Source organism: Carya illinoinensis, chromosome 4 (genome assembly GCF_018687715.1).
Source record: "Carya illinoinensis cultivar Pawnee chromosome 4, C.illinoinensisPawnee_v1, whole genome shotgun sequence".
NCBI classification, from domain to species: Eukaryota; Viridiplantae; Streptophyta; class Magnoliopsida; order Fagales; family Juglandaceae; genus Carya; species Carya illinoinensis.
The window spans coordinates 3,602,032-3,703,231 of NC_056755.1; the positions used below are offsets into that span (position 1 = coordinate 3,602,032).

The 101,200-nt window shown below is 35.5% G+C and overlaps 5 protein-coding genes and 1 pseudogene across 12 annotated transcripts; all 6 read left to right on the plus strand.

The window, feature by feature from the left end:
• Window positions 1-3,938: 3,938 nt before the first annotated feature.
• Window positions 3,939-29,860, plus strand: LOC122308343 (caffeoylshikimate esterase-like). 6 transcript variants are annotated; one of them, XM_043121614.1, is made up of 13 exons: window positions 3,946-4,159; window positions 4,324-4,523; window positions 5,350-5,379; window positions 6,271-6,397; window positions 6,513-6,659; window positions 16,289-16,419; window positions 16,508-16,645; window positions 16,886-16,984; window positions 23,211-23,424; window positions 28,629-28,729; window positions 29,119-29,247; window positions 29,336-29,424; window positions 29,491-29,860. In XM_043121614.1, exons 1-13 carry the CDS (start codon window positions 4,114-4,116, stop codon window positions 29,624-29,626), a joined length of 1,587 nt encoding a protein of 528 aa, XP_042977548.1. In that variant the 5' UTR covers window positions 3,946-4,113; the 3' UTR covers window positions 29,627-29,860. The 6 variants fall into 6 exon arrangements, 2 of the variants coding, with proteins under 2 accessions (XP_042977549.1, XP_042977548.1); XR_006241997.1 differs by lacking the exons at window positions 29,119-29,247; window positions 29,336-29,424; window positions 29,491-29,860 and adding exons at window positions 27,193-27,409; window positions 27,976-28,083 and having other exon boundaries at window positions 3,939-4,159; XR_006241998.1 differs by lacking the exons at window positions 29,119-29,247; window positions 29,336-29,424; window positions 29,491-29,860 and adding exons at window positions 27,193-27,409; window positions 27,976-28,057 and having other exon boundaries at window positions 3,939-4,159.
• A 1,398-nt stretch (window positions 29,861-31,258) lies between these two features.
• LOC122307859 lies at window positions 31,259-35,826 on the plus strand. Its single transcript, XM_043120971.1, has 8 exons — window positions 31,259-31,735; window positions 32,806-32,850; window positions 32,980-33,109; window positions 33,674-33,743; window positions 33,840-33,888; window positions 33,961-34,058; window positions 34,983-35,121; window positions 35,303-35,826. Exons 1-8 carry the CDS (start codon window positions 31,373-31,375, stop codon window positions 35,447-35,449), a joined length of 1,041 nt encoding a protein of 346 aa, XP_042976905.1. The 5' UTR covers window positions 31,259-31,372; the 3' UTR covers window positions 35,450-35,826.
• A 1,031-nt stretch (window positions 35,827-36,857) lies between these two features.
• LOC122308311 (40S ribosomal protein S7-like) lies at window positions 36,858-39,396 on the plus strand. 3 transcript variants are annotated; one of them, XM_043121561.1, is made up of 7 exons: window positions 36,901-37,009; window positions 37,601-37,679; window positions 37,977-38,061; window positions 38,152-38,225; window positions 38,310-38,433; window positions 38,839-39,021; window positions 39,117-39,396. In XM_043121561.1, exons 3-7 carry the CDS (start codon window positions 37,987-37,989, stop codon window positions 39,234-39,236), a joined length of 576 nt encoding a protein of 191 aa, XP_042977495.1. In that variant the 5' UTR covers window positions 36,901-37,009; window positions 37,601-37,679; window positions 37,977-37,986; the 3' UTR covers window positions 39,237-39,396. The 3 variants fall into 3 exon arrangements, with proteins under 3 accessions (XP_042977494.1, XP_042977495.1, XP_042977496.1); XM_043121560.1 differs by lacking the exon at window positions 37,601-37,679 and having other exon boundaries at window positions 36,858-37,009; XM_043121562.1 differs by lacking the exons at window positions 36,901-37,009; window positions 37,601-37,679 and adding an exon at window positions 37,726-37,869.
• Window positions 39,397-55,830: 16,434 nt separating this feature from the next.
• On the plus strand, window positions 55,831-56,777 carry LOC122307992 (LEAF RUST 10 DISEASE-RESISTANCE LOCUS RECEPTOR-LIKE PROTEIN KINASE-like 2.1). The gene has a single exon (XM_043121140.1). It carries the CDS (start codon window positions 56,016-56,018, stop codon window positions 56,760-56,762), a length of 747 nt encoding a protein of 248 aa, XP_042977074.1. The 5' UTR covers window positions 55,831-56,015; the 3' UTR covers window positions 56,763-56,777.
• A 3,383-nt stretch (window positions 56,778-60,160) lies between these two features.
• On the plus strand, window positions 60,161-69,406 carry LOC122307990 (LEAF RUST 10 DISEASE-RESISTANCE LOCUS RECEPTOR-LIKE PROTEIN KINASE-like 2.1). The gene is made up of 3 exons (XM_043121139.1): window positions 60,161-61,462; window positions 67,758-67,787; window positions 67,883-69,406. The coding sequence occupies exons 1-3, from the start codon at window positions 60,550-60,552 to the stop codon at window positions 69,067-69,069; spliced, it is 2,130 nt and encodes a 709-aa protein (XP_042977073.1). The 5' UTR covers window positions 60,161-60,549; the 3' UTR covers window positions 69,070-69,406.
• A 29,450-nt stretch (window positions 69,407-98,856) lies between these two features.
• LOC122307469 lies at window positions 98,857-100,139 on the plus strand (annotated as a pseudogene).
• Window positions 100,140-101,200: the final 1,061 nt, after the last annotated feature.

Consider the following 101,200-nt stretch of genomic DNA (forward strand, 5'->3'; position numbering starts at 1 on the left):
GATTCACAAGGAGTTTGAAGAAACGCTATAAAAAGTAAGTTTACAGAAAAATATTAAATGACAATATAACAAGAATCTGGAAATTCTACCCAAAACACGTAATTAAAATGAGATTATGACACAAATAAAAATGTAAGTAAAGCTTCAAGCTTCAATTAATCAGATATAATACTCTAATTTTTTCAATCTAACTATATACACATTTAAGAATTATAGTACCAAATTCTTAATTAGAAGATATATATGACATTATATTTATCTACATTTTTCAAATTTGATTTTAGAACCTATTCCTCCTTTTTACAAACCAAGGTTTTCATATATAAAAATAAATATCAGATTTAGAGATGACATTATATTCACAAATAATAGTGCAGCAAAAGATCATATCAATGGCATGAAAAATTTGTTTAAGTCACAATCATATATTCATAATCTTATAGCTCATGAAAAACCATAAAAAGATTTAATATAATTGTCTCAAATTTATAAAAATCCAAAATAAATAGAGAATTCAATTCTATAATCTTAAACAATAAAATTTAATCTATTAATTAAAATAAAGTCAAAGTATTTTTACTTATCAATTTCTACCCTAGATTTTATCCAAAATTTAGTTTTCCATGGGAGAACTTAAAAAGTAAAATAATAAAAATGTTTTTCTCTTATATTCAAATATGTTTCTTGTGCCTCCCATTCATTTAATTTCATGCCAATGCTATGCTTATATAGAATAAAAAAAAAAATCCTAATGTTTTCCTTATTCTCGTCTGAAAAATCGCATAATTTTTAAAACTTAACTTGGCAGCCTTGTACATGGATCAAAATATTAAAATATGTCTAAACTATCTCCTGGCGAATTTCAGACTTTTACTTTTTGTAGTTTCATTTTATGATTTTTTTCTTTTGTTTTTCTTGATCCAAATTACTCTCAAATTCCATGAAAGTCTGCATTTGAATTTAACTAGGTTTTAACTTACTTTTTTATAAACTCTAAAATTAAATATAAAAATCAACTTAGAAATATCCTAATATAAATAGAAACTTAATTTAAGAATACATATTAATTTATATGATTTATATTTACATTTTAATATTTTAATTTAATAATAAGATATTTAGATTACACTTTCATATACTCATTAGGCATAGTCTATGGGATTCTATAATACATTTCAGTTTTTATTTATTTATTTATTGAACATCAACATTCATGCTGACAGTAACACGTTCTCAAATAACTCGTGAATTGGAAGTAGCGTCTGTTGACATGGAGACATGTTTAGCAGTGACAGAAGAGGGGCTGAAGATAACGTAGACGCTATGGAAAATCTAAGGAAAGAGAACGATGAGCTAAAGCGCCGGAACATCAAGCGCAGTGACACTACCATGCCCAGCCACAACGAGCAGGAAGAAAGAAAAGCGCATGACATCGGGAGAGTAAATGAGAGGATATATGGAAGAAAAAGCTACAGATGAGCTGCGTAGTCTCGCTGAAAAGTATGAAAAGATGACAAAAATGATAGGAGGATCTCTCTCAATAGAACAACTATTGAGTTGGACGGATTTATCCTACAGCGTGGAAATAGTACATACCTACTTAGTAAAATATCTCTTTATTTTTTTTTGTCTCAACAGATATATGCTGTAAGGTTGGTGTTCAAAATTTTTCTAAACAAGAAGGGCTAACCGGATAAATTGTACGTGTCAGTCCATCGAGATGGAGTAGAATAGATATATAGACATGATCAAAAAATATAAGCAATGAAACAAATACCAAAATCATTTTTCGCATGCATCCAAAAGAAGTCGAAAGCGACCGAATAAGAATCCAATGCAATTCTCAAGCATTAACCACGTGGACTACTTCCTCCGCACTATCTCCACTACTATCATTTCTGCACGTCAAGTATTTGGTAATGGTGTAATTATTATTAAATTTAAAATTTAGTTAGAATATTATATTTTGATTATAATATTAATTTTTAATTAAATAAATTTATATTAGATTGACCATCTTAAATATAAAATAATAAAATAATATTATATATTTTAATAATATTTGATTAAACTTTTTTTATATTTTATAAATATATTTCCTATATTAATTAATAATTTTATTAAAAAATAAAATGTGATAATTTATTTTAATGTAATACTTATATAATTTATTTCAACATGATAAAGAGAGAGTGAGAGGTTGATGAAAAGAATAAAATAATTAGATAGATGTTAAATAGTAACTCTCCAACAATGAAAAGCTTCCTTAATTTATTGTATTGAGCTTTGGACTTTTGGTTAATCACATGTGAAAGTTTTTTCTCACATCTAGTTAAAGTTTAGACTTGCATTAATATATTAGCTAGACCATTGTCAATGCTCTTAAAAGAAAATATAATTATAATATCCATTATTTCAACCTCACATAAGAGGTTTGACCAAATAAAAATTGCAAAATACTAATATAATGGGATTGAATTAAGTACTTGTTTGGATAGTTAGATAAGATGATATGATTTTAGATGAAAGTTAAATAAAATATTATTTTTTAATATTATTATTGTTTTAAGATTTGAAAAAGTTATAATTGGAATTTAGAAAAATTGAATTTTTTATTATATTTTATGTGAGAATTGTAGAAAATTATAATAATGAAATGAGATGGTTTTTCAATCCAAACGGTGCCTAAATATTATTCTAAGTGTCCAAGAAATTTGATCTTTCCATTTCAATTTTAAACATTACATAAAACACGGCATTGGCCAAATGGTGTTTAGGAGAAAGGGAAGTATGTTTTGAGTATTTGGCTGGTGTAAATTAACATGGTGTTATAAATTGATGCGGTCACTTTTGTTATTAAGGTAGAAGTTGAAATGAGATGATGAACTTGTTACTACATTAAATTAATACCACTTAAGATATTTGAAATGATCTTGTAAAAATTTATGTACCACTGTGAAATATATTTGGATGTAAAAGTGAAATGGAATAAGTTTAACCTTTTATAGGAATTTGAGAAAGTGGTCAATCCCACGGGCTCTCTGTGTCTATGTTTGTGTCCGTGCATGGCCACTTTGATGAATAGTATTGAAATGATAAGAGATAAGTGACATGAAATGAGATAGACTTAAATTTATGATCAGTGTTAGAGTCATCAAAAATATATCTCGAAAATGCATCCCGAAGCATGCATTTTAATTTTTTTTTATTTTTTAAATCATCATAAATATTTAAAAAAAAATAAAAAAATTACAACATTATTTAAAAAGTTTGTTCTTAATTACTAAGTTAAAAAATAAAAATAAAAAAGGTTTTCGGGATACACATTTAAGTAAAAATAGTATTTCTCAATTTATCTTTGGATACCAAAACATGTGTGTATATACTAAACCCACCCAGATGGTTTGTGTTTCAACTCGGTAACTAAACGAGCTCAAAATTAATGCAATTCATTTGAGTTGGTGAATCAAATTACGTCAATTTATATATTTATTTTTATAAAATTTATTTGTAATCAAAACATAATTTTTCATAAAAATAATATAGATATTCACTAGACACGTAAGAAACACATATTTTTCAAAAAGTATAATTTTAAAAAATTGTTGTGTCCAATGATTAAAAAACATTTATTCCTCACGTGCTTAAAGAGCATGTGAGAAGTTTATAGATATCCTTATCTCTAAGAGCAATTAGTAGAGTTTTTATTTTAGTATTGACAATAAAGAGAATTATTTGAATATAATAATAATAATAATAATAATAATAATAATAATAATAATAAATATGTCACATTAATTATAAAAAAATAATTTTTATGGGAGGATAAAAAAATAATTGACTCGACTAGAGGTTATGTCAATGTGTTAGGCAAAATGTTACACAAGAGTCGTGCCGTGCCGTGTTCTCTTTCATACCCATAGCAACGCAGTCGCAAATGGCGTGCCCAAACCACACACCCCAACCAAGCACCACAGCCAAACTCCCAATCACGACTCCAGACAAAAACTAACCCATACATTCTCAATCCCCAACGTGTTTGTTTTGTCGAAGCTAAGTCAGATCTCATTATCTTTTTTAATATTCAAAAGACAAGATTATTATAAACCCCACATGGCTTTGAAACCCGGGAAGCTCAGCAGGCGCCGCCCAATAGAAGGTACTCCTTATATTCAACCAAAGAAATGCAAAAGACGACCAAACATATTTAATAGTCTACATGAAAATATAGGAACTGTTTGCTGTTTTTTCTTGCTTCCTCTGTTTTTTCGGTTTTTTCCCCCTAATATGATGTTTTTAAGAGTTGGGTTCGAAACGGTGTAGAATTTCGAGCTAGGGTTTGGAGTCAGTGGAGGAAGAAGGGGAGGAGAGAGGTGATGGCACCGCTGGTGGCGAAGTTCCCTGGGATTGACAAGGAGTTGCAGAAGGTTCTCGAGGCTAACATGGACGAAGCGCCAGCCAGACAGCACGCTCGCGACTCTTTCAAGGATATTCAGCTTGGGATTGATCACATTTTGTTCAAGGTATTGCTTTATGGTGTGTGTGTGTGTGTGTGTGTTGTTCTGTTGCTTTGGTTTATTGCATTCACATTTATTTGAACTTTGTAGATTTTTAAAAGTTCAACGTTTTTCACTTGCTGCATTTTCCTGTTGTACACAAGTTTAATGTATTACGTTGCTAACTGCGGTTTTTATTCTTTATTATCAAGGCGCATAATTTATTTTATAACGCGAATTTCAACAATTTGGGTTGGGAAAAAAAAAAAAAATACTAATGCTGTGTTTATACGTGGATAACACTATAAAGCCACATCTTTCAAACCGCAGTTTGACAAGCTGACCGAATCCAAACTACATAAGTGTGATAAATCATTATAGTACATATGTCTTCCATGGTGCACTCATGAATTGAATAGTTTATACTAACTTCTGCTCTAGGTATTGCTTTCAAAAATCAAAGTTTCTTCAGTTGCATCAATTTATTTAATTGGTGAATCCAGCATGTGTATTTTTTTTTTTTAAATTATTATTCCGTGCACGGAGTCTATAAGAATCCGAGTTTTAAATTGGTTCACTACATCCAGTCTGTACAATGAACTTCATGCAGTATATGTGCCTGTAACACACATCAAAATGTATCAATTTACTCAAACGACTAGTTCTTAGACTACATTGAACCATTCTACCTTTGGGACTATATATTGAATTGGTATTGGCTGATGAACTTATTTTGTCTAATGTTTGTCCTCAGTCAAATGTTTAAACTTACTTCTAGAGTAAATTTTAATATTGACTCTTAACGAATGTTTGTTGAGTAATATTGATTACTTTATATTTCACTGTGTTGCAGACACCGTGTGATGGACTAAAAATAAAGGAGGTAAGAACTCTGGATTTAGTTTATTTTAATCTTTGAAATCGCATCTCTTTTAGATTGAGGCTTTCATAATTTGGACGTTATCCTCTACCTTACTGAAGAGTGAAGAGTATAGAGAGGTGCACTTGTGAGATGCAATGACGTTATCCCCTACAATTATAGTCTAGCAAGCCGCTGTTGCTAGAATTGGCTTAAACATGTAGAGCTGCATGATGGTGATGTCGGTGGACTGAAGTTTATTGCAGGAGAGTAAGGGTGATCTGATCAATAAAAGATGGCCTGTTATTGAGAGTCATTTGGAGTTGTGGAAAACATTTGCTTATGCAGCTTAAAGAAGGCTTATTATATGTGCAGAGCACCATTTTTTTTTCTTTGGGTTTGTTGGCCATCGTCATTTGGAAGTAAATGATCTCCAAAATGAATTCTGGCTTAAATTACAATTTAGAGAAACAGTTTGACTCTCTTCTTATCTCTCAATGGCGAGCTTTCCTTCCTTTTATACTAAGTCAAGAAACTTCATTATTGTTTACTATTTTGTTATAAACAATTTAAATTCTTGCAAACATATCCTTTTTTGTTCATCTAAATTTTCTTTTATTAGTAACTGAAAGGGTAGCTATAAACAAATGAATGACCATAAGCAACTTGGACTTAGCCAAAAAAGAATAGAAGAAGAAGGCAACTAGAAACTGACCAGCTCTCTCTCTTTTCTCTCCATTGTCTTTTTGTTTAGCCATTTAACTCTGTTTAGTTGGAACTGAACATCTCTTACAAATTCTGTCATTTATGATGCTAGTGTCCTTGTTTATAATTTCCGTGTCAATCCCCTATAGTTTTGTGAAGTTGCTTTATTTTCCTTTTCTGCTGAAACGATCATTGATATTTTTTGTGCAGTCATATGAAGTGAACTCTAGAGGATTGAAAATTTTTTCTAAGTGTTGGCTTCCCCTCAGCTCTCACCTCAAAGCAGTGGTGTGCTATTGTCATGGTTATGGAGATACTTGCACATTTTTCTTTGAAGGCATGGAACTCTTCCCCCCCTCCTCCTTCTTTGGTTAAGTAGTGACTGCTGTCAATTAGTGGCGTTGAGTGATAATTGAACTTAGTTGTTGACTTGGTCATGCCATTGTTGACAGGAATTGCAAGGAAGTTGGCATCTTCTGGATATGGTGTTTTTGCAATGGATTATCCAGGTTTTGGTCTTTCAGAAGGTCTGCACGGTTATATTCCCAGCTTTGACTGGATTGTTGATGATGTTATTGAGAATTACTCAAAAGTCAAAGGTAAGCTAAGTCTATTCCGGCATCCTTGTTGAACCTGCTGCGAAAAATTCTTAAATAGTGATGGTATTTCTTTTTTCTTTTCCTCTCTCTTGGAGAGAAAAAAATGACTAGGTTACCCTCATGGAAAAATGGTTAATTTCTTTGTCTCCTCAACGAGTCAGCTTTCATCTTGGGATTAACAATTAGGTTGTAGGTTAGATGACGTTGTGAGTGGCATTTTGATTCAGATTAAAGTGAAGTTGAGGTCATTCTATTTGCAAGAATCAAAATCAGAAAATAGGGAAACCAATTATTGAACCATCAGAAGGAAAATTTCAAGGCATATCTTTTGTTCCCAATCTTTTTAGATGTTGGATCTAGTAACTGAACTAGGTGTCTTAACAGTGGGTGTTGATAATGGCTGTCCTACAAGTTTTCTTTTCATGTTTTCTCTTGGCTGCTGCAACACCCTTTATTCCCAACCTTGGTGTTAACTCAGAGAAGGCTGATATACACTTTTGGGTCATGAAATGAGGCCTAGTTTGTTTTTTGGTCCCAAAAAAATTTTATAAACTTCCCACATCGAAGTTTTGGTAACCATGTGCACAACTCAATTCATTGTCGGTGGACAAAAGTGTCTTTTACTGCAAGTCATCAATTTGGCTCAAGCAAAAGTCTATTGCAGTCACAGGGAACATAATAGGGATGACTTTGCATCTTGTGTTCTTTCTCATTGTTTCTGTATCATGTATGTGATAATTATGATGCTTTGTGAAAATGTGTAACACCCCGTTCCCGTAGGATAGAGACGTTACTAACAAACATAATAAAATGCCCGGTAAAAAGACTCATTACTCTGAAATACCTTATTTATTGAAAGAAACTTAACTGAAAGGATATAAATAGTCTTGAAACTTGAAACTGAATAAAGCAAAACATGAGCTAATCTTAAACAAGACTAATTATTGAAATGACATAAAAGAAACTTAATCCTTGTGTAAATGACACTTATTCATCTCTAAGTCCTTATACTAAATCTACTCCTGGCCATCCAGCTCTGCATCATCATAATCACCATCTGTGGCAATCAACATAGAAGAAAACAAAAAGACAAACAACAAAAATGAGTCGAATACTCAGTAAATAATACATCATACCGTAAAATACTATCTAGCTTAGCATAAATTTGGTTTTTAAAGCCTTATCATAACTTTCATATAACATTCATGGATTAACATGGGTGGAAACATTCATAATCATGGCAAACATGAAGCGTGAATGCACGAGTAACTTGTTTATCTTGAATTGTACTTATTTCATGGTAAACCACGCTTGAGTCCATGGCACCACATAACTTGTCATGTAGTGAAACACGCTTGAGTCCGTGTTTCACTTAACTTGCATAACATGAAGTGAAATACGCTTGAGTCCGTATTTCACTTATCCTGCTTGACGTGGAGTGAAACACGCTTGGGTCCGTGTTTCACTTATCTTGCTTGACATGGAGTGAAACACGCTTGAGTCCGTGTTTCACTTATCTTGCTTGACATGGAGTGAAACACGCTTGAGTCCGTGTTTCACTTATCTTGCTTGACATGGAGTGAAACACGCTTGGGTCCGTGTTTCACTTATCTTGCTTGACATGAAGTGAAACATGCTTGGGTCCATGTTCACTTAACTTGCATGACATGGAGTGAAACACGCTTGAGTCCGTGTTTCACTTAACTTGTGGTAACCACGCTCGAGTCCGTGGTACCGTCTTAGCATAACTGTGGTAAACACGCTTGGATCCGTGTTACCTTAAAATGTTTATCTTTCTTGATGCATGATAATTTTCTTGGACTTCTTAGACTTTTCTAGCATGGCATATTCTTGTACATGGCATGGCATAACATGATATATTCTTGTACATGGTATAGTATAGCATGACATGGCCTAACATGATTTAATCATTTTATGACATTTCATGGCATGCATGATCTGAGAACTAATGAACATGTCATACATGATTAGGCTATTTATTACATGGCATGCTTGACTTAAGTTATTGCATGAACAATACATGGCATATATGGTCTAAGTACTACATGAATGAAGCATGCATGATCTGGCTATTTTAATTCATAGAATACCTATCTTAAATTATTATATGATCATATCATGATTTCCATGTGATTTTTGTAACATTCAATCCATCAATCAACAATCCATAAAAGCATAACATATATATAGGCTTACTTTCATGTAAATTATCATAATTCATAGAAGTTCGTGAAAGCAATCTAACCTTGACTTGGCTCTTAGCGCAAAGTAGATAACCATCAAAACCATATCATATTATCATACCCAATTATAATATTTACATTACGTGTACATTTATATGAACATACTATTTACCTCTTAGCGCTGCTTCAGAAATCTCACGTCGTAGCTCGTGACCTATACGAGGCACTAGACGTTACTAATCTTTCTAGAAAACGTGTCGTAGCAATCTAATTACTTAAAATCTTACCATAGAGATAATTTAATAAATAAGTAATTAATAAAAAGAATAAATATAATCATAACATAACTAAATAATTTCTAACTGACTTAACCTAAATTCTAGGTTCGTATGTTACAATCTCCCCTCCTTAAGAAAAATCTCGTCCTCGAGATTACGTACCTCAATCAAACAAGTATGGGTACTTGTTCTTCATGTCCTCCTCTAGTTCCCATGTAGCCTCTTTTTCCGTGTGGTTACTCCAAAGTACTTGGACCATCGAAATGGTCTTCTTACAGAGGACTTGAGTCTTTTGTGCAAGGATCCCAACTGGAAACTCCTCGTAGGTGAGATCCTCGCGAACTTGGAGAGGTTCGTATTCTAAAATGTGTGTCGGATCTGGTATATACTCCCGAAGCATGGAGATGTGAAAAACATCGTGAATCGCAGACAACCATGGTGGAAGAGCCAACCTATAAGCTGTAGCTCCAATCCTCTCCAGTACATCCAAGGGTCCAAAATATCTCGAACTCAACTTGCCCTTCTTTCTGAACCTCATGATTCCCTTCATCGGCGCAATTTTCAAGAATACTTTGCTTCCTACCTCAAATTGTAGCTCTCGACGCCTCTGATCTGCATACTTTTTCTGTTGTTCTTGCGCAATGGCGAGCCTTTTTCGAATGACAACTATCTTTTCACGCATATTTTGAATAATTTCCTGCCCAAGGATTCTACGTTCTCCAACCTCATCCCAATAAAGGGGTGACCGACACTTACGACCAAAAAGAACCTCATATGGGGCCGCCTGAATGCTCTCTTGGTAACTGTTATTGTATGCAAACTCAATCAGGGGTAAGTATTTAATCCAACTGCCCTTGAAGTCCATCACGCAAGCTCTAAGCATATCCTCCAAAATTTGCACTGTCCTCTCTGATTGCCCATCTGTTTGCTGATGAAAGGCTGTACTATAGGTCAATTCTGTCCCTAACTCTTTCTGTACACTTCTCCAGAACACTGAAGTGAAACGAGTATCCCTGTCTGATACAATCTTTGAAGGGATTCCATGCAACCTGACAATTTCGCGTACATACAACTCTGCCAATTTGTCTGTAGAATACGTCATCTGAACTAGAATGAAATGAGCTGACTTTGACAATCTGTCAATAATCACCCATGCCGCATCCTGACCCCCTGGTGCCTTAGGAAATCCTGAAACAAAATCCATACCAAATTCATCCCAGGTCCAAACCGGTATAGGGAGTGGTTGTAATAGCCCGGATGGCCTCTGATGCTCTGCTTTGACCTATTGACAAGTTAGACACTGAGCCACATAATTAGCTATCTCACGTTTCATACCGCTCCACCAGAACTGTTGCTTCAAATCTCTATACATCTTAGTGCTACCAGGGTGAACTGTATAGAGTGAGCGGTGAGCCTTTTTCAAAATCACATCTCTAATCTCTTTAACATTCGGAACACAAATTTTTCCTTTAAACCTCAGAGTGCCATCCCCAGATATTGAAAATTCAGGCCTTTTGTCTTCTGGTACCTCTCCTTTGATCTTCACTAAGCCTGGATCATTGTTTTGGGCAACTTTTATCTGATCTATTAATGATGATCCCAAAGTCAGACTGCTCAACCAAGCCTGTGTGTCCATAATCATCTCTATCCCTGCTCTCTCCATATCCAAAAGAATGTGCTTCTGAGGGGTCTACATAGAAGCGAGGGTACTAGAGGACGATTTCCAGCTCAAGGCATCTGCCACTACATTAGCTTTACCCGGATGATAGTTGATGTTGCAGTCATAATTCTTTAAAAGTTCTAACCATCTGCGCTGTCTCATATTCAAGTCTTTCTGAGTAAAGAAATACTTTAAGCTCTTATGGTCGGTATAAATCTCGCATTTCTCCCCATAGAGATAGTGTCTCCATAACTTCAAGGAAAACACAACAGCTGCAAGCTCTAGGTCATGCGTCGGATAATTCTCTTCGTAACTCTTGAGTTGTCGAGAAGCGTAGGCAATAATCTTCCCATGCTGCCTTAAGACACAACCCAAACCCTTGAGAGAAGCATCATTGTAAATGATAAATCCTGCATTGCCCGAGGGAACAATGAGTACAGGTGCTGTGACTAGTCTCTTCTTCAGCTCCTGAAAGCTTCTTTCACAATCTTCAGTCCATATAAATTTCTCATTTTTCCTCGTCAGCTTAGTCATCGGGGCTGCGATACTGGAGAACCCCTCGACGAACCTCTTGTAGTACCCTGCAAGACCTAAGAAGCTTCTGACTTCATTAACATTGGTTGGCGTGGCCCAGTTCACAACTGCTTCAATTTTCATCGGGTCTACTAAAATTCCTTCTTTTGACACGACATGCCCCAAAAAGGTAATCTCTTTCAACCAGAAATCACACTTCTTGAATTTTGCGAACAACTGTTGCTTCCTTAATATCTGTAACACAACCCTCAAATGTCCTTCATGATCTACTGGGCTTTTAGAGTAGATTAGAATGTCATCAATAAACACAAAAACAAATTGATCTACATACTCCCTGAACACTTTATTCATCATGTCCATGAAGACTGCTGGGGCATTCGTCAAACCGAATGGCATGACTAAAAAAAACTCAGTGTCCGTAACGAGTTTTGAACGCCGTCTTGAAAACATCTTCTGACTTGATCTTGAGGTTGGTGGTAGCCTGATCGTAGATCAATCTGGAGAAAACTTGGGCCCCTTGTAACTAGTCAAACAAATCATCAATTCTTGGTAAGGGGTATTTGTTCTTCACTGTCACCCAATTCAGTTCTCGATAATCAACGCAGAGTCTAATTGAATCGTCCTTCTTTTTCACAAAAAAGAACCGGTGCGCCCCATGGTGACACACTAGGGCCGATGTAACCCTTCTCCAACAACTCCTTCAACTGCTCCTTAAGCTCCTTCAGCTCCACTAGAGCCATACGGTAAGGTGCCTTCGATATAGGTGCCATCCCAGGTAGAAGATCAATTGAAAAGTCAACCTCCCGGTCCGGGGGCAACCCTGGAAGATCCTCCGGAAACACATCCGAAAATTCCGACAACGGGAATATCTTCAAGCTTGGGTCCCTCTACAGGTGGTGCTACAAGACTAGCCAGAAACCCAAAGCATCCCTGTCTTAGTAATCTGGTTGCTTGCAAAACTGAGATCATTCGAGGTGGGGAGTTTCCTCTCTTTGCACAAAAGCTGAATTCTTCCTTGCCCGGGGTTTTGAAAACTACTTCCTTTTTAAAACAGTCTACAAATGTGTGATTTCGGAATAACCAATCCATTCCCAAAATTACATCAAACCCCATCATATCAAAAACTACCAAGTCTGCTAGAAGGTGCCTCCCACTAATATCTATAGGGCAAATTTTTAATTATGGTGTCGCAAACTACGTGCTCACCGGTAGGTGTCGCAACGGATAGGGGACAGTCAAGCCTCGCTCAAATTTTTTCACACTTCTTTTCCTCATCAGGAATCAGATAACTTGCAAACCTCGATAATGCCACGAAGGTGGCGGCATAGTGCTCCATCGTCATGGTTCCCTAAGCTATGTCAATAAATTGCCTAGCTCTTGCCTCCCGGAGTGCAGGAGAAAAGAATCGGTCCAAAAAGGCCTTTTTGAAGCGGTCCCAAGTGATGGGTACCCCTTCACCAAGTTCAAGTTGCAGTAGCTCCCGGGTAGAGGTCCACCACTCATCTGCCTCATCAGCCAGCACATAAGTGGCATACTCTACCTTCTGTTCGTCAGTACAGAACAGAGCTCTGAAAATCTTTTCCATTCTTTTTATCCAACTCTCTACGTCAAGTGCTTCTGCTTTGCCGTCAAAAGTCGGAGGGTGCTGTTGCGTAAACTGGTTTAGGGTGCAACCGACCCTGGGATTCCTCACTCCTAAACCCTAATCATCAGCAAGGTACCGAAGAAGTCTGGTAGTAGCAGCAGCCAATACCTCAGGCTCATTCGGTGCTGGTTCTAATAACATCGTTCATGCAATGAGTATAACTAATACAATCAATCAACAATGAAGCACTCAATCAAGCAAAGCAATAATTAAAACATAATCATAAAGATCCTCGTGAACCTCGAGCTGGCCAGGAGTCGTCCTAGGTAATTTCTATCCTAACTTATTTCTTTTTCTTTTTTTTTTTTTTATAAAACAAAAGGAGTCTACAGAATCTCTCAACCTGGCTCTGATACCAATTGTAACACCCCGTTCCCGTAGGATAGAGACGTTACTAACAAACATAATAAAATGCCCGGTAAAAAGACTCATTACTCTGAAATACCTTATTTATTGAAAGAAACTTAACTGAAAGGATATAAATAGTCTTGAAACTTGAAACTGAATAAAGCAAAACATGAGCTAATCTTAAACAAGACTAATTATTGAAATGACATAAAAGAAACTTAATCCTTGTGTAAATGACACTTATTCATCTCTAAGTCCTTATACTAAATCTACTCCTGGCCATCCAGCTCTGCATCATCATAATCACCATCTGTGGCAATCAACATAGAAGAAAACAAAAAGACAAACAACAAAAATGAGTCGAATACTCAGTAAATAATACATCATACCGTAAAATACTATCTAGCTTAGCATAAATTTGGTTTTTAAAGCCTTATCATAACTTTCATATAACATTCATGGATTAACATGGGTGGAAACATTCATAATCATGGCAAACATGAAGCGTGAATGCACGAGTAACTTGTTTATCTTGAATTGTACTTATTTCATGGTGAACCACGCTTGAGTCCATGGCACCACATAACTTGTCATGTAGTGAAACACGCTTGAGTCCGTGTTTCACTTAACTTGCATAACGTGGAGTGAAACACGCTTGAGTCCGTATTTCACTTATCTTGCTTGACGTGGAGTGAAACACGCTTGGGTCCGTGTTTCACTTATCTTGCTTGACATGGAGTGAAACACGCTTGAGTCCGTGTTTCACTTATCTTGCTTGACATGGAGTGAAACACGCTTGAGTCCGTGTTTCACTTATCTTGCTTGACATGAAGTGAAACATGCTTGGGTCCATGTTCACTTAACTTGCATGACATGGAGTGAAACACGCTTGAGTCCGTGTTTCACTTAACTTGTGGTAACCACGCTTGAGTCCGTGGTACCGTCTTAGCATAACTGTGGTAAACACGCTTGGATCCGTGTTACCTTAAAATGTTTATCTTTCTTGATGCATGATAATTTTCTTGGACTTCTTAGACTTTTCTAGCATGGCATATTCTTGTACATGGCATGGCATAACATGATATATTCTTGTACATGGTATAGTATAGCATGACATGGCCTAACATGATTTAATCATTTTATGACATTTCATGGCATGCATGATCTGAGAACTAATGAACATGTCATACATGATTAGGCTATTTATTACATGGCATGCTTGACTTAAGTTATTGCATGAACAATACATGGCATATATGGTCTAAGTACTACATGAATGAAGCATGCATGATCTGGCTATTTTAATTCATAGAATACCTATCTTAAATTATTATATGATCATATCATGATTTCCATGTGATTTTTGTAACATTCAATCCATCAATCAACAATCCATAAAAGCATAACATATATATAGGCTTACTTTCATGTAAATTATCATAATTCATAGAAGTTCGTGAAAGCAATCTAACCTTGACTTGGCTCTTAGCGCAAAGTAGATAACCATCAAAACCATATCATATTATCATACCCAATTATAATATTTACATTACGTGTACATTTATATGAACATACTATTTACCTCTTAGCGCTGCTTCAGAAATCTCACGTCGTAGCTCGTGACCTATACGAGGCACTAGACGTTACTAATCTTTCTAGAAAACGTGTCGTAGCAATCTAATTACTTAAAATCTTACCATAGAGATAATTTAATAAATAAGTAATTAATAAAAAGAATAAATATAATCATAACATAACTAAATAATTTCTAACTGACTTAACCTAAATTCTAGGTTCGTATGTTACAAAATGTGAATTTCAAAGAGTTTGGCTAGTTTTAGGTGACTAAAATGATAGGCATCATTTTTAGTTTGAATTTTGTGAGTTGTTGAATGTAAAATACTTTGAGTTTATTTGGAGTCTGTAATTAAGTGTTTTAGATAAGTCCAAACAGGTAATTCCGAGCCTCAAGGTTCTTATCTTATCTATTGAAGAGTTTGAATTTGAAATGGCCACAATATTGTGGAGATAGTTTCCTGCTGCCAGTTTATTTATTCATCAAAAAAAAAAAAAAAAAAAGTTTCCTGCTGCCAGCAAACTGTGAACAAAACTGTCGTGACAGATTTAATCCATTAGTGAAATTTCACTGGGACTTGGAAAACTGCTTTCAGAAATATATTTAAACTATCCTACTAATTAGGAATAGCAGAGATTTAGTTGGAGAGATTTTTGGAGAGCACATTCCGAGTGTTACCATGTGGTTAGAAAATGTTCTTGAGAATTTTCAGATTGTTTTTCTCTCAAAAGAGTGTGATCTTGATTTGAGGTTCAGTAGAGAAGTCATTGAAGTTCTAGTAGAGAAGTCAACATTTGAAGATAATCAGAGGTTCTGACTGCTATTGTGATATAGACCAACCGTTTGTCTCCTCAAGTAAGAGTGTCAATAGATAAAGGTTTTGTAATTGAAACTTTTTTTTTTATAAGTAGGTTTTGTAATTGAAACTTACTTGTAAAAGATTTTCAAATAATAAAGTTGATGTTTCTGGGTAGGCTGCCTCTTAGGGTTTTACCTTTCAAAAGTTCTTTAAAAGGTTTCCCTTCGTTACCAATTTTTGTGTCATGCAATTGATTTACTTTATGTTAATTCTATTCTAGTTGAATGATTGCATGAATTTTGATTAACAAATTGAATTGGTAGATCTTCAAAAATTTTATTGTATGGGGGTATTTGGATAATTTCACTTTGTCTGAGAGAGGTGCTTCAACATTCTTTTTATGGGGAAGATACTTCTTACTGCTCATTTATTTGGTTCATGGTCCTTTAATTTTTTTGGCTTTGTTTTGGCCGAGTACGTAATGCAACAGTCTTATTAATAGATATATAAAAAATATCATCTTATACTTACCATTGGTTATACCAGTTTGTTCGCAATGATTTGTTTGATTAAGGTTAATTGCAGAGAACCCTGAGTTTCGTACTCTCCCGAGCTTCCTTTTCGGTCAGTCTTTGGGTGGAGCTGTAGCTCTGAAGGTGCATCTGAAACAACCTCATGCATGGGATGGTGCCATTCTTGTAGCGCCTATGTGCAAAGTACTTTTCTGAACCTATGTTATGCTTAATTGACCTTCAATTAATCTCTCTCTCACTCTCTCTCACTCTCTCTCTCTCTCTCTCATAGATTGCAGACAACATGGTTCCACCATGGTTACTCAAGCAAATCCTGATTGTTGTCGCTAATTTTCTTCCAAAGCAAAAGTTAGTTCCACAAAAGGACTTGGCGGAGGCTGCATTTAGAGACGTGAAAAAGAGAGAGCTGGTTTGTTATTTTTTTTATAAGTAGAGAGCTGGTTTATCACGTGAACAGATAATACTAATGATTAAAAATATGAGACACTATGTTGTATGCGTGTAGCAAGGACTAGGATTGTAGGAAGCTTCGGTTTTTCTTTGATCTTGCAATATTCTCTCTCTGCCCTTAACTGCCTTATTGTACTAATCCATCTGTTCTTGCACTATACCGTTCTAGCTAAAATGTTTTCATTTTTATCTACCACAGACAGCTTACAATGTCATTGCTTACAAGGATAACCCACGCTTGCGGACTGCTGTGGAGATGCTCAGAACTACTCAAGAGATAGAACGGCGACTGCAAGAAGTATGCTTGTTCCTCAACTTTCGCTGTTTGTTATATTTATGAGTAATTTGAATTATTTTGGCACCTATTCTGAACTTATGCTCAAATGGATCCTAATCTGTCTGTTTTGCGTGCCCTTCTTTCCTTATTTTCCAAGTTCTTATAACCGTTGTTTGTTTTTTTTTTTTTAATGTGCAAGTTCTTATATTTGTTGTATCCTTGTCTTTCCTTCTGCATGCCTTAATTGAGGGACCTAGATAGCTAGCTGGAATCTGTTATCGCTCTTAAAATTTTCCAAGTTCTAAGATTTAAACAGAGCAATTTCCAAAGGAAGGAGAATACTGTCACGGACTTAGAATTTCTTCTTACGTCCCGTGCGGCCTTAGGAGGCTTTCTCTCCACAAAGCTCCTAAGTAAGCCTTCTAAATGACTCAAGACAATAGAGAACAAACCAGAGAGAGAAGATAGAGAGAGAAGCTCTAGAGAACTTGTTTCTCTTATTGCTTGGTGATTTACACAAATGAGAGCCCCTCTATTTATAGGGAGCTCTTGGTACAAAGAATGGTTAGGATTGTGACACTTGTCATCAATCCAAGGGTAAAGAACTTTCTAGATTACTACTCTAGAATTGTCTATAACGCCCCTTCTAGATCACTATTCTAGAATTGTCTATAAAGCCCTTCCCTAAAAGGTTTCTACACCATTCTAGAATACTCCACACAATTCTACAAGATTACAAAGGACTAGGAGACTTTAGAAGGTTGGGGAATTCTCTAGAAAAATCTAGGTGATGACATTCTCCCCCACCTAGCTTCGCGACGTCCTCGGTGCGGTGTTTTCATGGAACCTTCGAATGTGATCTTCAAATTGCCACAATGACTCCTTTGGTTCCCAAGTTGTTTCACTTTCGGGCAATCCCTTCCACTTGATCAAGTATTCTTGGCGTGGCTTCTGACTCTTTTGCCTGATGACACGGTCTGTCAAGATTTCTTCTACTTCTTTATCAAAAGTGGTAGTTATACCCAAGGGTGTACGCTTAGACTCTCCTCGTGTTGGCTCCTCTTCATCACCATGGTAAGGCTTCAAACAGCTGACATGGAAGACTGGATGAAGTTTGAACTTGGAGGGCAAGTCTAGCTTGTAGGAGACCTTCCCTATTTTCTTGATGATTGGGAATGGTCCCTCATAGCGTCGTACAAGCCCCTTGTGTAGCTTTCTTGTGAACTTGTGTTGGCTCGACAAGATCTTTACTAACACCAAGTCGCCTATACGATATTCTGCGTGCCTCATTTTTTGATCAGCCCATTTCTTCATCTTCTTGGTTGCTTTGTCTAAGTAGTAATGGGTCACATCCAATTGTTCGTTCCAAGACTTAGCAACCTTGAAGGCTGTTGGACAATTCCCCGCATAGCTTGTCTCCAATGATTGGGGAGTAAGTGATTGCTATCCCATGACAATCTCAAATGGGCTTTTGTTTGTGGATTCACTCCTTTGTAAATTATAGGAGAATTGAGCGACATCCAATAACTTAGCCCAATCGGATTGGTTGGCACTTACAAAGTGCCTCAAGTATAACTCCAACAAGGCATTCACCCTCTTAGTTTGCCCATCTGTCTGAGGGTGAAAGCTGGTAGAGAAATGTAGGGCAGACCCCATAAGCTTGAATAGTCCTGACCAGAACTTTCCTGTGAAGCGAGGGTCCCGATCACTAATAATGCTCCGTGGTAAGTCCCAATACTTCACCACATGCTTGAAAAATAATTTTGCAGTTTCTTCAGCTGAGCAATCTTTAGGGGCCGCTACGAAGGTGACATACTTGGAGAATCGATCTACCACCACAATGAGGGTACCGCACCCCTCGGATTTAGGTAGAGCCATTATAAAATTCATGCTCACACTTTCCCATGGGTGAGAAGGAATGGGTAGTGGTTCTAGTAATCCTGCAGGACTTTGATTCTCCACCTTATCTTGTTGACACACAAGATAAGTCTTCACGTAGAGTTCCACCTCATCTCTCAATTGAGGCAAATAGTAGGAAGCTTCCAGCAAAGCTCGAGTACGTCGTTGGCCCAGATGTCCAGCCCACAAGGAATCGTGGCACTCCTTGATAAGGTTCCTCCGTAGGTTTCTCCACTTTGGAACATAGATTCGCCGCCTTATGGTGTAGAGAAGACCGTCCTCTACCCAGAATCTCTTGGTTTTCCCTTCCTTAGCCATGTTTACCAAGTTCTTGGTTAAGGGATCATGCTCCATGCCTTCACGGATCACATCAAGTAGCTCCCCTTGAGCTTGAGTGATAGCAGAAAGTTCACCCTTCCTACTTAGTGCATCAGCAACAAGGTTGTCCTTCCCAGGTTTGTACTCCAAGACAAAGTCAAATTCTGCCAAGAAGTCTTGCCACCTAGCTTGCTTTGAGCTTAGTTTCTTCTGACTTTGGAAGTAACTAGTGGCAATATTGTCTGTCTTGACCACAAAATGGGAGCCAAGCAGATAGTCGCCAAACTCTGAGGCAGTGGATGATAGTCGTCATCTCCTTCTCTTGTACGGTGTATCGCCTCTCAGTCTCATTGAGTTTGCGACTCTCATATGCAATGGGATGTCCCTCTTGCATGAGAACTCCCCTTATGGCAAAATCTGATGCATCTGATTGTATCTCAAAAGACTTGGTACAATCTGGTGAGGCCAAGACCGGTTCTTCTGTGATGGCTGTCTTCAGATCGTCAAAGGCTTCCTGACACTTTGATGACCATTCCCATGTTTTGTTCTTCTTGAATAAGTCAGTGAGGGGGGATGCTCTTGTAGAGTATCCCTTTATAAATCTCCTATAATAGTTGACAAGCCTAAGGAGGGATCGGAGCTAGGTAACCTTAGTGGGAGGATCCCACTTCCTGATGGTTTCAACTTTCCCTTCTTCCATGCTGAGTTTTCCACCTTGGATTTTATGGCCAAGGAAATGGACTTTGTTTAGTGCAAATGAGCACTTCTCCTTCTTGACATAGAGTTGGTTTTCCTTTAAGACACGGAAAACAACCCTTAAATGCTCCACATGTTCCTCAAGGGTAGAACTATAGATGACGATATCATCTAGATAAACTACCACAAATTGATCAAGATAGGGATGAAAGATTTTGTTCATGAATGTGCAGAAGGTAGCTAGAGCATTTGTGAGGCCAAAGGGCATCACTAGGAACTCGTATGCCCCATAGCGAGTTACACAAGTTGTCTTTGCTTCATCCCCTTCCGCAATCCTCACTTGATAATACCCTGATCTTAGATCAAGATTGGAGAAGAATTTTGCATGGCCCAGTTGATCAAATAAATCAGCAATCAAAGGAATTGGGTATTTGTTTTTGATGGTTACCTTATTTAGAGCCCGATAGTCAATGCACAGCCGCAAAGACCCATTATGCTTCTTTTGGAATAACATAGGTGCCCCATATGGTGCCTTGGAGGGTTGGATGAATCCGGCATCAAGTAGCTCCTTAAGTTGCCTCCTTAGTTCTTCAAGCTCTGGAGGTGACATGCGATAAAGTGCTTTGGCGGGTGGTTTGGCGTCGGGTTCCAACTCGATCTGATGATCCACCTCTCTCCTAGGTGGTAGTTGCTTGGGCAACTCTGGCGGTATGACATCCTCATAGTCCTTGAGGACCTTTTGGATCTCCTTGGGTGGAGGGGAGGAAATCTTCACTTCATCTTCCTCCATAGAAGCCAAGTAAGACACCTCGCCCTTCTTCCATCCTTTCTTGAATTGCATGGCGGATAGAAGCTGGGTGGTGTTTGGCTTGGACACGGTGGGTATCAATCATGGACCGCCCTCTAAGATACACACTGAGTTGTAGTGGGGAAAAGACACTACATTGAATTGTCTCAAGAATTCCATCCCTAACACGATGTTGAAGTCATCCATAGGAGCGACCGAGAAATCCACCGTACATTTCCAAGTGCCAAGTTGTAGCTCTACCCCGTGAGCTACGCCATCAAGGGGTTTGGCTTCAGAATTCACGGTCTTCAGCCATCCTTGACCCTTCTTAAGAGGAATCCCTAACCGTGTGGCCTCTTCCTTGTTAATGAAGTTATGAGAAGCTCCTGAGTCGACCATGGCGTGACTCTTCTTCCCATTTACAAGCACCTCTACAAACATCAAAGATCCATCCTTAGTGGTTGGCTTTGTGCTTGCCTTAAGGGAGTTGAGAAGTTGTAGACACCCCAGGTGCGACTTCTCTTGAACTTCCTTCTCCTCCAATATAGCGTTGAGGGCCTTCCTCTTGGGACAATCTCTAGCCCAATGTGGTCCGTCACAAAGGAAACAAGTATCCTTTGGCTTCTTATCTTTAGAGTAGTCATTCTTGCCCTCCTTTGATGTTGAAGGCTTGTTTCTTCGGTCTTTGTACTATGGGGGCTTGAACCCCTTTGCTCCCCCACCCTTGCTGTGATTATCCTTGAATACTTGGGCTTTGAAGAGTTGTCACTCTTATGATACTCAAATTCTTCTAAGGTTTCTGCCATTATCAGGGCGGTGGAGATGTCGTTGACCCCACGACGCTTGAGTTCTTGAGCCACCCAAGACTTGAGACCATCGATGAAGTTGAAGAGGAGATCTTTTTCACTCATGTTTGTAATTTGAAGCATGAGGGCAGAAAATTCCTCAACATAGTTGCGGATAGAAGATGTGTGCTTTAACTCATTCATTCTCTTCCGCGCATGAATAGCCACATTTTCAGGATAGAATTGCCTCTTGAGTTCACGCTTGAACTCTTCCCAAGAGTTAATAGTACAAGTACCATTCTCTATCTCACTATACTTACGACGCCACCAAGTACCAGCAAGATTAGTAAGGTAGAGAGAGGCAGTACGTACCTTGACATGCTTGTCTTGCATGTTCAAAGCTTCGAAGTAGCGCTCCATGTGCCACATGTAGTTGTCTAGTTCTTTGGCATCCCGCTTGCCATCGAACTCTTTTGGTTTGGGGGTATCCACCCTTGGTGTCGCCATCATTCCAGCTCCGACGGCGCCCCCATTGGCCACTGCCCGTTTGCATATGGCCCAATCCGCCTTGGTCTCCTCCAGACCGACGCGGTATTCCTCCATTTGCCTTTGGAGTTTTGTTAGCTTCCCCAAGACCCGGTCTTGGAAAGCAACATTTTCGACATGCTGTGCCTCGATGGTGGGGTTGATGGTGCTCAGAATGGACTCCTTAAGCGATTCGGATTGTCCCTCCAATCCTAGCTCCTCCAAACCTTGCTCCATGATGTCAAGTCGGTCCCTGACATCCGCTACCGCCACCTCCATCCTTGTCACAGTGTTGTCAAGGGTGCTCACCTCCCTGTGAGACTGATCTCATTCCTCAATCTTGGCCAATATCTTGGCCATGGCCCTCTCGATGCCATCGAGACGAGACTCGATATATGAGCTTGAATCCTTCGATCTCTTGCTCTTTCGTGTCTCCTGGGGCTCCATGGTGATCTTGCTTGAATCTGCCATCCTAACCTGGATAGCTCTGATATCAACTGTCACAGACTTAGAATTTCTTCTCACGTCCCGTGCGGCCTTAGGAAGCTTTCTCTCCACAAAGCTCCTAAGTAAGCCTTCTAAATGACTCAAGACAATAGAGAACAAACTAGAGAGAGAAGATAGAGAGAGAAGCTCTAGAGAACTTGTTTCTCTTATTGCTTGGTGATTTACACAAATGAGAGCCTCTCTATTTAGAGGGAGCTCTTGGTACAAAGAATGGTTAGAATTGTGACACTTGTCATCAATCCAAGGGTAAAGAACTTTCTGGATTACTATTCTAGAATTGTTTATAACGTCCCTTCTAGATCACTACTCTAGAATTGTCTATAAAGCCCTTCCCTAAAAGGTTTCTACACCATTCTAGAATACTCCACACAATTTTACAAGATTACAAAGGACTAGGAGACTCTAGAAGGTTGGGGAATTCTCTAGAAAAATCTAAGTGGTGACACTACTCTCTAGCTGGCAAATTTGGTTGACTGATTGCATTACCTTTAACAATCCATCAACTGACACGATTAGTTCCGAGGTCTGAAGTCCTGCATAGGCTGTACTATATGACATTGTGTGCTCATCTAATGCTAATGAGACCACGTAGATCAAGATACAAAGAGATTTTTCCAAGATGGAGTCTTTAAATATGCTTCATGAGCATGTCCTACCAAACGTGCTAGGGACTATGGTTTTGGGTTTCTGGAGAGAAAAAATACTTGAATTGTATTCACTGTAATTACAGGTTTCTCTGCCCTTGTTGATTTTGCATGGAGAGGCTGATATTGTAACTGATCCATCTGTGAGCAAGGCCTTGTATGAGAAAGCAAGCAGTTCAGACAAGAAGCTGAGCCTTTATAAGGATGCCTATCATTCTCTTCTCGAGGGTGAGCCAGACGAAATCATAATTCAAGTTTTCCACGATATAATTTCTTGGCTTGATGAACACAGTGTAAAAGGTACTTCCCACTGATCATTTCCTCTTTTTTTTTTTTTTTGTACAAACGTTGCAATTATTAATTTTTATTCAAAAGAAGCTTTTGTTGTCATTGAAATAAGGCTGCTGTTGCAAGTACAAAACTGTCCAGCTTATTGCATTTGGACCATTAATTAGTGTATCAATGGGGACTATTCGGCTAAATATGCGAATTGGTACAAAACCTTCTCTTGGTCGTTGTTCTGGGCTGTACGGGATTAATGGATCTTGAGTTTATTGTTCTATTGGCATCTAGAGTTTTGCTTTGTATGAGAGGAAGGTGCAGGTCGGTTTGTTTACCGAAATTTAAATTATTTTATTTTATTTTATTATTATAATTTTTTTAAATTTTTATATAAAATATAATAAATAATTTAATTTTTTTAAATTTTAAAATAAAATTAATATTAAAATAATTTATTTAATTTTTAATAAAATATTTTATCTCATTTTATCTAAATTGTGTAATTAAATAAAATTCAACAAAAAGAAATATTGTTGACATGACTCGAGAGGGAATTGGTGCCGACTAGGGACCGGAACTATGCCTTAGCTTGGGGCTAAAATTTATTAAAACTCCTAAAAATTAGATTTTAAGGTCTTTTTTGTACTCCATAATGCAGACTTTATAATAAAATTTACAAAATGACGTGAATTGTTATAATAAGTTAGTTTGTAAAGTTATTTTTAATATAAAGTAAATTTAATATATTATATGAAGTTATGTCAGTTTGTGAGTTTATTTATGTGTAATGTTTTTATATTTGTAATAGTTCTTTTATAATAATTAATTTTGTCCCCCTAAAAATATTTTTTTAGCGTTTTATTCCCCTAAGTTTAAGTTCTAGTTCTTACCCATAAAAATAGAGATTAATTCCGATCTTCCGATCACAATTTAGGTTTGAGAAGGCTGAAATCTTTCTTTGCATTTCTACTATTAATATTTTCAGTGAATTTTTTCATTAAAAAAAAAATTATGCAGTGATGGCTTCACACAAAGATCAATACAAAAATAGACAAAAGTGAACAAGATTTAAATTGAGTTTAGGTATTGAGGTGAGTTTAGATATTTTATGATTAGTAACAAAAAATAATGAAAAAAAATAATAAAATATTAAATAATAATAATAAAATATTCTGAAAATACTCCTCCACCCGAACTTTAGAAGACAATGAGTGCCAATGGGCCAATACGTGAGAGCGCACCAGAGACGGACCTTTTTCATATAAAAATTCTACTGCCATTTTTACACTAATAAACACTTGCTCTCCAAAAACAGACGCAAAAGTATTTATAGACAAGATTTTTTTCTCTATTATTTGTGTACTCTCAGTATCTTTACACTAAAATAACATGAACAACCAAAATATCATACCTCGATTTTTGTATTAATAAAAATACTTTTTTTTAATAATTTTTATAAAACTAAAATACCCTTTTCAAATTTCAATAAAAACATTTTTTTTAAAGACTTTCTCAAAAAATTTAGAAAGATTTGAACAAATTATTTCGTTCAAGCATGAACAAACGGAACTCGTAAATCTCTCTCTCAATAATTCACAACATTTTTCTTCTAAAATAGCAGTATTTCAATTTTTCGATACAACTATATATCTAGCCCACCAATCATAGAGTTCAAAGATGCAGACATGATATATGCCTAATAGGAAAATGCTAGATCCCCCGCTGGGGATCCCGCTGGGAGCTACCGCTCCCAGTTTTTTTTTTTTTTTTAGTGATTAAATAAAAATTGTTTAATATTATTATGAATTTTTTATATTTTTTTAAATATTTAAAAACATTAAAAAATAATATAAAAAAAAAATAAAAAAAAAATTTTTTTTTTTTAACCTAGCGGGAACTACCAGCGGTGGCCCTAGCACTACCCATGCCTAATATTGTCGGCCTTTATCTCATCCAGCATAATATATAAAGTAAACACACAAACCGGGGAAGGCGCACTTCCATTGAATATATACATGCTGATAGTGTATCACCAGCAAGTACTGGGAAACAACCAAACAATTGTGCGTCTTTAGTGGGACTTCCTGTTGTAGTGCTCTCTATCCCAGACTGATCCAAACTATTGCCTCATCCCCCTCTGTCTTTCCCTTTTAGCCTCTCTCTATCTAAGCTGCGTGTCTGTACTGCGTTCCTCCGGCTGGCATGCTTTACCTTTACCGTGTTGGACTCTGTATTTTTATATAATAGTGTACTAGCTCATGAAGAAACCATTGAGTTTTTGTCTTTGTTGTTGCCTATCCGGATCTTGAAAACATGGCCTTCTCGACTTACCTTTGCTACTCTCCAATTTCAGTCAAGGTGTGCCTTTTCTGCTTTTTGAGCATTGATTCTCTTTTTCGTTCTCTCTATGTCGATTGCGGTTTTGTGGCGTTCTTGGGAATTGGATTTGTATTTCAGTTTACCCTTGATCTGGGTATTACGTCTTCTATTGTTAGTGTTGCAGTGTATCAATTTCTGGTTGATAGGAAATGGGTATTCCGCATAGTATGCGAATAGCTATATTTTGTAAAAAAACTTGAACTTTATTTGACAATTTGAACATCTTTGTCCGGAAATATAGATCTGAGATGTATGTTTTGTCATATCAAATGTGGTACGGACAATTAAAGTCAGTCGCCGTACGCTGTATATAGTCGGTCTCTTAAATTCTGTACTTGACATTCATCTTCTCTACTTGCTATGTGTTTTTCACCGACAGAACATCGAATCTATGGACAATTTATCACAACAAAACATCGAATCTTTTTTTTAACCCATAAAAAAAAAAAAAAAGAAAACTGTTCAGGGCCAATTTAGACGGGTCTCGAAGATTGAATTGGTGAATTGTTATATGCATACAATCCTATGGACAAACTCATAACGAGGTTAGGGAAATTAATAAGTGGCGGCCATCATTGTATACAATCTGAAACCAGGGCATTGTGCAAATTCTTAAAATTGATCCTATTCCCTCAGGTTTTTGCGATGGCCTCAGTTGAGGTGATAATTTTGTTTATTATGTAATAAACATTTCAGTGGACATATTCCATTTCAATAATGGGCCCAAACTAGTTCTCTATAGAAGTACCAGGACGTATCATCTTTACAGCCCTCTAGTTTTTATGCCTGTATTACAACTTCGAAAATGAGTGACATGAAAATAGGATTTCACTCACTTTCTGATGCAACGTAATGTTTAATCATGTCTTAAGTATTATACTGTCTTTATGTGGTGTACTTGGAACGAAAAGAATGGTCGCTGCTTTGACAATAGGGAACGGATGGAAGGGTTTAGGGACTTTTTCTATCATACATTATTACTTTGGGCTTCAACCATTGTATTGAATGGGACTAGCCTTAATGACTTTTATGTTGATATTCACAGCACTTAGCTTGTAATTAGGTTCACCTTTTGTATACTTACTGTGTACATGGGCTATGCCTAATTACATGATTAATAAAATTTCTTACTTATATAAAAAAAAAGCATTATACTGTCTCTACAGGGGTTAAGCATATGGTCTTCTACGTACTATAGTTTCCATCTTCATATTTGCTTTGAAACATTTTAAGTATTTAAAAAAATCATTATCCTCATATTCTGTTGTTGCTCTAAAGAGCTAAAGCTGTAATAGGATGTGCAACTAACTGTGTAGTTTCTTGAATTTTCACATTAGTGAGACAGTGTATATTTTCTGATCTTGTGGGCATCCATTCCGATTAAGATTCCATTTTCTTCTTTTATAGATTGAGCCCTTGGGACAGTCTATAGGACCGCGGCGTGATGTCAGGATAGGTTTTTCTCGCAGAATGTACGGCTCTGAATTTTGTGGCCAACCGGTTGCGAGAGTGGGTGTTGACTTATGTCCATACTGGAGTTTCGGAGGAGGATCAAGAGTTATTTTTAGACCAAAACTTGAAAGATGTGTTCTTTATCGAAAAGGCTCTGGAGTATATGCTTCATGTAATCCATTTTCTTCACTTCTAATACTTAATGGCCACTTATTGCTGTAACCCATTTCCTTCCGTTATTTATTGTTTTAGAGAAATCTTGAGAGAGGTACATGAGATTAGAAGTTAGGATGAAATGTTCGAGTAAAAAGTATTGTCATATGATATATTTATGTATCATCTATATGTGGGTGAGAAAGATCTGGAATGTGTGTTTGAAGTATATAGGTTTATGTTACTTATAAAAAAAAGGTATGTAGGTGTATGCATATACATATATAAGCTGTAGGTGTACACATATGGGTTGGAAGTATATACATGGTACCGGAGAAAACACTGAGTGCGTCTAGAGAAAGCTGTAAATGGGAGTTAAAATTGTCATAAATTGTGTAAGAAAAATATGCTAATCTAATAGTCCATGCATCACAGATCCAGATTGAAAGACAGTTGCAATGACATTTTAAAACACTAGTTGAATACATAATGATTAGAATACACGTCTATAACAGAATATAACACTTCACATTAATGTCTTCTCACCACATATTGACTTGCTTTCCAAAAATTTTTATGTTGCAGTATTCATGTAGAAATTTCATGGCCAATTTAGGCTGACGGAGTTCATAAAATCAGAGATCAGCAGCTGGGAGTTAACACTGAAGTATTGCTTGGTTTTTAAGGATGCATGTATTCATCTACTGTTCTGCTTACGCAACTTTGTTATTAAATAAAATAATAATAATAAAAAAACTAAAAGCCCCTAGCCAAAATAACCCCCGTGGCCTAATGTCTATAGTATCCTCACTTTGCAGTTGTGTATGAGCTTGTCCAGACTTCTTGAGAGGTGATATCCCGTTTGCAGCATTCTAGTGCTAGTGTGTTGGGGGCATCTCTATACTTCTGAATAAAAATGGAGTTCATCTAACTTCTTTTCATTACCTTTTTTGGTTACTGTTCAATTATTCATGCACTTTAAATTCCGCTAGAATTAATAATCATCTAAAGGACAGAGATGCATTGTAATGCCTGAAATATTCGGGCAGAACCTGGTGCTCGGGTGACCAACTGCTTAGACATATCTTGTGGATCTGTGCTAGTGTGCTTGAGAATGAAAGTCTTAAACATCATAAATTGTTATAGATCTCGAATGTGGTAAGCATTGTTTGTCAGCAGCGACTTTTCTGTCCTGATGCTTTGACGTGTACCTGTCCATCCATTTGTTTATTTTGCAGGGTTGCCAAGCTCCCAACTTGCTAGCAGCGTTTTTTCTTTGGGAACAGTAGCCGTTCTTCCATTTTACACTCTCATGGTTCTGGCTCCTAAAGCTGAACTAGTATGTTTCTTGTATTAGTTTGAACTTGGTATTTATCATCATCCTTCTCTTTCGGTTCTTCAGTTTCTGTTAGTGTGAAATGTAGATCATAAATTATCTTCAAGAATTTTGCATCTAATTCCTCTCAAGAATTTTCTACACATGCATAATTCTAGATTGTGTAGATGTATGCTCCATCTCTTCTGAATAGTGCTTCAAACTCATTGTTGCTTCTGGTTCAATTTCTTAGTAATTTATTTCTCTTTCATATGTTATCATGTGATTAACACTCTTATTTTTCGTTCTTGCATAATCCCATATGTTCACCACTAGGTTGGAAAGAAATTTTATTTTACTTGTGCTTATAGTAATTGATGCTCCAAATTTTGATATAATTATCTATAAACCAGACAAAAAAATCTGTGGAAAGTAGCATACCATACATCGTGCTTGGACTTCTGTATGCATATCTGCTATACCTCTCTTGGACTCCTGAAACAATCCGGATGATTTTTGCAAGTAAATACTTGCTTCCAGAGGTTTGTATTTAACAACCACAAAGGTTTCAAAATGTTTTTCTGAAAGAAAGTATAATTCATAATTTACTTCCTCATTGTCTGCATGCAGCTGCCTGGCATCGCAAAGATGTTTTCTAGCGAGATGACTTTAGCCTCTGCTTGGATTCACTTGTTGGTTGTAGATCTCTTTGCTGCAAGGTCTGTCTGTCTGTCTGTCTGTCTCTCTCTTGTGTTGGTTGTGGTTCTAACACTAGTTAAATACAGGCAGGTTTTTCACGATGGACTGGAAAACCAAATTGAGACCCGGCATTCGGTTTCTTTTTGCCTGCTTTTTTGTCCCATTGGAATCCTTACTCATGTCATCACCAAAGCAATAACCAAGAGTTGCAGAAGTCCCTGACACAGCATGTCCATGATCTAATTTGCAGACCAGATCCAAATAATGGATTCACTGGAACTTAAAAATTCTCAGACCCCTAATCGGGACTCATATTGTTTTCAGCATCATCAGCTATCAATGAATGCTGAGGTTTATTGTTTTCTTTGATAAAATATTTCATGCCTGTTCATTTGTCTCTACTTGAGTTCAAAATCATAACGAAATGGATAATGAGGTACCATGAACATTCAAGAACTCCCTTTCCCCCGACCAACACGCTGTTAGCAGTCTACTCTCTGAACTTTCCAACCATTACATTGGCTCTGCCCAAGTTTCCGACATGACAAACTCAATGTGCTTTGTTGAGATTGTGCTCCAAGTTTTTCCATTTGATGTCTGTGTTTCTACTCCATTCGGTTTCCACCATGAATTTGAGATGGCGTGGTGTGTAATTCCTTCTTCTATTTCAAATATCTCTGATTCCCAATTTCCCAATCCATTCTTGAAAGGTTGGTATCTTTGCAATGGCCAGTGAAATCGATTTTAAGAGGCAGTGCCGCACTTGTCAGCGTTGTTAACTCCATTAGTAGAATAGACAGACGAGAATGATTGAAGTGGTCAATTGCAAACATTTAAAAGTTCTCATGTATATATGTTGGTGTGTGAAATATCGAGTTAACAAAATTAATATTTAGGTTTTTAGTTTTTACAATTCAAGTTCTCAGTTCTCATATTTCACAAAATTTATATTTGAATTTTTGTATTTTTACAATTTGAGACTCATGTCATTTTAAAAGAGATCTGGCCGTTTTTACAAAACATTTCAACTTAATTTTATCTAATTATTACAATTTTTTAAAATTTTCATATAAAATAAAATAAACAATTTAATTTTTTTTAAAATAATAATAATGTTTAAAAAATATATTTTAATAATATTTTATTTAATTTTTAATTTTTATCGTAATTTATCTCATTTATAAAAATAAACAACACCTTTTGATGGATTGATATATAATTTTAATATCCACGTCAGCCAATTGAAAACTGGCACATGATATATTAATTTACTAGTACGTGTCATGCCATCTCTTAATTTTCTATATAAAAAAAAATTGATAAAAGTCTTGGACTTGTAAAAATGTGTTTTTATAGTAATTTTACGAAAGTCAAAAACTGAGTTTCATTCCAAATTAGAGCATTCACATTGGTTTAGGCACATGTATATATAAAATCACATCTTTTAAAGATTCAATTTATCATACAAGCAAAACTTTCACATTAACTTATGCAAATTTGAGACAAAATAATAATAAAATATTATCATTTTATTTTATTTTATTTTTGCTTTTTTCTTAATAGGGTTTGATCTTCAAATATGTAAAATATTTAAGTACAATATTTTTTGGGGAGTGAATAAGTAAAATATGTAGTAAAATATTTAAAGGTAAAATATGTAGAAAGAGAGTGTGAGGAGAGAAAAAGAATGAATAAAATATATTTTGGAGAGTGAATAGTAGATTTTTAAACATGTAAAGGTACTGTTTATAGCTATATAAATATTTGAAGATGCATAATCTAATGTAGATAAATTTAAGTTCATATTATGTAAATATAACTTTATATATGCATATATATAGATCAATGTGAATGCTCTTAAAAAAACATGAAAACTGATTTTACGATTAATCCAAAAATATAAGTAATGCGATAAAACCAAAGCCGACTGATGTCTGTGGGAATGCGGGACAGCTCAATTCTACAGCAATGGCTACAGTTCTATCTCTACCCCCCGTATCCCTTCCTCAACCAAGGCTGCGTTTCCCCAAAATGGCCATAAAACCTCGGGCTGTTCTCAGTAGAGCTCAGAAGATGCGGGTCCCCTACGAGTTAAAGCAGGGGCAGACCCGTTTTTTCCATCAGCTTCCTTCTGGTCTGAACATGGAGGCCATTGTGCAGAAGGCTGTTGTAGACAAGAACCAATATGAGAAAATTGAGAGAAACATTGAAAATCAATCTTTGGTATTTGTCCATGGAAGCTACCACGCTGCTTGGTGCTGGGCTGAACACTGGCTTCCCTTCTTTTCTGGTTGTGGGTTTGATTGCTATGCCATTAGCTTGTTGGGTCAGGTGGGCTCTCTCTCTACACACAGAAACACAAATTTTCTATTCTTGGAGCTCAATTTGGTTGTAGCTATATCTAATACAACGTTGTTAGCTCCATTTTTGAATTTCCGTGGCCCTTTCTAGTAAGTTGGTCTAGGTTCATTGCTCAAGCTCTTACTTTCTAAATGTTCCCACAATCTTTATATATTAAAACTTGCAAATGATAAATGATATGTGGAACAGTTGTTAGGGTATTTGGTGACCCATACTTATTGTTTCCTTTCTCCACTCGGATAATGTAGGAATGGCTAAAATTTTGAATATCTTTATATATTAAAACTTGCAAATGATAAATGATATGTGGAACAGTTGTTAGGGTATTTGGTGACCCATACTTCTTGTTTCCTTTCTTCACTTGGATAACGTAGGAATGGCTAAAATTTTGAATTTTAGTACTTCAATTATTTCTCTATGTGGCCATTGATGCGATCTCTGAAATATTTGGCCGCCCTCGATATTGGAGTTAGGAATCATACATTTTCAGTGCCAAAGCAGTAATCTACAATGGAGATACTCGAGTTCCGCTTATTGCAGTCCTTTATATCCTTCATTTCCATAACTCTTCTATCCTCGGCACTTACCAAATAAACAATCTTACTTCTATCCTGGGTGCAATAATTGCATTTCATGATTCCATTTTTCACGATAATCCTTGCGGATAGCCATGTAGCTAGCACTGCTTTACTTGGCTTTTGATTCACTATTGTATTCATTACGATCACCAAAATTAGCAGTTCGGTGGCAATTTGGCTGGTTCTGGCATTTAGATCCTCTTGCTACAAATAACGTGTAAGTGGAACTATATGGAAGTATAAAGTTTTTCATAGTGAAAATCGCTTTTCAAAGTGATTATGTCATTAATGGCACCAATGCCAAATAACACTTCTCTCTCTCTCTCTCTCTCTCTCTCTCTCTCTCTCTCTCTCTCTCTCTCTGTGGCTTGAATCTGAAACCTATATCGAATACTGGATTACTTTATTGTTTGTGTGCAAAATGTGGGCTGATTATGTATATTCCCATTACTTTGTGATCAGGGTGAAAGTGATGTACCTGTTGGTTCTGTCGCTGGCACTCTCCAGGTATTTTAGCTCCATAGGGAAATGGCTCCTTCAAAACAATAATTTTAATGGTGGCCAATCTTTGACATTCCATGGTTTCCATTCTAGATACAATGTTATTTTTATTTTTCACCGGGAATTCTGCAGTAGACACATGCTGGTGATGTTGCTGATTTCATCAGGACTAGAGTATCATCACCACCAGTGTTGCTTGGACATTCATTTGGAGGGCTTATCATTCAGTATTACATTGCAAATCTGAAGAAAAACCAGGCTTTGGGTAAACTTCTCAATCCTGTTCATATTTATTTAAGGTGAAGCAATACTTCAGATGAATCATGTGCAAAATAATAAAATTGGAAACTGCATTTTAGATCTAATTCAATTCAAGTAGCCCGTAAATAAAGCCAACAACAATGTACAAGTATTACCTACAGCGATATCTATAATTGTTGTATCAGTTATTATAATTGATAATCAATGATAGTGTTGTCTCCATTTCACACACTACAAGAAGCCAGAGCTTTGACAGCTGACAAAACTGCTGTGAAAGCCTTTGAAACCACTGGTAAACGGTATATTGGTGGTTGGAGAAACCACCAATAATCTCTTGACCATTGCTGTAGGTCCCTAATTACTGTTAACTGACAGCTAGTACCTTGTTTCTTTTAGTAACAGTTAGCTATTGCAACTCTCATCAGAATCCTAATCTAAATTCCAAACCTAATTGAGTTGCCATAGCTCTATTCTAATTTTTCATATATCTATCAGCTCTTGCCATTCTACTCCAAGAATCTAAGACATAATATTTTTAACATTGTTATGCTGATTGGGTTTATTCTAGAAATGGAAACCTTTTACCCCAAGCTTGCAGGAGCTGCTCTTGTCTGCTCTGTACCTCCTTCGGGCAATAGGTGATTTTTTTCCCCTATTGTCTCTCGTTCATGCTATTCTGGTCTTCATTTTCTAGAACCTAGTCCAAACTGAATTTATTCAATGACTTTCTTCAGTGGGTTAGTGTGGCGGTACGTCTTTTCAAAGCCTATTGCTGCTTTTAAGGTATGTACTTCCCCACTCTTGAGAAAAATAATATGTGAGCATCCTTTTCTCATCTTGCATGGACTTGAGCAGGTAACACGCAGCTTAGCGGCAAAAGCTTTCCAAACTTCTCTTCCTCTTTGTAAGGAGACTTTTTTCTCTTCAACAATGGAGGATCATCTGGTTCTACGGTTTGTTTGTAACCACTTCCCATCAAGTCCATATGCGGTTTTTTTTTTTTCTTTCAATGGGGTTGAATGATATATTTATACATTTGAATTTGAACATTAGTTTGTAGTGAAACCAAAACATAGCTTCTATTGTGGAGTTTTCCAATCATGCTTCTAATCATCCCCAAATCAAGGACCAGCTAAGTTTATCTACTATAGAAGGAAACACCAAATCTGCTAGTCATGCCCGCTCCAATAAACGATCTATTCACCATATAGAGGGAAAGAAACCAGAGGCACAAATGAAAAGCTCTTTATTATAAGAGAAATGATACCTGCAGTCGTGAGTGTGCAAGCACAGCGTAATCACTTTGAAAAAAGTGAATAAATATGAGAATCATATGAAAAGAAAATTAATTTCTTAATAGTGGATCTCACTCTTTTTCAAAGGGATTGCATGGCCCTTGCACACTTCACCACTGTATGTAGCATTACTCGTGTCAATGAATGATTATGTGTACTGTTGCTATCAAAGAAAAAAATAATGTGTGCTGTTATCATTTCTTTCAAACCAAAACATTATTTGTTTATGGTATCAGAGATAAAAGACAGACGTCATGGCACCATCCCCTCACCACACCGCCTCAAACAATCCTGTTTCCAAACATGACTGCTGGGGAAGTTACTGCAACAATAACATGCACAAATTCGACAACGACCCCATAACTTATAATTTGGATTCAATTAGAATTAGTAAACTACTTGGTTTATTTCCCTTTGTTGCTCCCTTAAACCAAGTTAAGAAAATAAAGGTGTGTAAAAGAAGACTCAATCTTGTGAACTGTGGCAGTCTTCAAAGCAATCTTAATGATAGCAAACATGTCATGTAGTAATTTTTTAATTCAATGGTGGAACATGAGCTTCAACTTCTTTTGTTTTCTTCAGTTACCAGGAGCTAATGAGAGAGAGTTCAAGGATGCCATTGTTTGATCTGAGGAAGCTGAATGCTGCACTTCCAGTTCCTTCAGTGCCAAAAGGTTCCATTGATGTTCTTGTGTTGGGTGCAACTGATGACTTCATTGTGGTAAACCCAAGTTTAACGCTTAAAGTTGCTTGTTTGTTTGTTTTTTTTTTTTTTTTTTTTTTTTGAGGGGTTCCCTTCTTTCTAATGCTTGTTTACTAACATCTCCATAATCTTCCCCGTAGACTCTTTGTAGTTCAAACTGTTTTGGTCCTGCTTTGATCAAGATGAGTTTTTCTTGTAGGATGCTGAAGGTCTCAGAGAAACAGGCCGGTTTTATGGCGTGTCACCAGTCAGTGTTGAAGGGGTGGCCCATGACATGATGTTGGATTGTTCATGGGAAAAAGGTGCAAAAGCTATACTATCATGGTTAACTGCTTTGAGAAAATAGGACCCATATGAGTAGGAAACGAAAACTTCCAAGCTCACCACCCATTTTGGTCAGAATGCTACGTTCAGTTTCCTTCCTTGAGTAGCTCAAGTCAAGGGCAATACAGGTGCAGGATTAAGCTGTATTACATCTCTAAAGTGTTCCAATTTTCTGATGTTTGCCCCTTTTGGCTTTTGTTACATTGGAAAAAGATAAGAATTCCGGGTGTTTGAGGTGTGCTGCACCATTATTACTTACTAGAAAATTGAGCAAACTTAAATCTTTCCATTCTCGGTGGCATCTGTTAAGGAGCGAATGGGAATGGATGTATGTATGTTTGCCTTGGAATTCCATTCCATGGCAGAATGAAATGCCTCATCATCGTCAGATTCTGCTCCCCGTATGCCCAATGTAACCTTTTCCTTTGGTGGTTGTCACTTGGTACAGCTATAGTATAAGAGCTGCTATCTGACATCCGACAACCTCTTATAGTGACGATGTTGGGCCATGCTCCAGGTGACTGAACAGATCTACCCAAAAAATTCCCATCTCAAAAACATTATGGTGAATTTAGCCTCTTTGGATCGCCTGTCAATGCAAGTTCTGGAGCGAATCACATTTATGTTCCTTCATTTTCTAGTTTTTATTACTGTGATTTCCATTCCTTTCATAATCTCTTAAATCTTAACCACCCCACTGTTGTTGACCACCCTGAAAAATGATAACAACACATTAAAAAATAGACCTGATTTAGGAGACTTGCTATGTATAAAAGCATATTACTCAACAGGGTAATTATATTCTTAGAAATATACACTTCATTATAGCAAGATATAAGATGAATATCATTTATATATATTCACAAGAAAACTCCTATTTTTAATCTAGTGTGTGGAGTATACATAGTAAAATGATTATATGACATAGTAATGTTACTTATCATCTCATGATATAACATTAGATAATTAAAGATTATTTATTATATTTTATTTATGTATATATTATCTAATGTCACTATATGAGATGATGAAAAAATGGATGATGAATAGATTTTTACTATATAACATCATTTGACTTGGAATAAGAATTTTAAATTTTGAATTTTATAAATTAAATTTATTATTTAAGTAATGTGGATGTTATGATTTACAAATTGTTGTGAGAATAGAATATCTTTACTCACTAACTCTAACACAATAAATAAAATAAGAAAAATTATCCAAAAAAATCTCATTCTATCCATTTGCTTTCACAAAAAATCAATAATAAATACATCACGATTTTTTTTTTTCCAAAATTGTAAAATGTTGCCGAAATTTTACTTAGTTCTCACAAGCAACGCTACTCCCCCAAATTCCAATCGAGGATTGTGTTATACCTATTCGGATAACCAAACAGTCCACAACACCTGTAAACACAATAACAAATCTTGACCGTCCAATACTAGGGCGTTATATTTTAGCTTCTCCTTATAAAACCCTAGCATCTTGCTACTCGTTCTCCTCCGCGCCTCAAGTTTCCATCAAGGCCGAAGCGTAGGGTTTTCCTTTGAGCGCAGCAGAGAAATATCTGCGTAGATTGGTACGTTTTCCTCAACTGGGTATTAATTAAGTTCTCTCGTATTTCGGTCCTGAATCTGAGGTTCAAGCTCTTACTTCCCTCTATGCTTGGTTCCATGGAAAACTAAGCCAAATGGAACAACAAACTAGTTAATATGGATGAATGGCTGTATGGGCAGAGTGATGATATTAATTTTGAGTTTGTATTGTTTAAGGCCTGAATATTGTTTAGTGATAATGCAACCAACCAGCTATTATCATTTAATTATGAATACAAAGAGATTGTTATTCGAATAGTTTGTGCATATAGAGCGAGTTGTGGTGCTTGGGAGATTGGTTGAACAATGGAAACGCCAATGGATGCTTGGTAAATGACTTGATAGGCTTTTTGTATCATTAGAATAGAATCATGATTAAATGCAAGTGAGCAGTTTTGCAAATGGACTCATTATCATGGTCCCTCAATAATTATGCCGTTTTTATATATTTTTTTAAGGAAAATTTGACATTTTGTTGCTGATTTGCGAATATAGGGGGTTAATATATTTTCCTCTAGTAGAGAACGAAGAGATAATTATTTCTCGGCTGACTGGGTTGTATTTTTTTCCTTCAGGTCTTTATTAAGTTTGAACTTTGAGACTGGGTGTTTATTTGGTTCCATTTACACATTTGTTTTGTTACGTGCTACAGAGGTATACAGTTTATATGGATGAATATTTTGCCACTGCTCTATGATTAGCATCTGCATGTGCATTTTGGAAATTGAATTGGCAGTAGGATGTCTATGGCTGAGTGATGTAGATCTAGAATAACAATCTGGAATATAGAGCACGCACAAGGCTACAATCCATAGTCCTATTTTGCAAGCCATTTAAAAGAACAGTAAAGTGTTCCTGGGATATTTCTATTCAAGTGTTTTTCTCTTTCTTTGGTTTATCAATGGTTCCCTTGATTAACATAAATTTTTACAAATCTTACCTATCGATCAGATCTTTCAATATGTTCTCTTCAAGAAAGAAAATCCACAAAGAGAAGGATGTTGAGCCCACTGAATTTGAGGATACAGTTGCACAGGTTAGTTTTTGTGTCAGTTTCTAATAATACGCGTTCTTAATGTGTGATAGTCACAATGTACTAAAGTTGGAATGCTTTTTGTGTGTGCAGTACCTATTTGATTTGGAAAACACCAATCAGGAGCTAAAAAGTGACTTGAAAGATCTCTACATAAATTCAGCAGCGTATGCATTCTGTCTCGTTTTGAATTTTTAAGGTATTTATAAGTTTTTGTTCCCTAATTAGAATGACAACATATGATTTGACAGTCAAATGGACATCTCTGGTAATCGCAAGGCTGTGGTTATCCACGTGCCTTACAGATTGCGGAAGGGATTTCGCAAGATTCATCTTCGCCTTGTTAGGGAGCTGGAGAAAAAATTCAGTGGCAAGGTAATGCTTCTTTAGAAAAAAAAGGAACTTTAAATTCGCAGTGATAACATGATTTATCGTCAAATGTTGGGACATTTAATGGCAAGTGGTGATGGCTATCATCTTTGTTTTCCTGTAACTTTCTTTGAATGCTAAGAAGGGTATGTTCTTGTGATATGTAACAATAATTTCAAACATTATAAAATATGGGGTGGTGGGCAACAGGCGTGCAGAAGCTTCTGGAGGCCATGTATCTGTTATTTTGAGCTTTGAACTTCAATTAATCTTAAATGGGCACCGTGATGTGCCTTATTATTGTTATTTGCTATGTGAATCTATTGTTATTTACTATGTGAATCTATTGTTTGAATGACACGATAGTCACTTTTATTATGATTGTTTTTTATCTCTCATTACTTTTGGCAGGATGTTGTTGTGATTGCCACCCGTAGGATAGTAAGACCACCAAAGAAAGGTTCTGCTGCTCAGCGACCCCGCTCCCGCACACTGACATCTGTCCATGATGCCATGCTAGAGGATATTGTGCATCCTGCTGAGATTGTTGGGAAACGCATCAGATACCGAATTGATGGTTCTAAAATAATTAAGGTAGATGCAAAACAAATAAAAGTGTGTTGTCTCTTGCCTTTCTCTCACTTTATACTGTTCTTCCTACTAATTAATGTCTGTTGCCCTCGAGTCAGATTTTATTGGACCCCAAAGAGAGGAACAACACCGAGTATAAACTGGAGACATTTTCTGGTGTTTACAAGAAGCTTACCGGGAAAGATGTGGTATTTGAATATCCGATAGCTGAGGCATGAGTGGGATTTTGCTATGATTGGTTTTGGTGCTTTTGCGTGTTATTTTATTTTAGCCTTTTTTACGATTGAATCACAAGAAATTTCTGTTTAAAAATTAACAATTTGAGATTTGGTTTGACGCCTTTTTTGGACTAATGAGATTGGTGGCGAATTCTTATTTCACAATACGCCTAATTTCGTGGGGGCTGAGTTGTAGAACTTCATAGGTATAAGTAGTTAATCTACCACTGTGGTTTGAGTTGTAGATGTGTTAATTGTTGCATGAAAGGCAATATATATGTTTCTGCATTTAGGTCTCGTCTTAACAAGGAGCTTCGCATTTGCGTGGCAAATGCGGTAGTTTTAGCAGGAAGCGTGGTATTTGGAAAGAGCCATTGGTTTGGATTTGTTTTCGGAGAAATAATACCGTGTGCGTGCGCTTGTCTATCTAAATCATGTCGAACATTTGTAGAGAGAATGTGTTTCACCAAAATATTTTCTGACCACTACAAAGGCACAGATAAAATTGGCTAAAGTAGATTTATGGTAAAGGAGAGGCGATTATCATCAAAACTGTCCATTTGGTGACAAAAATAGAATTCGTTGGGAGAGGCTATTCTTGAGACAATATTTTCTATCAAATTTGTGATGAAAATTTTAACTACCTGTGACAAAATTGGTGGAAACTCCTTCCTTTGTAGGCGTGAAACTGATGACAATAAATGACCAATTGTTATCTTACAGCCTTTGTTACTTAATATCATGCCTTCAGCTCATAGTCCACAATTCCTAAACCGTGCGTGACCCATGTTGAGTACATCCCAGTAATTATGACACCATGGCTATCCCGCACATCATTCTGCAAGCAAAAAAAGTTAGACAACGTACGACCATTTAAGGAAGAGATGCACTTGGAACTCTTTGTTTTATAAATGATATAAAATAAGATAAGATATTTTGAAATGAGATGAGGTATGTATTTATTTTTAGAAATGAGATGATATTAATTTGACTTTGTTATAATTATTAATATGATGGATCCACAAGTACTTGCAATACTTTTTATAGTATTTTATTTGTTTATTTATTTACTAATAGTGTAATTTTTTTTTTGCTGCTTTTTTTTACTCATTTCTTTATTTATTTATCAATGGTGTACTTTTTTTTGGCTCTTCTTCTTCTTCTTCTTCTTCTTCTTCTTCTTCTTCTATTTTGAAATTTTATAACTATATTATTGATAGACTATAGTGATTATTTTATATGTGATTATTTAGTATAGTGATTTATATTATAAATTAGACTTCAATTATATTACCTAAGTAATATAGTATTACACTATTAGTATCATTATAAATATTAGTATTAATTATAGTGATTAAAATAAATATATATTAGTATTTGTTAATTGTTAGTGAGTTTAGTTTATTATAAGTTTATAACTATATTATTGATAGACTATATTGATAGTATTAGTATAGTAATTTAGGATTAGTATTACTATATCATTATATTATATGTGATTATTTAGTATAATAATTTATATACTAATTTATATATAGACTTAAAGTATAATACTAATAGTAATATAGTATTAGACTATTAGTATTTAGTATTAGGTCATAAAATGTAAATTGCATTAATATAAATTATATACTAATATATATAATTTATATTTATCTACTAATGTCTTATGTACTTATAAAAAAAATATAGAGATTTTTAAGTTTATTAGGCCATCAAAATTTAGTAATAATATTTGAGTGATTTTATTTCTTTTTTGTTTCTTACTTCTTATAATAAAATGTTCTTAATAAATAAAATATATTTATAACATTATATATTTAAAGCATATGATCAATTAGATTTTCGTGTTTAAGACTAAACTTTTATTTTATAAATTATAATAACATTATCTTATATATAATTATAATTTATATTATTATATATACAAATTATATATAATATAAAACATATTATATATAATATTAAAAAATATATATATATATATATTAAACAGTATCAGTCCGGTCTGAGCTAAAAATAGTCGGAACCGAAACAGGACTAGTTCCGGCCGGTTTTCCATTTTATAAAATCGGTCTCAGACCGGACCGGTCCAAAACCGGCACAACTGGTCTGGTTTGGACCGGTCCGGGCCGGTTTTCTAGTTTTTTGGGATTTTTTTACGCTCCTATAGTCCATTCATAACTAATATCTTAACTGCTTTCCAGCCAGCTAAGAGCATTGGCAATGGGTCAATCATTGCCAAGTCAAAAATAGAACTCCAATGTGGTCTTTTGGCCATAATATGAACTTTTAAATAGATTAGTCCATATTGAACTAGTTATCTTAAATTCTAAATAATAATATAATATTATTTATTTTAATAATATTTGATAAGTTTTTTTTTAATATTTTACAAATACACTTCATATATTAATTATTAAAAAAAATGATTATTTTTTAATTATTTTTTCTCTCAACTTAATTATTTAATAAAAAATAACTGTAAGATGATGAGAAAGGGGAAGAACCTGGAAGTGATAGAAGGGGATGAGAGAAAATATCACGATAAAGAAACTAGAAAAGAGAAAAAGAAGTTTATGTTCCAGTGGAGACAAATAGAAGGGGAAAGAGCAAGTGTGAGGTAGAGAAATGATAAAATATTCTTTTGGTCTGTGTATAGGAGCTCGCCAAATATGAAGAGGCGCTAACATTTACTGTAGCAAAAATCTCAAACTTGAGAAGTTTAGTTAGACCAATATAGATATTTTTTAAAACATTTCTCTTTAATTTGGATTTGCATTGGTCAATGTCCATTGCCAATGCTCTGATGCTTTTGGAGTTACAAATGGCTTTTGCATTAGTCAAAGAAGGCAGCCGCAATATTCTTCAGCAACTTCCATTTTATCAGTAGTGGCCGGTGGGTTATTTCTCTCAATCAATCAATCATTCAATAATAATAATAATTAATAATAATAATAATAATAATATTATTATATTATTTATCTATTTAATGGTATAAAAGACATTAATCTAACGATTAAATCTAAGAAAAAATATAATTTTATTTTTAATCATTTCTAATCATATATATTCTTAATTAAATCAATAATCACTTAAAATACACTATATTAACACTATATTAACACTTATTAACTTAAAATTATTCCTAGATCAAAATTAAGTTTTTTTTTTATTATTTTATTGTTAGTTCTGAAAAATTCCATATAAAACAAATTTTTTATTAGCGCAAAGAGTAAAAAACAAAAAATTAGTTTAAAGCTCCTTTTGCCTTTTTAAAACTGCAAAATAAGCATTTAATGGGATTATGGCCAGGATTGGAAAAGAAAATGGGTGTTTGTTAAGCTAAGTTAAGCTAAACTCTTGGTTTAGGCGTATTTTTTTATTTTACTTCATTTCTCTTTCCTCTCACTTTCCTTTTTATAAGAGAAAAATGATTAATGCAAACTTCATTTTCGTACAAAATTCCTATTTAAATAAAAAAAAATATAGAACATTGTATATATTTTAGCAAGTAAGAATCCTAAATCTACTACATCAAATCTTTTAAGGGATATCTAAAACAATCCTATGCATTTTGTGATTGGATCTTATTTCTATCTTTTTCTTTTTAAAAGAAAAAATGGTTATTGCATCTTATAATTTTTATCCTTTTTGTTTGTGAATTCTCCTAAATCCTTCATTTCAAAGCTTCGATAGCTATTTAGTCTCTCGTAACAAATCTAAATTATTTTTTTGAAGGAAAATTGTCATCATTTATTCATCAGAAAAACTTATTACATCCATGACTAGATATATTCTGGGATGTCGCTATATCGAATATGACATTATAAATAAAAATAATACATTTGGATATCTACTAGTATATTGTTAATAAAAGATTCGAAACGTTGTGCATGCCTCCAAATTGATATGAGCATTAGTAGTGGTCTAGTCAAAGTTCGACCAAAATTTGATTACGAATTTCACTTTTATAAATTTAGCTAGCCACTTTTCAATAACACCAAATAACAAACTCTCCAAATCTATTACTATTGTATTAAAATATTGATTATCTAGTCTATTTCTACTATATATGATCCTCCAAACTCTAAAATTTCAACTAAGAAAATCTCAATGCAAAGCCAACCCGAAAAGTGGAAGATGGTAAAGGAAAATAAAAACTACAAAACCTGCTTGGTCTAATTTCACGATTTAGAAAAATTAGAAAATGTTCATTAATTTATTGAAATGTTAAAATGAAATCATGCAATCGGAGGAATTTGTTGTGGCAATAAACATTAAATAGTAAAAGCTTACTAGAAAAAAGAACCGGGATCCTTGAAAAAAGAATCGAAAAAGCTTTGAGAGACTGTGCAACAATGGTCGATGTTTTGTTTTTCAAGGTGTGGTGTGCGATGAAGATAGAAGCATGGAGATTATTTTATGACCAAAATATTATTTGACAAGCAGTTTGGGCTAGTTATATTTGGCTACTGAAAAGGGGAATACTAAAATTAAAATAGAATTGTTGAATATGATGTAAGAAGTTTTTAAGCAACTTAGTTATAATTTGGCCAAAATTCGACTTTGGCTAGGCTACTACTAATGCTCTAAGATTCTAAGAGTTATATAGTTTGGTTTATTAAAACAATCATTCCAAATTCTGTCGTATAGAAAATGCTAACGTTGGCCAATAAAAAAATACAGCAACATGCATGAGTGATATTCAAGAAAACGGACGACCTGGTTGTGCTTGAATCAATTATTGAGCACCCAGTTCGACATTATCTATCGATCCCTCTATATATCCCTCTTGTGCTTCAACTAAGCTACCTAAGGAAGTGATCATCCGACCAAATTCACCCAGAAAGATCTAGAATTCGACTTTGGTTTCGGAGTAGTGAGGATGTTTGGGAACCATGAAAGTAGGGACATAAACGTACAACGTGCACAACAAAATAAAGAAGGGAAAAAGAAAGTGGGGACATAAGGTATTGGTTCTTTTGTAATTGGTCTTCGATTATCCTTGAGAATGTTTGGAGAAAGTCAAATTGATAGTTACGTGTGAGAAAAGAGTTTCGGACTTTTTCTAGTTTGTCTTTCGGGGAAACTCACCACTCGGATTTGTGATCTATTGGCTCTACGTGTAGCTTTGCTTTGTCTCTGAAAAAAAGCAATAGTCACCAATTGGAATTCATGATCTCATTACTCACTTGATCAGAGTCCGATCGACGACCCAACTTCATTTTCACTAGTTGATTGAATCCTGATGAATGGAAATATATGATCTACACAAACCCAAAAAAATAAAATGAAAAAGAAACACATGGATAATTTCGTTCATAAATCATGATTAAACTTAAATTTTTTATGAAAAATATAATTTCAGTCTTAAACATATAAATAATTTGCATTAATACGCCATGTACATGTTAAATTAAGTAAAGCGCTTTACTTAATTAAGGAGAATCATTTGAATGAATACCATTTAAATACCCATGTCAAATTTGTGGAAAAAAAATACAACTGATCATAAAAAAAAAGGAAAAAAAGGCTAAAAGAATTTTGTCATTTAAAAATCTATATATCTCACTAACAGCGATATTGGGATCGGGTTCCCTCTCCCCCTCGTTTGAGGTGGCCCTTGTGTAAAGTTGTAGTCAAGTGGTGGCCGGGGCTCTCATCCCCTAGCATTTTCATTTTGTCAATTAGAGGGAGGCCTTAGTAGTTTCAAAGTCCGCTTAATATAAGGCGTATAGCTTCAGAGCCAGCGTTACTTGGTTACAGCTTTCATTCGAGGATAAACATTTATTCTGGTCAAGGATGGAGTACCAACTCTGAATATAAAAGTTGTTGAACTCAAGGTTTCAAGTTTCATGTGATTATAAATCTACACATGAATTTTGATGATAATAAATGAATTCAAAAAATAAAGGAGTTTCAAGCTCAAGTTATTCACACAATGGAATCAAGCACATCAAAAAATCAAGCATGAGCAAGAAGGAAACAAGTTCACATTAAAGTCATAGAGTAATGTTGTAAATCTCTTAAAATTCGAAATTAGGATTAATGCTCAAAATTAATATTTTATCATAAAGCATTAAAATACATTTTCCACATGTGCATGAATATTTTTGAAAATTAAATTTGAAAATTTTGAAAGATGATTGATTGTCATATTTTGCATATGCATGCCTTGATTAAAGGGTTGAACTTTGAAAATATTAAAGATGATTGATTGTCATCTTTCACATGTGCATGTTTTATTTGAATATTTTCAAAAGTGATTGATGCTTTTTTAGACTTATACAAAAAGTAAAAGATTAAGTTTGAATTTTTTGAAAAGGAAAGTGTGCTCCTTTTGTCATATGCAAAAAGTAAAAGATTAGGTTTGAATTTTTTGAAAAGGAAAGTGTGTTCATTTTGTCATATGCCAAAAGTAAAAGATTAGGTTTGATTTTTTTGAAAAAGTGAATGATGTTGTCTTTGACAATTGAAAAAGAAGAACTTTTTATTTGAATTTTTTGAAAAAAAATGAATGATGTTGTCTTTGACATGTGAATCTTTTTAAATTTGAATATGAAGTCTCATATGCCTATAAATAGATCATTTGAGAGCTACACATTCACAATACCAAGAGCATATAACATTCATTCAAAGCTTTCATTCTCTCTTCTCTAAACATTGAGCATTAATCCTTGTTCATTTTGAGAGATATAGTTTGCGCTGTATTGTTCTTATTTCACTCATTGAGGAGTGTTTTCTGATAACCTACCCACTATCAGTTCTTGTATCAGAAAAAGGGTGTGTATAACCCTTGTGCGTGTAGAAAGTATTCTACACGGGGAATAGTTGAATCACCACGTGTAAGGTGATTGCAAGTGTAGAGGGTGTTCTACACGGATCCTTTGTAGCGGTGTTGTTCAAAGGTGTAATAGGTTTCTATCTCCACCTGAAGGAGGTTGAATAGTGAATTTGAAAATCCTCAAGGGGTAGCTTGAGGCGAGAACGTAGGCAGTGGGGCTGAATCTCGTTAACATACTGTGTTTGCTTCTCTCTTACCCTTACTCTTTATATTTATTGTTATTTCATATTTTGTTTATATTTTATATTATATATTTGATTTATAATTATTTTTTTTAATACAACTCAATTCACCCCCCTCTTGTGTTAGTTATCTGGGCAACAATTAGTATTAGAGCTAGTTGACCTGTATTGTTCATACAGGCAGATCACTCATGGGAATTCTCGCTTGTGACTGTGTCACCAAAACAAGACTCTCCGACCATGAGTGACGGTGCACCGGTAGAGACGGTGGCCGGCTAGTCTGGTAGGTAGAATTGTTAAGTGATATAGGTGCGGCCTATGATCAGTAACAATTAGTATCAGAGCTAAAAGCTCTATTATAAGATTAACTATCTTTTGAGTTAAGATCTTATGGCTAACATTGCAGCTTCATTTGGTGAAGGTCAATCTAGCAGTCGGCCTCCACTCTTTTGTGGAGATAATTACTCATTCTGGAAAGTTAGAATGAGAATATTTCTTCAAGCTCAAGGTAGAGAAATCTGAAAATGTATTGTAAATGGACCTTATATTCCAACAAAAGTGGTTGATGGAGTAAAGGTCAAAAAGGAAGAAGAAGAGTTTGATCGTGAAGACGATAGACTTTATACTTTAAATTTAACTGCTATGAATTTATTATATAATGCTCTTAATGGAAATGAGTTTAATAGAATAATGAATTGTGCTACGGCAAAGGAAATTTAGGATAACTTGGAAGTAACTTATGAAAGAACTTCGCAAGTCAAGGAATCAAAAATTTATATTCTTACTCATGAATATGAAATGTTTAAGATGAATGATGATGAATCTATTTCTAGTATGCACACTCGTTTTACTAACATCATAAATAGCTTGACGTACAGCTCTTGGCAAAGTTTATTCCAAGGTGGAGATAGTAAGAAAAATTCTCAACTCTTTACCAAAACGTTGGGAATCAAAAGTTATAGCGATTCTTGAAGTTAGAGACCTCAAGAAGCTTGAAGTCAATGAACTCATCGGGTCACTTATCACCCATGAGTACACATTGAAAAGAGGAGAAGAAGAAGGAAAGCCAAAGAAGAGCTTAGCACTTAAAGTTGTTCCTCATGAAAGTGAAAGTGATGAAGATGAGGAAAATGACGATAAAGATAAAGAAGTTGCGATGATAACAAGAAGAATTCAGAGGTTCTTGAAGAAAAATAGAACTCCTCCGAGGAAATCCTTCAAAAAGTTTTCCAAGAAAGATTCAGGTAAAAATGACACTTTAATTTGTTATAAATGCAATAAACCTGGTCATATCAAACCAGATTGTCATTTGCTAAAGAAAGATCGAAACAAGGGCAAGAAAGCAATGAAAGCTACATGGGATGATGATTCGAGTAGCTCAGATAGTGAAACAAGCAATGAAGAATCAGCAAATTTTTATCTTATGGCTAAAGATGACATTGAGGTAACAAATTTTGATAATATTGAAAATCCTTCATATGAAGAAATGCAAAATGTTTTAGAAGAGATTTATGAGGAATTTAAAAAATTGGGTATCAAGTATACTGCTTTGAAAAAGAAAAATTCTTCTTTAACAAACGAAATTGAAATTTTAAGAAAAGAAAATATTATTTTGAAAAATGAAAATCTTGAATTGAATAAGAAGAAAACCGATTTAGAAAATATTGTTGAAAACTTTATGAATGAAAAAAGAAATTTTGAAAAACTTCTTGATAGTCAAAGATGTGTTTTTGACAATGCAGGATTGGGATATATGCCAAAACAAAAATACAAACCTTATAAAAATTTCTTTGATAATCATTCTACATCAAAGACTAATATTCAAAATTCTTTTCATAAAACTAATTTTGTTAAAAAAGGATATTATTATAATCATTCAAGTTTTTCATATATGTCACATGCTATTTGTAATTTTTTAAATAGAAATGGTCATAATTATCATACTTGTCCTATTTAAAGAAATCATACAATAACTATTAGGGCCATATGGGTACCTAAAAATATTGTTTATTCTAATACTAATAAATAAAGGACCTAAAGAACTTGGGTACCAAGAAAATCATTTTAATTGTTTTTATAGGTATGCATGAAGTCATCCACAAGCAAAAATAAGTGGTTTTTAGATAGTGGATGTTCAAGACACATGACGGGAGACAAGACTAAGTTCTTTGATTTTAGATCTAAAGAAGAAGGACACGTGACATTTGGAGACAACTCGAAAGGGAAGATCGTGGGAATAGGTAAAATTGGTAATGAATCTTCTCTCATAATTGAAGATGTTCTATTTGTTGAAGGTTTAAAACATAATCTTTTGAGCATAAGTCAATTATGTAATAAAGGATTTACAGTTACTTTCAAAATGGATAAATGCATTATTTTAAATGATCATGATTGTAATATTTGTTTTATTGCTTTTAGAAACAATAATGTTTATACAATCGATTTTGAAGAAATTATCTCATAAGATGCTATTTGCTTTTCAGCTCAAAATGAAACTAGTTGGCTATGGCATAGAAGATTAGGTTATGCCAATATGGAACTTATTTCCAAACTTTCAAAAAATGATCTTGTGAGAGGTTTACCAAAAACAAATTTTCTTAAAGACAAAATTTGTGATGCATATCAATTTGGTAAACAAACAAAAACTTCTTTTAAAACTAAGAAACATATTTCCACTACTAAACCATTGCAACTGATACACATGGATCTTTTTGGACCAAATAGAGTTGCAAGTTTAGGAGGAAAATATTATGCATTTGTTATTGTTGATGATTTCTCTAGATATACTTGGGTCATCTTTCTTGCTCATAAAGATGAGGCACATAATGCCGTTATCAAGTTATGCAAGAGAATTCAAAATGAAAAGGGCTATACTATTTCAAGTATCCGAAGTGATAGGGGAAAATAGTTTGTTAATAAAAATATTGAAACATTTTGTGATAAAAACGGTTTTGTACATAATTTTTCTGCTCCTTGAACTCCTCAACAAAATGGGATAGTAGAGAGGAAAAATAGATCTCTTCAAGAGATGGCAAGAACAATGCTCAATGAGAACAACTTGCCTAGTTATTTTTTGGGCCGAAGCGGTAAGTACTGCATGTTATGTTATAAATAGAGTTATGCTAAAGTCTAAGTTAGATAAAACCCCCTATGAGTTTTGGAATGAGGAAAAGCCCAACATTGGTTACTTTCATGTATTTGGATGCAAATGTTTTATTTTGAATGACAGAGATAATTTAGGCAAGTTTGATGCAAAATCTGATGAAGGTATCTTTCTCGGGTATTCTACTAATAGTAAAGCTTATAGAATATTCAATAAAAAGACTTTGACTGTACAAGAATCTATGCATGTAGTATTTGATGAATCTAATTCTCCACTCTCCAAGAAATCTATTGATGAAGAAACAGAAGGTATAAATAATACAGAGAGTCTCAATCTCAACAAAGAGAAAACAATAGAGGAAGTTCAACATGGAGCCATTAGGAAAGATCATCAAAATTTAATACAAGATGCAACCAAACAGTGGAAATTTGTGAAATATCATCCAGTGGAACACATTTTGGGAGAACCTTCACAAGGTGTAAGTACTCGATCATCTCTTAGAAATATTTGTAATCATACTGCTTTTCTATCTCAAATTGAACCCAAAAATATTGATGACGCACTTCTTGATGAATCTTGGATTCTAGCTATGCAAGAAGAGTTGAATCAATTTGAAAGAAATGATGTTTGGACACTTGTTCCTAGACCCAAAAATCATACTATTATTGGAACAAAATGAGTTTTTAGAAACAAGAAAGATGAGTCCAGAGTCATTACTAGAAATAAGGCTCGACTTGTAGCCCAAGGTTTTAATCAAGAAGAAGGAATCGATTATGATGAGACATATGCACCTGTCGCAAGATTAGAAGCTATTCGAATGCTACTTGCATATGCTTGTTATAAAGATTTCAAACTTTTTCAAATGGATGTTAAAAGTGCTTTCTTAAATGGTTTTATAAATGAAGATGTATATGTTGAGCAACCTCCAGGTTTTGAAAATCATATTTCTCCAAATCATGTTTTCAAACTCACAAAAGCATTATATGGACTTAAACAAGCTCCTAGAGCTTGGTACGAGAGACTCAGTGGTTTCTTGATTGAAAAAGGCTTTTCAAGAGGAAAAATCGACACAACTCTTTTCATTAAATATGAAAATGATGATATTCTTTTGATTCAGATTTATGTTGATGATATAATATTCGGTGCTACTAATGAAAATATGTGTCAAGTTTTTGTTAAGACTATGCAGGAAGAATTTGAGATGAGCATGATGGAAGAACTTACATTCTTTCTTGGATTACAAATTAAGCAAGCAAAAAGTGAGACATTCATCAATCAATCAAAATATATTAAGGAATTACTGAAGAAATTTGGGATGGAAAATACTAAGGAAATTAGAACACCAATGAGTCCATCAACTAAACTTGATAAAGATGAATCCGGTAAACCAGTTGACTTGAAGATATATCGAGGTATGATTGGTAGCTTATTATATTTAACAGCCAGTAGACCAGATATTATGTTTAGTGTGTGCTTATGTGCACGCTTTCAATCATCTCCAAAAGAATCACATTTAATTGCAGTTAAGCGCATTTTTAGATATCTTAGTGGTACAATTAACCTAGGGTTATGGTACCCTAAGTACACATCTTTCGATCTAATCAGTTACACAGATGCAGATTATGCTGGCTGTAAAATAGATCGAAAAAGCACTAGTGGAGCATGTCATTTCTTAGGTCATGCACTAGTTTCCTGGTTTAGTAAAAAATAAAATTCTGTTGCACTATCTACTGCTGAGGCAGAATATGTTGCTGCGGGTAATTGTTGTGCTCAAGTTCTCTACATGAAGCAACAACTTAAAGATTTTAAACTCATGTATAATCACATTCCAATCAAATGTGATAATACAAGTGCTATAAATATTTCAAAGAACCCAATACAACATTCTAGAACTAAGCATATTGAAATAAGGTATCATTTTCTTCGAGATCATGTGCAAAAAGGATATATAATATTAGAGTTCACAAACACACACGATCAGTTAGCAGATATTTTCATAAAACCTTTACCAGAAGATAGATTATGTATGATCAGAAGAGAAATAGGTATGATGCATGCTATGAATATCTCTTAAAAGATAGACCAGAGTCAATAAAAATAGAGATAGATTTTTTAAATACTTTTACATAAACTTGAGATTCTTAGCCTCATGTTTGAGACGCTCATTCTCTTCATACAATATCATGTCATTCTTATCCATGGGAACCGGCAAGCGGAATGAAGAATCTAATAAAGATTTCAACTGTTTATTCTTCTGCCGAATGATTCCTTCCCTTGTGTGAGACTCTTGAAAAATTCGTTGAAGTACAACAATTTGTTCTTTGAGCTTTTCAACTTCGTGATTTTTGGCTGAGAAAAAGCCACAATAGAGGAAGAGTAGCGAGTCCCAAGACTCACCAAGTCATAAATAGTATTAGAATCTGACTTATTAGTCAGATTATTATTTTCTTGCTGCAACATGGCACCAATGGTAGCTACAGAAAGAACAGGAGGTTAAGATGCAGAATGCCTCATGGATGGATCTAGAGAAATGTTAGAAGAATGAGATATTGAGAAAAGAATAAAAGGCTTAAAACGAGAATGTTGAAGGAATGCAGATGAGTTATAGAGATGAGAAGAAAACTTGATGCGGATTGGATGAATTTCAGGACTGATTTTATAGAGATAGCATAAAGAATAAGACAAGCTATTATCCAAGTCAAAGAGCAATGTATTTTTTTCCTGATTGGTGAAAATGACATTTTTAGAAACTCGGAGCCTTCAATCTCGTTTGTCAACAACATCAGGCAATTTTTTCAAATCTCCAGCCGCACTTGTCGGGTCACGGACGGCTCCTTTTTTCAACTATCTACAGTGACTATTAAACGCATCATTTTCTTCAGTCCATTTACTTGCTGCCGATCCTTTTTAATGATGCCAAAAGGGGGAGAAGTTTTAGACTAGAACATTAACATTGTTTAAATTACTAAACTTGTTATATATGTTTGGAATTATATTTATACTTTTGCTTGAAAAACTAACGCATATTTTCAGGGGGAGCTTAAGTATTAATATAGGTTTCAAGTTCTATCAAGTATTTGTCATCATCAAAAAGGGGGAGATTGTTGAACTCAAGGTTTCAAATTTCATGTGATTATAAATCTACACATGGATTTTGATGATAACAAATGAATTCAAAGAATAAAGGACTTTCAATCTCAAGTTGTTCACACAATGGAATCAAGCACATCAAAGAACCAAGCATGAGCAAGAAGGAAACAAGTTCACATTAAAGTCATAGAGTAATGTTGTAAATCTCTTAAAATTCAAAATTAGGATTAATGCTCAAAATTAATATTTTATCATAAAGCATTAAAATACATTTTCCACATGTGCATGAATATTTTTGAAAATTAAATTTGAAAATTTTGAAAGATGATTGATTGTCATCTTTTGCATGTGCATGCCTTGATTAAAGGGTTGAATTTTGAAAATATTAAAGATGATTGATTGTCATCTTTCACATGTGCATGTTTTATTTGAATATTTTCAAAAGTGATTGATGCTTTTTTAGACTTATACAAAAAGTAAAAGATTAGGTTTGAATTTTTTGAAAAGGAAAGTGTGCTCCTTTTGTCATATGCAAAAAGTAAAAGATTAGGTTTGAATTTTTTGAAAAGGAAAGTGTGCTCATTTTTTCATATGCCAAAAGTAAAGGATTATGTTTGATTTTTTTGAAAAAGTGAATGATGTTGTCTTTGACAATTGAAAAAGAAGAACTTTTTATTTGAATTTTTTGAAAAAAAATGAATGATGTTGTCTTTGACATGTGAATCTTTTTAAATTTGAATATGAAGTCTCATATGTCTATAAATAGATCATTTGAGAGCTTCACATTCACAACACCAAGAGCATATAACATTCATTCAAAGCTTTCATTCTCTCTTCTCTAAACATTGAGCATTAATCCTTGTTCATTTTGAGAGATATAGTTTGCGCTGTATTGTTCTTATTTCACTCATTGAGGAGTGTTTTCTGATAACCTACCCACTATCAGCTTTTGTATCAGAAAAATGGTGTGTATAACCCTTGTGCGTGTAGAAAGTATTCTACACGGGGAATAGTTGAATCACCACTTGTAAGGTGATTGCAAGTGTAGAGGGTGTTCTACACGGATCCTTTGTAGCGGTGTTGTTCAAAGGTGTAATAGGTTTCTATCTCCTCCTGAAGGAGGTTGAATAGTGAATTTGGGAATCCTCAAGGGGTAGCTTGAGGCGAGGACGTAGGCAGTGGGGCCGAACCTCGTTAACATACTGAGTTTGCTTCTCTCTTACCCTTACTCTTTATATTTATTGTTATTTCATATTTTGTTTATATTTTATATTATATATGTGATTTATAATTATTTTTTTTTTAATACAACTCAATTCACCCCTGCTCGTGTTAGTCATCTGGGCAACAAAAGTAATGGATGATATGGACTTGATGAAGCTAACTACTTAGACCGTAGACGGACTCAATTAATCCTTCTAAGTATTCATTTATATAAAGACGAGACCAATTGAGATTTCGAGAATAATCGCTAAAGTTTATCCTATTCCCATTACCAAGTCCTTTTCCTGCATGCATGGATTATCGTGTAAGTCATGTTTATTGTAAAGGCAACACTGTGGCTGATTTCCTTGCTAAGAGAGGTGCTACGGGTTCTGATATGGACCGGCACAATGATTGTGCTCATCTGCTACCCGGCCAGTTACGTACGTGGTCTTCTTAGAATTGATAGAATTGGTCTTTCTTATCTGCGCATTTCGTAATTCTATCTTAGGTACGTCGTTTTGTTTTTAGTTCATCTGATATCCTATCATAATTTGCATGTGGGGTTTTTTCTTGCAGGTATTAGGTTTGGTTTGTGTTTTGTACTGGTTTGTCTTTCTGAACATTTTGTATCTGTTTATTAGGTTTTTTCCTTTTATGCATGGGATTTGGTTTTATTTTGATTTTTTGTACATCTCATGTGTTTGCATTATAACCGCAATTTTTCTCCGCTATAAGTGAAGACTATTAATAAAATTGAGATACTGTCATTTTCTTAAAAATAAAAAAAAAAAGTCATTTTCCAGCTTTAATTGATCCCACGACAAGCACTATAATATATGTACATAGTGTGTGAATTCAAAACTCCAACTCGATTTGTGTAGTAATTTCCACATTTATTAAAAAAAGAAAATTAATGCCTCGGAATAGTACGTATCTAACTTCATTGACTAGGCACTTCAACATAAACATTAATATAGTATGAATGATCAAAATTGTTTCCATAAGATTATTACATTTCGTGCGTCGACTGATCTCAAATGTCCTCAATTTTGTTTTTTTTCCAATATCCTCAAGTTGTAGGCAAATGGAAATTGTAAGATTTTGTGATAATCACAAATTTGATACAAAATACTCATATATCTCCAAATTTTTCTCTCGGTAGATCAGAAGCATTTTCCTTACCTAAAATTATTGGAATATGCATCGATCTATGCGACTAGGATGCCTCAATCCATAGCTGTTGGTTGTTCTCCTAGTCTAAGCTAATGTTTCAAGCACATGCTGTTCTTGGCCTTGCCCTTGGGAGTGCTTTGTACTAACTGTCTGGATTACTTTAGCTGTGTTTGGGCACTACTAACTGGATTTATGACAAACTTTGTGTTTGGGCACTACTAACTGGATTTATGACAAACTTGAAAAGGGTGAGACTTACAATACTTCTGGGAATATTATAGATGATGATCCAGACAACATGATAAAAAGGATGATAATGGAGAGTTTGTGGTGCATTCAGACCAATCATTCGGATTGGCCATCAATGGATAAGGTGATAGAGATGTTAGAATGCAACTTTCAATTATCTCAATTTCCGCCAAAACCTTTCCTGTAGGAGCTCTCCTACGAGTCGGCTCAACATGATTCTTCCTCCAGTACTACTTCGTAATCATAAAACTCCAACAGTACCTAAAATGGATAGAATTGCATCAAGTGATTGTGTTGACATTTCGATTTGAGGACTGGTACTTTACAAGAAATCTTACTTGTGAGGACTGGTACTTTACAAGAAATCTTAATGTTGAAAAAGAAAGAGAAAATATATTTATAACTGTAAATTGTATAACTGCCGCGTAATTGATTTGAAAAAAATAAATAAATAATAGAATTTATATAAAAAATTAATTTTTTAATAATAAATTTCAGTCTTTTTAAAATAATTATGCGACGTTTATACACTTCACAGTTATATATAAAATTATTCGAAAAAATTGGATCCCAAATAAGGAGGGCTGTAGTAGGATCACCTTGACAGAGACTTTAATATTTACAGTGTGTGGAAAGCTTTTAATGCTCGTGGAAATTCTTTCAAAAGGTCCAAATTAATAAACTCTATCAATAAGCCTTGGCTTATTTCTTGCTGGACGGCACATGGATATGCATAGCTGCATTCTTTTTATTTAAGTTTTCTGCCTGATAATTCATGTAAGGTTTCTCTCAATATTTGGTGAATTTATGATTTGACGACTCTCCGTATACGGTATGTAAGGGGATTACATGATCTTCCATCGCAGTAGTCCTACTTCTTTCTTTTCCTATACGATTATTTCCTGATCCCTCTCTTTCTGTGTCTCAAAATGCATACCCATCTCTTCCCACCTCTAACCACTTTCTTCTTCATAATAATGGCAATAACCTTAATCAAATTCCCACCACCTCTGCACGCCATTGATGATGCGCTGTACCTCGAATGCAGCGCACCCTTTGCATGTTCCAGTTTCCTTAACCTGCAGGGTTATCCTTTCTGGGGATCAAATAGGCCAGAATACTGTGGTCACCCAGGTTTCGAGTTGAACTGCAGCGGCGATGCCCCACAGCTCTATATCACGGACAGGTATTACCGAGTCCTTGAAATCAATTATTCGTCACGGATTCTCAAGGTTGTTAGAGCGGATTACTGGAACACGATCTGTCCCGACAGTTACGCTAATTCCACCATTAATTTCGCCCTCTTTTCTTTCACTCCAGATACTACGAACGTTGAGCTCTACTACGAGTGCGGTAGTATGTATATCATTCCAGTGCAGCCGGATAGCTTTCAGTTTACTTGCACCAGAAATGGTAACAGCTTTACCAATTACTACAAGAGGTCCAATGAGGACTGCGTGTACAATAACGTTGAAGTTCCAGTTATGCAATCAGCAGTATCAGGCAACCTATCTACCCAAGCTGCACTGAGTGAAGCTATTGATGGGGGCTTCACGTTGGGGTGGAATGCAAATGATAGCAGGTGCGATGGATGTGAAGTTTCGGGTGGGCAGTGTGGGTTCAACACCAGCACGAATGCTTTCGTTTGCCACTGCAAACGATTAGTTAACTTGTAGCTATGTTAATTAACTTGCAGCTTGATCAGGCTAATGTTTGTGAAATCCTATTTTCAATCAAAAAACTTTTATACAAATTTCATTACCAAAGCTGCTATCATGCACTGGAACCATAACTCAGAACCACAATTCCATGGCATGGTAGCAGTGTATTTTAAACAACACCAAAATAATTGACAAACCAACCCATACCCACAATTTAATATGCACAAAACAGACCCCATAACACAGATGCACAGAAAAGCAAGTAAACTCAGATGCACAAAACAGAACCACAACTGTTATGTGCACTAAAATGCCACTGCACTGAAACAGAACCACACAACAAATGAAGTTTGTAGTGCAAGCAGAACCAAAGGGTAGTAGAATGCAGAAAACACAAGCGGAAGGCCACTTCTCTTTCTTAGACAATTTCTTTATAAGTTTTAGTAAATTGAAATATAAAATAAATGTTAAACACATGTAGAGAACTTGGAAGGCATGAACCTTATTGTTTAAAAAACAGATAAACTCACTGCAGATTGTAGTAAATATCGATGGGTGGAAGCTCTTCTAATATTCTAATGGGATGAGATAACCAACAGTGTCAAATGTCAAATATTATTTGACCCTGTCAGTGGCAGCTTCTTACTGCATGGGAGTGTTAAGTGATCTGCATAGTATATATTTAATATATACTAGTTTTGTTTTCCTTGCCATCTAACACATTCATTGGACATAACTTTGTTTTTGAGTTTGAGTCCCCACAAGCATTAATATTCATTCAAATTAACAGGCATGAAAAGAGATTAGATAAGGAAAAACAAACAAACAAACAGTTTTCACAAAAAAAAAAAAAAACAAAAACAGAAAGAGAATCTTGGTTGTTGTGTAAATACCTTATGATACATGCCAAATAGAGTATATCACAAGAAGATATAAGACAACATTGACTCCCACAAATCAATAAATATATCTATTAGTAAATTCCACTCTCAATCTGCATTAAAACCAAAGTATTAATCTGAAAAAAAAAAAAAAACTTTAGGAAACTCCTCATGGACAGTTTGGTTCTCAATGGAATAAAAATATTTTATTTTGGTTGTTTCTGGGTATTCATTGCAGTAATATGAGATTTATTCTTTGACATCCCCAAATAGGGATTGAACTCAAAGTTTAGCTTCATGTACTACATGCCAGCTTTGACCATCATGCATGTATGGACAACATACAACATATCCATGCCCCCATTAAAGCCTTTGTCCAACCTCCTAGCCTTCTAATTTTTACCCAACATTTTAAGAATCACTATTATTCAGGAAAACAGCTTGCTGGACATGAAATGGTTTTAATATAATGAGATGGGTTAGATTTTTATTACAGCTTAAGGTTAGGCATCAATTGTGACCCTAATTGTTTAAGTGGCTAACCCAACATTAATTAGCAAAAGCTGTCAAAAGTGGATTGTGCAATATTTTCACACACACATAAATGTTGGGGAAAAGGTCTCTAGGTAGAGTCACATTGTCATCTCTCCAATTAAAAATAAGCCCAAAAAAGACATCATAAAGCAGAGAAATGGTCCGGCACACCAGTTACACCATCCATGTTATTAATAAATATAAAATCTATAATGACTTTTTCTACCTAATATCAATCAAATATTACCCTTGGTAAACAAAAACAAAAAACAAAAAAAAAAACCATTCCCTGCTAATTAGCAATATTGATATGCTTATCATTTTTCAAGTAAATTGCTGCAAGTAAATAAAAGTAACTATGTATATGGGTGTGTCTGGAATTGATCAAGGGTCTGACTTTATCCAAATGATAAGAAGACTGATCCACAACGTTGCTCTCAAGAATAATTTCCAAGTCAATGGAGGTTGCATGGTTATGTACCTTCAGCAACAACTGGTTCAAATGTATTTAAATTAATGTGAGTTGTGCAGAGAGGCAGAGAGCCTCAGATTGCATTTTAGGTTATAATGAAGTCAACCTATACCCTTAAATCTTCATGACCACTCTTCTTCTTTTTTCCCAAAAACAAAAAAAAAAAAAAAAAACCATTAATTGAGAGCCGTGTGAAGACAATGGAATTGGACAAGGATTCTTCCATTCAAGTTCCTTATAGAATCAAAGTCTATATATAGACTTTATAGAACAATCAAAAAGACTCTCTGTTGGTTATAGGGCACAACAGAGAGTAGCAATCTCATACGAAATCTGTAGTGCATATTCTAGTGGACATGATTGTTGTGCTGTGCGTGTGTTGTTGGTCTCCTGTGTGACAGACTTGATATTGAGATTGTGATATCTAATAAGCCGCATGATGCAAACGACCCAAGTAGACACTCGAAAGCTTCCATACATTCGACCTGGGCCACCCAAAACCCACAATATGCCAAACAAATTACATGAGGATACCTAGAAAGCTAAACCCACATCAACACATCCACAAAATGCAGGTATATAATCAAAATCTCGTGAACAAAAATTCATGATTGCAGACTCAAAAACCTAGAAATTAATCTACCAAAAAATGGCAATTTTTTACACTGCAACAATAATGGATGAAGGGGAAGAGATACCATAAATCGTTGCAACCATACCTGTGATGGCGGAAGGTAAACAAGAGTCATCACCACAAATCTCCACCTTTGATTTGCTCAAAATGGTTGAAAAACCAAATGCTTCAAATCCCCAATCGCTGCAGGGCACCCAGTTGTAAGGGGATTGGAAGACGACGTTCCAACACTTCCGCTGAGAAGGCTAACAAAATGGAGGATTTGCACAAGCTTGGGTGGGGATTCCCGATACTGGTCAAGCCGTGCGGGTTGGGTATGACAACGATGGTATGTACTCGGGATGGGGATGAAGAGAGAAATTCACTGTGAGGGAAAGTAATCGGAATGACTAGGTTCTACGGGGGAAAATAAAACAATTCGTGAGTTTGGCGCCCAAAACGATATTGCAACGATAGTTAGCTTGTTGCAACATGTTTTTTATTTTTTCAAAGAAAATAATCGCTGTAATAACTCGAAAAGTGCTGCAATTAACTGCCAAAACAGCCGCTCCTTATTAATTGTAAAGTCGGGATTCATATGCAGCGATGAAAATTAAATCGCTGCTAATACTTATTTTTTGCAGCGTTTTTATTTACAACAAAATAAAAATCGCTGAAAAAACCGTAATTTCTTGTAGTGACGTAGTGATATTGGCATGTATAGCAGTGATATTGGACTTCATGAGTACGCGTAGAGGCCAGTATAGAAATTGGTGGTTCAATGGGGAAAAAATGAAAATTCAGCACCACGAGTTTGATCAGTAGCTCTATAGGCTTGAATTGAAAACTGAAAAAGCTGGAATAATAAGACTTAAAATGGGAGTCATCAAGTCCTCCTACGTACCTTTATGACTTTGATATATATATATATATATTTATTTATTTATTTATTTTAGATGCAGTGGTTAAATTATGTTAAAAAACTTAAGAGTTGGGCTGGTCATGATCATTAAATTGTTTATGGGGGCGGCTGTCTGCTGCTATGTCTGACTCGGTAAATGAGTTCAAAATGTTTACAGAACTTCCTAGTCATGTTAACTTAATAAGTATTATATAAATAAATAAATAAAATCTCTAGAAGATCGAGATTTTTTGCAGGGTATGCTTATATTGCAACTATGTCGCCCAATTTGTGGATTGACAATCGAGCTGGTAATATTCCAATAGAAGCATCTCTTTTGAAAATTTCAACCTCCCATCCCATGAATTCATTTTGTCAAAAGCCACTAATTTCCTTATCTTATGATGCCTGATAGGAATTGGAAAGCCACACATCCCCACCTCCTTAATTCCTTTTCTATACGCTTGCTTCCAATCTCTCTCGATCTTCTCTCTCTCAAAATGCATACCCATGATCTCTTCCCAGCTTCGGCCACTTTCTTCTTCATCGTAATAGCATTAAGTACCTTAGTCCAATTTCCAGTACCATCTGTGCACGCTGCTGAAGATGAGCAGTACCTCAACTGCAGCGAAACCTTTTCATGTGCGGGTATTTCGGGCCTCGGTTATCCTTTCTGGGGATCACCAAATCGGTCTGAATATTGTGGGCACCCGGCTTTCGAGTTGAACTGCAGCGGCGATGCCCCGCAGCTTAATGTCGCGGACATGTTTTACCGAGTCCTTGAAATCAATGGCGCGGCGGCGGCGCGAAGTCTCAGGATTGCTAGATTGGATTACTGGAACACGACCTGTCCTGCCACTTACGATAATACCACCACAGATAGCAGTACCCTCTTTTCTCGTACTACTGCTGCTACCACCAACCTGACGCTCTACTACCACTGCCCTATTATTTCAATATCACCTCTTCTACCTCAGCCGGCGGATGGTTTCTCGTTTACTTGTGCCGGAGACGCTAAGGGCTTTACCAATTACTATTCCAGCTCCTCGACTGCAAGCACGATTAATAGCTTATTGGGGTTGTGCGAGAACAACGTTAACGTTCCAGTAAGTACTGAAGCAGTCAGTAATTTAACTACTGAAGACGCACTGAAGGAAGCTATTGATGGTGGCTTCACGGTGGGGTGGAATGCAAATAACAGCTTGTGCGATAGATGTAATGGGTCCGGTGGGCAGTGTGGGTTCAACATCAGCACGAATGCTTTCGCTTGCCTCTGTAAAACTGGGTCTTTTCCAGAAACGTGTGGATCAGATGGTAAGTATCCATTTCATTAGTTAATTTATTTGATTGGTAGCTACCTTTTCCTTTTTCATTTTTCCCTTTCTCGTACTGCTTGAATGAATAAATCAAGAAAATTTCTCAAGACCAGAGGATTCAGAAATTAAGATCAAACATTTAGGAAAAACTCCGAACTCGTTTGCTGGGCGGCGCGTATATATAGTCTTAAAATCCCATATGCGAAACATCCATGAGCATCCGGTTATATGATGATGATTATTATTGTTGTGAGTGAAATCGGAGGATTAAGAAATTAAGATCAAACATTTAGGAAAAACTCCGAACTTTTTGTCTGGGCGCGGATATAAAGTCTTAAATCCTATATGCGAAACGTCCATGAGCATCCACGGTGACGATTATATGATGATGATTGTTATTGTTTTGAGGAGAATCTAACAGTTTTGAAGGAATGGAGAATCGAAGAGGAAGCTTCCATAGGAAGAATGAATTTCTATATATTCGGTAAAGTTACAATGTACAGTACCATCTATATAAAGAGAACAGAAAGGAGAAAAAAGGAATAAAATCTACCTAATTGATACACGTAGGCTAAGACTAAGTAACAGAATTTACAACTTATTTTATTCTAGAAACATCTTGCCTTTGCTGACTGGAGGGCTCTGAGCTGGCCTGTATGGATGAACTGGAGTGCTGCCGTGTATTCTCTAACACCCCCCCACAAGATGGAGAGTGTATGTCAATAACTCCCATCTTGAGCAAAATGGAATAAAAAGCTGGAGAATGGAGAGCTTTAGTAAGGATGTCAGCCAGCTGAGAAGAAGATGGTGTGTATGTAGTAGTGATGATACCTTCTTGAATTTTTTCTCGAATTAGATGACAATCTAATTCAATGTGTTTTGTCCGTTCATGGAAAACTGGATTTGAAGCAATGTAGAGTGCAGACTTGCTGTCACAGTGTAAAAGAGCTGGCTGTGGGTGAGAAACCATGAGATCACTAAGTAAATACTTTAACCAGACAAGCTCACATGTTGCAGCAGCCATGGGACGGTACTCGGCTTCAGCAGAGCTACGGGAGACAGTTGTTTGTTTCTTGCATTTCCATGAGATGAGGGACTGCCCAAGGAAGACACAATAACCAGTGGTGGACCTCCGTGTATCAGGGCATGAAGCCCAATCAGAATCACAGTAAGAAGTGAGCTGGCAAACAGAAGAGGCAGGAAAAAATAACCCTTGGCCAGGTGACTTCTTCACATAGCGCAGGATTTTCTGAGCTGCATGTAGGTGTGGAACACAAGGAGAGCTCGTGTATTGGCTGAGTAGATTAACTGAGAAAGACAGTTCAGGCCGTGTGATACTGAGGTAAAGAAGGCGCCCAATAAGTCTCCGAAATTTAGAAGGGTCAGGTAGTAACTTTCCTGCATCTTTGCTAAACTTAATGTTCGGATCCATAGGAATCAAGCTAGGCTTGCAACCAATTAAACCAGCATCATGAAGAATATCAAGGGCATACTTCCTTTGAGATAACTGGATACCATTGGGAGTCCTAGCTATCTCTAAACCAAGAAAGTATTTAAGAGTACCAAGATCTTTAAGTTTGAATTGGGACTCAAGAAAAACTTTGAGAACAGAAATTTCATGGGCATTGTTGGAGGCCACAACTATATCATCAACATATACAAGTAATACTATAAAGGATGAACCACACCCTTTTGTAAAGAGACTATAATCAGCACGGGATTGAGTAAAACCAAAATGTAACAAAGAAGAGGAAAATTTTGCATACCACTGTCGAGAAGCCTGTTTAAGGCCGTATAAACTTTTGTTCAACTTGCAAACTTTGTGGGGGTCTTGAATAGAATAGCCAGGAGGTGGCTTCATGTAGACTTCTTCATCCAAATCCCCATGGAGGAAAGCATTGTTAACGTCGAATTGTTGGAGAATCCAACCTTTAATAGCAGCAACGGCTAAAAGAGTTTTGACTGTGACCAGCTTTGCAACGGGTGAAAAAGTCTCATGATAATCGAGTCCCTCCTCTTGAGTATATCCTTTGGCAACTAAGCGAGCCTTGTGCCTTTCAATAGTGCCATCCGAATTGTATTTAAGCTTGTAGACCCACTTAGAACCAATAGCTTTCTTTCCAATAGGCAGATCAATGACATCCCAAGTCTTGTTTAATTCCAAAGCAGCAATTTCACTATCCATTGCTTTGCACCAATCTGGACTTTTCACAGCTTGTGCATAAGTGTGTGGTTCAATGTGATTAAGGATGGATGTGGCAAAAACAGCATGTTTGGATGAGAGTTTATCATGACACAAAACCGAGTTAATAGAATAAGGATGAGAAGAAGATGAGTTACCTTTTACCTTGAAGCTTGATGGGGAAGTAGTGGGCATGGTAACCTGTTGACAGTAGTAATCATGAAGGTAAGAGGGAGGTTTGCTGGTTTTGTTTGAGCGTCTGAGAACAGGTGGCGAAGAAACATCAGTAGGTAAAGGAGAGGAAGTAGATGGAACTGGAGAAGCTGCCGTGGGATCTGTTGGAGGGTCAGAATGTGTGGAATTTGTGTGATTTGTGGAATTAGGTAGGGGCTGGGACAGAGGGGCATGTGGAAGATGTGGAGTGGAAGGTTGGTCATGTGGAATGGAAACAGACCGAAAGTGTGGTGGTAGTGCTGCTGTGGGATCTGGAACATGCTGAGTGTGAGGAATATTGGCTATACCGAGGGAGGGGAATGAAGGGATTTGTGAAGTAGGAATGACATTTTTGTAGGGAAAAATATTTTCATAAAAAATGACATCTCTGGAATGAAAAACAGATTTACTTTCTAAATCAAGTAGCCGGTATCCCTTGATGCCAAAAGGATATCCGAGAAGGATGCATGCTTTTGCTCGTGAATCAAATTTGTGACGATTGTTTTTCAAGGTGGAGGCATAACAAAGACAGCCGAAGGTTCTGAGATGAATGTATGATGGTTTGATTATGAAAAGAAGTTCATATGGTGTCAAATTATCCAAGTTAGGTGAAGGTGTTCTGTTGATAAGATATGTGGCAGTTAAGATGCATTCATTCCAAAAAGTTGTGGGAATGCCAGATTGAAATCTTAAGGCCCGGGCAACATTTAAAAGGTGTTGGTGTTTTCGTTCAACAATGCCATTTTGTTGAGGACTCTCAACACAGCTTTTTTGATGGATTATTCCTTGTTGAAGGTAAAAGTTGGTCATGGCAAACTCATATCCATTATCAGACCGAAGTATTTTGATTTTAGTGTGAAATTGTGTTTCAACTAAGGAGCAAAAAGATTGAAGAAAAGTTCTGGTTTGGGCTTTATTGTTCATTAAATAAACCCATGTTGATCTTGAGAAGTCATCAATGATTGTGAGAAAATATTTGGATTTATCATGTGCCATTGGAGAACAAGGACCCCAAATGTCACAATGGATAAGATCAAATGGTTTCAATGCACGGGTAGAACTAAGAGGGAAAGGTAAACGGTGATGCTTGGAAAAATGACAAGTAGAACAATGAGCATTTTTATTCATAAGTTTGAAACTTGGTATATATGGCTTTAACAAAGATAATCGTGAGTCCGATTAATGACCCATTCTACAATGCCATAAACTATAATCAGAAATAACAGAAGCGGAAATAGATGTAGGTGTTTGTGGGAAGCGGGATAGGATGGAAGATAGGGCAGTGGGAGATACATCTGTCAACTGGAGATGGTATAAACCATTTTGAGCCTCACCCCTCCCAATCGTGCTCCAAGATATAAGGTCCTGCACATAACATTCATTGGTAAAAAATACCAAGCAGCAGTTAAGGTCGTGAGTTAATTTCTTTGCTGAAAGGAGATTAAATTGAAAAGAAGGGATGCATAAAACATTCTTGAGAACAAGATTATGGTTGAGCTGGACAGATCCTTTGTGAGTAACAGCTGCATGGTTACCATTTGGAAAGCGGACTTGAAAATTAACTTTGGTGGGAAGTGAGGTATAAAGTGAGGGACAACAGATCATGTGATTTGTTGCACCCGTGTCAATAATCCATGGAGTAATATGTGATGATGGCAGTTGAGAGTGAGACACAGAGAAACAAGAAGAAATACCAGACATATTGCTGACAGAACTAGAGTTGGGTGGAGCAGCTTGCTGTGTAGTCTGAGATTGGAGCAAAGCAATGAGCTGATGATATTGCGCAGGAGTGAGAGCAGCCTGGGATTCCTCAGGGATCTGTTCTCGGTTGGAGAGACTAACTTGGTTTGCTGATTCAGTGTTCTCAGAGGATTCAGTGTTTTCGGATGATTCAGTGTTTTCGGAGGCCATGGATGGCTCTTGATACCATAACAGTTTTGAAGGAATGGAGAATCGAAGAGGAAGCTTCCATAGGAAGAATGAATTTCTATATATTCGGTAAAGTTACAATGTACAGTACCATCTATATAAAGAGAACAGAAAGGAGAAAAAAGGAATAAAATCTACCTAATTGATACACGTAGGCTAAGACTAAGTAACAGAATTTACAACTTATTTTATTCTAGAAACATCTTGCCTTTGCTGACTGGAGGGCTCTGAGCTGGCTTGTATGGATGAACTGGAGTGCTGCCGTGTATTCTCTAACAGAATCGGAGGGAGGCATTACTTCCAGAATTCCATGAGGCCTAGCTTAATTCGGATAATTAATTGCTAATTACTTATAAGGTTAATTTGAAGATAAATATTTCTTCTGGTCAAGGATGGACTGATTGATGATCTTGAATACGGAATTGATGGATGATTTGGGTTTGAATCTAACTACGTAGGAGCTGGGAACAATATTATATATGCGGAGTCCGAGTTAGTTAAAGATTAGGATATAATGCATGGACAAGATCGAAGTAAATAAATAGATGAAACTAAGTAGGTACTTGGATTTCTTCCGTTAAAATTTTAACTAGACATAGAGTGATATTTTAGTTGGATCTCTTTTGGGGGGATTTCTTGGGTTAATCTTTAGCACATGCACTGATCTTCACCTTAGACACAAACATCATCTAGCAGCAATTATCATGTGCAATTGCACTATAAGCCATTTTGTGTTAGCTAGGTTTAAAATGGAGTACAATTTTCAAGATCTCTAAAATTCTGTTCATAAGTTTTTGAACTATCATTTTTTCATTATCATGTTGCATAAAATGATTGGAAGATAGATAAAAATAAATAAATGTTTTAGTCATAAAAAAGCTCTACAAAAGTAAACTCACAAATCAACGTAACTTAATATGGTATGTTAGATTGTAAAATTATTTTTATTATAAAATATATCTAACGTATCGCATGAACTTATGTACATCAACTTGTGTGTGATCTCTTAATGATTGTAGTACTTCTCATATAAAGAATTAATAATATATCAATTATTTAATGTTTTTTTTTTTGAAATAGACTTCATATCATTCAATGAAACCGAAGTTACAACTGTGATCATGACTAATCAATACAGGGAAAAAATCCAAATTACTAGCCAGACTACTCATCTATTAGAGGCTCTTCCGCCCACAAATTACTTTGTGACGGATATTGTCTTAAGTTCTATGAACTCTTTCATAACAACAGTCAATAGAGAAATCGTTCTGTTAAAACAGAACTGGGCGACCTCTATTCTGAAAAAGAGAGGTACTATTACACTCCATCCTCCTATATATATTATTGGTCTTATCAAGTCAATTTGTCCATTTTGGTGTTCTAGTTAAAATATGAGACTTAAAAAAAAAGGTGCAAAAGTTTTTCCCAATCTCATTAGAAATTAAACCCCCATCAAATTCTTCTAACTCCTATATATATTATTGGTCTTCAATTCAAATATATATCCAAGTCCTTTAATTAATTTCTTGCACCAACGACAAAGACTAGGTTCAATTCAAAACTCCAACTTGATTTGTGCATAGACTTCCACATCTCTTTTTATTAGGATGGCAATCCTTTGACATGGAAACATATGACAATTTCCTTGCATCGCGTGTACCTTGCATGCACGGGATATTTTTTTAAATTTAATTTAATATTTTTCTGGTTAATGCATACGTAGTAGTTAATTATTAGCCAGCTATATGGTATTAACAATGGCGACGAATGATTCTAGGGGTATTTGACAAAACGAACCGCATGCAGGCATCAAGAATTGATTTTTGATCGAAGAGTACGTAGTTGTCATGACTTTATGGTTTCCAAGTCTTCAATGAAAAAAAATGGGGGGTTGGTTAAAGGTGTTCTTCTACAATATCTGTTCGTGTGTTTCATTTTTGTTGACATTCTGTTTTTTTAACCATTGCAGGCAAGAAGAATGAAGTAACACTTAGAATAGGTAATATTTTATGGTGTTAGAACCATACCGCATGTTTTCATTGAGGTCAGTAATGTAAAGATGAAAATTTAAGTGAACTCTCGTTTCATCTTCAGGCATTGGCATAGGTGGTGCGGGCATTGTTGGCATTTTCCTAGGTTTCTGGATCTTTTCCATTGGGCAACAGAAGAAAAAACGAGCAGAGGAAGCTACCTACAGCGTTAAGATCGGAGGATGCTTATCAAGTAATTCAATGGTCTGGTGGAACAGAGATGCAGAGAATGATCATTTCAATGCGGAGGAAATCCTAAGGAATTTTGGATCAATGGCCCCGAAGAGATATACTTATTCAGATGTGAAGAAACTGACCAACTCATTCAAAAATAAAGTAGGACAAGGAGGATATGGTGTTGTATACAAAGGGGAACTACTTGATGGGCGTATTGTGGCAGTGAAAGTCTTGGGCGAGTCCAAAGGTAATGGAGAAGAATTTATAAACGAAGTGGCTAGTATTAGTAGAACATCACATGTCAATATAGTCACGCTTTTGGGTTTTTGCTATGAGAGAACTAAAAGAGCTCTAATCTATGAATTTGTGCAAAATGGATCTCTTGATAAGTTCATAAATGAGAAAGGATCTTCAATCACAAATCGTTACTTGGACAGCAAGATCATGTTCCAAATTGCAATTGGCATTGCTCGAGGACTAGAATATTTACATCGAGGTTGTAGGACTAGGATTCTGCATTTTGACATAAAACCTCACAATATACTATTGGATGAGAATTTGTGCCCAAAAATCTCTGATTTTGGTCTCGCTAAACTATGCAAAACAAAAGAGATCAGTATTGTGTCAATGACGGGCATGAGAGGAACTGCAGGATATATTGCACCTGAAGTATTTAGTCGATACTTTGGCGGAGTGTCTCACAAGTCTGATGTCTACAGTTATGGCATGTTGGTTCTTGAAATGGTTGCGGGAAGGAAAAATCTTGATGATGGGGTACTCTCTCATAGCAGTGAAAATTATTTTCCTAACTGGATTTATGACAAACTTGAAAAGGGTGAGACTTATGATACTTTTGGGGATATTACAAATGATGATCAAGACAACATGATAAAAAGGATGATAATGGTGAGTTTGTGGTGCATTCAAACCAATCCTTCAGATCGGCCATCAATGGGTAAGGTGATAGAGATGTTAGAATGCAACTTTCAATTACCTCAATTTCCACCAAAACCTTTCCTAAACTCTCCTACGAGGTCGGCTCAACATGATTCTTCCACCGGTATTACTTCATAATCATAAATTCCAACACATAAAATGTATAGAATTGCATCATAGGATGCAGGTTTTTTGAATGATCATGTGATCGTGTTGACATTTCTATTTTAGGAGTGGTACTGTGCAAGAAACCTTCTTTGTTGGAAAACAATGGATTCCAAACAAGGTAGGGGCATTGTAGGATCAGAATTGTGAAAAACTACGTTTACTACCTTTTTTTTTCACTTAATTTACAACATTCACGAGTTTGTGGTGCATTCAGGCTAATCTCTCTGACCGGCCCTCCATAGGGTAAGGTGATACAGATGTTGGAAGATACCCTTCTTCAATCCAAGGGGTACAATTTTTGTTAAAACCTTCACTGAGTTCGCCTACATGCATGCAGGTCACCTCAAGATTCTTCAACAATTTTGAAATCGTTAATTTTTCAACTTTCGAAATGTTTACAACTGCATCATGGTGATGAAGAATTTTAGTTAAGAGGGTTGCCATGCATGATGACCTGTCATTAAAATTTGCAGGGCTAGAGTTGGATGTCTCTTACGACTTGATTTCACAAACCGTTGTAAATTTTTACATTTTGTTAGAGAAATTTTCATCAAAGTTCTTAGAAATATACAATTCTTTTGCTTCTAAATAAATTAAAAAGAAAAGAAAAGATAAGACCAAAGCGGATCACCTTGACAGAGACTTTAATTTTTACAGAGTGAGGAAAGCTTTTTGGCTCAAATCTTGCTGGACGGCACATGCATATAGCTGCATTCTCTGTATATAAGTTTTCTGCCTAAAAATTCATGTAAGATTCTGGCCCCCAAATGAAAGCCTCATGCCAGTTGTAAGATCATAATTTTATTCTCAATCTCAGCACAAGTTTGCTTTCACCGTCAGTGTCCAAGTTTTTCAAATTTTCATCTCATCTCATTTTATTATTTTAATTTTTTCAATTTCTCATATAAAATAAAATAAATAATTCAATTTTTCTAAATTTCAAAAAAACAATCAAATTAAAAAAATATATTTTATTAATATTTTATTTAATTTTCAACTATTATTTCAACTCATATCTTTTGCTTACAATAAGTAAATTAAAGTCCATCCCTTTGTACAGATGATCATTAGCATCATTATTAATATTGTTCGATCCCAATTATTAGTGATTGATAAATGTGTCATATTCGTTTCAATACATATATATTTTATGTGGTCAATTATATAAGTTTAGTTATTAAAACATCTGATCATGAATATCCAAGAGTGGGAGAGCGCACGGCCAATATAATTTTAGCCAACGGCTTTGGAAACCTTTTTTTTACAAAATTAATTAGAGGTATAAAGTGATGAGAAAGAGATAGACACATCGAATAAACCTCGTTTAAATATTTAATATTATTCTACAAATTTACTTGGACAATCATATATAAATGCATGCTGTGAAGTCCACTTCATATATATATGTCTATTTATTTTTCACTCTAAATTCTCAAATTCAGTCAAAAACTTCTAGGGATCCAAATCAGAAAGAAGAAATGCCTACGACGTCTACCGCAGGTGCTTGCAAATTTTGTTGCTTTTTGTTAACTTTCATTTCCATGCATCTGCCTGCTGAGGCCGGCTAGTTTTTGGTGCTTAGAGTATCTACATTGGTCTATATATATGCATATATAAAATCATCTCTTTTATATATTTATTTTGTCATTTCAACAAAACTTCTACATTGGTTTATGCATATTTAAAACAAAATAATAATAAAATATTATCATTTTTCTTTTGCCTTTTTTTTTTAAAGTACAATTTCCATGTACTGGTTTATACATACAATCAGTATATATGCAATCAATACCCATTACATGGAAATTGCTATGCCACTGAACCTGTAGAATGAAATAATGAAGATTATTTCATGCATCCATACCTAGTTTCATGCATCCAAATTTACCAATTCTATATATAATAAAATTTATCAAATTTAAGGAGTATCAATCAAGCTTTCATAGAAAAAGAAAAATCTGTTACAACCATAGACCACGACCGGCCAAGTGAATCTTTCCCACCAACCCAATATACACCAAACATCACATATTAACATGTACTCAGATTAAGCGATGAGACTAATATCAACTTCAGAATTTACATTTGACTAATATCAACTTCAAAACTTACATGTGACTGATTCTATGTATCAAAATCAACTTAATACAAGTTTCAAAAAGTTGATTTTGATACAAATTTATTACAATACAAATTCACTTTATCAGCAACCAACAAATTCAGCAACTAGAAAACAGCAACCACCAACCACCAACAAGTCCTCCAGTGGCTCCAGCACCCTTCAGCAACAACAAAAATAGTCTTGCCATTGGGTCCTCCGGTGGCTCCAGCACCAGCAAGCAGCAAGTAGTACAACAATATCCCACCAAAAACAAAATTCACCTAAAAAAATGTTCCCACCCATCACCAACCACCAACAAAATAAAAGGCTCATATAGAGGTACAAAAAAGGGTTTAGTGTTCATAGCAACTAGCAGTATATAAATATCCAAAATATGTCATCACAGTAAAAATATATATATATATATATAAAATTGCACAAAAAAAAGCATACAATTATGTACGAGATATGGCTTTATTTCTTGATTTGTTCCTCAATAAATTCCATTTAAAAATTATGGAAATACTCTTACTACACAGAATTCATGGAATCAATATCCAATTTCATAATTTTCATATCATTTTTCATCTTCTTTTAAACTAATATTATAGATCTTTCTTCTCGAGCCTTAATTTCCATTTCAACCTTTTTCTTCTTAATAGCCAATAACTCAGAATTGTGGTTTTCTAACCTCATTATGCTTTCTTTTCTCTCCAACAATAGAATCTTCCTATCATTTGTCATTTCCCTTAATGCGTCATTAAATTCTTTATCTTCTCTTTCCTTACTTTTTCTTTTTTTTTCTTTCTTTCTTTTTCAGCTTTTTTCCCCAAAGGTCTCTCACACTCCATGGGCACATTTTCCATTGGGTCCCCCAATTGTATTGATTTTGGAGTACTACCTGAACATAAGACATTGTCTCTTCTTCTTATGGTCTCCATGTATGTTTGCCATTTCGGTTGGTTCCTTAAAAGATTCCAACAATGATCCAAATTGAAGTTGGTTTTTTGGGTCTCTCGGTACAAAATTTTTGTTTTGTCAATCTACAAAATAATGGAACAATTAGTAGGACAAATCTGAAATAATTTACACATAACAAAATAAACAATTATACCTTGTCTAGCTCGGTTGCACCGCTTGGATGCATTCCTTCAACTTGGGCCATAGAGTCACAAAATTTATTGACACACTTTTAAATGGTTGACCACCGATTGGTCAAAGAGGGCATAGATCGTTCTTGACTATTAGGTTTTTTATAAGTGGAGTAGTAATCATAAATTCTACTCCACAATTGTGTAGAGGTTTGGTTAGTCCCCTGTACGGAATCTATACTAACATTAAGCCAAGTTGAAATGAGGAGAGTATCTTCCTCAGTAATAAATGACACGAATAATGATAGCCTTATGTTGCCCAGATGACTAACACAAGAGGGGAGATAAATTGAGTTGTATTTAAAAAAAAATAACAATTATAAATTAAATATACAATATAAAATATAAACAAAATACGAAACAGTAATAAATATAAAGAGTAAGGGTAAGAGAGAAGCAAACTCAGTATGTTAACGAGATTCGGCCCCACTACCTACGTCTTCGCCTTAAGCTACCCCTTGAGGATCCACTAGTTCACTATTTAACCTCTTTCAGGTGGAGATAGAAACCTGTTATACCTTTGAATAACACCGCTACAAAGGATCAGTATAGAACACCCTCTACACTTGCAATCACCTTACACGTAGTGATTCAACTATTCTCTGTGTAGAATATTTTCTACACGCACAAAGATTATACACACCATTTTACTGATACAAGAGCCGATAGTTGGTAGGTTATCAGAAAACACTCCTCAATGAGTGAAATAAGAACAATACAGCACAAACTATATCTATCAAAATGAACAAGGATTAAGCCTCAATACTTAGAGAAGAGAGAATGAAAGCTTTGAATGAATGTTGTATGCTCTTGGTGTTGTGAATGTGAAGCTCTTAAATGATCTATTTATAGGCATATGAGACTTCATATTCAAATTTAAAAAAATTCACATGTCAAAGACAATATCATTCACTTTTTCAAAAAATTCAAATAAAAGGTTCTTCTTTTTCAATTGTCAAAGACAACATCATTCATTTTTCAAAAAATTCAAACCTAATCTTTTACTTTTGGCATATGACAAAAGGAGCACACTTTACTTTTCAAATATTTCAAACCTAATCTTTTATTTTTTGCATATGACAAAAGGAGCACACTTTACTTTTCAAATATTTCAAACCTAATCTTTTTACTTTTTGCATATGATAAAAGGAGTACACTTTACTTTTCAAATATTTCAAAAAAAAATATCTATCTTTTGCATAAGTCAAAACAAGTATCAATCACTTTTGAAAATATTTAAATAAAATATGCACATGTGAAAGATGACAATCAATTATCTTTAATATTTTCAAAATTCAACCATTTAATCAAGGTATGCACATGTGAAAGATGACAATCAATCATCTTTCAAAATTTTCAATTTTAATTTTCAAAATATTCATGCACATGTGGAAAATATATTTTAATGCTTTATGATAAAATATTAATTTTGAATCTTAATCCTAATTTTGAATTTTTAAGAGATTTACAACATTACTCTATAACTTTAATGTAGGGGTGCTACCCGCACAATACGGTGCGGGGTAGGCCCCCCCGCCCCCCGCCCCCGCATGGGGCGGATGGGGAAAATCCCCCCCGTCCCTCGCCTCCGGTGTGCGGGGGCGGGGTACCCCGTCCCGCATGACGGGGTACGGGTGTGGGGGGCAATCCGTCCGGCCCCCCGCACCCCCCATTCTGGGCCTTGGGCCCAGAAATCTCAGCAATGGGCCAAAATGGCCTACAAGTATGTATTTTTTGCCCAAAAATACCTTGTAGACCATTTTCATTTTTCAGCTCATAAAATTATAAGTAAAAAAGAAAAAAAAAATTTAAAACCCAGATTAAAAGAAAAAAAAAGTGTTATGTCTAAGAGTCTAATACGTAATAAACTAATAATAATAACTAAGCTATTACAAAATTGAAAGGCTAAACATTTACAAAATTACAAGCATAAAAGTGTCCAAAGGACATTGTATCAACATTACAAATTATTGAATACAAAATTTTTACAAATCATTAAAAATTGATCATTCTAAAGAGGCTTATCAGCTGTGGCTTGTCTTTGAGTTAAGGGGTGTGACAGTTGGAGCAGCCAGGGCTTGAGCACATTTTTATGTTGCAGAGGTGCTAGACGTCTCATGTGTTACTACAAAAATTAATATTAAAATTAATAACGATGAAATGGAAATGAATATAAAAAAATTAAAATAATAAAATAATAAAATAAAAAATAATTACCAGGTGGTCCAAATCCAGACTGATCACCACCCTCATTGATTTCCTTAAAATCTAAAATATCCGGAACATGAATATCCTTTCCTATCGTCCAACTCTGTGTGCATATCAATGCCTCTACAGTTGTAGGAGATAATGAACTACGGAAAGGATCCAATATACGACCTCCGGTATTAAAGGCTGACTCTGAGGCAACGGTGCTAATAGGGATGGCCAAAATACAGCGGGCAATCTCAGAAATAATGGGATATTTCTTTGAGGCATTCTTCCACCATCCTAATATATCGAAATGATCATCATCATCTTGGACCATATCCGCTGACAAATAGTTGTCTAATTCAGAAACGACCTCCGTAGATTGATGGACTAGTGTGGGATTCTGTGCGAGGGTCTTAGTCCACGGCATTCTGCGCTTCTTTGTAGGAGGCCCGGTCACGGTGTCTATAGAAGGAGTTGGGGTCGGTGTATGTGTCTTCGATGTAGTACCACCCTTAATTGCCATAAACTCGTCAAACAATTTTTTCAGGGTATCTCAGGCCAATTCACCAATAATGTCAGTCCATACCTGATCGTGAACAAGTCCCAACCCATATAACAAGCCTGAAACTTTCAGACGGGGATCAAGAATAACAGCCACATATAAGAAAATATTCATTCTAGTCAAATCTCCACAATACTTGTCATATTTTAGCATCATGGTCACTGTCATCCCCCTCATCCTTTCATTGGAACCCCTACGCATATTTTCTAATTCTTCTTTTACCTTACATATTTGTTGACAAAACTCATGGGATGTAGGGTACAAAGAACCAGATATATTCAACGTGACATCATAAAATAATCCAAGAAAATCAACGAAAGTAGAAACTACCACCCAATCATCATCATTAGGCTTTTGTGATCCCCCGTGCTCATCAAAGTATTTGAAATATTGGATGTCTTCATCACCCAATAATTGAAAGGCTGCCTTATATTCCTGGGCCGCCTCCAACATCAAGAATGTTGAGTTCCATCTAGTAGGAACATCAGTACAAAGACCCTTCTTCGATGTTATGCCCGCAGCCTTTGTAGCAACTTTGAATTTCTCCAATCTAGAAGGAGAAGACCTCACCCATTTCACAGCCATTCTAACTCGTGCAACCGAGTCATCAACATCTTTCAACCCCTCAGTCACAATTAAATTCAAAATATGTGCAGCATATCTAACATGCAAGTATTCACCACTCAAGAATGTCTTATTTGCATCTTTAAGATAATTCTTTAGATATCCCAATGCGACATCATTAGACGACGCATTATCAACTGACATAGACAAAACCTTTTCCAACCCCCACTCCTTTATTGCGGCCTCCAATGCCTTCCCAATCGTCTCACCCTTATGATCAGTTATTTGACAAAATTTAATAATCTTTTTGTGCAGAACCCAATCAGCATCAACAAAATGCACAGTCAATGACATGTAATTCATATTTTGGATAGAAGTCTAAGTATCGGTAGTGAGGCAAACTACCAAACCCGCGAGTTGGCCCCTCAAAACATCTTTATCACGAAGGTACATCTTCTTAATATCCTTTGCTACAGTGTGACGAGAAGGAAGTACAAATCTGGGTTCCAACTCTTGGACAAATTCTTGGAACCCTTTACCCTCCACAAACTGAAAAGGCAGCTCGTCCATGATAATCATACGAGCTAACTTCCTTCTACACTCATCGAGGTTATACTTCGTATACCCCTTCAATGTTGGCCCCCCGGCCCCACTACTCCCATCAGCCATTTTAAAATCTAGTCTAGATTGGCCCTTCTCTACTAAGGATTTTAAAATTGGACTCTTCTTGCATTGTTCCTCTAGATGGACCTTCAGCTGGGATGTACCATGTTTCCTATAATGACATCCATACATTTTTCCACAGTGATTACATTTAGCTTGTGGGTTGTTGGAGTCCCCACCCTCTAGTTTGGTAAAGTGTTGCCAAACTATAGATACAGGTTTCTTGCCCTGTGTGGGCTTCGGAGCAGGGCAAGGTGTACTCGTTATAGGGGTAGGAGTAGGGTTAGTTTCTGGGGTAGGGTTGTTGGCTGGGGAAGGCGAGCTATCACTGAAATCCGAAGACATTCCTGATTCTCCAACAAAAAAAAAAAAAAAAAATTCAAAGTGCAATCCAACACAATCAGCAAAAACTACATACATAACTATTATTGATGTATTAAGTACTTTTTATATATAATGATGATAATATGAATGGCTACACTATAATAAGTTTTTACACCTCATATAAGCAATTCCAAATAATTTGATTAGGAAGAGTCGAAGAGAGATGCTTCATATTTTTAATAGGCATTATTTTAATAGACCACTTTAATTGAAATTTTTTAATAGGCATTATATTCTTCTCTCTTTTCTCTTTTTTACCCTTTTTTAAGTTTTGGCAAGCGTAGGGGTTAATTTCGTGTCATTTATATATAGGCCAAGGTAATTTAGGTTAATCATGTGTACGTTATATATATCATGTGGAGTCATGAGTATAAAACTTTACCACAGTACATATGATAATTTTATTCAATCATTTAAAAATACTAAGACTTTCTCAATTCGTAATTGGAAATGATATGTACTTAAATGATTGAATAAATGACATGTACTTAAATGATTGAATATGTACTTAAATGATTGAATAAAAAAAATTATCATAATTTTAATCACCCAAAAATTATCATTGCCTTCATCACCCAATGATATCATTCAATTAAATGATATGTACTTAAATGATTGAATAAAAAAAGACATTCATGAAGGCCATATTTGATTTTATATAATTTTCAAATTGATTTTTTTTTAATTTTAATTATCTAATAGTTATAATTATTTAAAAATTTTAAATAAAACAAAAAAAAATGATAATATGCTTCATAGTTTTGTTCTCTCATTTTTACTTTTCATATATTTAATTTTATAAAATTATTTTCTTAATAGTTACTGACATTAATATTAGTATATTGGTATTTTTTTAATTTTTTAAAATCTTGAAAGATGTTTAAAAATGATTGAATATGTACTTAAATGATTGAATAAAAAAAATTATCATAATTTTAATCATCCAAAAATTATCATTGTCTTCATCACCCAATGATATCATTCAATTAAATGATATGTACTTAAATGATTGAATAAAAAAAGACATTCATGAAGGCCATATTTGATTTTATATAATTTTCAAATTGATTTTTTTTTAATTTTAATTATCTAATAGTTATAATTATTTAAAACTTTTAAATAAAACAAAAAAAAATGATAATATGCTTCATAGTTTTGTTCTCTCATTTTTACTTTTCATATATTTAATTTTATAAAATTATTTTCTTAATAGTTACTGACATTAATATTAGTATATTGGTATATTTTTTAATTTTTTAAAATCTTGAAAGATGTTTAAAAAATATGAAAAGTAAAAAAGATCAAAAAGTGCAAATTTGCCAAAAACTTAATTTCATACTTTCAAGAGCAAAACCCTAGCCAAGAAAAGAAAGATGCCAAAAACCCTAATAAATCATACCGTGCGTCCATGATGATTACTATCTCAAACAAGTTTCACAACTCCATAAATTTATATATATGTATATAAATAATTTATATATGTATATAAATATATATGTATATGATTATTATCTCAAACAAGTTTAGGGTTTTTTTTTAGGGGTTTCAATCATTGAAACCCCTAAAAAAAAATTAGGGTTTCGGATTGAAACCATAATTTAATTTAGGGTCCCAATCCGAAACCCTAACCCCTAAATCAATTTAGGGGTTAGGATTTCAATGAAATTTACAACAAAAATGGGCAATCCGAAACATCCAAAATGCTTGAAATCTGAAACAATCACACAATTTGACAAATCAACGAATCCACAGCACACAATCCACAAATCCCATCCTCCTTCTCCGATTCAACTCCATCCTTCCTCCAATCTCCGATCAAAACTCAAAAATATATATATATATATAATTTAACGGAGAAAAATTAAGAAAATCAATGACAATTTGACAAAATTATACATACCGTGCGTCCGGTGTGCGTCCGGCGTGCGTCCGGCGTGGCAGAGGGAGGAGGGACGGCATGCGGCACGGCGACTTAGGCTCGGAGGGGAGGGGATTGGGGGTTTCGGAGGGGAGGGGAGTGGAGGGACTGGGAGAAGGGTTTGAAGAAGTTTCTGGGTATGGGTTTCGAACGCCCGGCCGGGGGGGGGGGGGTAAGGGTAAGGGGTATAACTTAAGTGAAACGGCGCCGTTTTGTCATTAAGTTATACTTAAACTTATATATATATAATATATAATATATATTATATATATTATATATGATACGGGGCGGGGCGGGGGAAAAACGGACCAGGGGGGTCCGTCCTCGTCCCCCGCCTCCGCTGGGTTACACCTTCCAGGCCGGGGGGCCCCGCCCCGGCCCTGACGGTGTGGATGACCCGCCCCGCCCTATGCGGGGGCGGGGCGAACGGGGCGGGGCAGCGGGTAACGAGGCCCCGCTGCCTACCCGTACTTTAATGTGAACTTATTACCTTCTTGCTTATGCTTGTTTCCTTGATGTGCTTGACTCCATTGTGTAGACAACTTGAGTTTAAGACTTCTTTATTCTTTGAATTCATTTGTTATCATAAAAATTCATGTGTAGATATATAATTACACAAAACTTGAAACCTTGGGTTTAACAATCTCCCCCTTTTTTATGATGACAAATACTTGATAGAACCTGAAACCTGTATTAATACTTAAACTCCCCCCGAGAATGTGCGTTAGTTTTTCAAGCAAAAGTATAAATATAATTCCAAACATATATAACAAGTTTAGCAATTCAAACAATGTTAATGTTCTAGTCTAACATTTTTTCCCCTTTTGGCATCATTAAAAAGGATCCGCAGCAAGTAAATGGACTAAAGAAAACGGTGCAGAAACTGTAGATAGTTGAAAAAATGCATCCGTCTGTGACTCGACAAGTGTGGCTGAAAATTAAAAAAAAAAATCGCTTGATGTTGTTGACAAACGATATTGAAGGCTCCGAGTTTCTAAAAAATGTCATTTTCACCGATCGAGAAAAAAAATCACATTGCTCTTTGACTTGGATGATAGCTCGTCTGGTTCTCTATGCTATCTCTATAAAATCAGTCTTAAAGTTCATCCAATCCACATTAAGTTTTCTTCTCATCTCTATAAGTCATCTACATTCCTTCAACATTCTCGTTTTAAGCCTTCTATTCTTTTCTCAATGGCTCATTTTTCTAACATTTCTCTAAATCCATCTATGAGTCATTCTGCACCTCAACCTCCTGTCCTTTCTGCAGCTGTCATTGGTGCCATGTTGCAGTAAGAAAATAATAATTTGGTAATAAGTTAGATTTTGATGCTATCTATGACTTGGTGAGTCTTGAGACTCGCTACTCTTCCTCTATTGTTGCTTTTTCCCAACGGCTACAAGTCAGAAATCATGAAGTTGAAAAACTCAAAGAACAAATTGTTGTACTTCAACGAATTGTTCAAGAGTCTCACACAAGTGAAGGAATTATTCGGCAGAAGAATAAACAGTTGAAATCTTTATTAAATTCTTCATTCCACTTGCCGGTTCCCATGGATAAGAATGACATGATATTGTATGAAGAGAATGAGCGTCTCAAACATAAGGCTAAGAATCTCAAGTTTATGTAAAAGTATTTAAAAAATCTATCTCTATTTTATTGACTCTGGTATATCTTTTAAGAGATATTCATAACATACATCATACCTATATTCATAACATACATCATACTTATTTCTCTTCTGATCATACATAATCTATTTTCTGATAAAGGTTTTGTGAAAATATCTGCTAACTGATCGTGTGTGTTTGTGAACTCTAGTACTATATCGCTTTTCTGTACATGATCTCGAAAAAAATGATATCTTATTTCAATATGCTTAATTTTAGAATGTTGTATTGGATTCTTTGAAAGATTTATAGCATTTGTATTATCACATTTGATGGGAATGTGATTATATATGATTTTAAAATCTTCAAGTTGTTGCTTCATGTAGAGAACTTGAGCACAACAACTACCCGCAGCAACATATTCTGCCTCAGTATAGATAGTGCAATAGAATTTTATTTTTTTACTAAACTAGGAAACTAGTGCATGACCTAAGAAATGTCATGCTCCACTAGTGCTTTTTCGATCTATTTTATAGCCAGCATAATCTACATCTGTGTAAATGATTAGATCGAAAGATGTGTGCTTAAGGTACCATAACCTTAGATTAATTGTACCACTAAGATATATAAGAATGCGCTTAACTGTAATTACATGTGATTTTTTTGAAAATGATTGAAAGCGTGCACATAAGCATACACTAAACATAATATCTGGTCTACTGGCTATTAAATATAATAAACTACCAATCATACCTCGATATATCTTCGAGTCAACTGGCTTACCGGATTTATCTTTATCAAGTTTAGTTGATGGGCTCATTGGTGTTCCAATTTCCTTAACACATTCCATCCCAAACTTCTTCAGTAATTCCTTAATATATTTTGATTGATTGATGAATGTCCCACTTTTTACTTGCTTAATCTGTAATCCGAGAAAGAATGTAAGTTCTCCCATCATACTCATCTCAAATTCTTCCTGTATAGTATTAGCAAAAACTTGACACATATTTTCATTAGTAGCACCGAATATTATATCATCAACATAAATCTAAATTAAAAAAATATCATTATTTCCATATTTAATGAAAAAATTTGTGTCAATTTTTCCTCTTGAAAAACCTTTTTAATCAAGAAACCACTGAGTCTCTCGTACCAAGCTCTAGGAGTTTGTTTAAGTCCATATAGTGCTTTTGTGAGTTTGAAAACATGATTTGGAAAAATATGATTTTCAAAACCTGGAGGTTGCTCAACATATACCTCTTCATTTATAAAACCATTTAAGAAAACACTTTTAACATCCATTTAAAAAAATTTGAAATTTTTATAACAAACATATGCAAGTAGCATTCGAATAGCTTCTAATCTTGCGACTGGTGCATATGTCTCATCATAATCGATTCCTTATTTTTTATTAAAACCTTGGACTACAAGTCGAGCCTTATTTTTAGTAATGACTCCGAACTCATCTTTCTTGTTTCTAAAAACCCATTTTGTTCCAATAATAGTATGATTTTTGGGTCTAAGAACAAGTGTCCAAACATCATTTCTTTCAAATTGATTTAACTCTTCTTGCATAGCTAGAATCCAAAATTCATTAAGAAGTGCATCATCAATATTTTTGGGTTAAATCTGAGATAGAAAAGCAGTATGATTGCAAATATTTCTAAGAGATGATCGAGTACTTCCACCTCGTGAAGGTTTTTCCAAAATTCGTTCTACTAGATGATCTTTCACAAATTTTCACTGTTTGGTTGCATCTTGTATTAAATTTTGATGATCTTTCCTGATGGTTCCATATTGAACTTCTTCTATTGTGTTCTCTTTGTTGAGATTGAGACTTTTTATATTATTTATACCTCTTGTTTCTTCATCAATAGATTTCTTGGAGAGTGGAGAATTAGATTAATCAAATACTACATGCATAGATTCTTGTACAGTCAAAATCTTTTTATTGAATACTTTATAAGCTTTACTATTAGTAGAATACCCGAGAAAGATACATTCATCAGATTTTGCATCAAATTTGCCTAAATTATCCCTGTCATTCAAAATAAAATATTTGCATCCAAATATATGAAAGTAATTAATGTTGGGCTTTTTCTCATTCCAAAGCTCATAGGGGGTTTTATCTAATTTAAACCTTAGCATAACTCTATTTATAATATAACATACAGTACTTACCGCTTCGGCCCAAAAATAACTAGGCAAGTTATTCTCATTGAGCATTGTTCTTGCCATCTCTTGAAGAGATCTATTTTTCCTCTTTACTATCCCATTTTGTTGAGAAATTCAAGGAGCAGAAAAATTATACACAAAACTATTTTCATCACAAAATGTTTCAATATTTTTATTAACAAACTCTTTTTCCCTATCACTTCGGATACTTGAAATAGTATAACCTTTTTCATTTTGAATTTTCTTGCATAACTTGGTAAAGACATTATGTGCCTCATCTTTATGAGTAAGAAAGATGACCCAAGTATATCTAGAGAAATCATCAACAATAATAAATGCATAATATATTCCTCCTAGACTTACAAATCTATTTGGTCCAAAAAGATCCATGTGTATCAGTTGCAATGGTCTAGTAGTGGAAATATATTTCTTGGTTTTAAAAAAAGTTTTTGTTTGTTTACCAAATTGGCATGCATCACAAATTTTGTCTTTAATAAAATATATTTTTGGTAAACCTCTCACAAGATCATTTTTTAAAAGTTGGAAAATAAGTTCCATGTTGGCATGACCTAGTCTTCTATGCCATAACCAACTAGTTTCATTTTGAGCTGAAAAACAAATTGCATCTTGTGAGGTAATTTCTTCAAAATAGATTGTATAAACATTGTTACTTCTAAAAGTAATAAAACAAATATTACAATCATGATCATTCAAAATAATGCATTTATCCATTTTAAAAGTAACTGTAAATCCTTTATCACATAATTGACTTATGCTCAAAAGATTATATTTTAAACCTTCAACAAGTAGAACATCTTCAATTATAAGAGAAGATTCATTACCAATTTTACCTATTCCCACGATCTTCCCTTTTGAGTTGTTTCCAAATGTCACGTGTCATTCTTCTTTAGATCTAAGATCAAAGAATTTAGTCTTGTCTCCCGTCATGTTTCTTGAACATCCACTATCTAAAAACCATTTGTTTTTACTTGTGGATGACTTCATGCATACCTATAAAAATAATTAAAATGATTTTTCTTGGTATCCAAGTTCTTTGGATCCTTTATTTATTAGTATTAGAAGAAACAAGATTTTTAGGTACCCATATAGTCCTAATAGTTATTGTATGATTTTTTCTAATAGGACAAGTATGATAATTATGACCATTTCTATTACAGAAATTGCAAATAGCATGTGTCATATATGAAGAACTTGAATGATTATAATAATATCTTTTTTTGACAAAATTATTTTTATGAAAAGAATTTTGAATATTGGTCTTTGATGCAGAAGGATTATCAAAGAAATTTTTATAAGGTTTGTATTTTTGTTTTGGCATATATTCTAAGCCTGCATTGACAAAAGCACATCTTTGACTACAAAGAAGTTTTTCAAAATTTCTTTTTCCATTCGTAAAGTTTTCAACAATATTTTCTAAATCAGTTTTCTTTTTATTCAACTCAAGATTTTCATCTTTCAAAATGATACTTTCTTTTCTTAAAATATCAATTTCATTTGTTAAAGAAAATTTTTTCTTTTTCAAAGCAATATACTCGATACCCAATTTTTCAAATTCCTCATATACCTCTTCTAAAACATTTTACAATTTTTCACATGAAGGATCTTCAATATTATCAAGATTTATTACCTCAATATCATCTTTAGCCATAAGATAAAGATTTGCTGATTCTTCATTACTTGTTTCACTATTTGAACTATTTGAATCATCATCCCATGTAGCTTTCATTACTTTCTTACCCTTGTTTCAATTTTTATTTAACAGAGGACAATCTGGTTTGATATGACCAGGTTTATTGCATTTATAATAAATTAAAGTGTCATTTTTATCTGAATCTTTTTTGGAAAACTTTTTGAAGGATTTCTTCGGATGAGTTTTATTTTTCTTTAAGAACCTCTAAATTCTTCTTGTTATCATTGCAACTTCTTCATCTTTGTCTTCATTTTCCTCATCATCATCGCTTTCACTTTCATGAGGAATAGTTTTAAGTGCTAAGCTCTTCTTTGGCTTTCCTTATTCTTCTCCTCTTTTCAATATGTACTCATAGGTGATAAGTGACCCGATGAGTTCATTCACTTCGAGCTAGAGGTCTTTAGCTTCAAGAATCGCTGTCACTTTTGATTCCTAGCGTTTTGGTAGAGAATTGAAAATTTTTCTTACTATCTCCACTTTGGAATAAATTTTGCCAAGAGCTGTTAAGCTGTTTATGATGTTAATAAAACGAGTATGCATATTAGAAATAGATTCATCATCATTCATCTTAAACATTTTATATTCATGAGTAAGAATATAAATTTTTGATTCATTGACTTGCGAAGTTCCTTCATAAGTAACTTCCAAGTTATTCCAAATTTCTTTTGCCGTAGCACAAGTCATTATTCTATTAAATTCATTTTCATTGAGAATATTAAATAATAAATTCATAGCAGTTAAATTCAAAGTATAAAGTCTATTGTCTTCACGATCAAACTCTTCTTCTTCCTTTTTGACCTTTACTCCATCAACCACTTTTGTTGGAATATAAGATCCATTTACAATACATTTCCAGATTTCTCGACCTTGAGCCTGAAAAAATATTTTCATTTTAACTTTCTAGAATGAGTAATTATCTCTACAAAAGAGTGGAGGCCGACTGCTAGATTGACCTTTACCAAATGAAGCTGCAATGTTAGTCATAAGATCTTAACTCAAAAGATAGTTAATCTTATAATAGAGCTCTTAGCTCTGATACCAATTATTACCCAGATGACTAACACAAGAGGGGGGTGAATTGAGTTGTATTTAAAAAAAATAATAATTATAAATCAAATATACAATATAAAATATAAACAAAATACGAAACAGTAATAAATATAAAGAGTAAGGGTAAGAGAGAAGCAAACTCAGTATGTTAACGAGATTCGGCCCCACTGCCTACGTCCTAAGCCTTAAGCTACCCCTTGAGGATCCCCAAATTTACTATTTAACCTCCTTCAGGTGGAGATAGAAACCTATTACACCTTTGAACAACACTGCTACAAAGGATCTGTGTGGAACACCCTCTACACTTGCAATCACCTTGCACGTGGTGATTCAACTATTCTCTGTGTAGAACACTTTCTACACGCACAAGGGTTATACACACCCTTTTACTGATACAAGAGCTGATAGTGGGTAGGTTATCAGAAAACACTCCTCAATGAGTGAAATAAGAACAATACAGTATAAACTATATCTCTCAAAATGAACAAGGATTAAGACTCAATACTTAGAGAAGAGAGAATGAAACCTTTGAATGAATGTTGTATGCTCTTGGTGTTGTGAATGTGAAGCTCTCAAATGATCTATTTATAAGCATATGAGACTTCATATTTAAATTTAAAAAGATTCACATATCAAAGACAACATCATTCACTTTTTTAAAAAATTCAAATAAAAGGTTCTTCTTTTTCAATTATCAAAGATAACATCATTCATTTTTCAAAAATTTCAAACCTAATCTTTTACTTTTGACATATGACAAAAGGAGCACACTTTACTTTTCAAATATTTCAAACCTAATCTTTTATTTTTTGAATATGATAAAAGGAGCACACTTTACTTTTCAAATTTTTCAAACCTAATCTTTTTACCTTTTGCAAATGACAAAAAAAGCACACTTTACTTTTCAAATATTTCAAACAAAAACATCTATCTTTTGCATAAGTCAAAAAAAGTATCAATCATTTTTGAAAATATTCAAATAAAATATGCACATGTGAAAGATGACAATCAATCATCTTTAATATTTTCAAAATTCAACCATTTAATCAAGGTATGCACATGTGAAAGATCACAATCAATCATCTTTCAAAATTTTCAATTTTAATTTTCAAAATATTCATGCACATGTGGAAAATGTATTTTAATGTTTTATGATAAAATATTAATTTTGAACTTTAATCATAATTTCGAATTTTTAAGAGATTTACAACATTACTCTATAACTTTAATGTGAACTTGTTTCCTTCTTGCTCATGCTTGTTTCCTTGATGTGCTTGACTCTATTATGTAGACAACTTGAGTTTGAGACTTCTTTATTCTTTGAAGTCATTTGTTATCATCAAAATCCATGTGTAGATATATAATTAAACAAAACTTGAAACCTTGGGTTCAACACCTTACTACTATTTTACTACTTTTTTACCACTTTTTTTAATTTTTTTAATTTTTCTTTTACTTAATAATTAAGCAAGTGATTATCACTAAAATTATATATTTTTTAAATTTTTTCTTAATGGCTAAGGATGTTAAAAAAATACTCAAAAGAAAATGATAAAAAAATAAATACACTATAAGTGGTAAAATAATGGTAAAAGAGTGGTAAGTATATCATTACACAAATGACACACCCTGCTGGGATTTATGTTTAGGTGCCCTTTTTACCCGTTGGGGTTGTATTGCTTGGACATCAATGAAAGCAGCATCCACAGTAGGGTTATTTATACCACCATCACCACTTTTCAACAATGTGGTGAAGAATGGATCCTCATCAATTAAAGTGTTCATCATTCAACAAAATATTGAAGGACAAAATGTTACTAAAACAGCACATATTAAGCAAAACAAGGCTAACATGTTTTAAAAAAATCATTAAATTCATACCCAGTACATGTTTTGAGGTAAAGCAAGGCCAACATGTTTACAAAATTCAGATTAAGCAAGGCCAACATGTTTACAAAATTCAAATTATGTAGTTTTTAGGATGATGTACAGATTTATCTAAATGCAATTTTTATGAGTTTAATGATGATGTGTAGATTTATCTATATGCAATTAAAACGGGACATAAATACAGGACATAAATGCAAACATGTTAATCCACAAGATAACATATTTATCAAACTCCAAACATGTTAATCCTTAGTATGAAAGTGTTTATCCACTATTGGTGATGTACAAGTCAAAGTCATTGGGGCCATTGATGGTCCAACTTGTATATATGCTCCAATGGTGCATGGAGTGGATGGCCAGATTTTATTGGGTACTAGGTCTTGGTACCTTGTATCAGACATGAATCTTGTCAAGGACATGGTTTTTTTTCCCCCTCTTCTTTTGGAGGAAGTTTGTTGTGTGATGCAATTTTCTCGAGTAAGTCTCCCAATTATAATGTTCTGTTTGATTGTTGAAAGAGTTTATGCCATTTCAATCTTTAGGCCATTCCTTAATTATAGAAACCAACTTTATGTCACCTTTCATAGTCTTGCATTGAATACATAATGTCTTGCATTGAATACATCATGTCAACCATCATTTTCTTTACTTCCTCCAACCTCCACACCCATAGAAATAGAATTAGAATTAATGAACATATAAATACTCAAGAGGGAGTTTGGAATCTCTCTACATTAAAATCAACCTGCATAGTGGTTAAATGGAAGGTGGGGTGTTCCAAGTAAAAAGTATACATAAAGTTCTCTCCCACCAAATCAAAGCCCCCACATCATGACAAATCAAGACTTCCTACCCCAGTTTGAGGAATCTTTGCATTATCAAAGCATGACATACTAATGGATTCCTACTTCCTACATTATTTACTCCTTTACAAAATAATGGATCTTTTTTTTTTTTTAGGTAAAATAGTGGATCTTTTTTACTCTTGGGGAGGCTTAGCTGGAAGCCCAGATAATTAGTGCAGCGCGGAAAATGGTTCTTACTTGTCTTATATGCTGTATTTGACAGAAAGAAAAATTAAAATTTTTAGGAGTGTGAATGGACTAAGGAGGAGCTCAAGACTACTCATTTTGGCTACTTTTATAGACTTTATTGGGCTGAACTTACATGATTTTCTTGTATCTTTGTTGTTTTCTAGATGGGTATTTCTCTTGTATACAACATGTGTACTTGTACAGTTTATATATATATATATTCTTTTACAAAGTGACAAGTAAATAGTTTAAATATAGCAACAATTTTTGAATTATGCTTGCAGTCATTTTTGTGAAGTAATTAATTCCAATGATTCTGAAGCATGAATAGTTTCTTAAAAATGCAGTCTCCTATATTAGGACATTGCATGCATTTACAAATGGAACATTGGCCAAGTATTCTTACGCAACATCACTACAAGCAACTCTAAGATATGGTATATTAATCAAAGTTTTGAAATCGGTTCCGGAGACCATTCTCGTTAAGGCACTGGAACGAAATATTTCGGTACCGGTACGTTTCGGTGTACCATTTCAGAATTAATTATATATTATATATAAATATTTATATGTATATATAAACTAACAATTAATAAAATAAATACATATATATATGTAAGTGTGTATCATGTATATGTGTATATATATAGAAGAATTAAAGATTTATAACATGAATATATATTGAAAAAAATCACAAACTTGAGTTAAGACACAAAAATAAAGGAAAAAAATTAAAGCATAGACAAATTATTAAAAGTAATAATACTTCTAGTGCACGGAAATGGGTATTTGAATTCTAAAAGTACAATTTTATCTATTTTTTTTCAACTTATTTACAAAAGAGCTATTTTTTATTTTTTTTAATTTGAATTTTAATTTCGGACTAGAATTACTATTCCAGCTGGAATTGACCGGAAAGGCTGGAATTTGACCGGAACGGCCAAAATTTGACTTGAAATAGAATAGATACCTATCTCATTCCGGTCACTGTTCCGACACGAAAAATTCTTGCCATTTCGACCGGAACGGAACGATTTTTAAAACTTTGATATGAATAAGCCTTGTGCAAGGACTTGGTCTTGGATTTACATATGCGCTTGCCATATGTTCTTGTCCCTTACAACTGTGGGTTGGAAGGCTCCTAATTACTCATGAAAAAGCTTATGGTGGTGAAATAATAACGGCCCTATTTGCTATAATTTTAAGTGGCCTGTAAATATCTTTCTTGAACTCATACCCTGACCATCATTTCCACCCTTTTTCTTACTTGTGTTTACTCTTTCTTTCTTTCTTTCTATAATAGTGGGCAAGAACAGAAAATCGATTCCATGAGATCTAAAAATCAGAAACCCTAATCTAAAACCAAGAACAACATGAAATGAAGAAATGACAATAAAAAAACACAAAAGCACTTTCACTAATCTAAAACCCTAACTAAAACCGTGAAGAGAAATGGAGAAATCATACTAGAAATAGTAGAAAATTCAAAAAACCAGAAATCGTGATGGTTCCCAAAGCAATCGCAGGCTCCGTCGACAACTGTCGTGAGAGAGAAGTGTACGGATCTGCTTCTTCCAGTGGGGTTGTTTGGATCGAAAAAGGGATGGAGATTCGAAAAGGAGAAACCGTGTGGAGAGAGCTGCAGAAATAATCCCTTTTGGGGGGTTCGGGGAGAGAGAGTGTGGGAGGAGAGAGAAATAACTATTAAAATATAACTTGAAGAGTAAATAGTAGATATGAAAAATTGTAAATATACTGTTTACAGTTAGCTAAATTTTTACAGATAGAGAATCCAATGCAACTTAATTTATGTTAATATTATGCAAAAGTGGCTTTGCATATAGATATGCATAGGCCAACATGGATGCTCTTAGAAGTTTAAAACTACGTCTTGCCTTCTTCGTCTCTTTCCGGCCTCCCAGTCACCAACATGTACACAGGACTCGTATTTCAATCTACTTCATCTTGCGCTTGCTTAGTTATGATCTCCAACTCTTCAAGAAACCTATATTGTTTTGTCTCCTCTCCCAGATTTTCGTTTGTAATTCGAAGCTTCGGGTATTCTTTTAAGTTTTATGCCTCCAAGACTCTCAATTTGAAGATTTTGTTAGGTTTTACCCTTTTAGTGCTTTTTTGTTGCAGATAAAACGTCAAACTGCCCATAATGCCGCACTATTTTCCTCCAAACTAGCGTTGTCTGATATATATATATATATATATTTATATATATATATAGCTCCTCCAATTCAATTTCAGGCTGTTCGGTTCCTGTCGTTTCAGATTTCTGGCAAGGTTCAAGAAATGGGTGTTGATCTCTACTCGGAAAGCAGCTGTGGTAGTGGATACGTACGGAATGAATTTCTGCCCTTTACGACCACTTCTATCTCGGAGCAACTCAACAGGATCTGCAGCAAATCTCGATCTCAAGCGAGCCCCATTGTCAATTAATGATGTTCAAATTCGTAAGCAGAATACTTCTCATATTCGCAGCATGCATCATTAATAAAAGCATCTTGAATTCTCATTCAACTTGGGCTTCAAAGGGTTATCGATCGAAAGCCACCATTAACGAAGAAAGGTCAGGGATTATATGCCAATGCTGTTCCGATTAGTCCTCATGTAGTTCTGAATGTTCAGCATATTTATTTGGCTTTGGTTTATTCTTCTTTAGTGGCAAAGATCATAAGATAGCAGTAACTGACAGGCTTCAATTGCTCTAATTAATGATATATGATAATACTTAATTCTTGTCAATTCACTTGTTAAAAGCTCTTGAATCCGATCCGATTCTTGGCATATCCGATCTCTAATTATGAGTTTTGGGAAAGGAGCGCTCGCAAAGTAATTTTAAGAGATTTAAATTAAAGTAACAATTTTTTTAAATATTTAATTAAATATAGTAGAGTGTAGAGTTATGTTGAACTCATGATTTCTACTCCAATACGATATAAAATTTTAATTTATTTCAAAATTTTAAATAAATAGGAAGAGAAAAATTCAATTATTTGTATGATATTGTTAAAAGAAGATTTTAGACGTGCATGCTTCCAAATTGATATTGATATCTAAGAGTGTTAATGCTCCAAAAATTATACAACAGGCCGGAATGAGAGAAAGAGTCATTCTCAGCTCATTGAGGAGATTTGGATCTCTAACGGCGTGGTTTGATGCCCCTGGCGGTGGTCTGTGTAGTGCATATGGTATCAACACGTATATTCATAGCGGTGAAAGAGAAATAAGAGTAGAGAAAATAAAAGAGAGATGGACACATGGATTCACATGGTTTAGCACTTAGCCTACGTCCATCTAGTTTGGGGAGGGTAGATTCCATTAAAATGTGCTCGTTTAGAGTCTCACATGGCATTTCCTCTCTCAATATACAAGAAAAGCTATAGATGTGCAGAAGTTCCCCTAAAGCTTTCTCTAGAGGTTGAAGAAAAAGAGAGTCCGAAGTCCTCAACCCTTCCCTTGGTCCTTGCTTTAATCTGCCCTTCACTGCGCATGCCAGCCTGCCATGAGGTGACCCGTTTCCCTTGCGTGTCTGAGTGTCTTTGAGTGTCTGAGCAACCTTCCTTTTTCCCACTTCCTTTATGACTTCCTCTTACCCCTCTTGCCACTTGGCTGCTCCCATTGTCCCCTTATCTCCTACTCATTTCCCTTCTTATCCCTAGTTGTAGCCTGGTGGGCTAGGCACAAGTATGGGCTTGGCATCTTCCTCCCGTCAAAATACCCCACGATTCTTAAGGGAAATTTTTCCAAAAAGATGAACTTGAGAATCTTCAAAGGTAAAATATGCAAAAGAAGTCGTATATTCTGCTTGTGTTAAGCGACAAATGCCTCCAAGGGCAAATCTAGGCAGGAGGCTCGTGCGACTGAGTAAGGTGCAAGCGCAGAGCTTGAATGTGGTGAAAGGCTGGCTCAACTGCATAAGGTGTGAGTGCGGAGCTTAGATGAGGCGAGAGGCTTGCCCAACCGTACATGAGCACGAGCACGAACACGAAACCCATCTTGGAGCAACGAGAGAGAGAAAGGCTTGACCGTGTAGAGTGTGAGCATGAAATCCATCTTGGTTCGGCAAGCGAAAGACAAACTCGACTAAGTAGAGCATAAGCACAGGGCTCGTTTGGACAAGGCGTGCAGGAGACAGGCTCAAGAGCGTAAAGTGTGAGCTTGGGGCGCATCTAAACAAGGCATTCAGGAGACAAGGTCAACTGCGTAAAGCACGAGAGCAGGCCCTTCTGGGCTAGCAAGCTGGAGGTTGATGATTCTAAGGACTCGACTTTGTTAGGCGATGGTTGGTGAGTTTCAAAGGCTTGGCCTTACCCCACAACGAATCTAGAGACTTAACTTCATGGCAAGTATAGAAACTCGACTTTGTTGGACGGGGAGTTGACGAGTTTTGAAGACTTATCCTTACCCTATAACGAGTCTAGGGACCCGACTTCGTGTCAAATCTAGAAACTCGACTTTGTTGGACCCAAGTGAGGGGGGGTCGGCGAGTCTAGGAGACTTGGCATTACCCTTCAACGAATCTAGGGACCCGATTTCGTGGCAAGTTTAAAGACTTGGCTTTGTTGGATGAGGGGTTAACGAGTCTCAAAGACTTGGTTTTACCTCCCAGCGAGTCTAAGGACCCTACTTTGTGGCTAGTCTAGAGACTCAACTTTGTTAAACGGGGGGTTAGCGAGTCTCAAAAACTTGGCCTTACCTCGTAGCTAGTCTAGGGACCTAAACAGATTAATTCCAAGCCTACAAGGTGAGTCCGAGCAAATGGCATCCATTGTGTGTGCAGCCAACCAAGGAAGACCAATGTGACACGTTGCACATACCATGCAACATGCCTAGAAGGTAGCCCGAGTCAGGTGAGGCACTCCCGAGCAGGATACTAACAAGCCGGGCAAACTTGTGGCGTTCCCGAGTCTGGTGATTTCAGAGCGAGTGGAGAGTTCACCTTGAGCAAGTGAGTTTTTCCCGTGCAGGTGACTTAAGCATTCTATCTGAGCAAACTCTCATGCAGATGACTCCCTAACAAGAGAGGCCTTCCTTGCAAATAAGGATCCAGGTAGATGGGGCGCAACTGAGGTGCTGCGCAGTAAGTCCCGTGTTGTGCATGGTGTTTCCCAAGCTATATGCAGAGTCCTATGTCATGGTGTTTCCCTATCCGTATGCAATCTTGTGCCAAGGAGAATCTCCGAACCATATGTAGAGTCCCGTGTTGTGCATGGTGTTTTCTCGAGCCGCATGCAGTCTCGTGTAGTGCATGCTGTTTTCTTGAGCCGCACGCAATCCCTTGCCATGGAAATTCTCCGAGATGCATTTAGTCTCCCATGTTGTGCATGGTGTTTTCCCAAGTTATATACAAAGTCCTTTGTCGTGGTTTTTACTTAGTCGCATGTAGTCCTGTGTCGTGGAGATTCTTCGAGCTGCATGTAGACTCCAGTGCATGGTTTCCGAGCAAGGGACTTTCCCGAGCGAAGGAGACTTTGAAGCCAAGGAGGCGCGGAGCTAAGGGGCTGCCTAGTAGGTGGAGCATGCCACCGAGCGGTGGAGTTTTCCCAGTCGCATTCTATGCCCCGAGTTGTGGAGTTCTTCCAAGTGGAGGAGTCCCGGGTCATGGAGTCTCTCGAGCTACCTGTGGAGTCCCGAGCCATGCTTCTGAGCAGAGTAATCCCTGGGCTATGGAGGTGTTTTTCCCAAGTTGGTGGCCTCCGAGCCAGGTTGACGACTTCTGTGTTGGTGGTGTCCAAGTTGGAGACTGAGCGGTGGGTCAAGGTTGTAGAGTGTGTGAGCAATGGTCGTGCATGTGCGCTAGCCGTGGTGCTTAGGGACCATGCCAATGTAGATAAACTTCCTTCATCGCACCATGGTTATTATCCCCTATGCACAGCAAGGTGCACACGGGGTAGGACGTCAACGGCCAAGGTGGACGAGGCCGTCAAGGTTGAGCCAAAGAGTTCCGGCGGTTCACGTAGTGACGGCCGACAGTGCAACCATGCTCATGACTGGAGGCCGCGAGCTCCTTGTCATGCTCAGAGGGGCACGGCTATCGACCACCCCGTGCCAGCCGCCAATGTCAGGGACACCACTAGTGCATCCCAACAGCGCCGACGGACCACAAGGGTCTCCACCGGTGTCCATCCTCTGGCAACACGGTTGGGCCATGCAATGGCCAATTAGTCCAGCAAATTTTGCTCACGCAGGACCGCTCCCGGGTGAAGGGGACGGTCGCAGGTCAGATGATGCAGGTGACCAGAATGTTGGCCAAGGGCGCCATGCCCAGGTTGTGCCAAGGTGCAGCCGAGGCACCATCGGGAGCCGATCTGGATGTGGTCTAGGATGAACCACGCCGTGGGGAGGGGGATGGTCGGCGACCACCAAGGATTACCCAAATGGCATTGGCGATCCTTATGGTGGCTGCCTACGCCACTCCTGGTGTGATGCCCCCAAATTCCTTTTGGGATTGGACAGACATTTGAAGCGTCGAGACATGTAACACAAGGTTACCTGCCCCCATTCATGACATATAAGATGCAATGTTCCTAACATGCATCTAACATTATGCAATATTCGCAGCGGATAAATTATTTTTTTAGCAATACTATGCACCAAATTGAAAATATCCCAAATGCTTAAAACATACTTGATATATAAAGACTCGTTGAACAACTAAGATCATAACACTAGTCCAAAATGATTATGATTCAAAAACTACTGGAGATGCAACTCCATCATACAAGTAGTAATTTACATTAACTACTATATTAACATTGACGTCGCATCGTCGCTCAGTCAACTGTGTCTAGTTGGTCAGCTCCTGATTCTCTTTCAGATCCTGTAACAAGATCTACCATTCAGGGGGAATGGTAGTTGGGACTACCACAGTGAGATTTGATTACAAATCTCAGCAAGTTAACAAAAAACTTCCACACAGGCTAATGATGCATGGATGACAGTAAAAGTATAAATGTATAATCAAATTCATAAGTAATTAAAGCATAACTTGGCATACAACATAGCATAATTGACATAACTTAAATTGAAACATGAACTGAACTTGACTTGACATGAACTTGATCTGAAATTTGACTTATCATGAATTTGTTCTGAAACTTGACTTAACATGAAAAATACATACTCCACAGTTGTTGTGGCCCTATGTATTCTACGTGTAAATACATACTCCACAGTTGTTGTGGCTCCATGTATTTTACACAAACTTGACTTAACATGAAAAATACATACTCCACAGTTATTGTGGCCCCATGTATTCTACGTGTAAATACATACTCCACAGTTGTTGTGGCCTCATGTATTCTACACAAACTTGACTTAACATGAAAAATACATACTCCACAGTTGTTGTGGCCCCATGTATTCTACGTGTAAATACATACTCTACAGTTGTTGTGGCCTCATGTATTATACGGAAACTTATTCTTTAACTGCTTAAATACATACTCCACAGTTGTTGTGGCCCCATGTATTCTACGTGTCACAATTGTTGTGTCTCACGTAGTGTATGCGTCACAATTGCTGTGACTCCATACATAAGTAATCAAGATAAAACGTGATTGGAATACGAAATGACTAAAGCCCTGACGTAACATAACGTGACTTGAACATAACTTGAAATACATGACCAACTTGAAATAGAAACATTTCGTAACATAGCATAACATATAATAAACAACATAGTTAACATGACATAATTGCAACAGTGAATATTACATGACTTGACATATATGTAATAGATGGTATACTTAGCATGACGTACTTGTAATATACAGTAATACATAACAGAATATATTATGTAACAGATAAAAATTTATGACAGAATAAATTCTGTATAATAGACAATTACGTGATAACTTGGCATGGCATGACATATATGATAACACACATACATACAGTGTAGTTCCTTTACTTAGCACACATACACAATAGACTGCTAGTAAGTTAAAAGCTAACTTACCTCGATCTCCGCGTTTCTTATAAAACCTTAAGCGCGATCACGAGGATCTGTAATTAGTGATTCTAAAAGTTAGCACTAAATTATTAATAAATTGAAATATGGAAAATACTAACTTAAAGAGTAAAATTTCTATTTTACTCTCTGCATGTAGGAAAATGACAGTTTTACTCATAACTTAAGGATTTTGCATACTAACTCCAAAAGTCACTAAAATTTACATGCCTCATGTAAATTTTATCCTCAATTCATATATCAATTTAGAAAAATTTAAAACTAATCACAACTATTAAAACTCCCTAGGGCCGAAATTCTCATATGTTATTTCTATTGATTTTTGTTTCCAACTTGTTTTGATCAACCTTTTGATCTATGACTTATAAATATGTGATCTTCAAACCAAACCATCACATGGTTTAAAAAGATGTCCTAAAACATATATAAGCTTCTAATTCAAGATCACATGGTTAAAAATTAACCAAAACATAAATTTAGCCAAGAACATCCACACTTTGGCTTATTTGAATATCTCTTTACATAAAATTTCATATCTTTGAAACTAACATCAAATATATTCAAAATAATAATATAACATGTATATAAGATGCTTAGGATCCTCCAATAAAATTATCAAAGTCATTGGAATAGGTTTAGACCACCAAAGAGTTAAACTTTCTCAAAACAGAAACTGTTTTTCCTCTTCCAGTTTCTAAGTTTCTAAATCTAAGAAAATCTTTCATCAAAACATTTAATCATGCAAAAATTCTCAACCAATAGTCATATATACATCTTAACAATACTCCATAAAAATTTCGGACCAATATCTATCCATTAGCTTGGTCAACAACTCCAAACTATAACATATTCTCCAGTTTATCTCCCAAAATGACCTTTCTATAGTTTACATAATATTTTACTGACCAAATGATCTTCAAATGGGACAAATAAGATATACATGTAAACTACACTAAAAAATAAACAATTTATATGAAGGAGACTTTATGATAAAACACTTAAAAAAGCTTTGAAATGGGCGTGCAAAAGAACTCCTAAAAGCTGTCCAAGAGAAAGTGTTTGATATTCTTTTAAAGGAACGTGTAAATGAAGATAAGTTCGTGGGTGATGACTGGAGATGCTTATGGATGAGATAAGGAAGATGATAAGGCTGGAGTTGAGAGTTGAGTGTAGTTTTCTCCTACCCAAAATATCTATAAAAGATTATCTCAAAATATTCTATCCAATAATATCTACAAAAATCAGTTTAAGATATTTTCCAAATGTGGAGTAGAATTGGAAGAGTAAGGTGGTTAAAATCTTTCCATGTGTATTTTAAATCTCTATTCTTAAGATATTTTCCAAATGTGTATTTTGCTTAGGTGTCATGATCTCACACCTTGATTTCTTTCACAATTCCATCTAATGGTTTCTCTTTGTGCTAAGTATCTAATACTATTAATTATGTGTGGTTAAGATCTTGCCAAGTGTCCAAATAAAATTTCGCTAACCTAATTTGGACATTTCACACTGTGATTTTGAAAACACTGCGCTTAGTTGTTTACCGAGGTTACCATTCACTCCAAAAATAAACGTAATAAACTTAGTACTGAAAAATCCTAAATATTCAATTAAGCCTAGTGGTGTAGACTATAATGTATTCTGACACTTCTAACTATCTCAAATAATTAAAATCGCATTTCTGGCACCATAGTGAGTGATAACACTAACTATGTTGACAGGCTAAAACCTCTGCGATTAGTGGATTCGTGAAAGCTTATAGAGTCTTCACGAGATTCCTAAAGTTAATAGAAATTCCACAATTGAATTTCTAGCGGGCAGTTACATCTGGTCTATGCCACATCGGATCGTGGCACCATTGGGTGCACGGCTTGCACCCAGTTGCTGCCATGCATGGCACTGTACATGCCATGCATGTGCAGGACGTGCACACTGTGCACTTAATTGACAGTGCCATGGGGTAATGTGCATTTAAGTACACAACGTTCAGCTCACGGTTGGTGCCCTTGCAATGAGAGATGAGAAGCCAATTGAGCTGTGAATTGTACACTTTAAGCTATGCCTGTGCCTGTCCTACTATTTTGTGCTTGCGCAATTGAAATACACCGACTGAGATGCATGTACCGCTCAAGCGTCTTAGTAGTTTTGGGCTTGCAGATTTAGACAATTGCGTCAATATATATATATAATTTTTATGAAAATAAAAGTCGTAAGTTCAAGAACATTTATCTGGGGAACTTCCATTTGCCCACTCGGTGACTATTTAGCATACCGAAAAATCATCATTCTCCCACCTCCAGCTTAGAAAGTGTTCAGATCCTACAGACGAAACCACTGTTGATGCTTTAAAAATCGCACAACAGGCCAGAATGAGAGAAAGAGTCATTCCCAGCCCACTGAGGAGATTTGGGCCTCAAACGGCATGATTTGATGCCCTCAGCAGTGGTCCGGTGCGGCGAGTATGGTGTTGGTGGGTATATTCATGGTGGTGAAAAGAAAATAAGAGCAAGAAAATGAAAGAGAGATGAACACACGGATTCACGTGCTTTGGCACTTGGTTTACATCCATTGGGGTTTGGGGAGGAGAGATTCCATTTTAATGTGTTTGTTTACAGTCTCTTATGGCCTCTCCTCTCTCACTGTACAAGAAAAGCTATGGATGTGCATAAGTTCGCCGGTACCTCTTTCTTGAGAGGTTGAAAAAGAAGAGAGTCCAAAGTCCCCAGCCCTTCCCTTAGTCCTTGCTTTTAGTGGCCCTAGTCATTAATGCGTTCCAGAGATGCAAAGAATGATCATTTCACTGTGGAGGAATCCTATGGAATTTTGGATCAATGACCCCGAAGAGAAATACTTGTTCAGATGCGAAGAAACTGACCAACTCATTCAAAAATAAAGTAGGACAAGGAGGATATGGTGTTGTATACAAAGGGGAACTACCTGATGGGCGTATTGTAGCAGTGAAAGTCTTGGGCGAGTCCAAAGGTAATGGAGAAGAATTTATAAACGAAGTGGCTAGTATTAGTAGAACATCACATGTCAATATAGTCACTCTTTTAGGTTTTTGCTATGAGAGGACTAAAAGAGCTCTAATCTATGAATTTGTGCAAAATGGATCTCTTGATAAGTTCATAAATGAGAAAGGATCTTCAATCACAAATCGTTACTTGGACAGCAAGATCATGTTCCAAATTGCAGTTGGCATTGCTCGAGGACTAGAATATTTACACCGAGGTTGTAGGACTAGGATTCTACATTTTGACATAAAACCTCACAATATACTTTTGGATGAGAATTTATGCCCAAAAATCTCTGATTTTGGTCTTGCTAAACTATGCAAAACAAAGGAGATCAGTATTGTGTCAATGACGGGCATGAGAGGAACTGCAGGATATATTGCACCTGAAGTGTTTAGTAGATACTTTGGCGGAGTCTCTCACAAGTCCGACGTCTACAGTTATGGCATGTTGGTTCTTGAAATGGTTGCGGGAAGAAAAAATCTTGATGATGGGATACTCTCTCATAGCAGTGAAAATTATTTTCCTAACTGGATTTATGACAAACTTGAAAAGGGTGAGACTTATGATACTTCTGGGGATATTACAGATGATGGTCAAGACAACATGATAAAAAGGATGATAATGGTGAGTTTGTGGTGCATTCAGACCAATCCTTCGGATCGGCCATCAATGGGTAAGGTGATAGATATGTTAGAATGTAACTTTCAATTACCTCAATTTCCACCAAAACCTTTCCTAAACTCTCCTACGAGGTCAGCTCAACATGGTTCTTCCGCCAGTACTACTTCGTAATCATAAAACTCAAACACATAAAATGGATAGAATTGCTACATAGGATTCAGATTTTTTGAATGATCAAGTGATTGTCTTGACATTTCAATTTGAGGAGTGGTACTGTGCAAGAAATCTTCTTTGTTGGAAAAGAATGGATCCCAAATAAGGCAAGGGCGCTGTAGGATCAGCATTGTGAAAAACTACGTTTACTCCCTTTTTTTCACTTAATTTACAACATTGAGTTTGTGGTGCATTCAACTAATCCTTCAGAGCGGCCATCCATGGGGTTAGGTTATAGAGATGTTGGAAGATACCCTTCTTCAATCCAAGGGGTACAATTTTTGCTAAAACCGTCCCTGAGTTCGCCTACATGCATGCAGGTCACCTCAAGTTGGATGTCTCTTACAACTTGATTTCACACTCCGTCGTTAATTTTTACATTTTGTTAGAGAAATTTCGTCAAATTTCTTTCTTTTCCTATACGATTGTTTCTTGATCCCTCTCTCTCTTTCACAAAATGCATACCCATCTCTTCCCACCTCTCGCCATTTTCTTCTTCATAATAATGGCAATAACCTTAATCAAATTCCCACCATCTCTGCACGCCATTGATGATGAGCTGTACCTCAACCGCAGCGCACCCTTTTCATGTTCTGGTATCCTGAACCTGCAGGGTTATCCTTTCTGGGGATCAAATAGGCCAGAATATTGTGGTCACCCAGGTTTCGAGTTGAACTGCAGCGGCGATGCCCCACAGCTCTATATCCCGCACGGGTATTATCGAGTCCTTGAAATCAATTATTCGTCGCGGATTCTCAAGGTTGTTAGAGCGGTTTGCTGGAGCATGATCTGTCCTAACAATTACGCTAATTCCACCATTAATTTCACCCTCTTTTCTCACACTCCAGATATATACTACGAACGTTAAGCTCTACTACGAGTGCAGTATATAGTATGTATCTCATTCGAGAGCAGCCGGATGGCTTTCCTTTTATTTGCACCAGAAACAGTAACAGCTTTACCAATTACTATAAGAGGTCCAATGAGCACTGCGTGTACTTACATTTTGGATGCTTGTCAAATAATTCCATGGTCTGGAGGAAAAGAGATGCAAAGAATCATGATCACTTCATCGCGGAGGAAGTCTTATTCAGAAGTGAAGGAACCGACCAACTCATTTAATGATAAAGTAGGACAAGGAGGATATGCTTGTCTTCAAAAAGATTCTGGCCCTCCGAAAGATCAAAGCCCCAGCTAGCTGTAAGATTATAATTTTATTCTCAGTCGACTCAACACGGTTAATTTTGCTTTCACCATGA

Bases quoted from the DNA above. Each gene is read 5' to 3' on its own strand.
- LOC122307990 (XM_043121139.1), top strand. From the start codon at position 60,550: ATGATGCCTGATAGGAATTGGAAAGCCACACATCCCCACCTCCTTAAT. The intron at 61,463-67,757 runs GTAAGTATCCAT...TAACCATTGCAG, and splicing joins AGAAACGTGTGGATCAGATG to GCAAGAAGAATGAAGTAACA. The intron at 67,788-67,882 runs GTAATATTTTAT...TTTCATCTTCAG, and splicing joins TGAAGTAACACTTAGAATAG to GCATTGGCATAGGTGGTGCG.
- LOC122308343 (XM_043121614.1), top strand. From the start codon at position 4,114: ATGGCTTTGAAACCCGGGAAGCTCAGCAGGCGCCGCCCAATAGAAG. The intron at 6,398-6,512 runs GCATGGAACTCT...CATTGTTGACAG, and splicing joins TTGCACATTTTTCTTTGAAG to GAATTGCAAGGAAGTTGGCA. The intron at 6,660-16,288 runs GTAAGCTAAGTC...GGTTAATTGCAG, and splicing joins GAATTACTCAAAAGTCAAAG to AGAACCCTGAGTTTCGTACT.
- LOC122307992 (XM_043121140.1), top strand. From the start codon at position 56,016: ATGCATACCCATCTCTTCCCACCTCTAACCACTTTCTTCTTCATAATA.
- LOC122307859 (XM_043120971.1), top strand. From the start codon at position 31,373: ATGGCTACAGTTCTATCTCTACCCCCCGTATCCCTTCCTCAACCAAGG. The intron at 31,736-32,805 runs GTGGGCTCTCTC...CTTTGTGATCAG, and splicing joins CCATTAGCTTGTTGGGTCAG to GGTGAAAGTGATGTACCTGT. The intron at 35,122-35,302 runs GTAAACCCAAGT...TTTTTCTTGTAG, and splicing joins CAACTGATGACTTCATTGTG to GATGCTGAAGGTCTCAGAGA.
- LOC122308311 (XM_043121560.1), top strand. From the start codon at position 37,987: ATGTTCTCTTCAAGAAAGAAAATCCACAAAGAGAAGGATGTTGAGCCC. The intron at 38,226-38,309 runs GTATGCATTCTG...ATGATTTGACAG, and splicing joins CTCTACATAAATTCAGCAGC to TCAAATGGACATCTCTGGTA. The intron at 38,434-38,838 runs GTAATGCTTCTT...TACTTTTGGCAG, and splicing joins AGAAAAAATTCAGTGGCAAG to GATGTTGTTGTGATTGCCAC.